This window comes from Oncorhynchus nerka, linkage group LG7, assembly GCF_034236695.1.
Source record: "Oncorhynchus nerka isolate Pitt River linkage group LG7, Oner_Uvic_2.0, whole genome shotgun sequence".
NCBI classification, from domain to species: domain Eukaryota; kingdom Metazoa; phylum Chordata; class Actinopteri; order Salmoniformes; family Salmonidae; genus Oncorhynchus; species Oncorhynchus nerka.
The window spans coordinates 84501427-84645605 of record NC_088402.1 but is presented as its reverse complement, the minus strand read 5'-3'; the positions used below and the strand labels follow the sequence as shown (position 1 = coordinate 84645605).

The 144179-nt window shown below is 45.4% G+C and overlaps 4 protein-coding genes and 1 non-coding gene across 11 annotated transcripts in view; 3 read left to right on the top strand and 2 right to left on the bottom strand.

The window, feature by feature from the left end:
• Positions 1-52848: 52848 nt before the first annotated feature.
• Positions 52849-83357, top strand: LOC115132653 (plexin-B1-like). The gene is made up of 37 exons (XM_065020906.1): positions 52849-52919; positions 53004-54123; positions 54975-55157; positions 60073-60201; positions 61777-61877; positions 62010-62142; positions 62481-62637; positions 62749-62857; positions 62948-63056; positions 63348-64106; positions 64987-65085; positions 65188-65310; positions 65479-65572; positions 65652-65818; positions 65912-66063; positions 66207-66312; positions 66434-66570; positions 66729-66905; positions 66990-67224; positions 67506-67748; positions 67856-68032; positions 68252-68400; positions 69314-69414; positions 69680-69897; positions 70071-70249; positions 70389-70455; positions 71025-71171; positions 71345-71513; positions 71696-71799; positions 72910-72994; positions 73292-73458; positions 73582-73742; positions 77890-78037; positions 78245-78309; positions 78600-78675; positions 78823-78897; positions 81309-83357. Exons 2-37 carry the CDS (start codon positions 53014-53016, stop codon positions 81411-81413), a joined length of 6516 nt encoding a protein of 2171 aa, XP_064876978.1. The 5' UTR covers positions 52849-52919; positions 53004-53013; the 3' UTR covers positions 81414-83357.
• A 15532-nt stretch (positions 83358-98889) lies between these two features.
• On the bottom strand, positions 98890-98946 carry LOC115132883 (U7 small nuclear RNA). The gene has a single exon (XR_003864139.1). It is a non-coding gene; the product is annotated as a U7 small nuclear RNA (small nuclear RNA).
• A 497-nt stretch (positions 98947-99443) lies between these two features.
• Positions 99444-118599, top strand: LOC115132652 (SRSF protein kinase 3-like). 4 transcript variants are annotated; one of them, XM_065020902.1, is made up of 13 exons: positions 99444-99552; positions 104884-104987; positions 108725-108833; positions 108935-109022; positions 109302-109389; positions 109607-109656; positions 109845-110004; positions 113015-113091; positions 114149-114256; positions 115147-115216; positions 115327-115419; positions 116804-116824; positions 118038-118599. In XM_065020902.1, exons 1-13 carry the CDS (start codon positions 99512-99514, stop codon positions 118220-118222), a joined length of 1194 nt encoding a protein of 397 aa, XP_064876974.1. In that variant the 5' UTR covers positions 99444-99511; the 3' UTR covers positions 118223-118599. The 4 variants fall into 4 exon arrangements, with proteins under 4 accessions (XP_064876974.1, XP_064876971.1, XP_064876973.1 ...); XM_065020899.1 differs by having other exon boundaries at positions 109607-109713; XM_065020900.1 differs by having other exon boundaries at positions 99448-99552; positions 104887-104987; positions 109607-109713.
• An 862-nt stretch (positions 118600-119461) lies between these two features.
• On the bottom strand, positions 119462-130315 carry LOC115132871 (cytochrome P450 2K1-like). Of its 2 annotated transcripts, none has more exons than XM_065020897.1 (8): positions 130018-130315; positions 126108-126270; positions 124180-124329; positions 123926-124086; positions 123624-123803; positions 123356-123497; positions 121061-121387; positions 119462-120046 (listed from the first exon to the last, which is right to left on the bottom strand). In XM_065020897.1, the coding sequence occupies exons 1-8, from the start codon at positions 130222-130224 to the stop codon at positions 119859-119861; spliced, it is 1518 nt and encodes a 505-aa protein (XP_064876969.1). In that variant the 5' UTR covers positions 130225-130315; the 3' UTR covers positions 119462-119858. The 2 variants fall into 2 exon arrangements, with proteins under 2 accessions (XP_064876969.1, XP_064876970.1); XM_065020898.1 differs by lacking the exon at positions 119462-120046 and adding an exon at positions 120106-120230.
• Positions 130316-143251: 12936 nt separating this feature from the next.
• LOC115120171 (cytochrome P450 2K1-like) overlaps positions 143252-144179 on the top strand; it is a 6570-nt gene continuing 5642 nt past the window's right edge. The window contains exon 1 of one of the 3 annotated variants that reach the window (XM_065020904.1): positions 143252-144179. This exon is cut by the window's right edge and continues 163 nt beyond it. The gene's annotated coding sequence lies outside the window, so the exon portion shown is untranslated. The other 2 variants (XM_065020905.1, XM_065020903.1) reach the window with 2 other exon arrangements.

Genomic DNA, 144179 nt, shown 5'->3' with positions numbered 1-144179 from the left:
ATCATAAAAAGTAGCTGTTCACATGTAACATGACCATTAATGGTGCTTTTGACATTTTTTTGTCCCTGCCCAACTGGTCTAGCCATTCCTCCTCATCCTCTTCAGACTCGTTGTGTAGATTTGCATGCTTAGGCCCCAGAGACACAGGGGATTGACATCTTGGATTGGTGGAGATCCAAGCCACAGTACAAGTGTAGCATTGCACAGGGGATTGACACTTGTCTTCCTCTGTATCAGCAGTAGATGTATCTAAAGTAATTATTCGCACAGTGGAACAAACACTAGTGCAGCCCTAGATGACAGAGACGTGGCAATAGAAAGAGAGAGGGTCAAAGAACTCCCAAGCATATCTAGACAGAATGGCACATCTTCTACTTCAAGAAAGATTAGCTGGGGAGAAGATGGGCAACTTGATATTTGGGGGATGGATGGCAGATCTGAGAGGTTGGTGATTGGAAGGAGGTATTTGGGGCTTCCACCCCATCAGTCACTCTAGCAGCAGCAGCTGCTCTGGTCTCATGGTGCATTCTTGCGCTGAGGCTGTGCTTTTTGATGGTATGGAAGGTTGACCAGGGGGCACTAACCAGGGGGCTCTAACCAGGGGGCACTAACCAATGAGCACTAACCAGGGGTCTTTAACCAGGGGGCACTAACCAGTGGGCTCTAACCAGGGAGCTCTATCCAGGGGGCACTAACCAGGGGGCTCTAACCAGGGGTATCTAACGATAGGGCTCTAACCAGGGGACTCTAACCAGGGGACTCTAACCAGGGGTATCTAACCAGCGGGCTATCTAACCAGGGGACTCTAACCAGGGGACTCTAACCAGCGGGCTCTAACCAGGGAGCACTAACCAGGGAGCTCTAGCCAGGGGTATCTAACCAGCGGGCTCTAACCAGGGAGCTCTAGCCAGGGGTATCTAACCAGGGAGCTCTAACCAGGGAGCACTACTTTGGACATACTGCTCAGAACATCACTGTGAGAAATATTTAAGGAATATTATAATTATTGAAATACAATGTCTGCTTATTGTTTGTAGCACTTATGGTGTTTTAACAGTCAAAAGGTTTTGATCTGATTTGATACAGTGACATAATATTATGTCCACCACAATGTGATGTCACTGATTATGATGAACATACATCCTGCTGTTTTGGTAATTACATCTGTCAGTCAGACCTGTTGCTACTTGCACTGCACAGGGGAGTGTACATTACGGTTACTATGTAGATCTCAGAAGCAGCCGACTCCCTGTCTGCTCTTCATCACATCACTAAGCCCACCCAGGATGGGTATTCATTATCTAACGCGAACACATATGAAAGCTCTGCATAGTTTCCTTCTTGTTAGGCAAAAGGGTTCTCTTCATGCCCTCTGCTTTCATGTCTCCCCTCTCCTTCATGGCACACCTCTGCTTTCATGGATCACCTCTCTTTCATGGTTCCCCTCTGCTTTCATGGTTCCCCTCTCCTTCATGGCTCCCCCCTCCTTCATGGTTCCCCTCTCCTTCATGGCTCCCCTCTCCTTCATGGCTCCCCTCTCCTTCATGGCTCCCCTCTCCTTCATGGCTCCCCCCTCCTTCATGGATCACCTCTCTTTCATGGTTCCCCTCTGCTTTCATGGTTCCCCTCTCCTTCATGGCTCCCCCTCCTTCATGGTTCCCCTCTCCTTCATGGCTCCCCTCTCCTTCATGGCTCTCCTCTCCTTCATGGCTCCCATGGCTCTCCTTCATGGCTCCCCCTCCTTCATGGCTCCCCCTCCTTCATGGCTCCCCTCTCCTTCATGGCTCCCCCTCCTTCATGGCTCCCCTCTCCTTCATGGCTCCCCTCTGCTTCATGGCTCCCCTCTGCTTTCATGGCTCCCCTCTCTTTCATGGCTCCCCTCTCCTTCATGGCTCCCCTCTCCTTCATGGCTCCCCTCTCCCATGTCTCTCCTTCATGTCTCCCCTCTACTTCATGGCTCCCCCTCCTTCATGGCTCCCTCTCTTTCATGTCTCCCCTCTCCTTCATGGCTCCCCTCTCTTTCATGGCTCCCCTCTCCTTCATGGCTCCCCTCTCTTTCATATCTCCCCTCTCCTTCATGGCTCCCCCTCCTTCATGGCTCCCCTCTCCTTCATGGCTCCCCTCCTTCATGGCTCCCCTCTCTTTCATGGCTCCCCCTCTTTCATGGCTCCCCTCTCCTTCATGGCTCCCCTCTCCTTCATATCTCCCCCTCCTTCATGGCTCCCCTCTCCTTCATGGCTCCCCTCTCCTTCATGGCTCCCCCCTCCTTCATGGCTCCCCTCTCCTTCATGGCTCCCCTCTCCTTCATGGCTCCCCTCTCCTTCATGGCTCCCTCTCCTTCATGTCTCCCCTCCTTCATGGCTCCCCTCTCCTTCATGGCTCCCATCTCCTTCATGGCTCCCCTCTCCTTCATGGCTCCCCTCTCTTTCATGTCTCCCCTCTCTTTCATGTCTCCCCTCTCCTTCATGGCTCCCCTCTCCTTCATGGCTCCCCTCTCCTTCATGTCTCCCCTCTCCTTCATGGCTCCCCTCTCCTTCATGGCTCTCCTCTCCTTCATGGCTCCCCTCTCCCTCATGGCTCTCCTCTCCTTCATGGCTCCCCTCTCCTTCATGGCTCCCCTCTCATTCATGTCTCCCCTCTCCTTCATGGCTCCCCTCTCCTTCATGGCTCCCCTCTCTTTCATGTATCGCCTCTCCTTCATGGCTCTCCTCTCCTTCATGGCTCCCCTCTCCTTCATGGCTCCCCTCTCCTTCATATCTCCCCTCTCCTTCATGGCTCCCCCTCCTTCATGGCTCCCTCCTTCATGGCTCCCCTCTCCTTCATGGCTCCCCTCTCTTTCATGGCTCCCCTCTCCTTCATATCTCCCCTCTCCTTCATGGCTCCCCTCTCCTTCATGGCTCCCCCCTCCTTCATGGCTCCCCCTCCTTCATGGCTCCCCTCTCTTTCATGGCTCCCCTCTCTTTCATGGCTCCCGCTCCTTCATGGCTCCCCTCTCCTTCATGGCTCCCCCCTCCTTCATGGCTCCCCTCTCCTTCATGGCTCCCCCCTCCTTCATGGCTCCCCTCTCCTTCATGGCTCCCTCTCCTTCATGGCTCCCCTCTCTTTCATGGCTCCCCTCTCTTTCATGGCTCCCCTCTCCTTCATGGCTCCCCTCTCCTTCATGGCTACCCTCTCTTTCATGGCTCCCCCCTCCTTCATGGCTCCCCTCTCCTTCATGGCTCCCCTCTCCTTCATGGCTCCCTCTCTTTCATGGCTCCCCTCTCCTTCATATCTCCCTCTCCTTCATGGCTCCCCTCTCCTTCATGGCTCCCTCTCCTTCATGGCTCCCCTCTCCTTCATGGCTCCCCTCTCCTTCATGTCTCCCCTCCTTCATGGCTCCCCTCTACTTCATGGCTCCCCCTCCTTCATGGCTCCCCTCTCTTTCATGGCTCCCCTCTCCTTCATGGCTCCCTCTCTTTCATGGCTCCCCTCTCCTTCATGGCTCCCCTCTCTTTCATATCTCCCCTCTCCTTCATGGCTCCCCCTCCTTCATGGCTCCCCTCTCCTTCATGGCTCCCCCTCCTTCATGGCTCCCCTCTCTTTCATGGCTCCCCCCTCTTTCATGGCTCCCCTCTCCTTCATGGCTCCCCTCTCTTTCATGGCTCCCCCTCCTTCATGGCTCCCCTCTCCTTCATGGCTCCCCTCTCCTTCATGGCTTCCCCTCTCCTTCATGGCTCCCCTCTCCTTCATGGCTCCCCTCTCCTTCATGGCTCCCCCTCCTTCATGGCTCCCCTCTCCTTCATGGCTCCCCTCTCCTTCATGGCTCCCTCTCCTTCATGTTTCCCCTCTCCTTCATGGCTCCCCTCTGCTTCATGGCTCCCCTCTCCTTCATGGCTCCCATCTCCTTCATGTCTCCCCTCTCCTTCATGGCTCCCCTCTCTTTCATGTCTCCCTCTCTTTCATGTCTCCCCTCTCCTTCATGGCTCTCCTCTCCTTCATGGCTCCCCTCTCCTTCATATCTCCCCTCTCCTTCATGGCTCCCCCTCCTTCATGGCTCCCTCTCCTTCATGGCTCCCCTCTCCTTCATGGCTCCCCTCTCTTTCATGGCTCCCCTCTCCTTCATGTCTCCCCCCTCCTTCATGTCTCCCCTCTCCTTCATGTCTCCCCTCTCCTTCATGGCTCTCCTCTCCTTCATGGCTCCCCTCTCCTTCATGGCTCCCCCCTCCTTCATGGCTCCCCTCTCCTTCATGGCTCTCCTCTCCTTCATGGCTCCCCTCTCCTTCATGGCTCCCCTCTCCTTCATGGCTCCCCTCTCCTTCATGGCTCCCCTCTCCTTCATGGCTCCCCTCTCCTTCATGGCTCTCCTCTCCTTCATGGCTCCCCTCTCCTTCATGGCTCCCCTCTCCTTCATGGCTCCCCTCTCCCTCATGGCTCTCCTCTCTTTCATGGCTCCCCTCTCCTTCATGGCTCCCCTCTCCTTCATGGCTCCCCTCTCCTTCATGGCTCCCCCTCCTTCATGGCTCCCCTCTCTTCATGGCTCCCCTCTCTCTTTCATGGCTCCCCTCTCCTTCATGGCTCCCCTCTCTTTCATGGCTCCCCTCTCCTTCATGGCTCCCCCCTCCTTCATGGCTCCCCCCTCCTTCATGGCTCCCCTCTCCTTCATGGCTCCCCTCTCCTTCATGCCTCCCCTCTACTTCATGGCTCCCTCTCCTTCATGGCTCTCCTCTCCTTCATGGCTCCCCTCTCCTTCATGGCTCCCCTCTGCTTCATGGCTCCCCTCTCCTTCATGGCTCCCCTCTCCTTCATGGCTCCCCTCTGCTTTCATGGCTCCCCTCTCATTCATGGCTCCCCTCTCATTCATGGCTCCCCTCTCCTTCATGGCTCCCCTCTCCTTCATGGCTCCCCTTTCCTTCATGGTTCCCCTCTGCTTTCATGGCTCCCCTCTCCTTCATGGCTCCCCTCTCCTTCATGGCTCCCCCCTCCTTCATGGCTCCCCTCTCTTTCATGGCTCCCCTCTCTTCATGGCTCCCCTCTCCTTCATGGCTCCCCTCTCCTTCATGGCTACCCTCTCTTTCATGGCTCCCCCTCCTTCATGGCTCCCCTCTCCTTCATGGCTCCCTCTCCTTCATGGCTCCCCTCTCTTTCATGGCTCCCCTCTCCTTCATATCTCCCCTCTCCTTCATGGCTCCCTCTCCTTCATGGCTCCCCTCTCCTTCATGGCTCCCTCTCCTTCATGGCTCCCCTCTCCTTCATGTCTCCCCTCTCCTTCATGGCTCCCCTCTACTTCATGGCTCCCCCTCCTTCATGGCTCCCCTCTCTTTCATGTCTCCCCTCTCCTTCATGGCTCCCTCTCTTTCATGGCTCCCCTCTCCTTCATGGCTCCCCTCTCTTTCATATCTCCCTCTCCTTCATGGCTCCCCTCTCCTTCATGGCTCCCCCTCCTTCATGGCTCCCCTCTCTTCATGGCTCCCCCTCTTTCATGGCTCCCCTCTCCTTCATGGCTCCCCTCTCTTTCATATCTCCCCCTCCTTCATGGCTCCCCTCTCCTTCATGGCTCCCCCCTCCTTCATGGCTTCCCTCTCCTTCATGGCTCCCTCTCCTTCATGGCTCCCTCTCCTTCATGGCTCCCCCTCCTTCATGGCTCCCCTCTCCTTCATGGCTCCCCTCTCCTTCATGGCTCCCCTCTCCTTCATGTTTCCCCTCTCCTTCATGGCTCCCCTCTGCTTCATGGCTCCCCTCTCCTTCATGGCTCCCATCTCCTTCATGGCTCCCCTCTCCTTCATGGCTCCCCTCTCTTTCATGTCTCCCCTCTCTTTCATGTCTCCCCTCTCCTTCATGGCTCTCCTCTCCTTCATGGCTCGCCTCTCCTTCATATCTCCCCTCTCCTTCATGGCTCCCCCCTCCTTCATGGCTCCCCTCTCCTTCATGGCTCCCCTCTCCTTCATGGCTCCCCTCTCTTTCATGGCTCCCCTCTCCTTCATATCTCCCCCCTCCTTCGTGGCTCCCCTCTCCTTCTTGGCTCCCCTCTCCTTCATGGCTCTCCTCTCCTTCATGGCTCCCCTCTCCTTCATGGCTCCCCCTCCTTCATGGCTCCCCTCTCCTTCATGGCTCTCCTCTCTTTCATGGCTCCCCTCTCCTTCATGGCTCCCCCCTCCTTCGTGGCTCCCCCCTCCTTCGTGGCTCCCCTCTCCTTCATGGCTCCCCTCTCCTTCATGGCTCTCCTCTCCTTCATGGCTCCCCTCTCCTTCATGGCTCCCCTCTCCTTCATGGCTCCCCTCTCCCTCATGGCTCTCCTCTCTTTCATGGCTCCCCTCTCCTTCATGGCTCCCCTCTCTTTCATGGCTCCCCTCTCCTTCATGGCTCCCTCTCCTTCATGGCTCCCCTCTCTTTCATGGCTCCCTCTCCTTCATGGCTCCCCTCTCCTTCATGGCTCCCTCTCTTTCATGGCTCCCCTCTCCTTCATGGCTCCCCCTCCTTCATGGCTCCCCCTCCTTCATGGCTCCCCTCTCCTTCATGGCTCCCTCTCCTTCATGGCTCCCCTCTCCTTCATGGCTCCCCTCTCCTTCATGGCTCCCCTCTCCTTCATGGTTCCCCTCTCCTTCATGGCTCCCCTCTCCTTCATGGCTCCCCTCTCCTTCATGGCTCCCTCTCCTTCATGGCTCCCCTCTCCTTCATGGCTCCCCTCTCCTTCATGGCTCCCCTCTCCTTCATGGCTCCCCTCTCCTTCATGGCTCCCCTCTCTTTCATGGCTCCCCTCTCCTTCATGGCTCCCCTCTCCTTCATGGCTCCCCTCTCCTTCATGGCTCCCCTCTCCTTCATGGCTCCCCTCTCCTTCATGGCTCCCTCTCCTTCATGGCTCCCCTCTCCTTCATGGCTCCCCTGGCTCTCCTTCATGGCTCCCTCTCCTTCATGGCTCCCCTCTCCTTCATGGCTCCCTCTCCTTCATGCTCCCTCTCCTTCATGGCTCCCCTCTCCTTCATGGCTCCCCTCTCCTTCATGGCTCCCCTCTCCTTCATGGCTCCCCTCTCCTTCATGGCTCCCCTCTCCTTCATGGCTCCCTCTCCTTCATGGCTCTCCTCTCCTTCATGGCTCCCTCTCCTTCATGGCTCCCCTCTCCTTCATGGCTCCCCTCTCCTTCATGGCTCCCCTCTCCTTCATGGCTCCCCTCTCCTTCATGGCTCTCCTCTCCTTCATGGCTCCCTCTCCTTCATGGCTCCCCTCTCCTTCATGGCTCTCCTCTCCTTCATGGCTCCCCTCTCCTTCATGGCTCCCCTCTCCTTCATGGCTCCCCTCTCCTTCATGGCTCCCCTCTCCTTCATGGCTCTCCTCTCCTTCATGGCTCCCCTCTCCTTCATGGCTCCCCTCTCCTTCATGGCTCCCCTCTCCTTCATGGCTCTCCTCTCCTTCATGGCTCCCCTCTCCTTCATGGCTCTCCTCTCCTTCATGGCTCCCCTCTCCTTCATGGCTCCCTCTCCTTCATGGCTCTCCTCTCCTTCATGGCTCCCCTCTCCTTCATGGCTCCCCCTCCTTCATGGCTCCCCTCTCCTTCATGGCTCCCTCTCCTTCATGGCTCCCCTCTCCTTCATGGCTCCCCTCTCCTTCATGGCTCCCCTCTCCTTCATGGCTCCCTCTCCTTCATGGCTCCCCCTCTTTCATGGCTCCCCTCTCCTTCATGGCTCCCCTCTCCTTCATGGCTCCCCTCTCCTTCATGTCTCCCCTCTCCTTCATGGCTCCCCTCTCCTTCATGGCTCCCCTCTCCTTCATGGCTCCCCTCTCCGTCTTGCAAGTCACTGTGTGGAAGTTGGAACACACACCGGCTGCTGATCCTCCTCTGAGGCTGTGCCCATTTGATTTGGCTTCCTAATAAATAGTTGGAAGCATCTTCTGTGTTTTGCTTACCCATGATGAGCTTTATCGTCTCCTGGCTAATCTAGGGACAGTGCTTACATTCTATAACCTCCCTGGCGTCTGGTCTGGTGATATACGGGTTGAAGAGAACCCTCCCTGGGGTCTGGTCTGGTGATATACAGGTTGAAGAGAACCCTCCCTGGGTTCTGGTCTGGTGATATACAGGTTGAAGAGAACCCTCCCTGGGGTCTGGTCTGGTGATATACAGGTTGAAGAGAACCCTCCCTGGGGTCTGGTCTGGTGATATACGGGTTGAAGAGAACCCTCCCCGGGGTCTGGTCTGGTGATATACAGGTTGAAGAGAACCCTCCCTGGGGTCTGGTCTGGTGATATACAGGTTGAAGAGAACCCTCCCTGGGGTCTGGTCTGGTGATATACAGGTTGAAGAGAACCCTCCCTGGGGTCTGGTCTGGTGATATACAGGTTGAAGAGAACCCTCCCTGGGGTCTGGTCTGGTGATATACAGGTTGAAGAGAACCCTCCCTGGCGTCTGGTCTGGTGATATACAGGTTGAAGAGAACCCTCCCTGGGGTCTGGTCTGGTAGTGAGCAGTTTGAAGAGGAGCACTGTCTGGAGACCAACCTATTAGGCACAGACGTCAATTCAACGTCTATTCCACATAAGTTCAGCATCATTTCATTGAAATGACTTGGAAACCATATTGATTCAACCAGTGTGTCCTCAGTGGGAAGTTACTGGCTTTTTGTTGTTCTTTCTCTGGCCTTTGGAAACAGGTGATTTTAGAGACTGAGGAAACAAGGACAGACACACACAGAGAACAACCAAGGTCGCAACTTTCACTGGGGACATGTCCCACCCCACCCCTCCCCCCACATTCTGAAATTGCATTTTTGTCCCCCCACCCTTCCCCCCCCCCCCCCCCATATTCTGAAATTGCATTGTTGTCCTCCCCACAGTTGTATCATTGGAATGTGATATGAAACTAGGCAGCGGTGTGCTTTAGGACCACTCGGACGTCACCTGTTTGGAGTGTTTATCCGACTGGATACATAAAAAAATATATATATATATCCCCTCCCCACAATTATGCCCCTCCCCACTTCTAAAACCAAAGTTGCGCCCCTGGAAAACACCAAGAGCTTTCAGGTGGTATGATAGGTTAAGAAATAATTATTATGGAATAAAATATTCTTATTGGCTGTTTTTACACGGTATTCTGGTGTCATCACATTCTATGCTGTAATCCGTCAAGGCTTTATATGAAGGCAGTTAAAGTTCTACAGTGAATGTCAAATAATGATGTCCCTATGATCCACGTTGACACTGTTGACATTTATTCAAAACGGTAATTTAAGCTTTAATGCGTGTTGTAGTCAGCTGAAAATTCCCCCTCTATCATGCCTCTCTTCAGTCACCTGGGAAGCCCCAGAAATGGAAGGGGTGGTTATTGTGCTCTAGTGGAGCAGCCTCCCTCTCTCTGGACACTTGCCTGTGAGCCCAGCTGAGCTATGCATGTTGTCAATCCCAGTTGTTAGCATTCCCTTGCTAAAAGACATCCCTGTAGTAGAATCTTGTGGTCTCGACTTTAAATGACATCACTGACAAATGGCGTTTATGCAGTAAGGCATCAAGTTATACTCACACAAGTAATGACTAAAACCAGTCTATGATCAATACCTTCTGAACATTTGTCAGGTGTGTTTTTTTAGGGGGGAATTGATTGATCAAACATAAACCTCCAAGTGTCTTCATCTTATCCATCTGTCAATCGAGTTAATGGATATGGGATTACTGCACTTGTACAGAGTGGTGTATTGCAAAGTCAGCTTGGCTTCTCACCATTTTGTTGTTTCTCATCTTAATTAGTAGCGGAATGAGATTTGGAGAGAGTCTGGGTAGATAGGAGATCGCTTTTATCCCCTTTACCTCAGACAATGAGATTGTTTCCAGTGCAGATTTCCTCTTCCTCAAAGGCTGAGTCTTGCACCATTGTCAAGCTGCTTTACTCATATCTAACTGCCTGAAGCACATTGACAGGTTGTGATAACTCCTCATTAATGATGTAACTAGCTACCCCGTGGCTCAATATTGGAATATAGTGCTAATATTTAAATTAACTCCCTGCCTTGCCAAGTTGTTTTGGAGGGTGGTTTCAGTATCGTCATAGGAATTGCTATGAGATGCTCCACAGAGAGTTTCATGTTTAGATATTACTTATATCCCTTGTCCCTTGATTAAGGAACACATTAACCTCTTGCTTCTACTCGGGACGCTTGCGTCCCAACTAGAGTTCTGGAAATGCAAATGCGCTACGCTAAATGCTAATAGTATTAGTTAAAACTCAAACGTTCATTAAAATACACATGCAGGGTATTGAATTAAAGCTACACTCGTTGTGAATCCAGGCAACAAGTCAGATTTTTAAAATGCTTTTCGGCGAAAGCATGAGAAGCTATTATCTAATAGCATGTAACACCACAAAAGACCCGCAGGGGACGTAAACAAAATAATTATCATATTCAGCGCTACACAAAAACCGCACAATAAAATAGAAAACATTCATTACCTTTGACCATCTTCTTTGTTGGCACTCCTAGATGTCCCATAAACACTATTGGGTCTTTTTTTCGATTAAATCGGTCCATATATAGCCTAGATATCGTTATATGTAGACTGTGTGATCAACGAAAAAAAACAGCGTTTCATAACGTAACGTCATTTTTTAAAATTCAAAAAGTCGACGATAAACTTTCACAAAACACTTCGAAATACTTTTGTAATGCAACTTTAGGTATTAGTAAACGTTAATAAGCGATCAAATTAATCACAAGACGAAGTATATTCTATAGCTGTCCGTCTGGAAAAATGTCCGGCTAGAAACTCAACCAAAATATCCGGTCCTAGACCTGAAGAAATGCGCTGCCTTGCATGTGTTTGACCAAGAAACAACTCGTAGGCAAATGACAAGACTCTAGACACCGTGTGGAAGCTGTAGGTACTGCAACCTCAGCTCATTAACCTCAGCTCATTAACCTCAGCTCATTAATTGTGGTTCACCTTTATCAATGGGTTCAAGTAGCAATATATTTGTCCATTTTCAGTGATCAGTTTTTCCTGCGCTTTCCGATGAAACGCACGTTATGTTATAGCCACAGCCGTGATTTAACCAGTTTTATAAACGTCTGAGTGTTTTCTATCCACACATACTAATCATATGCAAATACTATATTCCTGGCATGAGTAGCAGGGCGCTGAAATGTTGCGCGATTTTTAACAGAATGTTCAAAAAAGTAGAGGGTAGAAGCAAGAGGTTAAAGAGTAATTCATTTTTAGTTGAACTCTGGCTTGGTTTAAAGATTAGATTATAATGCCACAGGCACCCAGTCTTGATGCTCAGCCCAATCTGTCTCTACAACATTTGGGTCACCCAATAACTGATTGACCAGTTTGTTTAGATATTTAGAAGGGGAGAACTCAGCAACAAGGAAAGCAAGATAACAACAAATATTTATATGTTTTTGTCTTTACATGTTTTTGAAGGATTTTGACCTTAGGGCTCAGAGTAATTGACTTCACAAACATTCCCTTTTGATCTCACAGGAATTGACATGGTTGTTCTGAAATGTCCACGTAGATATCAGCATTATTCTCCCCTGGTTTGTTTATCCTTATAATGCACATGGATGTGCAATAATGGTGTTTATTCAGAAACTACATTCAGAGACCAAAACTCGAGCCATTATGGTAGGAGCAGAGGACCTCACAAGAGGCTTGTACTTAAATGAACAGTTAACACCTTTATAAATCTAAGACCTAACTCACAGTCACAGCACCTTCCTTCATCACTTTACCCTCTATTGGAAATACTTCTTGGGACGGGACCCTTGAGCGGAAGTCAAAGTTGTGGGAGAGGGACAGCAGGGGGTATGGAAATAGGAAGGAGATTGTTATGTGTTTCTAATTAGATAGCTAGGTATAGAATAAAATGTGTTTTTCATAGAAAGTACAGTGTTACATTAGACCACAGAGTCTTTGTCAACGGGGAAGGTACAGTATTACATTAGACCACACAGTCTTTGTCAAGGGGGAAGATACAGTATTACATTAGACCACACAGTCTTTGTCAAGGGGGAAGGTACAGTATTACATTAGACCACACAGTCTTTGTCAACGGGTTAGGTACAGTATTACATTAGACCACACAGTCTTTGTCAAGGGGGAAGGTACAGTATTACATTAGACCACAGAGTCTTTGTCAAGGGGGAAGGTACAGTATTACATTAGACCACACAGTCTTTGTCAAGGGGGAAGATACAGTATTACATTAGACCACACAGTCTTTGTCAAGGGGGAAGATACAGTATTACATTAGACCACACAGTCTTTATCAAGGGGGAAGGTACAGTATTACATTAGACCACACAGTCTTTGTCAACGGGGAAGATACAGTATTACATTAGCCACACAGTCTTTGTCAACGGGGAAGGTACAGTATTACATTAGACCACAGAGTCTTTGTCAAGGGGGAAGGTACAGTATTACATTAGACCACACAGTCTTTGTCAAGGGGGAAGGTACAGTATTACATTAGACCACACAGTCTTTGTCAAGGGGGAAGGTACAGTATTACATTAGACCACACAGTCTTTGTCAAGGGGGAAGGTACAGTATTACATTAGACCACACAGTCTTTGTCAAGGGGGAAGGTACAGTATTACATTAGACCACAGAGTCTTTGTCAAGGGGGAAGGTACAGTATTACATTAGACCACAGAGTCTTTGTCAAGGGGGAAGGTACAGTATTACATTAGACCACACAGTCTTTGTCAAGGGGGAAGGTACAGTATTACATTAGACCACACAGTCTTTGTCAAGGGGGAAGGTACAGTATTACATTAGACCACAGAGTCTTTGTCAAGGGGGAAGGTACAGTATTACATTAGACCACACAGTCTTTGTCAACGGGGAAGGTACACTATTACATTAGACCACACAGTCTTTGTCAAGGGGGAAGGTACAGTATTACATTAGACCACACAGTCTTTGTCAAGGGGGAAGGTACAGTATTACATTAGACCACAGAGTCTTTGTCAAGGGGGAAGGTACAGTATTACATTAGACCACACAGTCTTTGTCAACGGGGAAGGTACACTATTACATTAGACCACACAGTCTTTGTCAAGGGGGAAGGTACAGTATTACATTAGACCACACAGTCTTTGTCAAGGGGGAAGGTACTGTATTACATTAGACCACACAGTCTTTGTCAAGGGGGAAGTGAGCCACACAAAGCTAACAGATCCTCCAGCTCAGTCTAATACTTGAAACCTCCCCTCTCTCTGTTCAGTCACAGCTCTGCCGCTTGCTTCTCCCTGTAAAACTTGGCAAAGATACAACTCTCTGGTGATCCAGCTACGTGCTCCAGGGAGCCATAGCCCTGTCAGCTCTCTGTAACGGCGTTCTTCGTTTGTGGAAAGAGAGTCGGACCGAAATGCAGCGTGTTGGTTACTCATGTTACTTTAATGAAAGAAAACGTGGTACATGAAATAACTCATACTATGAAAACAACAAACAGAACGTGAAACCTAAATACAGCCTATCTGGTGAACTACACAGAGACAGGAACAAACACCCACGAACTACCAAGCGAACTCAGGCTGCCTAAATACGGTTCCCAATCAGAGACAACGAAAGCACCTGACTCTAATTGAGAATCGCCTCAGGCAGCCAAGCCATTACCACACCCCTAATCAGCCGCAATCCCAAATAATACAAACCCCAATACGAAACATAACATATAAACCCATGTCACACCCTGGCCTACCCAAACATATGAAAAAAACACAAAATACAATGACCAAGGCGTGACAGAACCCCCCTAAGGTGCGGACTCCGGGACGCACCTCAAGAGCATAGGGAGGGTCCGGGTGGGTGTCTGTCCATGGTGGCGGCTCCGGCTCGGGACGTGGACCCCACTCCATTAATGTCCTTGTTCCTCCCCTTCGCGTCCTAGGATAATCCACCCTCTCCGCCGACCATGGCCTAATTGTCCTCACCCAGATCCCCACATAACTGAGGAGCAGCTCGGGACAGAGGGGCAGCTCGGGACAGAGGGGCAGCTCGGGACAGAGGGGCATCTCGGGACAGAGGCAGCTCGGAACTGAGGGGAAGCCCGGGACCGAGGGGATGCCCGGGACCGAGAGGAATCCCGGGACTGAGAGGAATCCCAGTACTGAGAGGAATCCCAGTACTGAGAGGAAGCTCAGTACTGAGATGAAGCTCAGACAGGTAGTAGGCTCCGGTAAATCCTGGCTGGCTGGCGGAACTGGAAGATTCTGGTTGTCTGGCAGATCTGGAAGAGAGAGATCTGGAAGAGACTGGTTGTCTGGCAGATCTGGAAGAGACTGGTTGTCTGGCAGATCTGGAAGAGACTGGTTGTCTGGCAGATCTGGAAGAGACTGGTTGTCTGGCAGATCTGGAAGAGACTGGTTGTCTGGCACATCTGGAAGAGACTGGTTGTCTGGCACATCTGGAAGAGACTGGTTGTCTGGCACTTCTGGCGGATCCTGGCAGACTGGCGGCGCTGGGCAGACTGGCGACGCTGGGCAGACTGGCGATGCTGGGCAGACTGGGAGCACTGGCGGCGCTGGGCAGACTGGGAGCACTGGCGGCGCTGGGCAGACTGGGAGCACTGGCGGCGCTGGGCAGACGGGGAGCACTGGCGGCGCTGGGCAGACTAACAGCTCTGGCTGCTTCATGCAGACTGACAGCACTTGGCAGACTGACAGATCTCTGCAGACTGGCAGCTCAGGCTGCTCCGAACAGGCAGGAGGCTCCGGCAGCGCAGGAGAGGATACAGGCTCTGGCTGCGCTGAACAGGCGGGAGACTCCGACAGCGTAGAAGGGAAGGAAGGCTCTGGCTGTGCTGAACAGGCGGGAGACTCCGACAGCGTAGGAGGGAAGGAAGGCTCTGGCTGTGTTGAACAGGCGAGGCGCACTGAAGGCCTGGTGCGTGGTGCTGGAACTGGTGGTATGGGATCGAGGACACGCACAGGAAGCCTGGTGCGGGGAGCTGCTACCGGAGGACTGGTGTGTGGAGGTGGCTCTGGATAGACCGGACCGTGCAGGCGCACTGGAGCTCTTGAGCACCGAGCCTGTCCAAGCTTACCTGGCTCGATGCCCACTCTAGCCCGGCCAATAGGAAGGGCTGGTATGTGCTGCACCTGGCTCTGCACCCGCACTGGAAACACCGTGCGCTCCATAGCATAACACGGTGCCTGCCCGGTCTCTCTAGGCCAATGGTGAGCACAGGGAGTTTGCGCAGGTCTCTTACCTGGCATAAACATACTCCCTTCTAGCCCCCCCCCCAATAATTTTTTTGGGCTGCTTTTCCGGCTTCCAACCACGTCGCCGTGCTGCCTCCTCATACCTGCGCCTCTCCGCTTTAGCCGCTTCTATTTCTTCCTTGGGACGGCGATATTCTCCAGGCTGCGCCCAGGGTCCTTTACCGTCTAATATCCTCTCCCAAGACCAGAAGTCCTTATATTGCTGCTCCTCACAATTAACAGGGAGAGTAGGCTCAGGTCTGACTCCTGACTCAGCCACTCTCTCTCTGCGCTCTCCCCCGTTACTTTCGGTTTTCGCTCTGCGTCGCCGTGTTTTCCTCTTTGACTCCATTAGCCTGTAGCCTCCATTAGCCTGTCGATTTCTTCCCACGTCGTATACTCCATGCCTCTACCGTCCATAACGTCCTCCTTTCGCTCCTGCCAGTTGACACGCCGCTCGGTCCGTTTGTGGTGGGTGTTTCTGTAACGGCGTTCTTCGTTTGTGTAAAGAGAGTCGGACCGAAATGCAGCGTGTTGGTTACTCATGTTACTTTAATGAAAGAAAACGTGGTACATGAAATAACTCATACTATGAAAACAACAAACAGAACGTGAAACCTAAATACAGCCTATCTGGTGAACTACACAGAGACAGGAACAAACACCCACGAACTACCAAGCGAACTCAGGCTGCCTAAATACGGTTCCCAATCAGAGACAACGAAAGCACCTGACTCTAATTGAGAATCGCCTCAGGCAGCCAAGCCATTACCACACCCCTAATCAGCCGCAATCCCAAATAATACAAACCCCAATACGAAACATAACATATAAACCCATGTCACAACCTGGCCTACCCAAACATATGAAAAAAACACAAAATACAATGACCAAGGCGTGACACTCTCACTATCTGCAACGTTGTGTTGTCCGTGAGGATGTGTTATGGGTTAAGATTTGAGTTATTTTCCACAACTTAAGTGAATAGTTGGAAAACTCCCATGGAAAGACAGTGCTTTTTTAGACTTGAATGTTAACCTAGGCAATTGTGTGTAATTGACCTTTCTAATTGCTGCTGTTTAGAAAGAGACTAGCCACAAACCATCCATTTGTGTTTTAGATGACAGCATTTGAAGCTTTTAATGTGTTTTCTTTTATTTCTAAGCACAATAAGGGAGGGAGTTTTTCCTAGCCTTGATAAATACATTTGATTGATGGATTAAATAATGATATAGGCCTAGTACCACAACGCTACTAGAGAAGGAATAAAACATTTTTTAAAGTATGTCTTGGCCTTACCTCTTGACAGGACTATGTTGTCTGGATACCTGAGGATTTATGAAGATGGAAATGTGATCCACATAATAAAGTTATATCTAATCTATCTGCTCATCTTCACACAACAAAAAACCAGAAATACTTTATTTACATAAGTATTCAGAACCTTTGCTGTGAGACTCGAAATTGAGCTCAGGTGCATCCTGTTTCCATTGTTCATCCTTGAGATGTTTCTACCACTTGACTGTATACCACCTGTGGTAAATTCTATTGATTGGACATGATTTGGAAAGGCACACACCTGTCTATGTAAGGTCCCACAGTTGACAGTGCATGTCAGAGCAAAAACCAAGCCACGAGGTCGAAGGAATTGTCCGTAGAGACAAGATTGTGTTGAGGCACAGATCTGGGGAATGGTACCAAAAAATGTCTGCAACATTGAAGGTCCCCAAGAACGCAGTGGCCTCCATCATTCTTAAATGGAAGAGGTTTGAAACCACCAAGAAGCCTCCATAGAGCTTCCCTGCCAAACTGAGCACTCGGGGGAGAAGAGCCTTGGTCAGGGAGGTGACCAAGAACCCGATGGTCACTCTGACAGTGCTCCAGAGTTCCTCTGTGGAGATGGGAGAAACTTCCAGAAGGACAACCATCTCTGCATTATTCCACCAATCAGGCCTTTAGGGGAGAGTGTCCAGACGGAAGCCACTCCTCAGTAAAAGGCACATGATGAAACCAAGATTAAACTTTTTGGCCTGAATGCCATGCGTCACGTCTGGAGGAAACCTGGTGAAGGATGGTGGGGGCAGCACCATGCTGTGGGGATGTTTTTCAGCGGCAGAGACTGGGAGACTAGTCAGGATTGAGGGAAAGGTGAACGGAGAGATCCTTGATTAAAACCTGCTCCAGAGCACTCAGGACCTGACTGGGGCGACGGTTCACCTTCCAACAGGACAACAACCCTAAGCACACAGCCAAGACAACGCAGGGGTGGCTTCGGGACAAATCTCTGAATATCCTTGAGTGGCCCAGCCAGAGCCCAGACAAGAACCCAATCGAACATCTCTGGAGGGACCTGAAAATAGCTGTGCAGCGACGCTCCCCATCCAACCTGACAGAGCTTGAGTGGATCTGCAACGAAGAATGGAAGAAACTCCCCAAATAAAGGTGTGCCAAGCCTGTAACTTCATGCACAAGAAGACTCGATGCTGTAATCGTTGCCAAAGGTGCTTCAACAAATTACTGAGTAAATGGTCTGAATACTTATGTAAATGTAATATTTCCATTTTTTTTATACATTTGCAAAAATGACTGAACAGTTTTTGCTTTGTCATTATGGGCTATTGTGTGTAGATGACAAAAAAAAACAATTTCATCCATTTTAGATTAAGGCTGTAACGTAAAAACACGTGGAAAAGGTAAATTGGTCTGAACTTTCTGTGCACTTTCTGTGCACTGTGACCTGTTGCTGCTGACTCTCAGGCAGGGAGGCAGTCTGTTGCTGAGTGAGTGGTGGGATGGGCCAGAGGGTGGGCCGGTTTATGGGTCGGAGGGTGGGTCGGAGGATGGGTCGGAGGGGAGTGTGTGTTGAGAACACTGCAGCAGGCAGCTTTGTACACTATTGGCTGAGTCACGTGAGTGAGAGTTGTAGGTAGGCTATTTAGATTGTCATTATGGCGACACCAGTTTTTGCCAACCCTTTTTCCATAAAACATTAACATGCTAAAACTGATGCGCATCAGGAAATAATGGCGAAAAAACACAGGGAAAAGACTAGGCGCACAAGAGAGCATTAGATACATTTGCTCGGTGGTATTTTAAACTCCATTCTACTCTAATGTCGACTTTGCTTATGGAAAACGGTATCAAGCTAAGTGTTCTTGGGGGCTGCGCGAGTAGAAATTTGAAATGGAAGTTATGGTACTCCCTCTCTGTTAAGGGGAAATTAATCTGACATTAAATGTGGAGAATGATAGGTACATTTGCATCTGTTGAACATCAAGTAGCCTGTTAATTTATATGTCATTGTAGGCTACAGTAGGCTATCATTTGATACAATAAATATGTTGAAAGAACTATATCATTGGAGTCATTGTAAATCAATGTGTAGCCTACCTGCAGCTGGCAAACAGATTGAATAAATAGCCTGTGTTGTTGTTGTAGCCTTGTGTTATTGTGCAATTATTAATGGCCATGTTTAGATATTTAAATTGGAAGTTATCAAAGCTCTATTGGAATTGCCGATCAGATGTTAGAAACCAATAGATTGACGATAACAGACAGACAGATTAGGCTACAGGTTAAAAAAAATAAACACAGGCTGTTCTTGAAAAACATATTACGTTCATATGTACAGTTGAAGTCAGAAGTTTACATAGCCAAATACATTTGAACTCAGTTTTTCACAATTCCTGACATTTAATCATAGTAAAAATTCACACCTTTCCAGTACTCCTCAATCCCCAAACTCCACCCTCAACACAATTACCAATCAAAAACTAGCTAATTATCTAAAGAAAATGACATTGCGACCAAAGAGAACAGACGAAATGGACATTGTTTTCATGAAGCCAGCTTCTTTCTATGGTGCTACCCGTTCCAGGGTTAGGACCATAACCATGAGAGGATTTGAAAATGAGCCAGAGCATTTTCAGTGCATTTTCTTTAAAAACAAATGTATATATCCTATCAATGTTTAGGCATACTTTGTAATAAATTGATAATTAAAGGTGGAGATCAGTGGACTAAGGGCTGGACAACGCATGGTTGCCAAGAAAGCGGATAGTTTTTCTAGATTCTTAAAATGTGTACACAGCATTTGTGTGCTGGAGTCAATTTTAATTCATTATTGATCTACCGTTTCTATCATAGGCCTCTGTAATCGATGGGGGCTCAGGGTGGTACCATTCTGCTCATCTGATGAAGGAGCACATGGATCAGATTCAAACTTTGAAGACTGAGATCGAGTCATTGAAGGCAGACCAGCAGAAAGGTAAACATTATCTGAGGGCAGAGATACGGGCGACAGCTGATGCATTGGTCCAGAGCCAGGTGGTATTGGTGGAGAGTCAGGTGGTATTGGTGGAGAGTCAGGTGGAGAATGACGCGTTGAAGAGGGCGAGGAACGAGATGGAGTCACAATCCATGCCAGGCTCTGGAACTTCACCTCAGACAGGCAACATAACTGACGGGTTCATCAGGTTGTCGGTTCACCCTGACATTTCCATTCCTCTTCTGACAACAGAACTTGACCAACTGCTCACCAGGCACAGCAAGGGCCGTCCAGATCGCTATGTTGTTCTACTATAGGCTAATAAACAAATGCAGGTGGCGTGTATCTTCAAAATGCTTTAAATGCTTTATTATCCAAATGTAAAAGCATATATACGGTATTTATTAATCAGCATCTTTGTTTTCGTTAATAAAATAATGACAAAATTCTCTTTCAAAATGCCAATGTTTATTTAGTTATGGATCCATAACGAATTACAATGGGAATAAATATCACTGAATTACTGAAATATTGGAACAAAGTTGTCTAATGAAGGGGAAAAAAATGTTGCTTACTGGAAAATACTCTTTCAAACACACACGGTCACGTTGTACAGCACAATTATGGCTATTAGCAGTTAGCTGGACAATAGACTTGCCAAGAAGGAGGGTAGGGGGAGAATTCTATCGTCAAATGTTGTTCTTAGGTTGGCTGTATCACAAACGGCCGTGATTGGTTTCAATTTCAGTTTAATCCACCAGAAATGGCTAAACAAATAATACAACACAAAGTATTATTATTATTATGGGAGTCTCATAGGGCGGCGCACATTTGGCCCAGCGTTTCTCTCCCTCTAAAAACAGAAATAAATGTTTTAGCCTTTAGAAATATTATTTTGGCCTTCATTCAGATTACAATTGCTCACTTTATTTTTATTTTTTTAAATTTACGAAATAACCTCCAAAATATCTTTCTATATTATCAAGTTGATGGCACAGTCATATAGCCTGGCACCTACATAAAGCTGAGTGACTCACTCATTCATGGCTTTGGATCAAAAATAAATCAGTACCAACATTCTTTCTTATAGTCTTTAATAAAGACATGTTTTGGTTATCCTGACCTGGGCACCATGTACAGTATTATAATTGCCCATTATGGGCTATTAGCAGGACAATATACCTTTACCAACACCTCTCTGTATTTTGATACTTGGTTAGACTACAGTTTCGGTGTAGAAATGGTATGCTCTTATTGTAACCTTTATTTAACTAGGCAAGCCAGTTAAGAACAAATTCATATTTACAAGGACAACCTACTCCTTCCTCCCTGTCGGGGAATTGAACCCCGGTCTCCCGCGTGGCCGCATTCTTTAGCTAAATAACCCAGTATTGTATGTAGCCTACTGTCATGTTGTACAACCCCATATTGTCCGTTCCATCCTAATGGAAACCCCCAGAGTTTTTTTTCTTTTCTTGGAATAGAAACATCATAATATTAAGCAAATTAATTAAGCAACATTTCTTAAAATCAGTCCCATATACAATGTTCTTACAAAAAAAGGTTTTAAATCCTTTAGTACAGCCACTATTGAAGGCAATCAAATGCTTCTCAAAGATGCCCTTTGGTGGTCAAACTAGCACTAACTAGCATTAATGGTAACAGTGGTTGACACATAAATAACGTGCCATAGAATTCTGCGGCACCATGCAAGCTGTGCTGCAGTACGCTGCAACTTTTAAAGGAAGAACCACTGTACCATCCCCCCGTGGCCTATTGCTTAATCATAGCAGTCAAATTAGTTAAGTCGACATCCATTGATGGAACCTGATCTGGCGAGTTTAATAAGGGCGAATTATCTTTTCTCTTGCGACATTTTGAAATTAGTTTATTAATTCGAGTCGTAGTTCGCAATAATTATTATTTGATGAAAACCAAATTTTCCCTATAACATTGTTACAAGTTATTTCCTATAACCCCTTTTTCAATTACATTTTCGAACCAATTGAGAAAAAATATAGACATTTTCCACCATAATTTGCAAATAAATTCATAAAAAATCCTATGATTTTTTTTCTCATTTTGTCTGTCATAGTTGAAGTGTACCTATGATGAAAATTACAGGCCTCTCTCATATGTTTAAGTGGGAGAACTTGCACAGTTGGTGGCTGACTAAATACTTTTTTGCCCCACTGTAGCTCGTCTGGTAGGTTTGCATCACTGGGCTGCTTGTGCCTGGGTTTCCCTTTGTAATCCGTGATAGTTTACAAGCCCTGCCACATCTGACGAGCGTCAGAGGCAGTGTAGTAGGATTCTTTCTTAGTCCCGTATTGACACTTTGCCTGTTTGGTGGTTCGTCGGAGGGCGTAGCAGGATTTATTATAAGCGTCCGGATTTGTGTCCCGCTCCTTGAAAGCAGCAGCTTTAAACTTGGCTAATCAGAAAGTAGCACAGCACATGGCTCTGTTTCATTCTGCCACAGTGGAGGAGACTGATGTGGAAAAAGAGGAACACACTGTACCAAGCAGCAGATGTCCTTGTTAAATATTACACAGAAGGACGTGACAAGCTAGAGATTACCTGAGGAGGGAGGGTTGGTTGGGTGGCCATTGTTGCTGACCAAATCTCAGGCAATTTAAGGTGGTAAATGTTTCCATATCACTTTTAATACAGCATTAATTTCACACATTGTCATAAATGTAACTTTCATACAGCTTGTTGCCTTTCTAGACATTGGATGACATTTTGGAGATGTCAGACATTTGCAAATATGGCAAAAGTGGAGTCTATTGGATGAGCATTAGCTGGCGACATGGAATCCCACCTCAAGCAAGAGGATATGTTGCCAGATGCCAAGATAAAATCTGATTTGCTGTAGTACATGTACTGTACATGCCGATGCTGTAGCCCCATCATGCATTGTGACCACACAGTAGCGCCATACAATCCATCCATTGTGGCAACAGTCTGCTAACCAGGAGGAGTGTTCTCTCAGTGTTTATACAGATGAGCCTCCCCGTGTTGCGCTCCCTACAAGCAGCATATTGTTTTAATATCTCACTTTCAGCTCAGCGTGTGTCATGGCAATTTGAGAAGGAGCGCAGCCCCCACGGTGGCTGTGTTTTAATTGGTCGCTCCAGGCCATTCAGTGGCCTCTCTCTCCTGTTCTGAGACGTGCCTCAGTCTGACCAGGTCTGTTTGTCCAGCTGCCGGTTTACCCCCTCCGCCCTTCTCACCCCCTTCACATTTCTCTCTTCCCTCTCAGTCTTTTTGAATACACGTGCAATCACACACACGCATTCACGTGCAAACACTCACTCAAGATCAAATCAAAGTTTATGGTTGCCTACACAGTTTAGCAGATGATATAGCGGGTGCAGCTAAATGCTTTTGTTACTAGCTCCTAACAGTGCAGTAAAAATGTCAAACAAGTAGACAAATAAGAATAACAAATAATTTACAAGAAATCATGAATGTCAGGAGGAATCCAGTTAACAACCCACACAACTCACACACTCACTGAGAGTTTTCCAATATTCCTGTGTCACAACAAAAATAGGTTCTGATTTTCACCTTCCCTCAGAGTGGCATGTCCAAAGGCCACGTCTCCCTCGGCCCCTCTCCTCTCCTCCTCTCTCCTTGTGTCTTTTCTTTTCCAGGGTGCACAGTTTGACCCTGGTTACCCTGAACCAATCAATATGGCTCTTTGGGTCCAATGTCAGATGTCTCAGCTCACTAATTGAATCCAACAACTCAGCTTATGCATGAATGGAGAGGCTATAGGCACATTAGGCAAATATGCAGCATTGTTGTTTTGATTTGGGACATTAGAAGAATTTCTATTAGTAGAATTTCTCCAACTTTATCATGAAAAGTGGATCGAATCATTTGTTTTGGATCCTGAATCTTGCTACCCTGTGAACAGAGGGAATATGTTAATTTAAATTCAGAGAGGAGAACTCAGAGAGCCCAAGCCCAGAACAGAATCAACCCTGCTTCTCATAGGACTGAGGAATTGGTGGGTAGGAGGTTGGTGGTAAGGGGGTGAAGGGTAGCTAGCTGGCTTAATAACTGTGAGAACTAGTCGGAGCACTCAGCCTGTCTTCTGTCTCAAAGGCCCCAGCAGAGATCCCTGGGCTCAAGAGGCTATCCCCTCACCAAGAGGAATTACATGTTGGCCCTATCATTCATAGCTATTGTATGGTATTACAGTAGCCAGCCACACTTTGAAGAATTTACAGTAACAACTGGGAATTTGGAGGTTCAGAAGATCTAAGTTATTCTGTCATTAATTGAATGTATTCAGTTTTTTAAATATATATATAGCTCATAGCTAATATAGTTATATTTTCATCCAAATTGAAACATTTACTACCTTTCCAACCTGCACAGATATTGTATTCCTGAAAAGTTCTGTATGCACTTTTTCTGTGAATAGTCATTATGTTAACCAAATGGTCCCTCATCAAAACATTATTTGAGTACATCAAGGGAAATGCAATCCCAGAAGGCTGTTCTATTCTGGAAAAATGCTTATGAATTGCCAGTAAAGATCTGTGTGAATTAGCTCTGAGAGTCCTGGCGAGGAGGGATTGTGGCTCAGAAAGAGTCTGCTAACTAAACTAATTAATCTCAGTCAGCAGTCTGAGCATCCTCATTAATTAAGCATTCGGACTGGGTCACGACACGGTTTGGGGATTTGGATCGTTATTCAGAGATTCAGCAGTGAATAAGGATAAGGTGACCGTATTACCACCACACCGGCAGTCATGGCCGTTGAGTCATGACCGTTTAGTTACAGTACCTAGGCTACTCCAAGCTCTGATGCTGCTGATGGTCATTAGTAACCTACCAAACTTGCTAACTGCCTGGTACTCAGCACTGTATTGCCATTCTAATCACTCTGACATCAATGCAAATGTAGCTGAAAATCAAATCAAACACTTCATGAGAGCACATGAGCTCATGCTGCGCACAATTTCTATGCAATTGCGTGAGAAAATGTGTGAGTTTTGAGGGCTTCTATTAAAAAGAGAAGGATCCCATCAGCTTTCTATAGGCTAGGCCTACTGTATTATATTTCGCAACTTTCCTAATATTAAGCACATTGCTTCTCTTTACAACAAGATTATAGCCTACCTGACTTGCATGAAAATGACCTCCATTCGTACTACTTAAGTCATTTTGGGGGGCATCAGAACATTACTTTACTATTTATATTTTTGACTACTTTTACTTCACTACATTCCTTTAAGAAAATATTGTACTTTTTACTCCATACATTTTCCTTGACACCCAAAAGTACTTGTTACATTTTGAATGCTTAGCAGGACAGGAAAATAGTCAACCGAACTTCCCTGGTCATCCCTACTGCCTCTGATCTGGAGGACTCACTAAACAGAGAACATCCCTGGTCATCACTACTGCCTCTGATCTGGAGGACTCACTAAACAGAGAACTCCCTGGTCATCCCTACTGCCTCTGATCTGGAGGACTCACTAAACAGAGAACATCCCTGGTCATCACTACTGCCTCTGATCTGGTGGACTCACTAAACAGAGAACATCCCTGGTCATCCCTAATGCCTCTGATCTGGTGAACTCACTAAACAGAGAACATCCCTGGTCATCCCTAATGCCTCTGATCTGGTGGACTCACTAAATATAAATGCTTTGTTTGTAAATGATGTCTGAGTGTTGGAGTGTGCCCCTGGCTTTCCGTAAATTAAAATATCCGAGAGAGCCATGTGAGTAAGAGGTGCTTTGGAGCACGCAGAGGGGAGAAGTTATTATGAATATTATATTCAGCTCAAGGGAACAACGGCCACTGGCCACAAAAGGCATGGATTTTTTTAGGGGGCATTATGGCTACACAAGGAGGATGCTGCTGGGAAAGGCCAGCAGCATACCACCCTGCATACAACTGCTGGCTTGCTTCTGAAGCTAAGCAGGGTTGGTCCTGGTCAGTCCCTGGATGGGAGACCATATGCTGCTGGAAGTGGTGTTGGAGGGCCAGTAGGAGGCACTCTTTCCTCTGTTCTAAAAAAAAATCCCAATGCCCCAGGGCAGTGATCTATATAGGGTGCTGTCTTTCAGATGGGATGTTAAACGGGTGTCCTGTCTCTCTGAGGTCATTAAAGATCCCATGGCACTTATTGTAAGAGTAGGGGTGTTAACCCCAGTGTCCTGGCTAATTTCCCAATCTGTCCCTCAAACCATCATGGTCACCTAATAATCCACAGTTTACAATTGGCTCATTCATCCCCCTCTCCCCTGTAACTATTCCCCATGTCATTGCTGTAAATGAGAATGTGTTCTCAGTCAACTTATTTGGTAAAATAACAGATAAATTGTCAAATTGTGAATGAGAGACTGATGAAGTGTGTACAGCCTGTGCAAAAACACTGCAGATCTCATGCCTTTCATGCAACTTTTGTATTAACAATCAAAACATATAGCCAAACATTTGTATCACAACTAAAATAGCATAAATAACTCTAAATTAAGTAAATAGGAGGACCTATTTTTTGTTAACCGCTCAACACAGAATAGCTGCATGTGCAGCTCCCATCATCTTTTTGAAGAAAATATCCTTTCTATTTTATTCAGCTATGTTCAATTGTATTCGTCATACTATAAAATAATTTCACATAATTCTAAGAAAATATTTTAATGCCGAATTAACTAGTGTAGCACACAGCCATATGGCATAGCCAGATCCGGACCTAACATAAGGACAACTCAGTATGCTATTCTGTTCTTCTGAAATATATATTTTTCTCATATCATGTTTCATTAGACCTGTCTAAAATAAATAATGGATTTATTGTGCAGGTGTAGGCTATATTACATGGATTTATTAGATTTTTTTTAAATGTAGATGTTCCAAAGGTCTGCATCAGTGGCTTTTATGCTATGCATGGAAGCCAGGAGATGCTAAATATGTTTATGCTACAGTTTTTTATGATTGCTTGGGCATTATCTTTAAAACTCTACACACTAATCACAAAACATAACACCAAACCAGCAAAACATTTTACATCTCTTGCAAATGCAAACAATTCTTGCAAAACTCATAAAAAATTGTTTTTGCGTCAATACACTACACACAAACCATCATTTGAATAAGCACACGAAGCACCAACTATGCACTGATAGTATAAAGGAAAAACACTTGTGGCTTTAGCTTTTTCTGTGTGCAGAGGATAGCAGTTTGCAATAAAGTTTTGTCTTACATGTAGTAAACACACATACACGTATCCAAATGTGTAAAGTATGGATGTGTATTCCAAACATAACACACTATCAATACAAAAAAAATCTCAAAATGTTCTAACACTCAAACAACAAAAGCGCGGTAGAAGAAAACAAAAACAATTGTTCTAGAAAAAAAAGAACAGAAAAACTGTATATTCTTTCAGTTCCTCACATTTATTTTCCAGCGATTGAACGTTAGCTAGCAGAACGGAAGGTAAGGGCAAATTAGCAACTCGTCGCCTGATCCTCGCAAGTCACCCTGATCTTTTGCCTCAAAATCTCAGTTTCCTTCTCCAGCGAATCACGGGGATCTGGGCCTGGTCGGGTTCAATTTGAGGTGAATAATCCCAGTTCTGATGTCCAGAAGGTCTTAAAGGTAAGAGACGGTAGCATCTGCTTCTAGCTCCATGACTCTCAGAAAGAGACAAGACAAAACAATGTAGCACAGTACGAAAAGACAGAGGAACAGTCAACATGATGTAGCACCATACACTTCCAGATCCAGTACCAATGATAGGATAGTATAACTTACCTGCACATATTCATATCTCACTTGTTTTACACGGTCTGAGTTACTTTCGAAAGGGACTCTGTACAACTGCTTCATCCTAATTATATTGCGTTTCAGTAGACGAGACAGTGCAGAGACTCACTCTGTTGATGTTTAGGAATATGGTGTTATCTACCATTATGTGGTCCTGCAGTTCTATGAGTCTGATGCAGTTATTTGCAGTGGCTATATTTACAATGTGGGTCTCCTGCTCTGGGGTGAACAGTTGACCTCTTCCACCAGATACTGGTTTTCTTGCAGTTCTGTAAAAACATTTGAATGGTTTTAGTGATAGATCCTTCACATGATGACCATATGAACACATTATAAACACATATTATTATGAACACACATTATTATGAACACACATTATGAACGCATAAGACTACAGCAATTACAGTTACTTACCGGTTCTCATTTCGAAATATCCGGATGATACATGCAACAGTATAGCGGCTCAGATTTGGTTGAACCTGTTGCCCAGCCTCCCTCATGCTCATCCCATGGTTGACAACATGGTCAACCACAGTCGCTCTATTTCATCAGTTATTGCGTTCCTGACTCCCCTTCCTCTTCCCCTCCTCTCCTTCTCCCCCGTCTTACTTCACCTCTTCCTTCTCCTCATCCTCTTCTTCCTCCTCCTCGTCCTCCTCTAGTTCTCACCCCTCTTACTCTCCGTCCAATATTGGCCTCCATCGTTGTCCAATCCAAATCTTTACCTGTGGCCTATTTATAGTGCTCAAGCTCTGATTTGTAAGTTATTATTATCTTTTCATTATCTAAAAGGGTTTTCATGTGTCAATGTGGAAAGGCAATTGGCGAAATAGTGTAGCAATGTAGAGACCAATGTTTACAGTTTTGCAAAAAGTCTGTTATAAAATTACAAACTGAGTGTAAAGCAGAGAACATGCATTCAGTTTGGCACACTTGGTAATTGCATTGGCTACAAGGTTTCAGAGATGGTGCTTCAAGGATCACTGTTAGTGTGTAAAGAATTCAAAAGAAAAAAACTGTGATTAACGGTCAATTACCGTGAGACCAGCAGTTATTTCCATGACAAGAACCGGCTGACAAAATGTAATGGCCGCCACAGCCCTAGAAGTGACCTCCCTCTGTTGTTTTGTTATAAAACTCTTTGTCAGCTCTGCTAAAGTCCAGACACTGGTATGGCGCCTGGGCTTTCCCATGACTAGCCACCCTAGAAGAATAAAGCAGGCTGACATTTTATTTTGGTCTTCCTCTACAATATTTTTACAGTATGTCATACAGTACGCTATAGCAGTGAAGGCGTAAAGAAAGAGTAGTACTATATCTTGCTGAGCTAAAGTTTGCTTACCCTGGGTGTTGTTTTGGAGAGGGGGGGGGAGTGAAGAGGGAGGAGTGGCGGGGAAGAGGAGTGTACCTAACTAACCATGGCATTTCAGTCCCCGTGGTGCACTGTTTATCTTTCACTGATCTGGCGTTGGCAGCATACCGGTATTTAGGGCTACGTTTGATGTTAGTATCTACCGTATGCAGGGATTTTTTTTCTCGGACCATGTGAGTTTTGCTTGGCCTTTTTGTGTGTGTAGACTTGACTCACTGCCTTGATGATTAATACACCAACGCGGAGTTAAACCCTCTGCAAATCCCATTAAAGCCCATCCACTCCCTCACACTAGTCTGATTAATGATTAATGCAGTCCCCAGGTGTCAGTCCTGTTAGCAGACTGTCTCAGCACCTCAGGGGGGTGAGCGCCCAGCTTGGTCTGACCACTCCCATCTCCATGCTATGTTTTTCAAGACTGATCATAAGACTTCATACATCTACAGAAAGCAGTTGATTTTTTTATTGAAAGATGTGTATGTCATGGATTTCAGTGAATATCTTTTCACTGTCTTCTTCTGCAGATTCGATCCTAGATTTCATCACCTAATTGTCCTCGGGTCACAATCAAGCACGTTTGCGTTAAACACAGCAGGCTCTGCACATTAATCATTAATGATTTTCTGTCAGGGATAAGAGAAAGGGTTGTGTGTGTGTTGTCTGTGTGTGTGGCTTCTACTTAAGAGAGAGAGACTGTACTCTATTAACCATTTGACAGTTGAAGACCTCCCACTCATAGAGGCCTGCTCTGATTCTCACCCAATTACAATGTGCCAGGGAAAAGGAAGGGGTGTCTTGAGGGCGGCCGTTATCTTTTAATTGAAGCTGTCTGTCACCTCGCACACGAACAGAAGGCCACGACAGCTCTCACCTGCCTGTCTCTGCCTAAAATAAAACAAATTAGAAGGGGATCCTTTTATGCTATGATTTGTATGAGAGCATAGACAATGAAAACAACGTCAAAATATGTATTTCATTCACAAAAGCTGACCTTCTATGGCATCTTTTCCATATTGAAACAACCCCTCCACTTTCAGTCACTCCTCAGTGTGGTATGTTTCTCAACAGTGTTACTGAATTATTGCCACGTTGTGGAGGTGTCAACGTTCCATCATGTGTGTAATGAGAGTATGTAGCTTAGTGTATTTTCTCCGGGGAAAAAAAGGATTACAACACAATTACAATTGCATAACTACATGATCATCAGTTTAGAAACATGTTTTTATAGTTTGACCAATGTACTTGGTACATTTGATTGCCACTGTGGGAAAGGAAAGCAATCCTCCATGAGTAGTCCTATTTTGCGGGTCTCTAGTCCAAAGTGAAAAGTGAATTTGGAACGCTTCTCAAGGGACCTTTAACCATTAGAGATTATTTCTGCATGATGACTCTGGCAACCGATGAAACACGTGTGATGAAAGTAAGTCTTTGCATACACAATCATGCCAATGAGGTAATCTGGCCAAGTTTTTTTTTTTCTCTTTTGGTTTAGCTACAGACCCCTAAAGAGATGGGACTGTAGATCCAGAAGCGTCAGTTACTATGGGGCTGAAAGCAAGATCACTGTAGTTGGTCTTGCTTCTGTACCGTTTTGGATTCAAACAGGTTTAAAGCTGCAATATGTAACTTTTAGGTGACCCAACCGAATTCACAAAGAAATGTGTGTTATAGATCTGTAATTGTCATAGAGAGAAAGTCTAAGAAGCAGTAGATCTGTTCTATGTGCGCTATTTCTATGCTTCCCGTTCTTAAGTTTCGGTTTTGTACACCAGCTTCAAACACCTGAAAATATAATATTTGGTGTTATGGAAAATATATTTCACATCAGTTTAGATGGTACAATGATTCGATACACGATAATTGCTTGTTTTGTCACCAACTGAAATTAGGTGAACTACTAAAATTATAAACACAACATGTAAAGTGTTGGTCCCATGTTTCTTCAGCTGAAAAAAAAGCTTATTTCTCTCAATTTTTGTGCACAAATTTGTTTACATCCCTGTTAGTGAGCATTTCTCCTTTGCCAAAGTGTGGCATATCAGGAATCTGATTAAACAGTAAGATCAGTACACAGTTGCACCTTGTGCTGTGGACAATATAAGGCTACACAACACAATGTCACAAAAGTTTTGAGGGAATGTGCATTTGTCATGCTGACTGCAGGAATGTCCACCAGAGGTGTTACCCGATAATTTAACATTAATTTCTCTACCATGTCGCCTCCAACGTAGTTTTAGAGAATTTGGCAGTACATCCAACCAGCCTCACAATCGAAGACCACGTGTATGGCATTTTTTATTTATTTTTCCTTTATTTTACTAGGCAAGTCAGTTAAGAACAAATTCTTATTTTCAATGACGGGCAGAACAACAGATTTGTACCTTGTCAGCTCGGGGATTCGAACTTGCAACCTTTCGGTTACTAGTCCAACGCTCTAACCACTAGGCTACCCTGCCGTCCCATTGTGTGGGTGAGCAGTTTGCTGATGTCAATGTTGTAAACAGAGTGCCCCGTTGTGGCGGTAGGGTTATGGCATGGGCAGGCATAAGCTACGGACATCAAACACAATTGCATCTTATCGATGGCAATTTGAATACACAGAGAAACCGTGATGAGATGCTGAGTCCCATTGTCATGCCATTCATCTGCCACCATCACCTCATGTTTCAGCATGATAATGCACCATGTCGCAAGGATCTGTGAATGTCCCAGTTCTTCCATGGCCTACATACTCACCAGACATGTTACCCATTGAGCAAGTTTGGGATGCTCTGGGTCAATGTGTACGACAGTGCGTTCCAGTTCCGAGCCAATATCCACCAACTAAGCAGAGCCATTTAAGAGGAGTGGGACAACATTCCACAGGCCACAATCAACAGCCTGATCAACTCTATGTGAAGGAGATATGTCGCGCTGCATGAGGCAAATAGTTGTCACACCAGATACTGATTGTTTTTACTGATCCACGCCCCTACCTTTTTTTATGGTTTCTTAAAATCCATAGATTAAGGCCTAATGAATTTATATCAATTGACTGATTTCCTTACATGAACTGTAACTCAGTAAAATCTTTGAAATTGTTGCATGTTGCATTTATATTTTTGTTTGGTATATTAGAATTTTAGCATCCAGGAAATGGTGGAGTGATTTCTGCATAGTGTATCTTTAATTACACTGTCTGGTTATCCTTGGCGAAGTAGAATGTCTTTCAGGTTGAAATATCAGACCAGAAAATCAAGTATTGAAACGCATACTGAAGGTAACTGTGGCTGATTAAGAGAATGAATTATTAAATCATTCATTGAAATGTATAAACAGTGACGTTTGACAGAGATGACTGAGGTGAACATCTGAAATTAGTGCAGACACATGCTGGCCACTCCATTATAGACAGAATACCAGCTGACTACTGCTTCTTCCCTAAATAGTTCTTGCATAGTTTGGAGCTGTGCTTTGGGTCATTGTCCTGCTGTAGGAGGAAATTGGCTCCAATGAAGCACCGTCCACAGGGTATGGCAGGGCGTTGCAAAATGGAATGGTAGCCTTCCTTCTTCAAGATCCCTTTTACCCTGTACAAATCTCCCACTTCACCACCACCAAAGCACCCCAGACCATCACATTGCCTCCACCATGCTTGACAGATGGTGTCAAGTACCCCTCCAGCATCTTTTTATTTTTTCTGCGTCTCACGAATGTTATTCTTTGTGATCTGAACTCCTCAAACTTAGATTCAAGATGGCTTCAAGATGGCTTAGCATTGGGATGTCTGTTTTGATTGTCTTGTATATATTGTTTTTCTTCGTATATATTTTTATTTTTTTAATCTTATTGTTCATCTATGGACTGAACATACTCTCCTGCAACCCGCCTCACCCAATGTGGTATGGATCTGCTATTTTTACACTTTTGAACCCCTTCAGGAGCTAGACAGCTAACTAGCTAGTAGTCAATTAGCCACTGCTAGCGGTCATCACCGTTAATTCGGACATCTGCCGCCCTCAGCCTAGGCAACTCCTGCCAGCCTGCACAGCGCAATACCTACCCAGAGCATATCGTACTGTTTTTCTCTACCACATCTACAGATTCCTACCGCAAGCTCTGAACCTTCACTCCGGATCATCGCAGCTAGCTAGCTGCTATCCGAGTGGCTACTCGTGTCTAATGTCTCTGTCCTGGAGCAAGCACCAGTTAGCCTGGAGCTAGCCTCGAACTAGGCCCGAAGAGGTCCATCAAGCAATTCCTGGGCTTCAATGAACTCTTTTGCCAATTGGCCTGGACCCTTTGCTGCCGACACGGAGCCCCGCACGACTGGTCTACCGACGTAACCGTCCGAGGCGGTTTCTGTCCCGAAGCAAGCATCAGTTAGCCTGGAGCTAGCCTGGAGCTAGGCCCCGCTCCCTGCTAGCCAAAGAAATCCATCAGATAATTCCTGGGCTTCAATACCTCTTCTTCCAATTGGCCATGGATTACAGGCAACATCCGCATCGAGTTAAAGGCTACAGATGCCACTTTCAAGGAGCGGGACACTAATCCGGACGCTTATAAGAAATCCTGCTATGCCCTCAGACTAACCATCAAACAAGCAAAGTGTCAATACAGGATTAAGATTGAATCTTCTACACCGGCTCTGACGCATCATCGGATGTGGCAGGGCTTGAAAACTTTTATGGACTACAAAGGGAAACCCAGACGCGAGCTGCCCAGTGCTGAGAGCCTACCAGACGAGCTAAATGCCTTTTATGCTTGCTTTGAGACAAGGAACTTTGAAGCATGCACGAGAGCACCAGCTGTTCTGGAAGACTGTGTGATAACGCTCTCGGTAGCTGATGTGAGAAAGACCTTTAAACCGGTCAACATTCACAAAGCCGCAGGGCCAGATGGATTATCAGGACATGTACTCAAAGCCTGCGCGCACCAACTGACAAGTGTCTTCCCTGATATTTTCAACCTCTCCCTGACTGAGTCTGTAATACCTACGTTTCAAGCAGACCACCATAGTCCCTGTGCCCACGGAAGCGAAGGTAACCTGCCTAAATGATTAGCGCCCCGTAGCACTCACGTCAGTAGCCATGAAGTGCTTTGAAAGGCTGGTCATAGCTCACATCAACAGCATCATCCCTGATACCCTAGATCCACTCCAATTCGCATTCCGCCCCAATAGATTCACATATGACGCTATCTCTATTGCACTCCACACTGCCCTTTCCCAACTGGACAAAAGGAACCCCTATGTGAGAATGCTGTACATTGACTACAGCTCAGCGTTCAACACCATACTCTGCACAAAGCTCATCACTAAGCTAAGGACCCTGGGACAAAACACCGCTCTCTGCAACTGGATCCTGGACTTCCTGACGGGCCGCTCCCAGGTTGTAAGGGTAGGCAAAAAAAACATGTCTGCCACGCTGATCCTCAACACTGGGGCCCCTCAGGCGTGTGTACTTAGTCCCCTCCATTACTCCCTGTTCACCCACGACTGCATGACCAAAAACAACTCTAACATCATCATTAAGTTTGCTGACAACATAACAGCGGTAGGCCTGACCACCGACAACAATGAGACAGCCTATAGGGAGGACGACAACCAGGACAACAACATCTCCCTTAAAACCAGTTAAGGATAGGCAGAATACTGCCCCCTTTGGAGGAATTGCTAATATATGCATATAATAATAATTATTGGATAGAAAACACTCTAAAGCTTCTAAAAACCGTTTGAATTATGTCTGTAAATATAGCAGAACTCACAGGGCAGGCAATCTCCCAAACTATTTTTGGGAGCCTCAAACTTGGGGCAACTTTGACGTCATCGCCCCCACCCTTCCCAACCAGCTATGGATCTGGAGACACTTTCTCTGTCTTCCACTAGATGTCCTCATTCAGTACAGCGTTTAATTGTGCAAATCCCGCATGTTTTGAGCCTTTGGTAGGCAAAAGACTGAGTGTCGCGAGAAAATTCAATGTTACGAGAGCGGGCTTTTTGGAGACACGTTCCTTTGTTCCAGATCGCCTGCCAAGAAGCACGTTCGTCCGAGAGATTAGATAATAGTTTTGTACGTTTAGAACATCCTAAAGCTTGATTCTGCACTTAGTTTGACCAGTTTAGTCGACATATAATATGTAATTTTGAAGTTTTGATGCGCAACTGTTCGTGACCAGAAGTAATTTTTGGTAGTATTTCAGCTGGAACTTGCAGCATATGCTAATACAAAGACACACGAATTGAAACCAAACGATGTTTTGGGTAAGTATGACTTCTTCCATTACATTATGATCGAAGACCATCAAAGGTAAGGGAATATTTATGTTGTAATTTTGTGTTTCTGTTGACTCCAACATAGCGGAGAAATATTGCTTATGTCTGAGCGCCGTCTCAGATTATTGAAAAATGAACGTTTTCTGTAACGTTAAAAAGAAATGTGACAAAGTGATTGCATTAAGAAGCAGTGTATCTTTCTAACTATATGTAGAACATGTATATTTAGTCAAAGTTTATGATGTGTATTGCTGTTATCTGGCATTATCTGGCGGAGTTATATATAATTTCTCCGGACATTTTTTAGCATTTTCTGAACATGGCCGTCAATGTAAACGGTGATTTATGGATATAAATTGCATATTATTGAAAAAAACATAAATGTACTGTGTAACATGTCCTATTACTGTCATCTGATGAAGATTTTCAAAAGGTTAGTGAATTATTTTTCTTTTAATCCTGCGTTTGTGATTGCATCTTTTGTTCGACAAAATGGCTATATATTGGCTTTGGTGGTGGTTTGACATAAATATGTGCTATGTTTTCGCCGTAAAACATTTTAGAAATCTGACTCGCTGGGTAGATGAACAAGGTGTTTATCTTTCATTTGAGCTATTGGTCTGTGTGGAGGTTAAATATTTCTAAGAATATTTTTGCATTCTGGCGCCATCTTTTGAGTTGAGCGTGGGGGGGAGGTGCCCTTGGGGAACGTGGTAGCGAGAACAAGTTAATGTGAGCAAGACAAAGGAGATGAATGTGGACTACAGGAAAAGGCGGGCTGAACAGGTCCCCATTAACATCAACAGGGCTGTATTGGAGCGGGTCAAGAGTTTCAAGTTCCTTGGTGTCCACCAACGAACTATCATGGTCCAAACACACCAAGACAGTTGTGAAGAGGGCACGACAAAACCTTTTCCCCCTCACGAGACTGAAAAGATTGGGCAGATCCTCAAAAAGTTCTACAGCTGCCCCATCGAGAGCATCCTGACCGGTTGCATCACGGGCATTTGACTGTAAGACGCTGCACAGGGTAGTGCGAATGGCCCAGTACATCACTGGGGCCGAGCTTCCTGCCATCCTGAACCTATATAAGGTGGTGGTGTCTGCGGAAAGCCCATAAAATTGTCAGAGACTCCAGTCACCCAAGTCATAGACTGTTTTGTCTGCTACCTCATGACTAGCGGTACCAGAGCGCCAAGTCTAGGACCAAAAGGCTTATGAACAGTTTCTACCCCCAAGCCATAAGACTGCTGAACAATTAATCAAATGGCCACCGGACTATTACATTGACCCCCACCTCCATTTGTTTTGTACACTGCTGCTACTCGCTCTTTATTATCTATCCATTGTCACTTCACCCCTACTTACATGTACGAATTATCTCAACTAACCTCTACCCCCACACACTGACTCGGTACCGGTACCCCCTGTATATATCCCCATTATGGTTGTTATTTTGTAACTTTTTTATTTTTATTTTATACTTTAGTTTATTTGGTAAATATTGTCTTAACCAACAGTGCAGTTGAAGAAGAGTTAAGAGCTTGTAAGTAAGCATTTCATGGTAAGGTCTACACTTGTTGTATATAAAATTTGATTTGATATAATGAGTAGAAAATAACATGACTATAACCATATATAGGGAGTAATAACATGGCTATATATAGGGAGTAGAAAATTACATGGCTATATACAGGGAGTACAAAATAACTTGGCTATATATAAGGAGTAGATAATAACATGGATATAAACATATATTATCATAACAAGGAGAGACCCAGATGTAGACACGGGAGGCAGATGGTTGGAGTCTTAGATGTTTAATAATCTAAAAAGGAGTAGGCAAGAGACTGGTCGTGGACAGGCAAGAGGTCAAAACCAGATAAGAGTCCAGAAGGTACAGAGTGGCAGGCAGGATGGTCAGGCAGGTGGGTACAGAGTCCAGAAACAGGCAAGGGTCAAAACTGGGTGGACTAGAAGAAGGAGAAATAGCAAAGCAGGGGAAAGGGAAAAAATGCGGGTTGACTTGGACATACAAGACAAACTGGCACAGAGAGACAGGAAACACAGGGATAAATACATTGGGGAAAACAAGCGACACCTGGTGGGGGTGGAGACAATAACAAGGAGAGGAGAAACAAATCAGGGTGTGACAGTAGCTCCCAGGGGCGCCACCTGGCGTCCTACCTGGGCGCATACCTCGGGCTGTGTCGGCTGTGAAAATCGGTGAAGAGGGCCGGGTCCAGGATGTCTTTAGCAGGGACCCAGCACCTCTCCTCCAGGCCATAACCCTCTCAGTCAACCAGGTAATGGAAACCCCTGCCCTGTGGTCGAACCCTCAGGGGGCGTCTCACCATATACACTGTCTGGCCATCGATAACCCGGGGGGAGGGATGGGCCTGGAAACAGAACACAAAGGACTGTGAGACACAGGCTTAATCCTAGACACATGGAAGGTAAGGTGAATACGGAGGGTACGGGGTAACAGAAGACGGACAGCAGTGGAACTCAGGACTCTGGAGAATGAAACAGGGAGACAGCTTGCAGGACTCCACCCGAAGGTGCAGATCCTGAGTGGAAAGCCATACCCTCTGCCCAGTGCAGTAGCGGGGAGGTGGGACCCGGCGACGGCCCGCTTGTCGACAATACCTAGAGTTGGTCTTAAGAATAGCCACCCTGGCTCTTCTCCAGGTACGTCGACAGCGGTGGACAAACATCTGGGCCGAGGGTATGCCGATACCCCATGGAGCACTCGAAAGGGGAGAGTACCGTGGCAGAACAGGGAAGAGTGTTCCGGGCATACTCCACCCAGACCAGTTGACTGCTCCAGGTAGACGGGTTGGTTGAGGCCAGGTATCTTAAGGTGTTCTCCAGGTCCTGATTAGCTCTCTCTGACTGGCCTTCTATTGGGGATGGAATCCGGAGGATAGACTGGCCGATGCCCCAATAAGGGTGCAGAACCCCTTCCAAAACTGAGATGAGAATTGAGGACCCCGGTCGGCAACCATATCCATGGATCCGGAAGATGTGCTGCACCATGAGCTGGTGGCCCGTGGGCTGTTTCCTTGGCAGAGGGTAGTGTAGGGAGAGGGATTAAATGAGCGGCCTTAGAAAACCGATCCATCACTGTCAGAATGACGGTGTTGCCATCAGACGGGGAAAGCCCCATGACAAAGTCTGGAGAGATATGGGACCAGGGACGATGAGGGACCGGTAGTAACTGAAGAATGCCAGAAGGAGCTTGCCGTGAAGTCTTGTTCTGGGCGCAAACTGTGTATGCAGCGACGAAGGCAGAGACGTCAGGAACCATTGTGGGCCACCAGAAACGTTGTCGAAGGAACGGTACGGCGGGAACCAGGATGACAGGTTAGCCTGGAGGATTGAGCGCATTCCAGGTTACCGGGACCGGACTGAGTTGGGGACAAACAGCCGGTTAGCCGGGTCCCCTTCAGGTCCAGGGTCGCAATACCCCAATCCACTCTGGCTTCTAGGCATGAGGTAGGAAGAATGGTTTCGGTGACCGAGGGTGTTGCAGAGGATCTGTATAGGCGAAAGAGAGCGTCAGGCTTCACATTATTGGACCCTGGGCAGTAGGAAATGTTAAAGTTGAATCTGGTAAACAACAGAGCCCACCTGGCCTGCCTGGGGTTAAGGCGCTTGGCTGTACGGAGATTTTCCAGATTTTTATGGTCGGTCCAGACCAAGAATGGCTGTTCTGCTCCTTCCAGCCAATGCCTCCACTCTTCCAACGCCATCTTGACCACCAGGAGTTCTCGGTTGCCTACGTCGTAGTTCCTCTCTGAATTGAGACGATGGGACAGGAAGGCACAGGGATGAAGGTTTTGGTACTGGGCAGATCGCTGGGACAGGATGGCCCCCACTCCAACATCAGAAGCATCCACAACCACAAATTGACACGACGGGTCCGGATGGATGAGGATGGGTGCTGTTGTGAACCAATACTTCAGGTCCACAAAGGCTTTGTTGACAGCAGGAGACCATTTGAACGGTACTTTGGGAGAAGTGAGAGCCGAGAGGGGGGCCGCCAGGGTGCTGTAACCTCGAATGAAACTGTGGTAGAAGTTTGCAAATCCTAGGAAACGTTGCAACTGCACCCTGGACGTAGTTTGAGGCCAAACCACCTTTCCAGGATCCATCTGGACATTACCCTCAGCAATGACATATCCAGAAAAGCGATTGTAGAGCGGTGGAACTCACACTTCTCGGTTTTCACAAACAGTTGGTTCTCCAGGAGGCGCTGAAGGACCTGCCTGACGTAAAGAACATGTTCTTGGACAGACCGAGAAAAAAACAGGATATTGTCAAGGTAGACAAACACAAAATGGTTGAACATGTCCCGGAGCACATCGTTTACCAAAGCCTGAAAGACAGCGGGGGCGTTGGTGAGTCAAAACGGCATGACCTGATACTCATAATGTCCGCTGGCTTTGTTGAAGGCTGTCTTCCACTCATCCCCTTCGCGTATCCGAACCAGGTGGTAGGCATTCCGAAGGTCCAACTTGGGACAAATGGTGGACCCCTGGAGAAGTTCAAAAGCGGAGGAGAGGAGTGTTAGGGGGCAATGACTTTTGACAGTAATGTCATTTAGTCCCCGGTAGTCAATGAACAGACGCAGGGTCTTGTCCTTCTCCACAAAGAAAAAACATGTGCCGGCAGGAGATGCAGACGGACGGATGGCCCCAGTAGCCAGAGACTCCTCTATGTACTCCAACCCATGATGGAGCTTTTTGTCCAGTCAATACCAGGGTTGGAGCCAGGAAAACCCCAAGACAACAGGAACATGGGGAGATGCAATGAAGAGGAACTGTATGGTCTCACTGTGGTTACCGGAAATCCGTATTTGAATGGGCACAGTACCATGAGTGACTCCATCTATTGAGCGGCCGTCCAGTGCCCAAGCATCCATGGGAACCGAGAAATGTTGAATGGGAATACATAGCTCAGTAACAATAGTGGCATCCATAAAACTTTAATCCACCCCTCAGTCAATAAGCACTCGGAGAGACTTAGATTGGTCTCCCCACAGCAAAACCACAAAAAGAGGTGTGCGGGTGATGGGAATTAGGGAACTCCCAGTCTGACTCACCAAAGTACTTGTACCCACCAGAGACAAGGGTTTCCTAACAGGGCAGCTATGTAATGTCCTGCCCCTCCACAGTACAGACAACAGTTGGAATTCAGCCTACATGAGCTTTCCCCAACCGATAACCTAGCTCTTCCCAATTACATAGGCTCAGGAGAATCCAACTCACCTGTCGTTGATACTTCACGAGGGAGCTCGGGTGGCTTCGGATCCTTTCGGGAAAACGGCCTTCGGGAACTTCTGGATTCCTTCCTTCGAGAGCTCCAAATTCAAGTTACAGAAATCGTAATATTAAACATTCATGAAAATACAAGTGTCATACATCATTTAAAAGCTTAACTTCTTGTTAATCCAGACGCTTTGTGAGATTTCAAAAAGGCTTTACAGCGCCCCGCACACAAAAGCATTACATACATTTTCCAACCAAGCAGATGCGTCACGAAAGTCAGAAATTGCGATAAAATCACTTACCTTTGAAGATCTTCATCTGGTTGCAATCACAAGGGTCCCAGCTACATAACAAATGGTCATTTTGTTCGATAAAGTCTGTATTTACATTTACATTTAAGTCATTTAGCAGACGCTCTTATCCAGAGCGACTTACAAATTGGTGCTTTCACCTTATGACATCCAGTGGAACAGCCACTTTACAATAGTGCATCTAGGTCTTTTAAGGGGGAGGGGAGAAGGATTACTTTATCCTATCCTAGGTATTCCTTAAAGAGGTGGGGTTTCAGGTGTCTCCGGAAGGTGGTGATTGACTCCGCTGTCCTGGCGTCGTGAGGGAGTTTGTTCCACCATTGGGGGGCCAGAGCAGCGAACAGTTTTGACTGGGCTGAGCGGGAACTGTACTTCCTCAGTGGTAGGGAGGCGAGCAGGCCAGAGGTGGATGAACGCAGTGCCCTTGTTTGGGTGTAGGGCCTGATCAGAGCCTGGAGGTAGTGAGGTGCCGTTCCCCTCACAGCTCCGTAGGCAAGCACCATGGTCTGTATGTTTCAATGGCACGCTTGACTCAGTAATCCACCGGTTTCCCTCTTTCAAAATGCATACAAAATGATTCCCGTAAGTTACCAATAAACTTCTTCGAAACAAGTCAAACAACGTTCCTAATCAATCCTCAGGTACCCTATTATGTAAATAAATGATACAATTTAAGACGGAGAATACCGGCGATAAATAACGAAGTACGTGCACTCACAGGAATGCGACACAAACACTACAGCCAAAATGGGAGCCACTTAGAAAACCTACGAATTCTAGCTCATTTTTCAAAAAACAAGCCTGAAACTCTTTCTAAAGACTGGTGACATCTAGTGGAAGCACTAGGAACTGCAATCCCGGATACCGGAGACTCGAATACCTTCCTCACCTCCAGCATAAATTCCTCCAGATGACAACAAAGGGTGGATTATTGCTCCCAAACAGCCGTGGCCCAAGAGAGCGCCCTTCCCGACAATAGCGTAATAATATACACTATCTTCGATCGGTCCGAAGGGAACGAAGATGGCTGTAGCGCAAAAATAAGCGAGCACTGAGAAAGAAAGCCCCTACAGGTACCAGGATCTCCAGAATTTCGCTCCGGAGGAGGTAAGCATTTACATTACATTTACATTTAAGTCATTTAGCAGACGCTCTTATCCAGAGCGACTTACAAATTGGTGCATTCACCTTATGACATCCAGTGGAACAGTAGTGCATCTAAATCTTTTAAGGGGGGTGAGAGGGATTACTTTATCCTATCCTAGGTATTCCTTAAAGAGGTGGGGTTTCAGGTGTCTCCGGAAGGTGGTGATTGACTCCGCTGTCCTGGCGTTGTGAGGGAGTTTGTTCCACCATTGGGGGGCCAGAGCAGCGAACAGTTTTGACTGGGCTGAGCGGGAACTGTACTTCCTCAGTGGTAGGGAGGCGAGCAGGCCAGAGGTGGATGAACGCAGTGCCCTTGTTTGGGTGTAGGGCCTGATCAGAGCCTGGAGGTAAGCGGGGTTCTTGTGGAACCGGGGTAGGCTGTACCAACTCGCCACTAAAAGGATAAAATGCACCGGGAGGTTGGGGTCTTTCAGGGATATCAAAGCAGGAGAATGCGAAAAAAAATGCTGGTTGACTTGGACATACAAGACGAACTGGCACAGAGAGACAGGAAATTCAGGGATAAATACACTGGGGAAAACAAGCGACACCTGGATGGGGTGGAGACCATAACAAGGACAGGAGAAACATCAGGGTGTGACATATATATATATAGGGAGTAGAAAATAACATGGCTAGATATAGGGAGTAGAAAATAACATGGCTATATACATACAGTTGAAGTCGGAAGTTTACATACATACACCTTAGCCAAATACATGTGAGTTTTGTCAGTTTTTCAAAATTCACAATTCATCTTCACAAGGTCCTTTGCTCTTGTGCTGGGATTGATTTGCACTTTTCGCACCAAAGTACATTCCTTTCTAGGAGACAGAACTCGTCTCCTTCATGAGCGGTATGACGGCTGCTTGGTCTCATGGTGTTTATACTTGCGTACTATTGTTTGTACAGATAAACGTGGTACCTTCAGGCGTTTTGAAATTGCTCCCAAGGTTGAACCAGACTTGTGGGGGTCTACAATTTGTTTTCTGAGGTCTTGGCTGATTTCTTTTGATTTTCCCATGATGTCAAGCAAAGAGGCACTGAGTTTGAAGGTAGGCCTTGAAATACATCCACAGGTACACCCCCAATTGACTCAAATTATGTCAATTAGCCTATCAGAAGCTTCTAAAGCCATGACATCATTTTGTGGAATTTTCCAAACTGTTTAAAGGCAGTCAACTTTAAAGGCAGTGTATGTAAACTTCTGACCCACTGGAATTGTGATACAGTGAATTATAAGTGAAATAATCTGTCTGCAAACAATTGTTGGAAAAATGACTTGTGTCATGCACAAAGTAGATGTTCTAACCGACTTGCCAAAACTATAGTTTGTTAACAAGAAATTTGTTGGAGGGGTTGAAAAACGAGTTTTAATGACTCCAACCTAAGTGTATGTGTCAGGGTTTTCCTGTGGTGAAGTAGAGGACCAAAACGCAGCGTGGTTATATTGACTCATGTTTAATAAAAACAGATAAACATGAACACTACAAAACAATAAACGTGGAATACCAAAAACAGCCCTATCTGGTGCAAAACACAGAGACAGGAACAATCACCCACAAACACACAGTGAAACCCAGGCTACCTAAGTATGATTCTCAATCAGAGACAACTAATGACACCTGCCTCTGATTGAGAACCATACTAGGCCGAAACATAGAAATACCCCAAAACATAGAAAAACAAACATAGACTGCCCACCCAACTCACGCCCTGACCATACTAAATAATGACAAAACAAAGGAAATAAAGGTCAGAACGTGACAGTATGTAAACTTCCGACTTCAACTGTATATAGTGAGTAGAAACTAACATGGCTATATACAGGAAGTACCATGATACTAAGCAGAGATGTGCTTGTTTCTTCTTGAAAATAAAACATATGCTGAACTGAATAGGCTTTTTGGCTGACTGGCCTGTGTCTACTCGGAGTACTTAAGGGCCAAGTATACACTGAGTGTGCAAGATATTGGGGAAATCTGGTCTTTACATGACAGACTGACCAGGTGAATCCAGGTGAAAGTTATGATCCTTTATCCACTTCAATCAGTGTAGATGAAGGGGAGGAGTCAGGTTAAAGAAGGATTTTTAAGCCTTGAGACAATTGAGACATGGATTGTGTATTGTGTGTTATTCAGAGGGTGAATGAGCAAGACAAAATATTTAAGTGCCTTTGAACAGGGTATGGTAGTAGATGCCAGGTGCACCGGTTTGACTGGGTCAAGAACTGCGACGCTGCAGGTTTTTCACGCTCAACAGTTTCCCATGTGTATCAGGAATGGTAAACTACCTAAAGGACTTCCAGGCAACTTGACACAACTCTGGAAAGCATTGGAGCAGCATAGAGTCCATGCCCAGACGAATTGAGGCTGTTCTGGCGGCGAAAGGTAGTGCAACTAAATATTAGGAAGGTGTCTCTAATGTTTTGTGCACTTAGTGTGCTTCCATTTTACATTTGAGTAATTTAGCAGATGGCTACCTGCCATCCTAGTCGTTGAGGCCTCTATTGCCAGTAAACTAAAGCTTCCCCATTTTACATTCCACAGTAGTGGAGTGTTTTGTTAGAATATACATTCATCCACACTGCTCTAGTCCAGAGCTTGGGAGAAGTCCTCACTGCCAAGCCTTAAACAAATAGTTGGCATTCTGATAGGAGCCTGTGACACCAGTCACTGAGGAAGAGGAGAGGGAGGAGTGCAGTGGGTCTCTGTTCTTATAGGCTTATGGGGCCCCTCTGCTGTTGCCTTTGTTTACTTATGAATTGCTGAGCACTTGTTTATTAAGTTTCCTCACTCACTGTGTCTTGTTATTTTCAGTCCATCTCTGTAGATTCCCAGATTACGGAAACAAATAGTTTTTGCTTGCATGATGCATCGAAAATGATTTTTAATGGTGTACTTTTTGTTGAAATATGCTAATGTCTCGTGAAGTGAGGGGAATAATTCAACGCAGCACATGGAGCGTTTCTTACCATGACCTCTATTCTTAAATTATAATCCCATCAACCTAACCATGAATTATTTTGTCAGGGAAGCATCAGTGGTTGTACAGTTGCTACTAATTGAATTGCCTATGAGTTGACGCTAGGCTTTCTTTTCATCCAACCACGGGACGTCGTCAAGACAACCACAAATGACAAAGGGCTTTCTCAGTCTATTCAGCGATATGAAAGAGAGGCTGTTTTGTGTGACGGAGATCAGTGGAGGCTGCTGAGGGGAGGACGGCTCATAATAATGGCTGGAATGGAGTCAATGGAGTGGTATCAAACATGTGGTTTCCGTGTGTTTGATAACATTCCATTGACTCCATTCCAGCAATTATTATGAGCCGTCCTCCCCTCAGCAGCGTCCACTTACAGAGATGTAATAACACATGCAGTAGGTGGTAAGGTATGCAGCCAGGGCACAAATGCATGAATAAGCCTGTTTCTCCCCCTCTTCAGCCTCCTGTGATGGCAACACAAAGACATACATTATCAATATCCTATTCACAGGATGCTAATAATGCCATATTATCTGAATAAAACATATTGACACAATCACACAACATACATTCTTCTTTAATCTCACTTCCATGGTAGCTACTTCTGCTCTGCAGAACACTTGTGTCCGAACTGCTAAATGCCAACTATATTTCACTTGCAAATGGATTGGTCAATCTGATCATGTTGGCTTGGTCTTTAAAGTTCACAGCAGAGGAAAGAGGAAAGAGTGTAAAAGACAAATAGAAATCCAGGAAGACAGAATGTGTTTTTATTTTATTATTTTCTACATTCACACGCTCCTCAATGTTCAAATTTTGGTCAGATCATTCCCTGAAGAACCCCACAGTCAGTAGTGTTGTCTGTAATTTGGTTGGAGTAGTTGACTCCTGTCCTGGTGCTGTGGCCACAGCAGAGTCTACAGGACCTGACCACCAGCCTCTCAGTAGGACCTGACCACCAGCCTCTCAGCAGGACCTGACCACCAGCCTCTCAGCAGGACCTGACCACCAGCCTCTCAGCAGGACCTGACCACCAGCCTCTCAACAGGACCTGACCACCAGCCTCTCAGCAGGACCTGACCACCAGCCTCTCAGCAGGACCTGACCACCAGCCTCTCAGCAGGACCTGACCACCAGACTCTCAGCAGGACCTGACCACCAGCCTCTCAGTAGGACCTGACCACCAGCCTCTCAACAGGACCTGACCACCAGCCTCTCAGCAGAACCTGATCACCAGCCTCTCAACAGGACCTGACCACCAGCCTCTCAGCAGGACCTGACCACCAGCCTCTCAGCAGAACCTGACCACCAGCCTCTCAACAGGACCTGACCACCAGCCTCTCAGCAGGACCTGACCACCAGCCTCTCAGCAGGACCTGACCACCAGCCTCTCAGCAGGACCTGACCACCAGCCTCTCAGCAGGACCTGACCACCAGCCTCTCAGCAGGACCTGACCACCAGACTCTCAGCAGGACCTGACCACCAGACTCTCAGCAGGACCTGACCACCAGCCTCTCAGCAGGACCTGACCACCAGCCTCTCAACAAGACCTGACCACCAGCCTCTCAACAGGACCTTCTCTGAGAATTCCTTCGACCTCATGGCTTGGTTTTTGCTCTGACGTGCACTGTCAACTGTGGGACCTTATATAGACAGGTGTGTGCCTTTCCAAATCATGTCCAATTAATTGAATTTACCACAGGTGGACTTCAATCAAGTTGTAGAATCATCTCAATGATAATCAATGGACACAGGACGCACCTGAGCTCAATTTCGAGTATCATTGCAAAGGTCTGAATAATTATCTAAATATATATTTTGAATGATTATTTTTAACCTATTTTCGCTTTATCATTCTGGGGTATTGTGTGTAGATTTATGAGAGAAAAAACGTAATTTAATCCATTTTAGAATAAGGCTATATCAAAATGTGGAAAGAGTCAAGGGGTCTGAATACTTTCTGGATGCGCTGTATACTTTAGTTTTACACATTACTATTTATAAGTATATTTATTCTGATATATAGTTTATGTATGAATACATAATCCTTCAGCTGCCTACATCCATCATTCTTGCAGAATAATCTCTCTCTTTATCTCTCTCCCCTGCTCTCTCTCTCTCTCCCCCTGCTCTCTCTCTTTCTCACTCTCCCCTGCTCTATCTCTCCCCTCTCTCTCTCCCCTGCTCTCTTGCTCTCTCTCCCCTGCTCTCTTGCTCTCTCTCTCCTGCTCTCTTGCTCTCTCTCTCCTGCTCTCTTTCTCTCCCCTGCTCTCTCTCTATCCCCTGCTCTCTCTCTCCCCTGCTCTCTCTCTCCCCTGCTCTCTCTCTCCCCTACTCTCCTGCTCTCTCTCCTGCTCTCTCTCTCTCCCTCCCCTGCTCTCTCTCTCTCTCCCCTGCTCTCTCTCTCTCCCCTCTCTCTTTACTGTGCATAAGGCAGACCAGTGTAGTGTTTGGCTTGATCTCAGACTCTAGAGCCAAATGGAATAAGTCTGCGTTAGTTCTGCTGCACCTTGATTCCCCCTGACAAACCACCATCAGAAATGTCTAGGCCTACATGAAGGGTCCCGTTATAAGACCGACTGTGTGAAGCTCTTCACAAGGAAGTGGCTTTATTCTCCAACCGGTCAGAGAGGACTGAAAGGGACACTATTCCCACCAAAGGGCTTCACAGACCCCCTTTCAACACTGGGGACATAGAGAAAGACCCTCTGTGTGTTTATGTCAGGGCTGCTTGCTATAGACCTATAGAAGTGGACGGAAATGGCAGAGGGCCAAGTGTGTGTACGTCCGCCTTTGATATCAGCTCGTTTACATTGATCTTTGTCTATACCAAAATTTTGTATTATATACTATAATAGAAGACATCTGTGACTGTGACTGGTCAGTGTTATTCCCTACAGAAAGACCCTCGAAGTCTGACAACTACACCCTATGCTGTGACATTTATGCTTTCTGTAAAACAGAAAATCTATGTGTTAGATTAACTGTACTGTAGTTGGATACTACCTTTCCCTCGTAGTCATGAAACTATGAACTATGATGGCTGTGTGTGCTCATCGGAGCCTGTCATAAATCAAGCAGACGGTACAGCACCATTTGGCCGTGTACCAAAGGGGGAGATGCCAGGAGCAACAGAAGAATGTCAGGTCTCCGAGCCTGAGGCCCATCTCATTCAGACGGCGCCTGAAAATAATCGCACCCCTGTCTTTTAGGAGGCATTCGCTGCTGATCTCTCATTTTTATGGGGTCTTAGCCTTTAGAACCCTGTTACAAGTCATTAGGAGTTGAAGGTTCAAACGTGCACTGCAGCCACTTTCAATGATTGATCAACATAGAGGAGAGTCTCCCGATCTCTCGGTTTCTGAGGTGTCTCTATGCGTAGAGCAGTGGAGCTTTGTGGACTTGGCTGTCGTGTAGTGGGATTGTAAAACCCTGGTCAGACCACCAGTGCTGTAGGCAGCCTAATAGTCTAGCAGTAGTTATTTATAGTTTTCTTGGACTGCACCAGGGCAGAGCCATGCATTCCAGACATGGCCCATGAACTCTGGAGGTTGTTGGCTCTGCGTGCCCTGTCCCAGAGCCCCTCTCCTCCCATTGTGTTTAATCATTACAAACCGTACTGTAGCAGTAGTAGTAGTAACTGTTAAGTGTTACATTCTTATTACAATTTGGGCATTTGGCAGACACTCCACGTTTCCAGAAGTACTTAGATTCAGATTGATGGTATTAGTATAAGTACTATAGTGGCTATTCAGCTGAAGAATCTTCTCCAGTTATGATCTAGTAGAGATAGGATGTAAAGAAAACATTGGAAATTAGGCTTCTTTTTATGTTGGTAAAAAGGAATGATTGTTTTCCCAGTCCTGTCCTACGCTGCTACTCCTGTTACTAAGAGGAAGTTCCCATGACTATTGTTCCTGTTTCACTAAAAATATCTACAGTTGGACGTCAACCAGTCAAAGAGCAAGTGAGGACACCAGACCAGTAGCATGGCTGTGTTCTCTATTCTTCCCAGGCCTCAGAGCGCAGCTTTGGTCCTGTCCGGGGGTATCATCGGACGGGGCCACAGTATCTCCTGACCCCTTCTGTCTCAGCCTCCAGTATTTATGCTGTGGTAGTTTATGTGTCGGGGGGCTAGGGTCAGTCTGTTATATCTGGAGTACTTCTCCTGTCTAATCCGGTGTCCTGTGTGAATTTAAGTATGCTCTATCTAATTCTCTCTTTCTTTCTTTCTCTCTCTCGGAGGACCTGAGCCCTAGGACCATGCCTCAGGACTACCTGGCATGATGACTCCTTGCTGTCCCCAGTCCAACTGGCTGTGCTGCTGCTCCAGTTTCAACTGTTCTGCCTGCAGCTATGGAACCCTGTCCTGTTCACCGGGTGTGCTACCTGTCCCAGACCTGCTGTTTTCAACTCTCTAGAGACAGCAGGAGCGGTAGAGATACTCTTAATGGTGCTGACTTGTTGCACCCTTGACAACTACTGTGATTATTATTATATGACCATGCTGGTCATTTATGAACATTTGAACATCTTGGCCATGTTTTGTTATAATCTCCACCCGGCACAGCCAGAAGAGGACTGGCCCACCCCTCATAGCCTGGTTCCTCTCTAGGTTTCTTCCTAGGTGTTGGCCTTTCTAGGGAGTTTTTCCTAGACACCGTGCTTCTACACCTGCATTGCTTGCTGTTTGGGGTTTTAGGCTGGATTTCTGTACAGCACTTTGAGATATCAGCTGATGTAAGAAGGGCTATATAAATACATTTTATTTTAAATTTGATTTGTGTACCACGGGCCACTAGGTCTTCTTTGGCCCACGACCCCATATTGATATTTGAAGATTCTCATGACCCCAACCATGTGAAAACAATTATGTAATTAACAACCAATGTTTACTTCTTTATTATGGGCTATGGCAGTCAATTGAAAAACATTCTAACATTATTTATGATTGTTTTCTCAACTCAGCCCCACATTAGAAGTATGTGATGGTATGACAGTCAACTGCAAATTAGTCTGATATAATGTATCTTATCTCACCACCACTAATGAGATGGGTGTGGCTTGATGTAAAAGTCAGGGGGCGTGGTCGACAGTGCGCACCTCATCTCTGCTGTCACATCCAACCTGGATCGATATTTGGTTTTAATCCAGACAAGAGCAATGAATCCAGCTTCAAACAGATATGAGCTGTGGAAGGGTAGCCTACCCTGAGTTTTATGGTCCTTTCAAGACAACTGGGAACTCGGAAAAATGCAATGCCAAATCATGGCTTCACTGATCTTTAGATCTGAAAGTTGGTGTTCTAGAAAGAGGCCAGAGATAGAATTCCAAGTTGGATGACTTTTCGCAGTCGGAGCTCGTTTCTTTCAGGGTTCCCAGTTGTCTTGAATGCACTGAAGTCGGAAGTTGGAGATTTCTGAGTTCCCAGTTGTTTTGAACACGGCATTAATACTCAGAGGGAGATGGCAGGGTATACCCTTTGAGTCAGGAACCAAAACTCCTCTGTAGTGACCCATGAGTGCCTTGTCTGCAGCATTCGGTCACATGACATCTCGATCAGCTGTTTCGATTTGACTTACCGGCATGTCAACTGGATCACAGTCAAACGGATTGGGAAGTAAGTCCCAAAGTGCTCTTCCAAGCGTTAGAGGTGAGCAGTCATCATTCGTGTGGGTCATTTACTGATGCTGTTATCTGTTAATTTATTTTCATTACACAGAAGGTTAAGCAAGTCTTTTTTTTTACATCCATTGCAAATGACAACAGTTCCTCTCGCAATGCTAGAAATCCTTGCAACACTCTCCCTCGATAACCACCAAGCCTCACTATGAAATAGAACATTGTCCTGCTCTGATCCCATAACTCCACATAGTTTTGTGAACAGACATGCGCACAGTGGATGTGGTTTGATGTAGTTTACAATCGAAGTTACCTGCTGCATTATATCTCACAGGTTCTGTGCTCTGCTCTTTTTTCCCGCCAGTTGCTCTCTGTGTATCATACAATATGTTCACATTGCAGAGGGAGACACTTTCATAAGTACAGTGCAGAGGCCTGCCCGCAGTTCCGCCATAGACGGAGCCCCATCTTTGCAAAAGCCCAGCATTCGATCCCATGGAATCTGTTTATCGTCAATATAGTCACACAGCACACTGAACATCGCCTATGCCTTTTAATGCTCGGGAATCGTGAGACAGAACATTATGTCCTGGCGAATAGCATCCCCCGACATGTATATCGAACAAAACCAATGCCCGCCACAGGAGTCGCTACAGCGGGATGGGACAAGGACATCCCAGCCGGCCAAATCCTCCCCTAACTCGGACGACGCTGGGCCAATTGTGCGTCTCCTCATGGGTCTCCTGGTCACGGCCGGCACGGGTCTCAAACCAGCTTCTGTTGAAACGCAGTTTGTACTGAGATGCAGTGTCTTAGACCGCTGCGCCACTCGGGAGGCTCCATCCACAATGTTTTGAATGCTTATCAATAGCCTTCCACAAAGTAGCAAAATACTCAAATACTACACAGGACTCTTAAAGAATTTTATTTTTAATGTTAATTGTATTTTTTGATCACAGAAACAATGAGGAAAATCTGGAAAAATAAATAAATGTTAAATATATAAAGCAGCCTGTGTAATCATCTGCCAGAGAGTAGCCCCAATCGGTCCGAGCCCCAAGTAATACATTTGGGCCAGATAACTCTCACCGGAATCGGCCCGAGCTCAATCGCCGCATCCTAGCCATAAGTAATACTGCCGAAGGCGGCCCAGACTCGGGCCACATGACGTCGGCCGAGTCTGACTCTGAGCCGGAATCGGCCCAGATCCACTGTGCTAGCTGGGAAGTTTGTGAGTCTTTCAGTCAGACCATAAATGATTTATTTAACAGTGTTATCTTCCGCACAGGTGTAGTTCCTAAGTGAATTAAGCAGTTAACATCCCAACATGCTCAGGGTCATGTATAAAATACTGGGCAGGCCATTATTTTGGCTACCATGGCTATGCCTCCATGGGATGACAATGCCCCCATCACTGAATGGTTTGATGAGCATGAAAATGATGTAAACCATGTGTCATGGTCGTCTCAGTCACCAGATCTCAACCCAAATGATTACTTATGGGAGATTCTGGAGCGGCCCCTGGGACAGAGCTTTCTCCAGTTCCAGACATGGCACGGTGCATAGAATCTGTTCTGACTCGTGGTGGCCCAACAGCCTATTAAGGACCTTTATGTTGGTCTTTCCATTATTTTGGCAGTTACCTGTAAAGTCTTTCTCAATAAAATGTGATGCACATGGAATTGTATGTTGTATGTATTTTTCATGGACTACTTCAACCTCTTGATTTCGTTCCACTCCTGTGGCAGTGGGTGTGGAGTTACCATACAAGACGTGACCACCCCCTGTGGCAGTGGGCCTGGCGGATACTGTCCACGATGTTACCACCCCCTGTGGCAGTGGGCCTGGCGGATACTGTCCAAGACGTGACCACCCCCTGTGTCAGTGGGCCTGGCGGATACTGTCCAAGACGTGACCACCCCCTGTGTCAGTGGGCCTGGCAGATACTGTCCAAGACATGACCACCCCCTGTGGCAGTGGGCCTGGCGGATACTGTCCAAGACGTGACCACCCCCTGTGGCAGTGGGCCTGGCGGATACTGTCCAAGGCGTGACCACCCCCTGTGGCAGTGGGCCTGGCGGATACTGTCCAAGACGTGACCAAGCAGTGGGCCTGGCGTGACCACCCCCTGTGGCAGTGGGCCTGGCGGATACTGTCCACGATGTTACCACCCCCTGTGGGTGTGGAGTTACCGTCCAAGACATGACCACCCCCTGTGGCAGTGGGTGACCACCCCCCTGTGGCAGTGGGTGTGGACCACCCCCTGTGTCAGTGGGTTACTGTGACCACCCCCCAAGCGGACTTGACCACCCCCTGTGGCAGTGGGTGTGGAGGTTACTGTCCAAGACGTGACCACCCCCTGTGGCACCAAGTTCTTCGTTAGGGGGAGGACTGGGGAGAGATGTTTAATTATTGAAGGGTTTCAGCTGTACTAGAGGACTCCCGGTGTCGCACTGGCCCATTGATTCACTGGAGTAGTGAGGTGACGAGTGACAAGTGTCTAAATGGAGCACGGGCTGCATCACTTCATTAAAGTGTCTGCATGGCAGGTTCTTGAACATGATCCAACCAATGTAACTCCTGATGGATTATTGGGTGATATTAGATTGTAATAATATTTTCATGTTTTCTTTTCTCTACAGGTGGAGTGAACAAAGAATGGTTTATGTTTGTGGATGAGGAGGAGACTTGAGCTTAACTTTGGACACAAATGGTTAGACATTGTATAACTGTATAGAAATATATTTGTGTAGCAAACTTGATGTTGAGCGTCCTTTAACTGTATTTGTCTTTACAGAATATTTGCCATGCCACTTGGGATGTCTCTGATCTCAGCCCCGCTCATCTTCCTCCTGGTCACCACCACATGCTCCCTCGCTGTCTGCACTTATCCACACTTCTCCAGAAATGATACTTCATTTGAGCACCTGGTCCTGCACCCAGACCCCTCTGTAGGCACGGTCTACGTGGGGGCCAAGGACCATCTCTTCCAACTGGACGGGCTGGACGGCCTGCGTCTGGAGCATGAGGAGAGGACCGGCCCAGTGACTGATAGTAAGGAGTGTCTTCCCCCTGTCACAGAGGCCAACTGCCCCCAGGCCCGGCACACCTCCAACCACAACAAACTGCTCCTGGTGGACCCCTCAGCCATGGAGCTCATCACCTGTGGTAACGTCCACCAAGGCACCTGCCAGAAGCGCAGCCTAACCTCTGTGAAGGAGGTGCTGTTCTCCACAGAGAGGCCGGTGGATACCCAGTACGTGGCGGCCAACGACCCGGGGGTGTCCACCGTGGGGCTGGTGGTGGGGCCCCGAGGCGGGGAGCGGTCTGTGCTCTATGTGGGCCGTGGTTACACAAGCAGCCATCCGCCCATCTCCACACGCCATCTGGCCCACGAGCCTGTGTTCTCATACGACGAGACCGCCAAGCTGGCCGTGGCGGGAAGGCTTTCGGAGTACGACCACCATTTTGTAGCTGCCTTCGCTCGGCGTGGGCATGTGTACTTCTTGTTCTATCGCCGTGACATTAAGGCTGTGACGCGGGAATACCGTACGTATGCTGCCCGCGTGTGTCTGGATGACTCCTCCTACTACTCCTATGTAGAGGTACCCCTGGTGTGTCACTCCTCCTCTACCTCCTCCCCAGAGAGGAACTACAACCTTCTGCAGGCAGCCCAGGTGGGTCAGGGGGGTGGCAGAGAGGGGGAGAAACTGCTTGGGCTCTTCTCCACCAGGGCCAGCTCCTCCAACGGGCCCTCAGACGACTCGGCTCTGTGTGTGTACGCCCTGGACGAGCTGGACAGACACATCGACTCCACACGAGACCTGTGCTACACGCAGTATGGCCGGGTGGAGGGAGGAGGGGAGGTGGCCTACATCGAGTACGAGGTCAAGTCCAGCTGTGCCAATTTACCCACGGTAAGTTATTCAGAGAAGCAGATGTAACCTTTCACATGATTCCTCTGGTTCATCAGAATGAAAGTGTAGGTTTCCACTGCTCAATGTCAAGCATTTACCTTATTTTTCCTAACGTCAGGGTACTAGCAATGGAATGCCTTATAATCTAGTGAAATCCTACTTGTTCTCTACCTTCGCCGCTGTAATGCTTATTGGCTTCCGCAGTCAGGAAGTGGACTAGATCCATGCTTAAAGCAGAACAGCCATAGAGAGAGGAAGGCAAATGGAACATAAAGGGCCTTAACGAACCCTGTGTCAAACAGCCAAGAGATCCCTGAGGCCTGTGAGTGAAGTAGCCATGCAGGTTTACGACCCCGGGATGACCTCCAGTCTGGGCCCGGAGCCCAGAGCTCATCAGGCCTGCTTGCCTGGAGCATTTTAATAAAACAAACTGTCCCAACTCAGCTATCGGACTGTTAAATGAAGGCTGACAAGGATGGGGAGGAGCCCTTTGAAGTCCAACGAGACGGACAGATGGATTGTAACAGAAAGTTAGTTTGGTAAACAATGCATCTTAAAGTAAACAAGTCCTGGAACAAAAGACATCCCAATTTACTGGAGTTTGCTGAAGACTTATTGGTATGGATTTAAGGGTGTTAAGCAAAATCAAAGGAGCAAGATTGCAGTTTTGGTATGCTTCTAATCTAATATTAATCCTCTTATTAGAACTAAGAGGATTGGTTAGACTGTGAGTCAATGATGTGAATAATTATTACTGAATGGAAGTAATACTGTTGAAATGACTAACCAGGTGATAATGTGAACCGAACATTCTCTAGAGTGAAGTCTATTGTTTGTTCTTTGTGTTCCAGAACACCCTGAAGGCTTATCCCTGTGGCTCTGACCACACCCCCAGTCCAATGGCCAGCAGGGTGCCCATAGAAGCTGAGGCAGTGTTGGATAGCCCGTCCGCCCGTCTCACTGCTGTGGCTGTCAGTGTGAGGGCAGGGCACACAATTGCCTTTTTAGGAGACTCTAAAGGGAATTTGCACAAGGTATGCCAAGTTACAGTAGGTTATGAAGCATGTTTGAGTTAATACATGAGATTTAGATCAAGATAGCAGTTTTTCAGACATACTTCTACTCAAATGGAGCTAGACATCGTTTAGTAGCGTTGTTAAAGCCGTTGCCAGGGGAGGTGGGGGAGCCCTCCTCTCCTCAGCCCTCCTTCCTCAGCCCTCCACCCCTCGGCCTTCCTCATCTCTCCACCCTCAGCCCTCCTTCCTCAGCCCTCCACCCCTCGGCCTTCCTCATCTCTCCACCCTCAGCCCTCCTCTCCTCAGCCCTCCTTCCTCATCTCTCCACCCTCAGCCCTCCTCGTTCAGCCCTTCTCTCCTCAGCCCTCCTCGTTCAGCCCTTCTCTCCTCAGCCCCAGACAGAACAGAAGAGAGGGCTTTGAGTCCCTCAGCATGCAGCCCACTGAAGTTACCCGTTTTAAAAGGATTATCTCATCTGTGTACACCAAATTCCACAAACAGCATTCAGACACACACACGTGCAAATGCATGCGTGAACACACACACACACACACACAATGTGGGTACCATCTGCAGGTTTCTAAACCATTGTGTCAGCTCGCTAAGATGTTCTGAGAGTCCACTTGACAAACCAAAGAGATTCCTACAGCACTGCGTTCACTGGAGGCTTATAGAGGCCGACATCAAATCTATGCTAATCTCATTAAACTCAGGTAACTTGAGAGTTTGAGGGCTTATGATTCACTTAGGAAAAGGTGTCTTGGTATCCTCCAGATTAGATTTACTGACTGACAATCAAATTAACTGTTCTCTTCCCAATACAATCCTGTAGATAGTGCAAATGCACCTTTAATTTGCTTTTAGCCACATATTCCTAGCCACAAATGTCACTTCTCTTTTTCAGTTGCCTTTCAGTCGGTCACTCTGTATAACATACTATGGGGAGTCAACGACCAATCCTATTCACCTGAAGCAAACGGAAATCATGGCCAATGGGCCAATGGATGCTGAGCGCGCCCTCGAAAGCCCCTCCTGGGGTCGCGTGTAACGACTTCCGCTGAAGTCGGCTCCTCTCCTTGTTCGGGCGGTGTTCGGCGGTCTACGTCACCGGCTTTCTAGCCATAGCCGCTCCATTTTTTATGTATCCATTTGTTTTGTCTTGTTCCCTGCACACCTGGTTTTCATTCCCCAATCAATCTACATGTATTTATTCCTCTGTTCCCCATCATGTCTTTGTGTCAGATTGTTTGTGTTACGTGTGTCTTGTTGACGCACCAGACTAGCTTGTTTTTCCCGTGTTATTTTTCACGACGATGTTTATTGTTAAAAATAATTATTGTGACTGTTTTGCGCGTTTTGCCTAAATAAAGTGTGCGCCTGTTCACAAATCTCTGCTCTCCTGCACCTGATTTCGCTACCAGTACGCACACATCTGACATCGCGAGAGAAACTCTGAAATAAAATAACTAAAATCTCATGTGGTTTCACAATGAAAATTAAAAGATACTCACGAGTGCTGTCCTATTTCCTTGGGTGGAAACACACTCAGGAGGCCTTGGCTCAGACCAGTTGTGTGACCATTGTCTCCGGCTGGGGTCAACTTCCATTGGGAGTCGGGCTGACTTTGTGTAGAAGATTGGTGGATAGAGTAGAGCCCAGCCAAGTGAGGCTCATTCCGGTTTCTCTGGCAGTGTTCAGAGTTAGGATTCCTGGGATGATATACTATCCCTGAATGGCTCTGGAGTGTTTTCAGAGTGTGAATCGGATGACATCAGTCCGGGCCAGCCTGAAGCCCTGGCTTTGGATTTGACAGGGGAGAGTGTTGGTGTTGAACGTGGCTTTGATGGTGTTTTCTCCCCCCCAGTGGAGTTCTTCCAGTTCAACAGTTTGCTGTGTGTCCTCCTCCTCCTTTTCTTGGCGTCAATGGTCCGTGTTTTAAACAAGCTGCTCACACTTCTCTGGCTATTGCAGCAATTGGTTAATGTCCATAGATATAAAGGATGGATATGTTCATGTGCTGTACTATATTTCCTGTCCTCTCCATCTCCGCCATCATTTCTATAGTGGTGGAGGCGTCTTTGGCACTGGTGTGGTGCCAGGGGATCAGGGTATTGGCTTATCTGGACAATTGGCTGGTCGTAGCAGAGTTGAGGGAACTTGTGGAGCTCCACACTGCCACGCTGGTTTCCCATATTCAGTCTCTGGGGTTCATAGTGAATCATAAGACTCCGGCTCAGCGCATTGTTTCTGAGTCTCGCTCCGGACTCGGTTCTGAAACGTATTTTTGTCCCAACAGAGGAGAGTCACATTCTGGATCTTGGGCACTCAGTGCCTTTTCTCTGTGCCTGCGGTTATTGGATCTGATGGCCTCTATATGGTGGCTCTGGGACTTGATGTATTGATGTGTCTGTTTCAGCGCTGGGTGATAACAGGATGGTGGTGGCTACATCAACATGCCGGGAGGGACGCGGTCATTCTCTCTGGACTGTTATCTGCTCATATGGACCAGTGTGCATTTCCTGTTGCTCAGGGTGACGTATCTTCCCAGATTTCTCAACGTGGGTGAGGATCTACATTCCAGGGGGGGTGATCCTACCTCTACGGAGTGGAGAGTGCACCACTTAGTGGTGGCCCAGATATGAGACCGGTTCGTCAGAGTCGACGTAGATCTTATGCATCGTGAGAACACACATTGTTGTCTGTTCTTCTCAATAAGGTATCCAGGCACTCCATTGGGAACGGACGCGTTGGCACATCACAGGCCTCGGATAAGGTTCTATGCATTTCTCCAGTGAACCTGATTCAGGCCATTGAAGATAGGGTCCATCAGGAGGATCTGTTTTCGATTTTGGTGACTCCTCCTTGCCCCAGACAACCCTGGTTCCCAGAGATCATCCGCCTGTTGGGCTGCGTTATTGGATCTATTGTCCCAGGCGCACGGGTCTGTGGGTTTGGACCCTGAATGATTGAATTTGTCGGCTTGGGGTTTACCCTTGAATGTGATTATGACTGCGTTTGAGAGTTGGTGTCAGGGTAAAGGAGGTTATCCTTTTTCGGAGCTCTTTTGGTGGACATTTTGAAATTCTTGCAAGAGATTTTTGAGCAGTGCCTTTTTCCACATTGAAGGTTTATATGGCAGCCATCTCGGTATGTCATGTAGGGATTGATGGCTCTACCTCATGGTCTCATCCTCTGGTGGTGAATGAATGAATCTCTGTTTGAACCAAAGGAGTCTGTGGACCTGAAGGTTCTTCCTACAAGACTGCCCTGCTCATGGTCTTGGCGTCGGTCAATCGCATTTGGAATTTCCACGCTCAAAACACCCTTCCTGTTTTGAGTTTGCACCTGGCGACTCCAAGGTGAGGTTACGTCCTAATGCAGCTCTTGCTCCAATGGTTATACCTATGTCTTACAGGTCCCTGGCTTTCTAGATGTTCCCTGGCTTTCAAGCTGTTCCCTATCTCACCTCCTCTGTTTGCTTCCAGTGAACAATGGAGGTTGCATGGCCTGGGTCCGGTGCAGACTACGCACATATATGGACAGGAACAAGGAGATCCGCATTTGTGACCAGCTTTTTTTGTTTCCCTAATCCAGCTTGGGGTAGGGCACTTTCTAAGCAGAGTCTTTCTCCTTCGATTGTGGAAGCCATTTCCCTGGCGTGTGACAGCAAAGGACAAGGGTTGCCTAGCACTGCATGTGTGCTCACTCCATTAGGGGTGTGGAGGCTTCTTGGGCATTGTTCAAGGGCATGAAGATTGGTGATATCTGTGCTGCAGCGAGTTGGGGGTTCCCCACATACCTTTGTGAGGTTTTATCGCTTGGTCATAGGTGCTCCCAGTGTGTCTCATAGTGTTCTTATGGCTGGGTCCAGGAGTGGATGTTAAGGCAGCGAGCAGATTATTTATTTATCTGGGTTACCACAGTTTCCTTTGGGTTTGAGCCTTGGTCTGCCGTGGTTCGTCGATAACGCATTATCAAGTCACAGCAGGTGCCCTGTTGTCTTGGACTTGCGGTTCCTTGTGTGTGTTCTGGCATTCCAGACTCCTCAGGTCTCGGTGTGAGCCTTTTAGGAAACCGGTAGGGTTTATGGACTTGGTCGATGTTAGGCAGCATTTTGATCGGGTTATCACAGTTTTCCTGCAGGTTTTAGCCTTGGGCTGCCGTAGTTCATCGACTCTGGCCGTTGCTATGCAGCGTGCGTGTGCGCTTTACCAGGTCACGACCCCTATTTGGAGCCGGTGGAAACTGTGTGGGCTGCCGTGGGCCTCCTAGTTTGGTACCCTCTGAGCCAGTTTGGGGTGTGATTTTATGTCTAAAAGGGAACGTACAGTTATGAATATAACTATGGTTCCTTGAAGGAGGGAACGAGGTATAACAAATTTTGTCCCCGTGCCGTCAGGGGGTTTTCACACACAGTACATATAAAACGTACAGTACACACTCAGCACATACAGAACATATGTTCCCTGAAGGAGGGGATGAGGTATAACATACTATTGGGAGTCCAACAACCAATCCTATTCACCTGAAGCAAACTGAAATTACGCTCAACGGGCCAATTAATGCCGAGCTCGTCCTCGGAAGCTGGGCCTCTCTGGTTATAATGCCACAAAATAGCCGCATGTGCCCACTCCCTCAAATCGTTTGGAGAACATATCCTTTCTATTTTATTCAGCTTTGTTCAATTGTATTCTTCATACTATAAAATAATGCCACAGACTTCTAAGCAAATCTTGTCAGCTAAATGAACTAGTGTAGCCCTATGTGTGGAAGCCGGGAGATGCTAGATGTGTGTACATTAATTAACGGTCAATTACCCTGAGACCAACAGTTATTTGCTTGACAATCACCGTGTGACGAAATTTTGTGACGGCCACAGCCCTACTTGGAAATGATTGATAGTTTACGACAGTAACCATCTGCTTCCTTCCAGGTGTTTCTAGGCTCTGGAGGTAGGGTGGAGATGTACTCCTCCATACTCATCCAGCCCAACTCACCCATCAGCAGTGACCTCCTCCTGGACCAGATGGAGACTTACATCTACATCATGACCAGCACAATGGTTAGTCTGAGTGGACGCCACACAGCAAAACACAGCTCAAACACATCATTGCTAGCTACTTGACTCTCCGAATATAGGGCAGGAGGGTAGCCTAGTGGTTAGAGCGTTGGACTAATAACCGGAAGGTTGCAATATAGGGCAGGAGGGTAGCCTAGTGGTTAGAGCGTTGGACTAATAACCGGAAGGTTGCAATATAGGGCAGGAGGGTAGCCTAGTGGTTAGAGCGTTGGACTAATAACCGGAAGGTTGCAATATAGGGCAGGAGGGTAGCCTAGTGGTTAGAGCGTTGGACTAATAACCGGAAGGTTGCAATATAGGGCAGCCTAGTGGTTAGAGCGTTGGAGAAGGTTGCAATATAGGGCAGGAGGGTAGCCTAGTGGTTAGAGCGTTGGTGGTTAGGGTAGCCTAGTGGTTAGAGCGTTGGACTAATAACCGGAAGGTTGCAATATAGGGCAGGAGGGTAGCCTAGTGGTTAGAGCGTTGGACTAATAACCGGAAGGTTGCAATATAGGGCAGGAGGGTAGCCTAGTGGTTAGAGCGTTGGACTAATACCGGAAGGTTGCAATATAGGGCAGGAGGGTAGCCTATCGTTGGACTAATAACCAGAAGGTTGCAATAATACCGGAAGGTTGCAATATAGGGCAGGAGGGTAGCCTAGTGGTTAGAGCGTTGGACTAATAACCGGAAGGTTGCAATATAGGGCAGGAGGGTAGAGTGGTTAGCGTTGGACTAATAACCGGAAGGTTGTGGTTAGAGCGTTGGACTAATAACCGGAAGGTTGCAATATAGGGCAGGAGGGTAGCCTAGTGGTTAGTGGTTAGCCTAGCGTTGGACTAATAACCGGAAGGTTGCAATATAGGGCAGGAGGGTAGCCTAGTGGTTAGAGCGTTGGACTAATAACCGGAAGGTTGCAATATAGGGCAGGAGGGTAGCCTAGTGGTTAGAGCGTTGGACTAATAACCGGAAGGTTGCAATATAGGGCAGGAGTAGAGTGGTTAGCGTTGGACTAACCGGAAGGTTGTGGTTAGTGGAGAGCGTTGGACTAATAACCGGAAGGTTGCAATATAGGGCAGGAGGGTAGCCTAGTGGTTAGAGCGTTGGACTAATAACCAGGAGGGAAGGTTGCAATATAGGTTGCAGGAGGGTAGCCTAGTGGTTAGAGCGTTGGACTAATAACCGGAAGGTTGCAATATAGGGCAGGAGTGGTTAGCCTAATAGTGGGTGGTTAGAGCGTTGGACTAATAACCGGAAGGTTGCAATATAGGGCAGGAATCGTTGGACAACTAAGAGGTTGCAATTAGGCAGGAGTGTAGCCTAGTTTTTCCGGAAGGTTGATAGGGCAGGAGGGTAGCCTAGTGGAATGCTAATGAAGGTTGCAATATCAGGAGGTAGCAGGTTAGAGCGTTGGACTAATAAGAAGGTTGTAGTTGGTTGCCTTTTGTCTGTTGGCACTCTCCCTTTTAGATTAGAAAGCCTGGCCAGGAAACACAATTATAGCACCTCTATGGCTTCATTGTCCGTGTATATACTGAGTACAGCTGTTCTTAAGAAAGGGATGTGTGGGTAACATTTCAGGTGGAGAAGCGGCCGGTGGCAGAGTGTGGAGATCACCTGGACTGTCAGTCCTGTCTCTCAGCCCGAGAGCCTTACTGTGGCTGGTGTGTTCTGGAGGGCAGGTGAGGAAGCACCAACTGAGAATTCTATTTCTATACCACAGAGAGTCAAGTTAATAGAAGTTAACTTCTCACTTGTTCCTCTCTTTGGACCTATGTTCCACCCCTCACCCCCACATCCCCCTGTGATGTCAGGTGTGGCCAGCGTTCCCAGTGCAGTCGGGGGGCTCTGCAGGGCCAGTGGCTGTGGAGCTTTGACCAGCAGCAGCAGTGTCTCAGTATCCAATCCCTAAGCCTGTATAACATCAGCCTTGGAGTGAAGAAAGACGTAAGACATGAGAAGAGCAAGATACAGTGATTGTTTTGAGCTTTAAAAAAATGATGAATACCCTTTGACACCTGTCTGTCCCTTTCTTTCTTTCTTTCTTTCTTTCTTTCTTTCTTTCTTTCTCTCTCTCTTGTTCTCTCTCGTTCTCTCTCTCTCTCTGTCTCTCTCTCGGTCTCTCTCTCTGTCTCTCTCTCTCTCTCTCTCTCTCTCTCTCTCTCTCTCTCTCTCTCTGTCTCTCTCTGTCTCTCTCTCTCTCTGTCTCTCTCTCTCTCTCTCTGTCTCTCTCTCTCTCTCTCTCTCTCTCTCTCTCTCTCTCTCTCTCTCGGTCTCTCTCTCAGATTGCTGTTTCAGTGAAGGGGTTGCCCAGTCTAGTGGAAGGCGAAGAATACAAATGTTTCTACCAGGATGTGGAAAGTTCTGCCAACGTCACAGACACTGGTGTGACCTGCCTTTCCCCCGACACCAGAAGGCTGCCTCTTATTGGCCAAGGAGAAGGTGAGTGACATTGGTGGGAGACCAATAGGACATTACAATGCAAAATGATTCCACTCTCATTCTCAATTATCACCATAGTTAACTATCCTACTAATGTCGTCTCCTACTCAGACTCCGTGACCGTCCCTCTGTCCCTTCGCTTCCTCAATGTGACAGTGGCTGCTTGGGAGTTCACCTTCTTTGACTGTGGTGTGGTCCAACAGCTCTCTGGAGGCATGCCGTAAGTTAAAATGCTGACATTTTACCTCAATACAATTGTATTTATCTCCCTGTTAACCTCTCACGGTCTCCGTCTTCTCTCTGTTTTCAGGTGCAGAGGGTGTGTGAGCAGTCGCTGGGGCTGTAACTGGTGTATTCACCAGCACTTCTGCACCCCCAACACTTCCTGTGATGATGGAGTCACAATTTACAACAAACACGTAAGTCCACCTACGCTTATCAGTCAGTGCAGTTACAGGACTGCTAGCTGGAACGTACTATATCTACTAACCAGCCTTTGCTTTGTAGAGAAACTGGTAACTGCCCTAGGGTAACTGTTAGTTCATTCATGTCTTGTCGTATTCCATTGTATCTGTTTTTAGTTGTTTTTTTGTAAACATTTAGTTTTTTTTGTGATGTCAGTCTTATTTGCATATATTTCTTGCCTATCCTGTCGTTTTACTGTCGTTCCCTCATCTCTCCTTCTCTGGTCATGTTGTTACCATCTCAAGTTGAAACCACCAACAGCCACTCCCCCAGCAACCAAACAATCTGATACTGTAACTCCAACTGTTCTGGCTACTCCAACACTCTCATACACAGAGGTATCTGTTAGGACCACTCCCCCAGTCCCAGCCAGCACGGATGTTCTCTTAGCCACTCTCCCCACCACCCCCGAGCCCACTGCAGTCCCCACCACCCTCTCACAAACCATCGCCACCACCACATTTTCAACCACACTGGCCACCCAGGCTACGACTGCACTGGAAGTGACAACCAGTCTGCAGGCAGGGGCCATCGCAGAAGAGACCAAAGTGGAGGGAGATGGAGACGGGAGTCTCTCCAGGACTACTGGTGGAACAGAGCAGACAACAGTCACCAGGGTTGAGCTGCTAGACTGGCCCGAGGTTCTAGAGATGTTTCCTAGTAGTACTGCTGGACTGACTGGCCTCACTGGGATGGAGCCCTCGTCCCCTGACACCACCTCAACCATCTCCAGTGTTGTCCCCCTGTTAGTGGACCTGCCCACTGGCTCTGACAGGGATGAGGTCCCCCTTGCCCCCTTCCAAAGTACAGCCTCACCCCCCTGGACCGGGGAATGGGACAAGGGGGAGGGAGAGACCGAGACAAAGATGGACACTGCAACATCCTCTGCCACAGTGCCCTCTGGAGTTGATGAACCAAACCAGCCCTCTCAATCATTTACCCTCATACCTGTCCCTGAGTCTGAGTCTTCACCAGACTACCAGTCTGACTCCTTTGCTCTGCTGGTGAGTGGGCCAGGGCTTCCACTGCCAGAGGCTGTCTAGCTGATGCACCCAGTACAAGACATGCGTTTAATCAGATAAGTGCATTTGCATTGTGTTAAATAGGTTACTCTTAATATGATCCCAAATTCCTACCCTCTTATTTATGTCATGATATGTGTGATGTGTGTAAACAGCATCACCATTATGTTGTGTGTTTTGAGTGTCATTGAAGTCAACTGGCAATGCTTTGGAGCTCAAGCCATCAAAACATGGCTGTCTTCAGTTCACACGAAACCTGCTGTTTTTTGTTTTACACCATGTTTGTCAGTGTTTCTTTGTTATTTTCCTCGATCTCATGTTATAGACCTTTAGACTATAGAGCAACATTTTGGAGTGGGATTAATTGTTAATTGTTCTAACAGTAAATCTGGTTTAAAGCAGCAATTATAGTTTGGAACAATAACAAAGTGTCCCTGTTTTGGTCAACAGATGAGGGATGTGGCTGAGAGAAGCCACTCTCATATTCATAGACAGCTATGAATGCATGGACTGACCATCCGTGACGTAAAAACATATAGTTTTAGCCATGTTTTGAGGTTATATAGTGTTTTTTAAATTTTATTTACTTTGTTTAAAAACATTGGGGTAAAACAAGCTTATGTTTGGGTTCTGATGGGATACGACAGTTGAATTTAAGTTCATGAGGCATTTATAAGTTATATTTTTCAAGAATAAAGGGGTACATATCATTCATTTATAAGTCAACAACATGTATGTAGCAAGTGCAGAACGGCCCTTTTAATGACTGAAACTGACGAGACATCACCTGGGGATGTAGGATGCTGTTAAGTGTGATGTCCCCTGTGTGTGTGTCCTGTAACATGTCCTATAATGTGAGTAGGACTGCCCGTGTGTGGAGAAGGTCCAGGGCTCCTCTCTACTTCCTGTTAATGTGGAGCGGAAGATCACTCTGGTGGGGCGCCACCTTCACCTCTTCCAGGTGGGTGAGGAATGCTGGCTGAGGGTTTACTTGTCTTCAGGTGCGTTGTGTGTGAAATGCGGTCTGTATGTCATCTACTGGCGTGTGCCTGTGTGTGATCAGGATGAGGGTCTGGACTATGAGTGTGTCCTGACCATCGAGGGGCGGTCAGTGGTGGTGGACGCGTACGTGGAGACAGAGGACACCCAGCCCTCTCTCTACTTCATCACCTGCCAGCTACACCAGGTCACTCTCTATTCAATATCAGATTATGTGGTCTTGCAAAAATGCTGTTAATTTGAACAGTGTTTGTCTGTCTGTTTCATGTTTTTTGAAGGGTGATATTTCAGCTATGCAGGAAAGCTATGATTACGTTCAAGGCTAAGACTGACTTATTTTGTCATGTTGTTGCAGTATGCCTATACTGCCTTTGCGGAGGAGTACGATGCCGTGATCAATGTGAGGAGGAGAGACACCTTTCAGATTGATAGTGCTGACGACCTTCATGGTAGGTTACAAAGGAGAAGACCTATTGATGTAGATCTGTGCTGTTGGGTCGTTGACTTCTGGTATCCTCTCTGTTCCAGTGACGTTGTTTAACTGCTCTGTGGGCCGGTCAGACTGCAGCCGGTGTCGTATGGCTGATCAGAAGTACGGCTGTGTGTGGTGTGAGGGAGCTCGTTCCAGATGCAGTTACCGGGACTCCTGCGCTGGCGAGATCAAGCAGTCCTGCCCAGCACCCGTCATCCACTTAGTGAGGCTTGATTTGGGTCATTGTCCTTTCATGTGTTTTCGTCTTCAGACAGTGAAATAGACTCGTTTGTTGACTTCTCCACGACTGTTGCAGATGGAGCCCATCTCTGGACCAGTAGATGGTGGTACTGTGGTGACCATCTCAGGCTCCAATCTGGGACAGAAAGCTGAAGACATCCAGTACTCTGTCACTTTAGCTGGTGTCCCCTGCACGGTCATCAACAGCAGATATGAGATCTCCTCTAGGTAATGTTCTTCTCATGCAAATACGTTAAATTTTTTCTACATTCTGCATCTCTAGTTGTATCTGCATCTCTAGTTGTATCTGCATCTCTAGTTGTATCTGCATTCAGAGTAGTAACCTGCTTTGATCCTCCATTGTTCTGTAGGATTGTGTGTGAGACCACAGCCAGTGGGGGACAGAAGAGTGGCCAGGCCTCAGTCGAGGTGAGAGGAGGAGGGCTTGGACTCTCCAGTCAAAGGTTCAGCTTCCAGGTATCTATGACAGACTTTGTTATCTTCTATTAAAATGCTGATCTAGCCGAGTGGACAATACTGGCCCTCAAATGAAGTATGATAAAGTTTTCTTTTCTAATGCCCTTTCTCTTCTTCTCAGGACCCAGTTCTGTTGGGGATAGCCCCTCGTAAGGGGCCCAAGGCTGGGGGCTCTGCACTGACCGTAATGGGCCAGAGCCTGAAGACTGGACACCTCAGTGAGGTCAGCGTGCTGATTGGAGGAGTCCCATGCCTGATGTGAGTCTCTTACGTATCTGTAACATTCAGTCACCAGATAAAACAGTGGTGTCTGCGTTATGTGAGAGAATTCATCATTCATTTGTCAGTTTCCTCAATAAAAGCCCTGTAACATTCTGTAGCGGTAGTTGTGATATCTGGTTCAACTCATTCTCTAGCTCCTCGGAGGTCAAGGATGACCAGATTACATGTTTGACTGGAGGCAGCAACAGAACTGGAGCACATGGAATCACTGTCCGATTTGGTAGAGCAGAGCGCCATCTAGAGGGAGACATTTACTATTACACCTCAGACCCTAACGTAACCATGGCTACACCCTCCAAAAGCTTTCTCAGGTGAGTGGAACACTGTCACTCACAACACATTGTGTCAGAAATATATACCATTTTGTTATTAAAGTCTTCTCTCTGTGTGTCCAGTGGTGGAAGACTGATACGTGTGTCCGGACAAAACCTGGATGTAGTCCAGGAGCCCAGAATCCGGGTGACCGTTAGTCCTCTGGAGTCCCTCTCTCCGAGGAAGAACAGGAGGACGAGGAGGAGCAGCAGAGATGGAGAGAGTAGAGTGAGACGTAGAGAAATCCCACTCAAGAGGCAAAGACGGATAGTTCCCGAACCAGACTGTCCTGAAGACATGCTCTGTGTTGTCAAACAGGTCAACTGGAAATGTGTTGAGTCCTCTAATATGATGTTCAGTTGTCTCCTTGCTTCCATTGAGGGATAGACACTCTTTTCTTTGATAATGTCCTGTGATGTATCACCGTAAAGTTGAGAATTCACTGCTTTCCCTAAATAGCAAATGGCAAAACATCCTTACTCTTTTTGCTGCAAAAAATATCACGTTTCTATGTGCTTGATCAAAAATAAACTCCTCTGTCTCATCTCTCCCTCTCCAGTTTATAAATCAACTCCTCTGTCTCATCTCCCCCTCTCCAGTTTGAGACGCGCTGTGCCGTGAGCAGCTCCTCTCTGATGCTGTGCCCTACGCCTGCCGTGGGGACGGAGGCCCACAGTGCCCGGGTCAAGGTGGACTTCCTACTGGATAACCTGCACTTTGACTTCAGCGCTGTGGGCAGCGGTGCTTTCAGTTACGAGCTCAACCCCATCCTAATCCCACTGAACCAGAATGACCCCAGCAAACCCTACCAGCACAAACCTGGCAGCATCATCTCTGTGGAGGTGTCTGCTACATCCCATCTCAACTACCATAACAGCTTCTGCAACAGTTTTTCAGAGCCTATGAGTGTTGTCTGTTTTTGTCTAATAACAGTATGGTTCTGAATCAGGGGGAGAACCTGGACCTGGCCATCTTTAAGGAGGAGGTGGTGGCTCTGATCGGGGATGGGGTGTGCTCGGTGAAGACCTTGACCCATAACCACCTCTACTGTGAGCCTCCATCCCAGCAGCCCTCAGTGATGGCCAGCAAGAAGCAGGAGGGCGTGGATTCTCTCCCCGAGTTCACTGTACGTCCTCACTCCTTGGGTTACCACTGTTGAAATTGGAAATCAGAGAGGGCACGTCTTACATTCTGGAGGATAGTCACACCTGTAACTCTGAATGTGATGAGTAATGCTGTTAATGGATGATCTAGTGACTAGAGTTGTGGTGATAGTAGGGTTGAGATGTACAGTATAAAACACATCAATCCTCCCACTCTAAAATCCATCGCTGTCTTGTCCCAGGTCCAGATGGGCAACCTGAACTTCTCCCTGGGCAGAGTGCAGTATGACACCCAGGTCCAGTCCACCTTCCCCCTGGAGGCCCAGGTGGGCTTGGGGGTGGGGGCCTCCATCGTAGCCCTCATCGTCCTCATCATAGTGCTCATATACAGGTGGGTGTGGGGGTGGGGCCTCATCATTGTCCTCATCATAGTGGTCCTATACAGGTGGGTGTGGGGCCTCCATCGTAGCCCTCATCGTCTTCGTCATAATGCTCATATATAGGTGGGTGTGGGGGTGGGGCCTCCTCATTGTCCTCATCATAATGCTCATATACAGGTGGGGGTGAGGCCTCCTCATTGTCCTCATCATAATGCTCATGTACAGGTGGGTGTGGGGGTGGGGCCTCCATCGTAGCCCTCATTGTCCTCATCATAATGCTCATATACAGGTAGGTGTGGGGCCTCCATCGTAGTCCTCATCGTTCTCGTCATAATGCTCATATACAGGTGGGTGTGGGGCCTCCATCATAGCCCTCATTGTCCTCGTCATAATGCTCATATACAGGTGGGTGTGGGGCCTCCATCATAGCCCTCATCGTCCTCGTCAGAATGCTCATATACAGGTGGGTGTGGGGCCTCCATCGTAGTCCTCATCATAGTGCTCATATACATGTGGGGGTGGGGCCTCCATCATAGCCCTCATCGTCCTCGTTATAATGCTCATATACAGGTGGGTGTGGGGGTGGGGCCTCCATTATGGCCCTCATCGTCCTTGTCATAATGCTCATATACATGTGGGGGTGGGGCCTCCATCATAGTCCTCATCGTCCTCATCATAGTGCTCATATATACAGGTAGGTGTGGTGCCTCCATCATAGTCCTCATCGTCCGCATCATAGTGCTCATATACAGGTGGGTGTGGTGCCTCCATCATAGTCCTCATCATCCTCATCATAGTGGTCATATACAGGTGGGTGCCGACACAGTCACTAGTCTACCAAGTATAAACCATTTCATCTGTTCAAAGTAATGCTCGGTATACTGGATGTGAGCTCTTCTGTCTGTCCATATGTCTCTCTGTCAGGAGGAAGAGCAAACAGGCCGTGAGGGACTACAAGAAGGTCCAGATTCAGCTGGAGAATCTGGAGACCAGTGTGAGGGACCGCTGCAAGAAGGAGTTCACAGGTATGAGAAAGCACCATAATCAATAAATTCACATATAAATGTTTTATTTCTTTATTTCATTTATATATAACCAGGTTTTTCTTGTTGAGATAAACATCTATATTTCAAGCGAGACCTGGACATAACAGCATCTTATATCTCAAAAACAAAAAAAGTGGACATAAATAAGGTGTTTTTTTTCAGGTGTGGGTTGCATATGCTGTTGCTAAAAAGAATGAGAATCTATCTCAATGTGGTTTGTTTCCCTCCCTCTTCCTCTGTGCAGACCTGATGACTGAAATGATGGACTGTTCCAGTGACCTGGTGGGTTCTGGTATCCCCTTCCTGGACTACAGGGCATATGCAGAGCGCATTTTCTTCCCTGGCCACCGGGAGTCGCCACTGAGGCGAGATTTGGACGTGCCGGAGTGCCGTAGACAGACGGTGGAGCAGGGGCTGGTTCAGTTGTCCAACCTCCTCAACAGCAAACTATTCCTCACCACGGTAACCTCAACTGACTCTGAATACGTATGATGTCCAGTCTCTTTTGTTGTTGACTGAACTTCGAACTACCTCAATGGCATTCAGACTCTACAACATCTATAGTAATATCATAGTAAAATCATAATGCATATATTTAATGCTTCTCTTTCACTGTGTCACTGTTTTGACCCCAGTTCATCCACACCCTGGAGATGCAGCGGACCTTCTCCCCTCGGGACCGGGCCTACGTGGCCTCCCTGCTCACCGTGGCCCTGCATGGGAAGCTGGAGTACTTCACTGACATCCTGAAGACTCTGCTCAATGACCTGGTGGTGCAGTACATGGCCAAGAACCCCAGACTGATGCTCCGAAGGTGAGGTGGATGATCTGTAGGATGTTCTCCTCAGTCTTGGTAATGACAGGCTTCTTGCGAGGTCTTCTAAAGTCTGTTGTGGATGGGTGTTCTTATCAATAGCAGACACATTCATATCGAATATGTTGTCCTCTTTCAGAACTGAGTCAGTGGTGGAGAAGCTGCTGACCAACTGGATGTCAATGTGTCTGTTTACCTTCCTGAGGGTGAGTCTCTCAGCCTGCCATGTCCCCATTCACCTCCTGTGTCTCCTCACTAAAGAGACAGAGGACCATGTCCCCATTCACCTCCCGTGTCTCCTCACTAAAGAGACAGATAACCATGCCCCCATTCACCTCCTGTGTCTCCTCACTAAAGAAACAGAGAACCATGTCCCTATTCACCTCCTGTGTCTCCTCACTAAAGAAACAGAGAACCATGTCCCCATTCAACCCCCTGTCTCCTTATTAAAGAGACAGAGAACCATGTCCCCATTCAACCCCCTGTCTCATCACTAAAGAGACAGAGAACCATGTTCCCATTCAACCCCCTGTGTCTCCTCACTATAGAGACAGAGAACCATGTCCCCATTCAACCCCCTGTGTCTCCTCACTAAAGAGACAGAGAACCATGTCCCCATTCAACCCCCTGTCTCCTTATTAAAGAGACAGAGAACCATGTCCCCATTCAACCCCCTGTCTCATCACTAAAGAGACAGAGAACAATGTCCCCATTTACCCCCCTGTGTCTCCTCACTAAAGAGACAGAGAACCATGTCTCTGTTTTGTGTTATTAGGACACTGCAGGGGAATCCTTCTACATGCTGTTCAGAGCCATTAAACACCAGGTGGACAAGGGACCGGTGGACGTTGTGACAGGAAAGGCCAAGTATACACTCAACGACAACAGGTTGCTCCGCGAGGATGTAGATTACAAAACCCTGGTGAGAGCAAAGCACACATAATCCCTGATGTCCCTTTACCATTAATACACATCTACATGCAAGGCTTTCAGTTGCATTACAAAGCAGAGGCTGGAAAGGAAGGAGTTGTGCAGCATGGTGAAGTAGTCCTAGTTTCAGGATAGTGGTATAATGATCCACCAATAACCTTTCAGACACTGAATGTCCTCATGCCAGCGACAGGCAACGGTGACATGCCCCAGACGGCTCCTGCCAAGGTGCTGGACTGTGACACCATAACCCAGGTGAAGGAGAAGCTCCTGGAGCAAGCATGGAAGAGCATGTCCTTCTCCCAGAGGCCCCACACAGACTCTCTCCACCTGGGTGAGCCTCCGCTACAGCTCTCTATCATTCACTGTTCAATATGAAAAGGTGACATCCTCGTCCACCCTGGCATGCCAGGTTGAAGTCAAGCCAAATAACATGTATCCAAGTTAATGGACATACTACAGAATTGACAAAGCCAACAGAATCCCTTCTTGGTCGTGTATTGTGTCCTTGATCAGAGTGGCGTGCGGGCACGGCAGGTCACCTGATTCTGTCTGACGAGGACCTGACGTCGGTGGTGCAGGGCTCCTGGAAACGCCTCAACACCCTGCAGCATTACAAGGTCAGATACAGCAGGCCAAACATCCCATCACATTATATCCCTCCCTATCCCCCTTAAAGGGATAGTTTGATATTTTGGCTATAAAGCCATTTTTTCTACTAACATGCTAGCTGCTCCTGCAGACTTTGTCATTGCGCAAACATCAGTTAGCAATGCCTCCAGAAACTACCTTGAAATTGCACACAGAGACATACAAATGGTATCCATGAATTTATCTGACTCTGGGGAAGTAGATAAAATGTGTAACAATCCCTTTAAACAGAATGACTAACTACATCACTTTAAAGTCTCCTTTTTGTTACTTTGTTAAAGATATACTTCTCCATAATGCAAACGCTGTGTCAGATTTCAAAAAAGCTTTATGGAAAAAGCACACCATGCAATTATCTGAGTACAGCGCTCAGGCACCAAAACAAGCCATAGAGATACCCACCATGTTGTGGAGTCAACAGAAGTCAGAAATAGCATTATAAATATTCACTTACCTTTGATGATCTTCATCGGAATGCACTCCCAGGAATCCCAGTTCCACAATAAATGTTTGTTTTGTTCGATAAAGTCCATCATTTATGTCCAAATACCTCCTTTTTGTTCACGTGTTTAGTTCACAAATTCAAATTCACGAGGCACTTAGTCCAGACGAAAAGTCAAACAAGTTATATTACAGTTTGTAGAAACATGTCAAACGATGTATAGAATCAATCTTTAGGATATTTTTAACATAAATCTTCAATAATGTTCCTTTGTCTTTAGAAATGAAAAGGAACGCAGGTCGCTCTCACGGCCGCAATCGGACCAAATTTACACTGTATCTTGGATAGGCAAAGACTTGAAAACCTACAAACCTCAGATTTCCCACTTCCTGGTTGGATTTGTTTCTAAGGTTTTTGCCTGCCATATGAGTTCTGCTATACTCACAGACATCATTCATACAGTTTTAGAAACTTCAGAGTGTTTTCTATCCAAATGTACTAATAATATGCATATCTTAGCTTCCGGGCCTGAGTAGCAGGGAGTTTACTCTGGGCACCTTATTCATCCAAGCTACTCAATACTGCCCCCAGCCATAAGAAGTTAACTTGATTTCATGATTTCACAAATGGTCTGCAGGTTCCAGATGGAGCCACTGTTGCACTGGTACCCCGGAACACCAAACACATCCACAATGACAGCCATGATTACATTCCTGGAGAGAGTGAGTCTGCACAATGACAGCCATGATTACACTCCTGGAGAGATTGAGTCTCAACTAATCTATAATCTACGGCAGCATGGTCATAGGATAGTGTTTAGCATCAATAGAACACAACAACCACATTCAGACAATTCATATATTTTGTTATGGTGTGATACTGTATAACTAGCAATGGTGTTTTTCTGAAGAAACAGCCCTTCAACTGTATTATGGGGGACCTTACCTCATCTACCAAGTCTAGGTCAGAGATGGCCTGCAGGGGCACTGTATGACCATGCGTGTTCCTCTGTCTTACAGAGACACCTATGTTGGACGATGGGGACGAGGGAGGCGTAAAGCTCTGGCACCTGGTGAAAGCCAACGAGGAGCCAGACCTTCCCAAACACAGGCGTGGCAGCCTGAGGGAGAGAGAGAGGGCCAAAGCCATCCCTGAGATCTACCTAACTCGCCTACTCTCCATGAAGGTGCCATAATGCACATGCAACACAATCCCACACACACAGGCTCACCCAAAAACAGTATTTGTAACAATTTACACTCAACATTTGCACATATTTATTCCCATAACTTCCTGCTCACCCTCCCAGGGCACACTGCAGAAGTTTGTGGATGACTTGTTCACAGTGATCCTGAGCACTAACCAGCCAGTTCCCATGGCTGTCAAGTACTTCTTTGACCTGCTGGATGAGCAGGCTCTGCAACACAACATCACAGACTCTGAGACCATCCACATCTGGAAGACTAACAGGTAACAACTCAGCACTACTACTGGTTCATTTGCTACTACTAGTGTTTCATATCTTTTATAATAACAGCAACCAATACAGATCAGGGCCTCGTCATTGAAGGAAAGGTTCACCCATTTTGAATGTTATATTGTTTTTGTGAACTTCTGAGTGATGTTATATCTATTCTCTGGGTCATTTCATGTTTTCATGTCTATCTGAGTTATTGGCGTTCAAGCAGGCAGAAATCCGGCCGATGTGACGAAGCACCGTGATAAAGTCTCTCTCACTACACTGGAAGTTGATAGGAATATGACTTTTAGATGGTGAAAACATCTATCATACATGTCAGATTTCAATACTGGCCAATGTTCTCAAAGTCAGTGTATATGTTACATTTACATTTACATTTAAGTCATTTAGCAGACGCTCTTATCCATATATGTGGAGAAACGTCTATTTTTCTCTAAAGTACGTAATGTTACGATTCCAAAGCTATACGATACTACAGATAGCAAGTTAATTCAAATCAAATCAAATGTTATGAGTCACATGCTCCGAATACAACAGGTGTAAAACGTACAGTAAAATGCTTACTTACGAGCCCCAAACCAACAATGCAGTTTTAAAAAATATGGATAAGAATAAGAAATCAAAAGTAACAAGTCATTAAAGAGCAGCAGTAAAATAACAATAGCGAGACTATATACAAGGGGTTACCGGTACAGAGTCAATGTGCAGGGGAACAGGTTAATAGAGGTAATATGCACATCAAATCAAATAAAATGTATTTATAAAGCCCTTCGTACATCAGCTGATATCTCAAAGTGCTGTACAGAAACCCAGCCTAAAACCCCAAACAGCAAGCAATGCAGGTGTAGAAGCACAGTGGCTAGGAAAAACTCAATAGAAAGGCCAAAACATGTAGGTAGAGTTATTAAAGTGACTATGCATAGATGATAACAACAGAGAGTAGCAGTGGTGTAAAAGAAGGGGGGATGCAAATAGTCTGGGTAGGCATTTGATTAGGTGTTCATGAGTCTTAGTGCTTGGGGGAGAAGCTGTTTAGAAGCCTCTTGGACATAGACTTGGTGCTCCGGTATGACTAGGGTGGCTGGAGTCTTTGACAATTTTTAGGGCCTTCCTCTGACACCGCCTTGTATAGAGGTCCTGGATGGCAGGAAGCTTGGCCCCAGTGATGTACTGGGCCGTTCGCACTATCCTCTGTAGTGCCATGCGGTCGAAGCCCGAGCAGTTGCCATACCAGGCAGTGATGCAACTAGTCAGGATGCTCTCGATGGTGCAGCTGCAGAACCTTTTGAGGATCTGAGGGCCCATGCCAAATCATTTTAGTCTCCTACGGTGGAATAGGTTTTGTCGGGCCCTCTTCACGACTGTCTTGGTGTGCTTGGACCATGTTAGTTCGTTGGTGATGTGGACACCAAGGAACTTGACGCTCTCAATCTGCTCCACTGCAGCCCCGTCGATGAGAATGGGGACGTGCTCAGTCCTCTTTTTCCTGTAGTCCACAATCATCCTCTTTGTCCTGATCACGTTGAGGGAGAGGTGGTTGTACTGGCACCACACGGCCAGGTCTCTGACCTCCTCCCTATAGGCTGTCTCATCGTTGTCGGTGATCAGGCCTATCACTGTTGTGTCATCGGAAAACTTAATGATGGTGTTCAAGTCGTGCCTGGCTGTGCAGTCATGAGTGAACATGGAGTACAGGAGGGGACTGAGCACGCACCCCTGAGGGGCCCCTGTGTTGAGGATCAGTGTGGTGGATGTGTTTTTACCTACCCTTTCCACCTGGGAGTGGCCCGTCAGGAAGTCCAGGATCCAGTTGCAGAGGGAGGTGTTTAGTCCCAGGGTCCTTAGGTTATTGATGAACTTTGAGGGCACTATGGTGTTGAATGCTGAGTCATTGAATAGCATTCTCACACAGGTGTTTCTTTTTTCCAGGTGGGAAAGGATCTTCTGTGGATCTGTTTGGGCAGTATGCACATTGGAGTGGGTCTAGGGTTTCTGGGATAATGGTGTTGATGTGAGCCATGACCAGCCTTTCAAAGCACTTCGTGGCTACAGGTGTGAGTGCTACGGGTCGGTAGTCATTCAGGAAGGTTATCTTAGTGCTCTTGGGAACAGACGCTATGGTGGTCTGCTTAAAGGATATTGGTATTACAGACCCGGACTGGGAGTGGTTGAAAATGTCAGTGAAGCTGTCATACTCGCAGTACACGTCCTGGTAATCCGTCTGGCCCTGCGGCCTTGTGAATGTTGACCTGTTTAAAGGTCTTACTCACATCGACTGCGAAGAGTGTGATCACAGTCTTCCGGAACAGCTGGTGTTCTCATGCATGTTTCTGTGTTATTTGCCTTGAAGCGAGCATAGAAGTAGTTTAGCTCGTCTGGTAGGTTCGTGTCACTGGGCAGCTCTCGGCTGGGCTTCCCTTTGTAGTCTGTAATGGTTAGCAAGCCCTGCCACATCCGACGAGCATCAGAGCCGGTGTAGTACGATTCGATCTTAGTCCTGTATTGACACTTTGTCTGTTTGATGGTTCGTCGGAGGGCGTAGCGGGATTTCTTATAAGCTTCTGGGTTCGAGTCCCGCTCCTTGAAAGTGGCATCTCTAGCCTTTAGCTCAGTGCGGATGTTGCCTGTAATCCATGGCTTCTGGTTGGGGTATGTACGTACGGTCACATAGGGGACGACGTCATCGATGCACTTATTGATGAAGCCAATGACTGATGTGGTGTACTCCTTAATGCCATTGGAGGAATCCCAAACAGTCATGCTTAACATCTGCTTAATCTGACTACTTTTTTATTGATCTAGTCACTGGTGCTCCCTGCTTTAATTTTTTATGGAATCAGGAGGATATAATTATGGTCAGATTTGCTAAATGGAGGGCAAGGGAGAGCTTTTTATGCATCTCTGTGTGTGGAGTAAAGGTGGTCCAGAGTTTTTTTTCCCTCTGGTTGCACATTTAACATGCTGATAGATATTTGGTTAAACAGATTTAAGTTTCCCTGCATTAAAGTCCCCGGCTACTAGGTGTGCCGCCTCTGGGTGAGCATTTTCTTGTTTGCTTATGGCGGAATATAGCTCATTCAATGCTGTCTTAGTGCCAGCCTCTGACTGTGGTGGTATGTAAACAGCTACGAAAAATACAGATGAAAACTCTCTAGGTAGATAGTATGCTCTACCTCAGGCGAGCATTAGCTCGAGACTTCCTTAGATATCGTGCACCAGCTGTTATTTACAAAATACATAGTCCGCCGCCCCTTGTCTTACCAGATGCCGCTGTTCTATCCTGTCGGTGCAGCATATAGCCAGCCAGCTGTATGTTGATAGTGTCGTCATTCAGCCACGACTCCATGAAGCATAAGATATCACAGTTTTTAATATCCTGTTGGTAGTTTAATCTTCCGCGTAGATCATCTATTTTGTTGTCCAAAGATTGCACGTTTGCTAGTAGAATGAAAGGAAGTGGGGGTTTATTCGATTGCCTACGAATTCTCAGAAGGCAGCCAGCCCCCCGGCCCCTTTTTCTCCGCCTCCTCTTCACACAAATCACGGGGATCTGGGTCCCGAGAAAGCAGTGTATCGTTCGCCTCAGCCTCGCCAGACTCGTTAAAGGAAAAAAATGATTCTGCCAGACCGTGGTGAAAAATCACAGTCCTGATATCCAGAAGTTATTTTCGGTCATAAGATACAGTAGCGACAATATTATGTACAAAACAAGTAAAAAAATAAGTTACAAACAACGCAAATAACCTACCAAAATAACACAATCGGTTTGGGCACATAAAACTTCTGCCTTCTTCTCCTGCTCCATCTTACTTACATTATTATTACAATTATCTCACATCTCAGAAAAGATTTGTAATGTTGAAGTTCTTGTTGAAGAAATTTGTGCTAATGTTAGATTTTTAAGCTTGCGCTCAATAGAATCCCATTCACTCCTTGAATGAGCTTGTCCCACAATAGCCCAGAATGCACCGGGTGGCCCATTGACGTAGCATGGGCAACATTACCCATCTTCTCGAAAATATATCTGCGATTGCGAATGTTAGACTACACTCTGTGAGGCACATTGGTCTACAGGTTGAACATGGTGAGATTGTAGACTCCTAAATTGATTGAGCTAATTGTTTGTTTTCCCACCAGTTTACCCCTGAGGTTCTGGATTAACATCCTGAAGAACCCTCAGTTCATCTTTGACGTTCAGGCATCAGACCACGTGGACGCTGTGTTGTCTGTCATAGCCCAGACCTTCATGGATTCCTGTACCATTGCAGAGCACAAGCTGGGCAGGGTGAGACAAACACGGAGAGGAGACATTACTGAGAAGGTTAAGGGCCTGGGGGAATGGAAGGTCTAGCAGAAATGAAGGGAGTAGAGATGCCAGGGGGGATTGAATGAAATAAAGAAGAATAGAGAGAGAGTACGAGAGCATGCAGGTTCTAAACACTCATGGAACCGTACTGTGTTTTGAGTAGAACATTTTATTTTTTCCTTCTAGGACTCTCCTATCAACAAGTTGCTGTATGCCAGAGATATCCCACGGTACAAGCAGATGGTAGAGAGGTGAGAATATGACCCTGGGCAAGGCAGAGAGGGCACAGCCAATCTGTCAGTGCCATGGAGCGGGCTCACTGAGCATGCAGGGATTCTTCTGGGGAGAGTCTGTCGGCTTGGCAGCACACACCACTGCCGTAGCTATATAGGGAACTCATGTCAGAAAAATTGTAATGTATTAATTTGCATGAAATTGATGAATTAGTGTTGTATGAGACATGGATAGCATATGGATATTATGAAGGGTGCAATAATCTCAGATTCCCATTCCTTCACTAACCCCCCCCCCCTCCTTTCAGATACTATGCTGACATCAGGCAAACCATTTCTGCCAGTGACCAGGAAATGAATTCTGCACTTGCAGAACTGTCTCGAGTATGTTACATTTTAAAATAACTACACCTTGGTGCATGTTTTGAGGTTAATATTGTGCTGTAGGTCTTAGGTTGTTTTTCTATAGATCACGTAGAAGTTCTGTACCAATGAATTTTTACTGAGTATTTCCACCTTATTTCTTTACAGAATTATGCTGGCGAGGTGAACTACCTTGTGGCCCTGCATGAACTGTATAAGTACATCAACAAGTACTATGATCAGGTGAGTCCTCCATTTCTATCAATCGAGGTTTTTCAGCCCCTTCCCCTTCCCATTTCCATTAGATGTTAAGCTAGCTGAGATAAACAAAAGCAATTGTCGGTCTTAAAGTAACTGTCCAGTGTTTCCAGATTTCTCTAATATGACCTATAATTAATTACAATATGAGTGAAATAGTTTTCCTTCCAAATAGTTTTGACTAAGTATGATAAAAAAGAAGCGAGTGGACCGCTGAGAATGACATCATGTTCTATAAGGAAATAGCAAGCATTTTTTAAATCGGTCTGTTTCAGATATACATGTTTTTCAATTTATGCATTGGCCACAAATAAGAGTATAGGATGAGTCAGAAACATTATTTGGGTATGAGTTAACAGAATATTAACTTCTAATCAATAATGGCTTTTGATCGTCTTGAATGGCCGTTTCTATTGAAAACTTTTAGCTTTCCAGCGGAAATAATACATTTCATCAAAAATATTGTATAAATATCCTAAAGCAAAAATATTGTATAAATATCCTAAAGCAAAAATATTGTATAAATATCCTAAAGCAAAAATATTGTATAAATATCCTAAAGCAAAAATATTGTATAAATATCCTAAAGCAAAAATATACACAAATAAATACATTATTGGATTTTTTCAGAATACTCAAAAATCTCAAGTTATAAAATTAATGTGGAATAATCAAAATAATGGCAATAGGAAAAAAGGAAAATAATAACTGATGAATAAAAGCCTTTAAATGGACCACAAAAAAATATGGAATATTTAGGATGCTTAATAAATGACAATGAACAACACATATATAAAGATCATTCATATTGTTGAGTAATGGAATAAAGTTGAGATTTAATTCAATTTAATAATATTCCCCAAAATCTTATAGGTAGAATAATCCTCTTTAGAATGGCTGGCAAAGTTTTTGTACACATTTTCTGTATTATTTTTGGTAATAGCAATTATCCCACCGAAGACATTCTGTTAAAAAGTATACTCGATCATTATATACTTTATATGGGCACATAAAATTCATAGAATAAAAACACAAGTTTTACATCTTCTTAAATCTGAGGGAGGTTTTAACCTTCCAGACTTGGAATTGTATCAACTCGCTACCCAAGGCTTTTACATGTGACATATAGTTAAATGCACTAAAGAGGAACAATGGGTACATGTTTAAGATGTGCATGCTCATCCTCAGAATCTTCTTACGTGTCTATTTTCGGAGGATAGAGCTAAGAACATTAACAACTTCATAGTTAAGAACACTTTAACGATATGGAAGAAAATGACAAATATTTTACAAGAACTAATATCACTCCCTAGAAACACAACCTTACGGAATAATCCTTGGAAAGCTTTACAGAATGAATCAAGAAATAGGCCCACATGGAAATCAAAAGGCATAGAAACCTTCATTTACTTGGTAACCGAAAATACACATTTTTATCCATGACAGGATTAAAAGTAATTTTGGACTGACCAATGTAGATAGTTTCAAATACATGCAACTTAAAAGTTACATATCACAAAATTTCGATTTGAAATCTTTTGGACATCAGAGCAACCTTGAGGGAATCTTATTTGAGTCAGAAAAGGATGTTCATATGAAAGATGTACAAAACCTTGCAGAGACCATATCCACCTGACAATCTATTAGAAAATATATATATAAACTGTTGGAACCAAGATTTAAAAAGAACTGATGTCGGCATAAAATGGAGGGAAAGTTGGAGCATAACTAATGAAATTACAGTTAACGCAATGTACGCTTCAGTATGAACGAATGTACAGAATGTATTATGCATAAGTCAAAATTCACAAATTATACAGCACAAAGGCAGAGTCACGCTGGAAAAGTGTAAGACTAATAATGACTGAATAATCCATTCTTTCTGCGAATGCCATTAAGTTCTGAAGTTGTGGGAGAAGCTAGAACGTTTGCTGTTGGAAGTATTACAATATAAACTTACTTTTAATCCATCAGTCTGCATATTTCAAGACATGACATATAGGGTGTAGTCAGATACCCAGTGATCTGGACGATTCTCTTCTCATCACTCATCTTGGAAAAAATGTATACTAAAAACTTGGAAGTTAATCAATCGCAATCATTGACACAATGGAAACATCTAATTATTTATTATTTAAATATTGTAATAGCATGGACGACTGAGACAAAAAGTTGTCCATGCAAAAAGTTGCACGAGAGATGGGGGTGTGAGCAGGCTGGTCTGGACAGATGAGATGTAGTCATTGTTTGTATGTGTCTGTAAGTTGTCGTTCGTATGTATGAGTTTGTTTTTGGAGTGTAAAAAAATGAAGAAAGGGGAAAAATAAAACATTTTAAAAATTGAGATTTTCACTGGACAGTTACTTGAACCTGTTATTGGTACTCCCTCCTCCCAGATCATCACTGCTCTAGAGGAGGACTCTACAGCTCAGAAGATGCAGCTGGGATACAGGCTCCAGCAGATCTCGGCTGCCGTGGAGAATAAAGTCACTGACCTATGATGACAGAGTGGCCCTGAGACAGGGGACACTGAGATGACAGAGTGGCCCTGAGACAGGGGACACTGAGATGACAGAGTGGCCCTGAGACAGGGGACACTGAGATGACAGAGTGGCCCTGAGACAGGGGACACTGAGATGACAGAGTGGCCCTGAGACAGAGGACAGGCCACAACACTGAGATGACAGAGTGGCCCTGAGACAGGGGACAGGCCGCGACACTGAGATGACAGAGTGGCCCTGAGACAGGGGACACTGAGATGACAGAGTGGCCCTGAGACAGGGGACAGGCCGCGACACTGAGATGACAGAGTGGCCCTGAGACAGAGGACACTGAGATGACAGAGTGGCCCTGAGACAGAGGACAGGCCACAACACTGAGATGACAGAGTGGCCCTGAGACAGAGGACAGGCCACAACACTGAGATGACAGAGTGGCCCTGAGACAGGGGACAGGCTACAACACTTAGGAGAAGACAACAGCTGAGATGAGTAGTCCCAAATGAAAGAAATGTGTGAAAATGAGGAAGACACAGTGAAATGAACATACAGGGTGTGATTTCATACAGGGTGAGATTTTCCTCTCTTTTTGGCAGACTGAAGGAAGGAAAGAAGGAAGATGGTTGAGGGGCACTCAGTAGCCACGTCCTTGTGGAGTTCCTGATCATAGATTCTCCTGATGAGCTGCACAGGACATTTCCATGGCAACCTGACTACATGTTCCCACTACTGCTCAGTGTGTAGATACATGTACATAGACATTATTCTGAGTAAGTAAGCAAAGTCCTGTTGAACTCTCTGCATGGCTGCAGAGTCTCTGCAACAGGAAGTCAGTCTTACTGGGAGGAAATGGATTTATGAAGCTTACAGCACTGGAGACTCTGAACATTGACACTATTGTCATCGAATGCCTCCTGTTTCTTTGAATCACATTTTCTAAGTCTTACTTTTTATTAAATAGCTAACATTTACAGACATTGTGTGATGTTTCCGACAAGCTCAATGAGAGATAGTATTGTCTTCACTCCTCTTCACTCCCATCAGTGTTTTTTGGCTATACACAAATGTAAGTGTTTCTGCTTCATGTAGTAACTTTGCCCCTGCTGGTCACCCAGCATTGAAATTCTGTATGATTTGAATGTTCCTTGCCAATATCATGTATAATCTAGGCTACAAGTAATTGTTGTGCATTTCTAAAGGCAGTTCTATGTTTCCCTATAACCACAGTAGCCAAACTGATTGTGTCTGATCTACTGCTGAGATTATGATAGATATCTCTACCCAAAACCTCCAGAGACACATCTCAGCTGCTTAATGTTTTATCCCCAGCACTGTGTCAGACCACACTACACGTTATCTTTCAATGGCAGACCAGAAGCTGCTCTCACAGCTTCCGTGAATAGCAGGAAGTGGTAATCAAACACAACAATTCATACAACTAAATGTGGTGGAAGAGTTCAGAAAATGCCTGGTTATCATGCAAAAGTTTAGATTTAGTTCATTCTGACATTTTGATTATTCATCTATCTGTAGTTGTTCCGGCTCGCAGGTTTTTCGTCACTGGTTATTTGGAACAAATCACCATTTAGCAGGGTGTAAGCATCTTTTGAAATTCGAAAAGGCAGGGGACATTTGGCCCATAGATTTGACGCGAAACAAGTATATTTTCTCATACATACTTTATGAAAGTATTCACAACCCTTGATTTTTTTCCAGGTTTTGTTGTTACTTTTTCCAGGTTTTGTTGTTCCTTTTTCCACATTTTGTTGTGTTACAGCCTGAATCTTTTCGTCACTGCCCTACACACAATACTCCATAATGTCAAAGTGGAATTATGTTTTTCAAAAGCTGAAATGTCTTGAGTCGATAATTATTGAACCCCTTTGTTATGGCAAGCCTACATTTTCAGAAGAAAGTTCAGAAGTAAACATTTACTTATAAAAGTCACTCTGTGTGCAACTATAGTGTTTTTTTGTATGACTATCTCATCTCTGTACCCCACACATACAATTATCTGTAAGGTCCCTCAATCAAGCAGTGAATTTCAAACACCGATTCAACCACAAAGACCAGGGAGGTTTTCACAAAGAAGGGCCCTTATTGGTAAAAAAAATAGACATTGAATATCCCTTTGAGCATGGTGAAGTTATTCATTACATTTGGGATGTTCTTTCAATACATCCAGTCACTACAAAGATACAAGTGTCCTTCCTTACTCAGTTGCCAGAGAGGAAGGAAACTGCTCAAGGGTTTTACGATGAGGCAAATAGTTACAGAGTTTAAATAATGGCTATGATTGGAGAAAACAGAGGATGGTTCAACAACATTGTAGTTACTCCACAATACTAATCTAATTGACGGAGTGAAAAGATGGAAGCTTGTACGGAATAAAAATATTCCAAAACATGTATCCTGTTTGCAACAAGGTACTAAAGTAATACTGTATAGAATGTGGCAAAGCAATGAACTTTTTGTCCTTAATACAAAGTGGTATGTTTGAGGCAAATCCAAAACAATACATTCCTGAGTACCACTCTGTATTTTAAAGCATGGTGGTGGCTGCATCATATTATGGGTATGCGTGTAATGGTTAACGAGTTTTTCAGGATAAAAAAATTAAACAGAATGGAGCTAAGCACCGACAAAGTCCTAGAGGAAAACCTGGTTCAGTCTGCTTTCCACCAGACACTGGGAGATGAATTGATCGTTCAGCAGGAAAATAACCTAAAACACAAGTCCAAATCTACACTGAAGACAGTGAATGTTCCTGAGTGGGTGAGTTACAGTTTTGACTTATCTGCTTGAAAGACCTGAAAATGGTTATCTAGCAATGATCTACATACAGTTTGACAGAACTTGAAGAAGTTTGAAAAGAATAATGGGCAAATGTTGCACAATCCAGGTGTGTAAAGCTCTTAGAGACTTACCCAAACATACTCACAGCTGTAATCACTGCCAACGGTGCTTCTACAAAGCATGTGTAAATAGTTACACTACCACTCAAAAGTTTGGAGACACCTACTCATTCAAGAGTTGATATTTATTTGTACTATTTTCTACATTGTAGAATAATAGAGAAGACGTCAAAACTATGAAATAACACATATGGAATAATGTAGTAACCAAAACGTATTAAACAAATTAAAATATATTTTATATTTGAGATTCTTCAAAGTAGCCAACCTTTGCCTTGATGACAGCTTTGTACACTCTTGGCATTCTCTCAACCAGCTTCATGAGGTAGTCACCTGGTAAACATTTCAATTAACAGATGTGCCTTGTTAAATTGTGGAATTTCTATCATTCTTAATGCGTTTGAGTCAGTCAGTTGTGTTGTGACAAGGTAGTAGTGGTATACAGAATATAGCCCTGTTTGGTAAAAGACCAAGTCCATATTATATCAAGAACATCTCAAATTAGCAAAGAGAAATGACAGTCCATCATTTCTTTAAGACATGAAGGTCAGTCAATGTGGAAAATTTCAAGAACTTTGAAGGTTTCTTCAAGTGCAGTCACAAAAACCATCTAGCGCTAGGATGAAACTGGCTCTCATGAGAACCGGCAGAGGAAAGGAAGACCCAGAGTTACATCTGCTGCAGAGGATACGTTTATTAGAGTTTGACTGCACCTCAGATTACAGCCAAATAAATGCTTCACAGATTTCAAGTAACAGACACATCTCAACGTAAACTGTTCAGGGGAGAGTGCGTGAATCAGGCCGTCATCAAATCAAATGTATTTATATAGACCTTCGTACATCAGCTGATATCTCAAAGTGCTGTACAGAAACCCAGCCTAAAACCCCAAACAGCAAGCAATGCAGGTGTAGAAGCACGGTGGCTAGGAAAAACTCCAGAGAAAGGCCAAAACCTAGGAAGAAACCTAGAGAGGAACCAGGCTATGAGGGGTGGCCAGTCCTCATAGCCTGGAGATTATAACAGAACATGGCCAAGATGTTCAAATGTTCATAAATGACCAGCATGGTCAAATAATAATAATCACAGGCAGAACAGTTGAAACTGGAGCAGCAGCAGGGCTGCTGGGGACAGCAAGGAGTCATCATGCCAGGTAGTCCTGAGGCTCAGGTCCTCCGAGAGAGAGAAAGAAAGAGAGAATTAGAGAGAGCATACTTAAATTCACACAGGACACCGGATAAGACAGGAGAAGTACTCCAGATATAACAAACTGACCCTAGTCCCCCAACACATAAACTACTGCAGCATAAATACTGGAGGCTGAGACAGGAGGGGTCAGGAGACACTGTGGCCCCATCCGATGACATCCCCGGACAGGGCCAAACAGGAAGGATGTAACCCCACCCACTTTGCCAAAGCACAGCCCCCACACCACTGGAGGGATAGCTTCAACCACCAACTTACCATCCTGAGACAAGGCCGAGTATAGCCCACAAAGATCTCCGCCACGGCACAACCCAAGGGGGCACCAACCCCCCCCCCTTCCCTCAAATTGCTGCAAAGAAACCACTACTAAAGGACAACAATAAGAAGAAAAGACTTGCTTGGGCCAAGAAACATGAGCAATGGACATCAGACTGGTGAATATCTGTTCTTTGGTCTGATGGGTCCAAATTTTAGATTTTTGGTTCCAACCGCTGTGTCTCTGTGAGACGCAGAGTAGGTGAACGAATGATCTCCGCATGTGTGGTTCCCACCGTGAAGCATTGAGGAGGAGGTGTGATGGTGTGGGGCTGCTTTGCTGGTGACACTGTCAGTGATTTATTTAGAATTCACGGCACACTTAACCAGCATGGCTACCACAGCAGCGATACGTCCTCCCATCTGGTTTGCACTTAGTGGGACTATCATATTTCTTTTCAACAGGACAATGTCCCAAAACCTCCAGGCTGTTTAAGGGCTATTTGCTCAAGAAGGAGAGTGATGAAGTATTGCATCAGATGACCTGGCCTGCACATTCACCCAGCCTCAACCCAATTGAGATGGTTCGAGATGAGTAGGACCGCATAGTGAAGGAAAAGCAGCCAACAAGTGCTCAGCATATGTGGGAACTCCTTCAAGACTGTTGGAAAAGCATTCCTCATGAAGCTGGTTGAGAGAATGACAAGAGTGTGCAAACCTCACGCCACAACCTCTCTCCCCGTGTGACCTACTTGTTGTGTGTATGTACTGACATGTATGTGTAACTGATAGATGCAAACACACACGACATGTTAATGTTTTTAAATGTATGTAAATTATCAAGTCTTTTGACTGTAATGTCTTTTCGTTATTTGTCAGACCCCACTAAGACTAGCTGTCACATTTGAAATTAAGAGTAGCAAGGCTATATACAGACACCGGTTAGCCAGGCTTATTGAGGTAGTATGTACATGTGGGTATGGTTAAAGTGACTATACATATATGATGAATAGAGAGTAGCAGTAGCGTAAAAGAGGTGTTGGCGGGTGGTGGGACACAATGCAGACAGCCCGGTTAGCCAATGTGCGGGAGCACTGGTTGGTCGGGCCAATTGAGGTACTATGTACATGAATGTATAGTTAAAGTGACTATGCATATAAGATAAACAGAGAGTAGCAGCATCGTAAAAGAAAGGTTGGGGGGGGGACACAATGCAAATAGTCCAGGAGTCTTATGGCTTGGGGGTAAAAACTGTTGAGAAGCCTTTTTGTCCTAGACTTGGCACTCCGGTACCACTTGCCATGCGGTTGTAGAGAGAACAGTCTATGACTGGGGTGGCTGGGGTCTTCGACAATTTTCAGGGCCTTCCTCTGACACCGCCTGGTGTAGAGGTCCTGGATGGCAGGCAGCTTTGCACCAGTGATGTACTGGGTCGTACGCACTACCCTCTGAAGTGCCTTGCGGTTGGAGGCCGAGCAATTGCCGTACCAGGCAGTGATGCAACCGGTCAGGATGCTCTCGATGTTGCAGCTGTAGAACCTTTTGAGGATCTCAGGACCCATGCCAAATCTTTTTAGTTTCCTGAGGGGGAATAGGCTTTGTCGTGCCCTCTTCACAACTGTCTTGGTGTGTTTGGACCATTCTTGGTTGATGTGGACACCAAGGAATTTGAAGCTCTCAACCTGCTCCAATACAGCCCCGTCGATGAGAATGGGGATGTGCTCGTGCCTCTTTTCCTGTAGTCCACAATCATCTCCTTAGTCTTGATCATGTTGAGGGATAGGTTGTTATTCTGGCACCACCCGGCCAGGTCTCTGACCTCCTCCTATAGGCTCTCGTCGTTGTCGGTGATCAGGCCTACCACTGTTGTGTCGTCAGCAAACTTAATGATGGTGTTGGAGTCGTGCCTGGTCATGCAGTCGTGGGTGAACAGGGAGAACAGGAGGAGACTGAGCACGCCCCCCTGGGGAGCTCCAGTGTTGAGGATCAGCGTGGCAGATGCGTTGCTACCTACCCTCACCACCTGGGCGCGGCACGTCAGGAAGTCCAGGATCCAGTTGCAGAGGGAGGGGTTTAGTCCCAGGTTCCTTAGCTTAGTGATGAGCTTTGAGGGTACTATGTTGTTGAACGCTGAGCTGTAGTCAATGAATAGCATTCTCACATAGGTGTTAATTTTGTCCAAGTGGGAAATGGCAGTGTGGAGTGCAATAGAGATTGCATCATCTGTGGATCTGTTTGGGTGGTATGCAAATTTTAGTGGGTCTAGGGTTTCTGGGATAATGGTGTTGATGTGAGCCATTACCAACCTTTCAAAGCACTTCTTTTCTACGGACGTGAGTTCCACGGGTCTGTAGTCATTTAGGCAGGTTGCCTTTGTGTTCTTGGGCACAGGGAATATGGTTGTCTGCTTTAAGCATGTTGGTATTACAGACTCAATCAGGGACATGTTGAAAATGTCAGTGAAGACACACCTGCCAGTTGGTCAGCATATGCCCGGAGCACACATCCTGGTAATCCACCTGGCCCCGCAGCCTTGTGAATGTTGACCTGTTTAAAGGTTTTACTCACGTCGGCTACGGAGAGCGTGATCACACAGTCGTCCGGAACAGCTGATGCTCTCATGCATGCCTCAGTGTTGCTTGCCTCGAAGCGAGCATAGAAGTGATTTAGCTCGTCTGGTAGGCTCGTGTCACTGGGCAGCTCGCGGCTGTACTTCCCTTTGTAGTCTGTAACAGTTTGAAAGCCCTGCCACATCCGACGAGTGTCGGAGCCGGTGTAGTATGATTCAATCTTAGCCCTGTATTGACGCTTTGCCTGTAATCCATGGCTTCTGGTTGGGGTATCTACATACAGTCACTGTGGGGACGACGTCCTCAATGCACTTATTGATAAAGCCAGTGACGGATGTGGTGTATTCCTCAATGTCATCGGAAGAATCCTGGAACATGTTCCAGTCTGTGATAGCAAAACGGTCCTGTAGTTTAGCATCTGCTTCATCTGACCACTTTTTTATAGACTCGAGTCACTGGTGCTTCCTGCTTTAATTTTTGCATGTAAGCAGGAATCAGGAGGATAGAGTTGTGGTCGGATTTACCAAATGGAGGGCGAGGGAGAGCTCTGTACGCATCTCTGTGTGTCGAGTACAGGTGATCTAGAATTTTTTTCCCTCTGGTTGCACATTTAACATGTTGATAGAGATTTGGTAGAGCTGATTTAAGTTTCCCTGCATTAAAGTCTCCGGCCACTAGGAGCGCCACTTCTGGGTGAGTGGTTTCCTGTTTGCTTATTTCCTTATACATCTGACTGCAGTCTTAGTGCCAGCATCTGTCTTTGGTGGTAAATAAACAGCCACGAAAAGTATAGCTGAAAACACTCTAGGCAAGTCGTGTGGCCTGCCATTTATCATCATATACTCTACTTCAGGCTAGCAAAATCTAGAGACTTCCTTCGTGCACCAGCTTTTGTTTACAAATATGCACAGACCGCCCCCCTCGTCTTACGGAGTGTGCTGTTCTATCCTGCCGGTGCAGCGTGTATCCCGCTAGCTGAATATCCATGTCGTCATTCAGCCACGATTCCGTGAAAAATAGGATATTACAGTTTTTGATGTCCCGTTGGTAGGATATTCGTGATCGTACCTCGTCTAGTTTATTGTCCAATGATTGCACGTTGGCGAGTAATATTGACGGTAACGGCAGCTTTCCTAGTTGCCTTCTGCGGGTCTGGACGAGGCATCTGGCTCTTCTTCCTCTGCGTCGCTTCCTTTTGCAAATAATTGGGATGTCTGTCCTGTGGGGTGTTTGGAGAATATCATGTGAGTCCTGCTTGCTGCTGTTGTTGTTGTTGTTGTAAAAATGTCTAATCTTTGTCTAATCCGAGGTGAGTGATCGCTGTCCTGATATCTAGAAGCTCTTTTCAGCCGTAAGATGCGGTTGCAGAAACAATATGTACAAAATCATTTCCAACTATCACGAAAAACCCCCACATAATAACACAATTGGTTATGAGACTGTAAAACGGTGGCCATCTCCTCCGGCGCCATTTTCAAAGGCCACCTGTCACTCACTCAATCGGTCATGAGAGTGGCTCTAATGTTCATAAGAAGCATCATCACATCATTAAGGGCCAATTTATCTGACAGATTTTCCATTGGGCCTGCTAATTAGTCCAGGAGCTGGCTTAATCTAAGTTTTGGAAAGTTGCTCACGCACACTCCTTCTGCCGTTCTCTCAAAATGTGAAGTTTGTGGCTTCATGTGTTTTTTCAATAGCTTTCTGTTTTCTGATTGCTCTATTTGTCGTGCTGTACTTCCAGCCAATCAAGCAGCCGTTGAAGCCAAGGTATTGTGACATATTCCATACCAGATGGCCTTTCAGTATGCCTGTCTGCTGACTGCTGTAATGAGGTGGTCTAAGCGGAGCTCATGAAAACCAGATAGCCTTGGCAGCATGTCCTCAGTGGCATGTGCTTCACTCCCCTCTAACAAGGGCAAGCAGGTTCATTGTGTTCAAAAGTGGAAAGGTCACATCAAACGAATGCAAGTAAGTGAGGTTGTGCTAATGAAGATTCTGGGTTATAGAGGGGAAGGTTGGTGGGTCTGGGTTGGACAAGTGAAGGTCAAGGGGTCCTGTCCTGTTGTTGCTGACTGTTCAACTCCCTGCTGAGGTGTATGACAAGTAACCTTGACGTTCTGTTTTCTCTATGGTTGCCTAGCGTTTTTGGATTTAGTTCAGTTAGCATTTATAATGCAGTTACAGTACAGTAGCTGTGTTCATTTTTGCTTTTGCAATTGGCATACAGAAAGGCAGAAAGGCAGAAATTAGTTGAAATATGAAAAGTTTTTTACCAGATGTGCACCTTAAGTACGTTTTTAAGTTGTAGTTAGAGTATGTAGCCTGCCTATCTCAATGTCTACAGGGAACATTTTGGTTCCTGCTAAGTATTGAGGATCCCTCTCCTATCTTCATGGGAGATTCCCAGCAAACAGGGGATGTCTTGAGGACATTCGGTGAGGTTCCCATTAGGTACCTTAAGGTTTTTGACTCCAGGTTATCCCATTGACGTTCTGAGAATGCTCTAAGAACGTTGCTTGATGGTCCCAAGGGACGTCCTCTGTCGGAACATTGTCTTGTTCTCTGTATGTTCCCAGGATGTCACTGAGGACCATGTCAGGACCTTTTTAGGGTGTTCTCAGCACTTTCATTTTACTAGCCCCTAGGACGTTGCATGATGGTCCCAAGGGAACGTTCTCTGGGGGACAAAGGTCCCTCAGATATCCCATGGTGGTCCCCTAGGATGTTTTTAGGACTTTCTTTGACAAGGAGGTTTTGTCTAGTTCCCGATGAGTTCCGGGGACGTCCCAAGGAAATGTTTAGGACTTTTCTTCAGATGTTGTGTCATGGTCCCATGGAGGTTTTGTCTAGATCCAAGTTTGTCCCGAGGAAGTTTAGGACATTCTTGGAATGTTGTGTCATGGTCCCCTGAAGGACCCTGAATGTTCTTGGGAGATTGCATCATGGTCCCCATTTATCTCTGTTTATTTGTATCTTTTAACATGGCGGGTAAAGAGATTTATGTGATACCATGACATCCAACCTATATTTGATATGCTTCTGACCCAGTTTTCAAACACTCCGCATCACGCTTGGGTCTCAGTCAACATAGGCAGCTGAGTCCTGTGGGGCTGCTCCTCTTTTACCACACATTGGAACAGCAGTCAGACTGAGGCTTAACAGCTGTATTCTGTGCCAAGATTAACCCGTAACTCACTCATACGGGCCACTGCTGGCCATAAATGAAGGCCAAAACTGTGGTAGCTGGTCTTTATAAAGACTGCATCAGAGGTTCATTGTATTTACAGTAGAACAATAATATTTACTCTAAAGAAAATCCACCCTTAGTAACAGAATGCAACAAGATGATATGACGAACTCTCAAACAACTGAACAACTCTGTGTGGAGCTAAAAAGATCGTTCCTCAACTTAAAATTACATCTATGTCTCTTGGCTGAAGGGCAACGTGAAACAATGACATTATATTTAACTACTGCCTGGGAACCCTGAAGGCTCCGAAACACTGTCAACAGGCCTGAGAAACCCACTCATCTTCCCAGCTAGCTGTCCTCCACCTCAACCACAAAAACACAAACTGCCGAAAATGTCCATTCAACACCTTGTCGCGCACTATGACTCTAGAGCACATTTTCTCCTATGCAAACTCTTTTTCAAGTTGCCTAAGACAGTCGGACATTTACACTTTATTCACGTCACTGAAAACATTTTGTAGAGTGTTTTGAGATGTTTGTTGCCCATAATGTCTAGTTGAATACGTGGATTTTGCTAAAGCGTTTGATAGGCTTGTGAATGAGCGTATCCATTGTAGCCGCGGCGGTTTACTTTTGAGAAGAGTTTGTAATTCTCATAATACTTTTTATTGCCATGTTCTCTTTCCCTGATACATAACTGTTATCATTCAGGCACACATCCGTGTATCGAGTCGCTTTCCCTGACTGTTATCATTCAGGCACACATCCATGTATCGAGTCGTTTTCCCTGACTGTTATCATTCAGGCACACATCCATGTATTGAGTCGTTTCCCTAACTGTTATCATTCAGGCACACATCCATGTATTGAGTCGTTTCCCTAACTGTTATCATTCAGGCACACATCCATGTATGGAGTCGTTTCCCTAACTGTTATCATTCAGGCACACATCCATGTATGGAGTCGTTTCCCTAACTGTTATCATTCAGGCACACATCCATGTATCGAGTCGTTTCCCTAACTGTTATCATTCAGGCACACATCCATGTATCGAGTCGTTTCCCTAACTGTTATCATTCAGGCACACATCCATGTATGGAGTCGTTTCCCTAACTGTTATCATTCAGGCACACATCCATGTATCGAGTCGTTTCCCTAACTGTTATCAGTCAGGCACACATCCATGTATGGAGTCGTTTCCCTAACTGTTATCATTCAGGCACACATCCATGTATGGAGTCGTTTCCCTAACTGTTATCAGTCAGGCACACATCCATGTATGGAGTCGTTTCCCTAACTGTTATCATTCAGGCACACATCCATGTATCGAGTCGTTTCCCTAACTGTTATAATTCAGGCACACATCCATGTATTGAGTCGTTTTGTGACAACATGGTAATGTTAAAGGAAAATGGGGATAACATAGGCCTACCTACCTGAATCCACATGTTTATATATGGGGGTAGTATATTCCACTAGCGCAGGTTTCCTGACACAGAGGGTATTTAAATAATTTGGTTTCAGTATTTCGGGTCGAGACTTAGGAGAGGAGGGTATCAGACCTGTATGGGAGAGGAGGGTACCAGACATGTGTGTGGGAGAGGAGGGTACCAGACCTGTGTGTGGGAGAGGAGGGTACCAGACATGTGTGGGAGAGGAGGGTACCAGACATGTGTGGGAGAGGAGGGTACCAGACATGTGTGGGAGAGGAGGGTACCAGACGTGTGGGGGAGAGGAGGGTACCAGACGTGTGGGGGAGAGGAGGGTATCAGACCTGTGTGGGAGAGGGGGATATCAGACATGTGGGGGAGAGGAGGGTACCAGATGTGTGTATGGGAGAGGAGGGTACCAGATGTGTGTATGGGAGAGGAGGGTACCAGACGTGTGTATGGGAGAGGAGGGTACCAGACGTGTGTATGGGAGAGGAGGGTACCAGACATGTGGGGGAGAGGAGGGTACCAGACGTACGGGGGAGAGGAGGGTACCAGACGTGTGTATGGGAGAGGAGGGTACCAGACATGTGGGGGAGAGGAGGGTACCAAACGTGTATGGGAGAGGAGGGTATCAGACGTGTATGGGAGAGGAGGGTACCAAACGTATGTATGAGAGAGGAGGGTATCAGACGTATGTATGGGAGAGGAGGGTACCAAACGTATGTATGGGAGAGGAGGGTATCAGACGTATGTATGGGAGAGGAGGGTACCAGACGTGTGTATGGGAGAGGAGGGTATCAGACATGTGGGGGAGAGGAGGGTACCAGACGTATGTATGGGAGAGGAGGGTACCAGACGTATGTATGGGAGAGGAGGCTACCAAATGTGTGTATGGGAGAGGAGGGTACAGACATGTGTATGGGAGAGGAGGGTACCAGACATGTGGGGGAGAGGAGGATACCAGACGTATGTATGGGAGAGGAGGGTATTAGACATGTGGGGGAGAGGAGGGTACCAGACGTATGTATGGGAGAGGAGGGTATTAGACATGTGGGGGAGAGGAGGATACCAGACGTATGTATGGGAGAGGAGGGTACCAGACGTATGTATGGGAGAGGAGGGTACCAGACGTATGTATGGGAGAGGAGGGTACCAGACGTATGTATGGGAGAGGAGGGTACCAGACGTATGTATGGGAGAGGAGGGTACCAGATGTATGTATGGGAGAGGAGGGTATCAGATGTGTGGTGGAGAGGAGGGTATCAGACGTGTGGGGGAGAGGAGGGTACCAGACGTATGTATGGGAGAGGAGGGCACCAGACGTGTGTATGGGAGAGGAGGGTACCAGACGTATGTATGGGAGAGGAGGGTACCAGACGTATGTATGGGAGAGGAGGGTACCAGACGTATGTATGGGAGAGGAGGGTACCAGGCGTGTGTATGGGAGAGGAGGGTACCAAACGTATGGGGGAGAGGAGGGTATCAGACGTATGTATGGGAGAGGAGGGTACCAGACGTATGTATGGGAGAGGAGGGTACCAGACGTGTGTATGGGAGAGGAGGGTACCAAACGTGTGTATGGGAGAAGAGGGTATTAGACATGTGGGGGAGAGGAGGGTATCAGACGTATGTATGGGAGAGGAGGGTACCAGACGTGTGTATGGGAGAGGAAGGTACCAGACGTGTGTGTGGGAGAGGAGGGTACCAAACGTATGGGGGAGAGGAGGGTACCAGACGTGTGTATGGGAGAGGAGGATACCAAACGTATGGGGGAGAGGAGGGTACTAGACATGTGTATGGGAGAGGAGGGTATCAGACATGTGGGGGAGAGGAGGGTACCAGACGTGTGTATGGGAGAGGAGGGTACCAAACGTGTGTATGGGAGAAGAGGGTATTAGACATGTGGGGGAGAGGAGGGTATCAGACGTATGTATGGGAGAGGAGGGTACCAGACGTGTGTATGGGAGAGGAGGGTACCAGACGTGTGTGTGGGAGAAGAGGGTACCAAACGTATGGGGGAGAGGAGGGTACCAGACGTGTGTATGGGAGAGGAGGATACCAAACGTATGGGGGAGAGGAGGGTACTAGACATGTGTATGGGAGAGGAGGGTATCAGACATGTGGGGGAGAGGAGGGTACCAGACGTATGTATGGGAGAGGAGGGTACCAGACGTGTGTATGGGAGAGGAGGATACCAAACGTATGGGGGAGAGGAGGGTACCAGACGTGTGTATGGGAGAGGAGGGTACCAGACGTATGTATGGGAGAGGAGGGTACCAGACGTATGTATGGGAGAGGAGGGTACCAGACGTGTGTATGGGAGAGGAGGGTACCAGACGTATGTTTGGGAGAGGAGGGTACCAAACGTATGGGGGAGAGGAGGGTACCAGACGTGTGTGTGGGAGAGGAGGGTACCAAACGTATGGGGGAGAGGAGGGTACCAAACATATGGGGGAGAGGAGGGTACCAGACGTGTGTGTGGGAGAGGAGGGTACCAAACGTATGGGGGAGAGGAGGGTACCAGATGTGTGTATGGGAGAGGAGGGTACCAGACGTGTGTGTGGGAGAGGAGGGTACCAGACATGTGTGGGAGAGGAGGGTACCAGACGTGTGGGGGAGAGGAGGGTACCAGACGTGTGGGGAGAGGAGGGTACCAGATGTGTGTATGGGAGAGGAGGGTACCAGACGTGTGTGTGGGAGAGGAGGGTACCAGACATGTGTGGGAGAGGAGGGTACCAGACGTGTGGGGGAGAGGAGGGTACCAGACGTGTGGGGAGAGGAGGGTACCAGACGTGTGTGTGGGAGAGGAGGGTACCAAACGTATGGGGAGAGGAGGGTACCAGATGTGTGTATGGGAGAGGAGGGTACCAGACGTGTGTGTGGGAGAGGAGGGTACCAGACATGTGTGGGAGAGGAGGGTACCAGACGTGTGGGGAGAGGAGGGTACCAGACGTGTGGGGAGAGGAGGGTACCAGACGTATGTTTGGGAGAGGAGGGTACCAAACGTATGGGGAGAGGAGGGTACCAGACGTGTGTGTGGGAGAGGAGGATACCAAACGTATGGGGGGGGAGAGGAGGGTACCAAACGTATGGGGGAGAGGAGGGTACCAGACGTGTGTGTGGGAGAGGAGGGTACCAAACGTATGGGGGAGAGGAGGGTACCAAACATATGGGGGAGAGGAGGGTACCAGACGTGTGTGTGGGAGAGGAGGGTACCAAACGTATGGGGGAGAGGAGGGTACCAGATGTGTGTATGGGAGAGGAGGGTACCAGACGTGTGTGTGGGAGAGGAGGGTACCAGACATGTGTGGGAGAGGAGGGTACCAGACGTGTGGGGGAGAGGAGGGTACCAGACGTGTGGGGGAGAGGAGGGTACCAGATGTGTGTATGGGAGAGGAGGGTACCAGACGTGTGTGTGGGAGAGGAGGGTACCAGACATGTGTGGGAGAGGAGGGTACCAGACATGTGGGGGAGAGGAGGGTACCAGACGTGTGGGGGAGAGGAGGGTATCAGACCTGTGTGGGAGAGGGGGTATCAGACATGTGGGGGAGAGGAGGGTACCAGATGTGTGTGTGGGAGAGGAGGATACCAAACGTATGGGGGAGAGGAGGGTACCAAACGTATGGGGGAGAGGAGGGTACCAGACGTGTGTGTGGGAGAGGAGGGTACCAAACGTATGGGGGAGAGGAGGGTACCAAACATATGGGGGAGAGGAGGGTACCAGACGTGTGTGTGGGAGAGGAGGGTACCAAACGTATGGGGGAGAGGAGGGTACCAGATGTGTGTATGGGAGAGGAGGGTACCAGACGTGTGTGTGGGAGAGGAGGGTACCAGACATGTGTGGGAGAGGAGGGTACCAGACGTGTGGGGGAGAGGAGGGTACCAGACGTGTGGGGGAGAGGAGGGTACCAGATGTGTGTATGGGAGAGGAGGGTACCAGACGTGTGTGTGGGAGAGGAGGGTACCAGACATGTGTGGGAGAGGAGGGTACCAGACATGTGGGGGAGAGGAGGGTACCAGACGTGTGGGGGAGAGGAGGGTATCAGACCTGTGTGGGAGAGGGGGGTATCAGACATGTGGGGGAGAGGAGGGTACCAGATGTGTGTATGGGAGAGGAGGGTACCAGATGTGTGTATGTGTGTATGCCAGAGCAGCGAACAGTTTTGACTGGGCTGAGCAGTTCCCGCTCAGCCCAGTCAAAACTGTTCGCTGCTCTGGCCCCCAATGGTGGAACAAACTCCCTCACGACGCCAGGACAGCGGAGTCAATCACCACCTTCCGGAGACACCTGAAACCCCACCTCTTTAAGGAATACCTAGGATAGGATAAAGTAATCCTTCTCCCCCCTTAAAAGACCTAGATGCACTATTGTAAAGTGGCTGTTCCACTGGATGTCATAAGGTGAAAGCACCAATTTGTAAGTCGCTCTGAATAAGAGCGTCTGCTAAATGACTTAAATGTAAAAATGTAAATGTATGGGAGAGGAGGGTACCAGACGTGTGTATGGGAGAGGAGGGTATCAGACGTATGTGTGGGAGAGGAGGGTACCAGACGTGTATGGGAGAGGACATGTGCAGTATAGCCTATGTTATGACCACAGAGATTATATTGACAATGCCTTTTGTTCAATCATTTTTTACTCGGTCTTGAGTACATGGATGCAGTTGTCAGTCATTGCTCTCTGCACCTTTTTTTAAGAAGTCCTCCGTCTATTAATTATCTCACCTGTGCTTATAATGTCTTGGCTAGGCCTATTGCAGTATTTTTAAGCTTATCTCACCCTAAGCCTGTTGCCCTGTTCTGATCTTGGCATACAGCAGAAGGAGACAGAAATGTCCCAGTAATGTCATCTGCGACCATTTGAACAGAGTCAAGTCCATCCGTCGTGCAAACTAGTGACCCCAATCTGGAACTGTGGCCCCCATCACCTCTCTCTCAGCTTACCGGCGTGCCCCTCGTGGTTTCTGAAGTGTCATCGGGTGGTGTGTTAGAGCAGAGTGTTAACAGCCGTGTATTAACCACAGAGAGCAGAGTCGAGCCTGAGACCTCACCCTGCTGTCCTCTGGACACAGACTGGGGGTATTTTTAACCTCTCTCCAACTCCACGGCTGGTGTAGACACATACTGATGAAAGTTTAAGAAGTGTAGCCTATCACTTCCCACTGACTTGACTTTCCACCGTATCCAACAACTGCCACACAAGTGACCTCTATGACACAAGTTCACTTGTCTTTATATAGCCCATATATCGTAGAACTATATCTACTTTTACAGTGCATAATTACATCAAATCAGAGATAGGCTAGCTATATTGGGCCTGTATCATTATATACATATCTTGATGACTGCACTATAGGACAAATCTACTGTAGTGTACAGCCAATTTACCAGGTTGACGAGCATAAACTGTTCATGGAATTGTCAGTGTCCTGTGCACGCTGGTGCTTGCTTGTGCTAATATACCTTGGCTTGTCTGTGAGATCACAGTCTGTTGGACTTCAATTCAACTCCACAGCAGCCCCACACAGCTGTCACATCCTCTCCCATCTACCCTCTCACAGCTTCCCACAACAAGAAAATACTATAGTATACTACGGTATAAATACTATAGTATTCACTGTAGTGTTTTTGCAGACTTTACTGTAGTATTCGCTGTAGTGTTTACTGTAGTATACTGTAGTGTTTACAGTTAACTCTCATATAAGTACTCTAGGAAAATAAAACTGTAGTGTATATACAGTACACTAGTAATTCATGTAGTGTTTTGTGGATTGTACTATACTGTAATATTTACTGTAGTGTTTTGCAGACTGTATAATACCATTGTATTTGCTGTAGTGTTTTTGCAGACATTACTGTAGTATTTACTGTAGTGTTTTGGTTTTGTTATATTTGACATAGAAGTGGAGGCTTTCTCCTTCAGGAAACCTACTAGAGAAATACTAAAAGAGCACATTTTCTATAACCTGTAGGTAAGACTGGGTTCTGAACAGATAGTTCAGAGCTTCAGCTCTTTTCTATAACCTGTAGAAACACAATATGGTCTATACTTGGCATTTAGGTTTCTCAGTCATTGGTGGCACAGATTGATTTATGGGGGAGGGAAATGGGCAGGGTATATGCTAATTAAATACTGTAGTATTTACTATAGTTAAAAAGGTGTAGTGTTTTGTGGACTGTAATGTTTTTGCGGACATTACTGTAGTATTTACAATAATCTTCAGTATGTAGTATAGTATTCTACAGTATACTACAGTTTACAGCCTTATATAGGAAGTACTGTAGTATTCTATAGTAGTCTATAGTATTTTTCCATATGAGTGTGGAGAGATATACTACAAATCAAATCAAATGTATTTATAAAGCCCTTCTTACATCAGCTGATATCTCCAAGTGCTGTACAGAAGCCCTCTGAGAGAGAGAGAGAGAGAGAGAGAGAGAGAGATATTGGGGATTTCCATGTTTAGACATACCTAAACACAGCTAACTGGTCACTGTCAGTCAGAGTTCTACTGTCCTATTCAGTCATGTGCTCAGATCGGACTTCTGTACAGGCAGCCCAGAAACCGTAAGTATAATTTATTCTCAACACTTTACACTCCTTTCATAACAGTCAATTTGGATTACACTTGTTATGATCCATAGACTACAGATTGTAGAGGGACATTCTGTACACAGATTATGACTTGTTCAAAGGTGCGTCTCTCTGATGCAGTGTCCTCATAATGGATTGAGCCTGGTACCTATTCACCACTCTGGATTGTGATTGATACTCACATGTATATCAAGTTTTTGTCACAGAATACCTCCTGTATTATACTATTTTTTGATGCAGCATTGAGATTTAACCCTGTGGTTGAACCTGCCTCAGTAAAAGGAAACCAAATTATATTTTTGCGTTAATCTTAAACTGACAATCCCCGAAATCGGGCACTATAATTATTAATGTACCGTTGAAGACAGAAATGTACATACACCTTAACCAAAGAAATTTAAACTCAGTTTTTCACAATTCCTGACATTTAATTGTGGAAAAGATTGTGTGGAAAAGATTCCCTGTCTAAGGTCAGTTAGGATCACCACTTTATTTTAAGAATGTAAAATGTCAGAATAATAGCAGAGAGAATGATTTATTTCAGCTTTTATTTCTTTCATCAAATTCCCAGTGGGTCAGAAGTTTACATACACTCAATTAGTATTTGGTAGCATTGCCTTTAAATTTTTAGCTTGGGTCAAACATCTCGGGTAGACTTCCACAAGCTTCCCACAATAAGTTGGGTGAATTTTGGCCCATTCCTCTTGACAGAGCTGGTGTAACTGAGTCAGGTTTGTAGGCCTCCTTGCTCACACACACATTTTCAGTTCTGCCCACACATTTTCTGTAGGATTGAGGTCAGGGCTTTGTGATGGCCACTCCAATACCTTGACTTTGTTGTCCTTAAGCCATTTTGACACAAATTCGGAAGTATGCTTAGGGTCATTGTTTATTTAGAAGACCCATTTGCGACCAAGCTTTAACTTCCTGACTGATGTCTTGAAATGTTGCTTCAATATATGCACATAATTTTCCTGCCTCATGATGCCATCTATATTGTGAAGTGCACCAGTCCCTCCTGCAGCAAAGCACCCCCACAACATGATGCTGCCACCCCCACAAAATTATGCTGCCACCCCCGTGCTTCACGGTTGGGATGGTGTTCTTCGGCTTGCAAGTCTCCAAGTCTATGTTGGTAGATAAGATGAGAGCACCCCTCCAGCTAGGATGGAGTCCGTCACTCCTCAGCAGGCCAGGCTTGGTCCTGTTTGTGGGTGAGTCCCAGAAAGAGGGCCAATTATCTACATTTGAACATCTTGAAGAATGATCTGGCCTTAATGGCCATGTACTAATATAATCTCCACCCGGCACAGCAAGAAGAGGACTGGCCACCCCTCAGAGATTGATTCCTCTCTAGGTTTCTTCCTAGATTCCTGCCTTTCTAGGGATTATTTCCTAGCCACCGTGCTTCTACTGTACATCTGCATTACTTGCTGTTTGGGATTTTAAGCTGGGTGTCACAATCGTTGAATAAATAAGTGGACCTCTACATGCTTTGTAAGTAGGAAAACCTGCAAAATCGGCAGTGTATCAAATACTTGTTCTCCCCACTGTATATATATATAGGGAGTGAGAAGGAGAATTAGAGGGAGAATACTTAAGTTCACACAGGACACCAAATAAGACAGGAGAATGTCACCAAATAAGACAGGAGAATTTCACCAGATAAGACAGGAGAATTTCACCAGATCAGACAGACTGACCCTAGCCCCCTGGCACATATACTATTGCAGAATATATACTGGAGGCTGAGGACAGAGGGGGTCGGGGTAACTATGGCCCCGTCCGTCAATACCCCTGGACAGGGCCAACTGGGCATGGCCAACCAGGTAGAATATAACACCACCCACTTTGCCAAAGTACAGCCCCCACACCACTTGAGGGATATCAATAGACCACCAACTTACTGCCCTGAGTATAGCCCAAGAAAATCTCCTCCACAGCATGAGGCCGAGGGGGCGCAAAATCAGATAGGAAGATCACATCAGTGACTCAACCCACTCAAGTAACGCACCCCTCTTAGGGATGGCATGGAAGAGCACTAGTAAGCCCCTGTAATAGGGTCAGAGGCAGAGAATCCGAGTGGAGAGAGGGGAGCCAGCCAGGCAGAGACAGCAAAGGTGGTTCACTCCAGTGCCTTGCCGTTCACCTTCGCACCCCTTTGCCAGACTACACTCAATCATAGGACTGACCTTCAGTAAAGACGTAAAAGTCAAGCCCATGTCTGCGTCTCTCACATGGATAGGCAGACCATTCCATAAAAATAGAGCTCTATAGGAAAAAGTGCTGCTTCCAGCTGTTTGCTGTAGGGACAATAAGGAGGCCTGCGTCTTGTGACTGTAGTGTACGTTTAGGTATGTATGGCAGAATCAAATCGGAGAGATAGGTTGGAGAAAGTCCATGTAATGCTTCGTAGGTTAGTAATACAACCTTGAAATCAGCCCTAGCCTTAACAGGAACCCAGGCTGGCACTGGAGTAATATGATACATTTTGGGGGTTTTAGTCAAGAAACACTACTACATTAATAAAATATTGCCCTCTTGCTAGATTGATGACTAAAACCATAGCGAAACAATGCAAAATGGCTGTCAGCCAACTGATAACGTTTGTTTCCATGGCCATATAGGCAGGAGGTCCATGTTTATCTCGCCTGGCACACATTGGGACTATGTGGATTATTTTAGTGCCTGTGGAGGTGACATTATTTCACTGGGTCTGTCACCGGGTCGAGGACCTGGGCCAATATCATCGCTCTAAACTGGAGCCAAAACATGCTGAGAGACAGTCCTGAAGAAGATAGTTGACTGTAAATAAATCTTTCAGAAAAGCTGTGATTTTTATAGATAGATCGGCACAAGACACACATCAAGGCAATATTTATAGTATACCAGTGGAGGCTGCTGAAGGGAGGACGGCTTATAATAATGGCTATAATGGAGTCAATGGAGTGGTATCAACCACATAGAAACCATGTGTTTAATACCATTCCAGACATTATTATGAGCCGTCCTCCCCTCAGCGGCCTCCACGGTAGAACACTAACCTGATACAGCATATCTTGTTGAATTATTTATAGAACACTAACCTGATACAGCATATCCTGTTGAATTATTTATAGAACACTAACCTGATACAGCATATCTTGTTGAATTATTTATAGAACACTAACCTGATACAGCATATCCTGATGAAATATTTATAGAACACTAACCTGATACAGCATATCCTGTTGAATTATTTATAGAACACTAACCTGATACAGCATATCTTGTTGAATTATTTATAGAACACTAACCTGATACAGCATATCCTGTTGAAATATTTATAGAACACTAACCTGATACAGCATATCCTGTTGAATTATTTATAGAACACTAACCTGATACAGCATATCCTGTTGAATTATTTATAGAACACTAACCTGATACAGCATATCTTGTTGAATTATTTATAGAACACTAACCTGATACAGCATATCCTGTTGAATTATTTATAGAACACTAACCTGATACAGCATATCTTGTTGAATTATTTATAGAACACTAACCTGATACAGCATATCCTGTTTAATTATTTATAGAACACTAACCTGATACAGCATATCCTGTTGAATTATTTATAGAACACTAACCTGATACAACATATCCTGTTGAATTATTTATAGAACACTAACCTGATACAGCATATCCTGTTGAAATATTTATAGAACACTCACCTGATACAACATATCCTGTTGAATTATTTATAGAACACTCACCTGATACAACATATCCTGTTGAATTATTTATAGAACACTCACCTGATACAACATATCCTGTTGAATTATTTATAGAACACTAACCTGATACAGCATATCCTGTTTAATTATTTATAGAACACTAACCTGATACAGCATATCCTGTTGAATTATTTATAGAACACTAACCTGATACAACATATCCTGTTGAATTATTTATAGAACACTAACTTGATACAACATATTCTGTTTAATTATTTATAGAACACTCACCTAATACAACATATCCTGTTTAATTATTTATAGAACACTAACCTGATACAACATATCCTGTTTAATTATTTATAGAACACTAACCTGATACAGCATATCCTGTTGAAATATTTATAGAACACTCACCTAATACAACATATCCTGTTTAATTATTTATAGAACACTAACCTGATACAACATATCCTGTTTAATTATTTATAGAACACTCACCTGATACAACATATCCTGTTGAATTATTTATAGAACACTCACCTGATACAACATATCCTGTTGAATTATTTATAGAACACTAACCTGATACAGCATATCATGTTTAATTATTTATAGAACACTAACCTGATACAGCATATCCTGTTGAATTATTTATAGAACACTCACCTAATACAACATATCCTGTTGAATTATTTATAGAACACTATTTTGATACAGCATATCCTGTTGAATTATTTATAGAACACTTATTTGATACAGCATATCCTGTTGAATTTTACCTCTGGCTGAAGACTATAGTTTAATGTCCAAATCCCATTCCGAGTCCTGCCGTCTCCCTGTGAACAGCCAGGGAAGTGTTCCTGTCTGCTCCCAGCAACCAGACATCGATAGAGGGGTCACATCTCTGCCCTGTGTAGGATCAGACAGGCTGACAGAGGGGTCACATCTCTACTCTGTGTAGGATCAGACAGGCTGACAGAGGGGTCACATCTCTGCTCTGTGTAGGATCAGACAGGCTGACAGAGGGGTCACATCTCTGCCCTGTGTAGGATCAGACAGGCTGACAGAGGGGTCACATCTCTGCCCTGTGTAGGATCAGACAGGCTGACAGAGGGGTCACATCTCTGCTCTGTGTAGGATCAGACAGGCTGACAGAGGGGTCACATCTCTGCCCTGTGTAGGATCAGACAGGCTGACAGAGGGGTCACATCTCTACTCTGTGTAGGATCAGACAGGCTGACAGAGGGGTCACATCTCTGCTCTGTGTAGGATCAGACAGGCTGACAGAGGGGTCACATCTCTGCCCTGTGTAGGATCAGAAAGAGGGGTCACATCTCTGCTCTGTGTAGGATCAGACAGGCTGACAGAGGGGTCACATCTCTGCCCTATGTAGGATCAGACAGGCTGACAGAGGGGTCACATCTCTGCCCTGTGTAGGATCAGACAGGCTGACAGAGGGGTCACATCTCTGCTCTGTGTAGGATTAGACAGGCTGACAGTGCGTGTGTACAGTATTATGTGTACAGTATTGTGTGTACAGTATTGTGTGTACAGTAAGTGTATTGGCATGTGTGTGTTACAGCAGTAAACCTGGGACATCGAATGGACTTGATAAGCTGAGTCGTTTGGAACAGATGGAGCAAGAGGAGTCACTGGACAGAGAGGACCCCAGAGAATACTGCCATGGTCCGTTATGGCTGTACATTTTGGTCATATAGCAGATGCTCTTATCCAGAGGGACTTACAGGAGCAATTAGGGTTAAGTGCTATTCTCAAGGGCATAGACAGATTTGTCACCTAGTCGGCTCAGGGATTCAAACCAGCTACCTTTCGTTTACTGGCCCAATGCTCTTATGAGCTAGGCTACCTGCTGCCCTACCGACCGCCATACTAACTCTGCTACTGGCCCAAAGCTCTTAAGAGCTAGGCTACCTACCTACCGCTATACTAACTCTGCCACTGGCCCAAAGCTCTTAAGAGCTAGGCTACCTACCTACCGCTATACTAACTCTGCCACTGGCCCAAAGCTCTTAAGAGCTAGGCTACCTACCTACCGCTATACTAACTCCGCTACTGGCCCAAAGCTCTTAAGAGCTAGGCTACCTACCTACCGCTATACTAACTCTGCTACTGGCCCAAAGCTCTTAAGAGCAAGGCTACCTACCTACCGCTATACTAACTCTGCTACTGGCCCAAAGCTCTTAAGAGCTAGGCTACCTACCTACCGCTATACTAACTCTGCCACTGGCCCAAAGCTCTTAAGAGCAAGGCTACCTACCTACCGCTATACTAACTCTGCTACTGGCCCAAAGCTCTTAAGAGCTAGGCTACCTACCTACCGCTATACTAACTCTGCCACTGGCCCAAAGCTCTTAAGAGCAAGGCTACCTACCTACCGCTATACTAACTCCGCTACTGGCCCAAAGCTCTTAAGAGCTAGGCTACTAACCTACCGCTATACTAACTCTGCTACTGGCCCAAAGCTCTTAAGAGCTAGGCTACCTACCTACCGCTATACTAACTCCGCTACTGGCCCAAAGCTCTTCAGAGCTAGGCTACCTACCTACCGCTATACTAACTCTGCCACTGGCCCAAAGCTCTTAAGAGCTAGGCTACCAACCTACCGCTATACTAACTCCGCTACTGGCCCAAAGCTCTTAAAACCTGTTTGGGAAAGGCGTGCCGCTAGTGGGACACCTCGACAACATCCGGTGAAATTGCAGAGCGCCATATTCAAATTAAATTACTATAAATATTTAACTTTCATAAAATCACAAGTGTAATAGATCAAAATAAAGCTGAACTTGTTGTTAATCCAGCCACCATGTCAGATTTCAAAAATACTTTACAGCGAAAGAATACCATGCGATTATCTGAGGACAGAGCCCCGCATACCAACACATGAAAAACACACACACACTGAAAGTCAGAAATAGTGATATAAAAAATGCCTTACCTTTGATGATCTTCTTCTGTTGGCACTCCAAAAGGTCCCAGTTACATCACAAATGGTCCTTTTGTTGGATAATGTCTTTATTTATATCAATATAAACGTGCCAGTTTAAATGGCACGCTTCAGTCAATAACACATCCAGATCCACTCAGTCAAAATGCATACAAAATGTATCCCAAACGTTACTAATAAACTTTTCCAAAAAAGTCAAAACAAAGTTTATAATCAAACCTTAGGTATCCTAATACGCAAATAAAATTGACTAATTTACGAATAGTATGTTCATTACCGGAGATAAATGACAAAGAATATGCTTTCTTCCAAGCGCTTGGAAACACTACAGCCAAAATGGGAGCCACCTAGAAAAACTATAATTTCTGAGTCATTTTTCCAAAAATCAGCCTGAAACGCTTTCTAAAGACTGTTGACATCTAGTGGAAGCCCTAGGAACTGCAATTTGGGAGGACTTATAATTATAATACAGTACTATAATTATAATTATAGTACTAGCCATTGAAAATAATGGCACTTTTTTTTTTTATGGTTTGTCCTCGGGGTTTCGCCTGCCATATCAGCTCTGTTATACTCACAGACATAATTTTAACAGTTTTATAAACTTTAGAGTGTTTTCTATCTAAATCCAAGTACAGTGCCTTGCGAAAGTATTCGGCCCCCATGAACTTTGCGACCTTTTGCCACATTTCAGGCTTCAAACATAAAGATATAAAACTGTATTTTTTTGTGAAGAATCAACAACAAGTGGGACACAATCATGAAGTGGAACGACATTTATTGGATATTTCAAACTTTTTTAACAAATCAAAAACTGAAAAATTGGGCGTGCAAAATTATTCAGCCCCCTTAAGTTAATACTTTGTAGCGTCACCTTTTGCTGCGATTACAGCTGTAAGTCGCTTGGGGTATGTCTCTATCAGTTTTGCACATCGAGAGACTGAAAATTTTTCCCATTCCTCCTTGCAAAACAGCTCGAGCTCAGTGAGGTTGGATGGAGAGCATTTGTGAACAGCAGTTTTCAGTTCATTCCACAGATTCTCGATTGGATTCAGGTCTGGACTTTGACTTGGCCATTCTAACACCTGGATATGTTTATTTTTGAACCATTCCATTGTAGATTTTGCTTTATGTTTTGGATCATTGTCTTGTTGGAAGACAAATCTCCGTCCCAGTCTCAGGTCTTTTGCAGACTCTGGACTTTTCTTCCAGAATGGTCCTGTATTTGGCTCCATCCATCTTCCCATCAATTTTAACCATCTTCCCTGTCCCTGCTGAAGAAAAGCAGGCCCAAACCATGATGCTGCCACCACCATGTTTGACAGTGGGGATGATGTGTTCAGGGTGATGAGCTGTGTTGCTTTTACGCCAAACATAACGTTTTGCTTTGTTGCCAAAAAGTTCAATTTTGGTTTCATCTGACCAGAGCACCTTCTTCCACATGTTTGGTGTGTCTCCCAGTTGGCTTGTGGCAAACTTTAAACAACACTTTTTATGGATATCTTTAAGAAATGGCTTTCTTCTTGCCACTCTTCCATAAAGGCCAGATTTGTGCAATATACGACTGATTGTTGTCCTATGGACAGAGTCTCCCACCTCAGCTGTAGATCTCTGCAGTTCATCCAGAGTGATCATGGGCCTCTTGGCTGCATCTCTGATCAGTCTTCTCCTTGTATGAGCTGAAGGTTTAGAGGGACGGCCAGGTCTCGGTAGATTTGCAGTGGTCTGATACTCCTTCCATTTCAATATTATCGCTTGCACAGTGCTCCTTGGGATGTTTAAAGCTTGGGAAATCTTTTTGTATCCAAATCCAGCTTTAAACTTCTTCACAACAGTATCTCGGACCTGCCTGGTGTGTTGCTTGTTCTTCATGATGCTCTCTGCGCTTTTAACGGACCTCTGAGACTATCACAGTGCAGGTGCATTTATACGGATACTTGATTACACACAGGTGGATTGTATTTATCATCATTAGTCATTTAGGTCAACATTGGATCATTCAGAGATCTGAACTGAACTTCTGGAGAGAGTTTGCTGCACTGAAAGTAAAGGGGCTGAATAATTTTGCACGCCCAATTTTTCAGTTTTTGATTTGTTAAAAAAGTTTGAAATATCCAATAAATGTCGTTCCACTTCATGATTGTGTCCCACAATCTTTATGTTTGAAGCCTGAAATGTGGCAAAAGGTCGCAAAGTTCAAGGGGGCCGAATACTTTCGCAAGGCACTGTATATGCATATCATAGCGTCTGGGCCTGAGTAACAGGCAGTTTACTTTGGGCACGTGAAAATACTGCCCCCTATCCCATGAGCTAGGCTACCTACCTACCTACCGCTATACTAACTCTGTCTTTCTGTCCTATTCATTCCATTCCAGCATAGACATAGTCTGTTACCAGACAGGAAATACAGAAGTTGGAGGTGTAACATCTATTGTTCTCATCCTGCATGTTTCAATAGGGGGGTACCACCCTGTTCACATTGGAGACACCTTCAACAGGAGATACCAGGTTGTGTCTAAGTTGGGCTGGGGATACTTCGCCACTGTTTGGCTCTGCTTGGACCTCAGGTACATTCACTATGTTGCAGTGTCAGCATATACTCAAATCTCCCCTTCTTGGCATACAGTGAAAGCTGCAGTGTGATTAAAAGTCAACTCTATGTGTACAGGTTGGGCAGGCGAGTGGCCGTGAAGGTTTTCAAGAGTGGAGAAGGATTCACACAGGCTGGGCAAGATGAACTGACTCTGCTACGTTGTGTGAGTCTCTTCTTCTCTCCGATTTCTCACCTTAGGTTATTTATTGCTTCCTAAATCTCTTTCTCATCCTCAACCCCTAAGGACAAACAGTAGTAACTATTTTTACTCTTAGTCCACCTATTTATCTTTCTCTGACAGACTTATTCACAGCCATCCCATGATTTCAAGGTTCATTATTTTTCTCCCTTGTCTCATACAGACCCATCTTTAGCTTTCTATTTAAACAAGTTCTTGTCAGTATAGTCTGGACTCTGAAGTCTCCCCCCTCTCCCCCCTCAGGCCAGTGGTCCCACGGCTCGTCACCCACACAGCCGGAGAATAGTCCAACTGCTGGATGAGTTTAAGATAGCTGGGGTCAACGGAGTCCGTATCCTTCCCTAGACTGCACAGTCATCACTCTCACACACACACACACACAAACACACACACACACACACACACACACACACACACACACACACACACACACACACGCACACCACACACACACACACACACACCTGTAGCAAAATCTGACAGTCTCACAATGAGGAGTCAAAGTTCAGAGTTCATATGTGTTTGGTTCCTTGACCTCCTGTGTGTAGATGTATGCTTAGTGCTGGAGCTGTTAGGACCAGACCTCTGCTGTTGGCAGGTCTGTTTTGGGAACCCAGGACTATCGCTTTCTTGGGTCAAACAGGTCATTGCTCAGGTCAGAGAGTGACAGAGTTCATAGAAGATGAGTAGAAACGGCATTATCGAAATCACCACACTGTCTGGATGCGTCTTTAGTTTGATGCAGGAGCTGTTTTGTGTTAACAGTGCCATCACCCTTCCCTGTAGGTTCTTCAGGCGTTGGACTACCTGCACACTCAATGTAAAATCATCCACACAGACATCAAGCCTGAAAATATACTGCTTTGTTTGGAGGAGCAGAACCCAAAACAGACAGCAGGGGGCAGTGCATGTCTTCCATTCCCTGGGAAGTCGATGAGTAGAGCAGGTAGTGTTCACTGTTCAGCTACATAATAGAACCCCGCATTGGAGGTGTCATAATACCCATCAAACCTAGCGGTCAAACAGGGAAATGGTTCCAATCGTTTTTCCACCATTCATTTTTCCCATGGGAGATTTTAGGAACACTTAAATTAAGGGCTGTGATTCGAGTAGGTTTACCCTGACGTGACGTTTTGCTAGCATGTAAATCCCCATCGTACAAGGTGACTTTATTAAATATAAGCGGCTCTGTAAGGTCAAATGACTGTTTTGCTACAGATGATCCAGAACTCTGTAAGGTCATATGATTGAGTACTGTTCAGCTACAGATATTCTAGAACTCTGTAAGGTCATATGATTGAGTACTGTTCAGCTACAGATATTCTAGACCTCTGTAAGGTCATGACTGTTCAGCTACAGATATTCTAGACCTCTGTAAGGTCATGACTGTTCAGCTACAGATATTCTAGACCTCTGTAAGGTCATATAACTGTTCAGCTACAGATATTCTAGACCTCTGTAAGGTCATGACTGTTCAGCTACAGATATTCTAGACCTCTGTAAGGTCATATAACTGTTCAGCTACAGATATTCTGGAACTATGTAATGTCATTTGACTGTTAAGCTACAGGTGTTCTAGAAGTCTGTAAGGTCATGTGACTGTTCATCTACAGATATTCTAGAACTCTGTAAGGTCATGACTGTTAAGCTACAGGTGTTCTAGAAGTCTGTAAGGTCATGTGACTATTCAGCTACAGATATTCTAGAACTCTGTAAGGTCATGACTGTTCAGCTACAGATATTCTAGAACTCTGTAAGGTCATGTGACTGTTCAGCTACAGATATTCTAGAACTCTGTAAGGTCATGACTATTCAGCTAGAGATACTCTAGAACTCTGTAAGGTCATGACTGTTCAGCTACAGATATTCTAAAACTCTGTAAGGTCATGTGACTGTTAAGCTGCATATATTCTGGAACTATGTAATGTCATTTGACTGTTAAGCTACAGGTGTTCTAGACGTCTGTAAGGTCATGTGACTGTTCATCTACAGTTACTCTAGAACTCTGTATAGTCATGACTGTTCAGCTACAGATATTCTAGAACTCTGTAAGGTCATATAACTGTTCAGGTACAGATGGTCTAGAACTCTGTAAGGTCATGTGACTGTTCATCTACAGTTACTCTAGAACTCTGTATAGTCATGACTGTTCAGCTACAGATATTCTAGAACTCTGTAAGGTCATATAACTGTTCAGCTACAGATATTCTGGAACTATGTAATGTCATTTGACTGTTAAGCTACAGGTGTTCTAGAAGTCTGTAAGGTCATATAACTGTTCAGCTACAGATATTCTAGACCTCTGTAAGGTCATGACTATTCAGCTACAGATATTCTAGAACTCTGTAAGGTCATGACTGTTCAGCTACAGATATTCTAGAACTCTGTAAGGTCATGTGACTGTTCAGCTACAGATATTCTAGAACTCTGTAAGATCATGACTGTTCAGCTACAGATATTCTAGAACTCTGTAAGGTCATGTGTCTGTTCAGCTGCAGATATTCTAGAACTCTGTAAGGTCATGACTGTTAAGCTGCAGATATTCTGGAACTATGTAATGTCATTTGACTGTTAAGCTACAGATGGTCTAGAACTCTGTAAGGTCATGTGACTGTTCATCTACAGTTACTCTAGAACTCTGTATAGTCATGACTGTTCAGCTACAGATATTCTAGAACTCTGTAAGGTCATGTGACTGATCAGCTACAGATATTCTAGAACTCTGTAAGGTCATGTGACTGATCAGCTACAGATATTCTAGAACTCTGTAAGGCTATGTGACTGTTCAGCTACATATATTCTTGATCTCTGAAAGGTCATGTGTCTGTTCAGCTGCAGATATTCTAGAACTCTGTAAGGTCATGACTGTTAAGCTGCAGATATTCTGGAACTATGTAATGTCATTTGACTGTTAAGCTACAGATGGTCTAGAACTCTGTAAGGTCATGTGACTGTTCATCTACAGTTACTCTAGAACTCTGTATAGTCATGACTGTTCAGCTACAGATATTCTAGAACTCTGTAAGGTCATATAACTGTTCAGCTACAGATATTCTGGAACTATGTAATGTCATTTGACTGTTAAGCTACAGGTGTTCTAGAAGTCTGTAAGGTCATATAACTGTTCAGCTACAGATATTCTAGACCTCTGTAAGGTCATGACTATTCAGCTACAGATATTCTAGAACTCTGTAAGATCATGACTGTTCAGCTACAGATATTCTAGAACTCTGTAAGATCATGACTGTTCAGCTACAGATATTCTAGAACTCTGTAAGGTCATGTGACTGATCAGCTACAGATATTCTAGAACTCTGTAAGGTCATGTGACTGTTCATCTATAGTTACTCTAGAACTCTGTATTGTCATGACTGTTCAGCTACTGATATTCTAGAACTCTGTAAAGTCATGTGACTGTTCAGCTACAGATATTCTAGAACTCTGTAAGGTCATGTGACTGTTCATCTACAGTTACTCTAGAACTCTGTAAGGTCATGTGACTGTTCATCTACAGTTACTCTAGAACTCTGTATAGTCATGACTGTTCAGCTACAGATATTCCAGAACTCTGTAAGGCATTGACTGTTAAGCTGCAGATGTTCTAGAACTCTGTAAGGTCATGTGACTGTTCATCTACAGTTACTCTAGAACTCTTTATAGTCATGACTGTTCAGCTACAGATATTCTAAACTCTGTAGGCATGTGACTGTTCAGCAACAGATTTTCTAGAACTCTGTGATGTCATCACTGAGCGCACCAGATGATACATCTGTTTACTGCACATGACACTTTACTGAAGGCTAGTATTCTGTTTCTTTGTCACCTTTAGATGTAGATGTAATGTCTATTCTGCCTGTTTGTCACTTCAGATTGACTGTGTCCAGTATGCTGTTGAAGTGTTGCAATCAGATCATAACCCTCTACTGTTTGTTGTTCATCTCTTACTGTCTATCCAGAGAAGGACCTGGTGACTCCCAACAGTCTGGAGGAGGTCACAGTAAAGATTGCTGACCTGGGAAGCTCCTGTTGGGTGGTGGGTATTGATCAGTCAGTCAGCAATAGCGGAGGTGCATAAAATTGAGGGGCCCCATGCATTTATCACAAATACATTGTTTTTTAAAAGTTTGCCGTATTTTACATTGATCAGTAGTTGATTTTTTATTTATTTTTTATTTATTTATTTCACCTTTATTTAACCAGGTAGGCTAGTTGAGAACAAGTTCTCATTTACAACTGCGACCTGGCCAAGATAAAGCATAGCAGTGTGAACAGACAACAACACAGAGTTACACACGGAGTAAACAATAAACAAGTCAATAACACAGTAGGAAGAAAAAAAGAGTCTATATACATTGTGGGGCGGCAGCGTAGCCTAGTGGTTAGAGCTTTGGACTAGTAACCGGAAGGTTGCGAGTTCAAACCCCCGAGCTGACAAGGTACACATCTGTCGTTCTGCCCCTGAACAGGCAGTTAACCCACTGTTCCCCAGGCCGTCATTGAAAATAAGAATACATTTACATTCAAGTCATTTAGCAGACGCTCTTATGTTATGACATCCAGTGGAACAGTAGTGCATCTAAATCTTTTAAGGGGGGGTGAGAGGGATTACTTTATCCTATCCTAGGTATTCCTTAAAGAGGTGGGGTTTCAGGTGTCTCCGGAAGGTGGTGATTGACTCCGCTGTCCTGGCGTCGTGAGGGAGTTTGTTCCACCATTGGGGGGCCAGAGCAGCGAACAGTTTTGACTGGGCTGAGCGGGAACTGTACTTCCTCAGTGGTAGGGAGGCGAGCAGGCCAGAGGTGGATGAACGCAGTGCCCTTGTTTGGGTGTAGGGCCTGATCAGAGCCTGGAGGTACTGAGGTGCCGTTCCCCCCTTCTTAACTGACTTGCCTGGTTAAATAAAGGTAAAAAAATAAATAAAAAAATAATAATAATAATTGTGTGCAAAAGGCATGAGGAGGTAGGCGGATAATTACAATTTTGCAGATTAACACTGGAGTGATTGCAAAATAAGAGGGACTATTGTGGAATACTGCGCTGGGATCAGAACCGTATTTTACTCTGTGCCTTTGCTCTGTGTGACATTCCAGTACAAACATTTCTGTGAGGAGATCCAGACCTGTCAGTACCGCTCACTAGAGGTTCTACTGGCCTCTGACTACGGCCCACCAGCAGACATCTGGAGTGTAGCCTGCTTGGTGAGAGAGTCAACGTCCACTCAACCACCATACAACCACTATACAACCACTATACAACCACCATACAACCACTATACAACCACCATACAACCACTATACAACCACTATACAACCACCATACAACCACTATACAACCACCATAAAAAACCCATACATCCACTATACAACCACCATACAACCACCATATAACCACCATACAACCACTATACAACCACTATACAACCACCATAAAAACCCTATACATCCACTATACAACCACCATACAACCACCATACAACCACTATACAACCACCATACAACCACTATACAACCACCATAAAAACCCCATACATCCACTATACAACCACCATACAACCACCATACAACCACTATACAACCACCATACAACCACTATACAACCACCATAAAAAACCCATACATCCACTATACAACCACCATACAACCACCATATAACCACCATACAACCACTATACAACCACTATACAACCACCATAAAAACCCTATACATCCACTATACAACCACCATACAACCACCATACAACCACTATACAACCACCATACAACCACTATACAACCACCATAAAAACCCCATACATCCACTATACAACCACCATACAACCACCATACAACCACTATACAACCACTATACAACCACCATACAACCACCATAAAACCACCATACAACCACCATCACCAACAACACTTATGTCTGCATATGTTTGCAGCTTCACTGAAGTACAACCATGATCTCTCCGGTGCCCTCTGATTCACTTGGATCATTTAACTCCTGCTGTTAGGTTACTCTTCCAGTTCACCCCCCCCCCCTAAGCTAAGTAGGTGCCGCTGCAGAATAGTTCCTGGCCATTCAACTTCTCTTCTTTTTATTCTAGGCGTTTGAGTTGGTCACTGGAGATTCATTGTTTGAGCCCAAAGCTGGGAAGACCTTTTCCTTAGAGGAAGGTAGGCGTGGAAAATATTGACACAGGATTCGATGGAGATAACATTGTGTCCACTTTGTGACTTTTGCTTAGTTGTTTTATCCAGTGGGATTTTGGTTCTGTTCCCTCCAGACCACATCGCTCATATAATTGAACTCCTTGGCAAAATCCCAGCAGCAGTAGCCTTGTCTGGGAAATATTCAGTGGAGTACTTCAATCGCAGAGGTGAGTGAAGGACATTGCATTGAAAACAGTCAAATTATTCGAACTTAGAGAAAGGACTTTTTGATGTGACAAATTATTGTGTTTAATTTAAGAAAAAACTACATCAAATACTTTTTCTCTCCAAGTCAAAAAGCTTCCTTCTATTCACCTCTCTCTTTCCCCTCCTCCCTCTGTTTCACCTCTACTCTCCTTCCTCTCCCTCCGCTCTTTCCTCTCCCTCCTCTCTTTCCTCTCTCTTTCCTCTACCTCCTCTCTCTTTCCTCTACCTCCTCTCCTTCCTCTCTCTTTCCACTCCCTCCTCTCTTGCCTCTCCCTCCTCTCTTTCCTCTCCCTCCTCTCTCTTTCCTCTCCCTCCTCTCTTTCCTCTCCCTCCTCTCTTTCCTCTCCCTCCTCTCTTTCCTCTCTCTTTCCTCTACCTCTCTCTTTCCTCTCCCTCCTCTCTTTCCTCTCCCTCCTCTCTTTCCTCTCTCTTTCCCCTACCTCTCTCTTTCCTCTACCTCCTCCCCTTCCTCTCTCTTTCCACTCCCTCCTCTCTTTCCTCTCCCTCCTCTCTTTCCTCTCCCTCCTCTCTCTTTCCTCTCCCTCCTCTCTTTCCTCTCCCTCCTCTCTCTTTCCTCTACCTCCTCTCTCTTTCCTCTACCTCCTCCCCTTCCTCTCTCTTTCCACTCCCTCCTCTCTTTCCTCTCCTTCCTCTCTTTCCTCTCCCTCCTCTCTCTTTCCTCTCCCTCCTCTCTTTCCTCTCCCTCCTCTCTTTCCTCTCCCCCCTCTCTTTTCTCTCCCTCCTCTCTCTTTCCTCTACCTCCTCTCTGTTTCACCCTCTCTCCTTCCTCTCCCTCCTCTCACTTTCCTCTCCCTCCTCTCTTTCCTCTCCCTCCCCTCTCTTTCCTCTCCCTCCTCTTTCCTCTCCCTCCTCTCTCCTTCCTCTCCCTCCTCTTTCCTCTCCCTCCTCTCTGTTTCACCTCTTCTCTCCTTCCTCTCCTTCCTCTCTCTTTCCTCTCCTTCCTCTCTCTTTCATCTCCCTCCTCTCTCCTTCCTCTCATTCCTCTCTCTTACCTCTCCCTCCTCTCTCCTTCCTCTCCTTCCTCTCTCCTTCCTCTCATTCCTCTCTCTGTCCTCTCCCTCCTCTCACTTTCCTCTCCCTCCTCTCTGTTTCACATCTTCTCTCTGTCCTCTCCCTCTTTTTCATCTCCCTCCTCTCTCTTTCCTCTCCTCCTCTCTGTTTCACCTCCTCTTTCTTTCATCTCCCTCCTCTCTCTTTCCTCTCCCTCCTCTCTTTCGTCTCCATCCTCTGTTTCACAATCACTCTTTCCTCTCTCTCCCCTCTCTTTCCCCACCCTCCTCTCTGTTTCACCCTCTCTCTTTCCTCTTCCGGCTGTCCCCATAGGAGAACCCTTTCCGATTTCAGGTAGATCCCTTGTGGAAAGAGTTTTACATGGAACCAAAAAGGGTTCACCTCCTCTCTCTTTCCTCTCCTTCCTCTCTCATTCCTCTCCTTCCTCTCTGTTTCACCTCCTCTCTCTTTCCTCACCCTCCTCTCTCCTTCCTCTCTGTTTCACCTCCTCTCTCCTTCCTCTCCTTCCTCGGTTTCACCTCCCCTCTCTTTCCTCTCCCTCCTCTCTCATTCCTCTCCTTCCTCTCTGTTTCACCTCCTCTCTCTTTCCTCTCCCTCCTCTCTCATTCCTCTCCTTCCTCTCTGTTTCACCTCCTCTCTCTTTCCTCTCCCTCCTCTCTCATTCCTCTCCTTCCTCTCTGTTTCACCTCCCCTCTCTTTCCTCTCCCTCCTCTCTCATTCCTCTCTTTCCTCTCTGTTTCACCTCCTCTCTCTTTCCTCTCCCTCCTCTCTGTTTCACCTCCTCTCTCTTTCCTCTCCTTCCTATCTGTTTCACCACCTCTCTCCTTCCTCTCCTTCCTCTCTGTTTCACCTCCCCTCTCTTTCCTCTCCCTGCTCTCTTCTTCCTCTCCTTCCTCTCTGTTTCACCTCCTCTCTCCTTCCTCTCCTTCCTCTGTTTCACCTCCCCTCTCTTTCCTCTCCCTCCTCTCTCCTTCCTCTCCTTCCTCTCTGTTTCACCTCCTCTCTCCTTCCTCTCCTTCCTCTCTGTTTCACCTCCTCTCTCTTTCCTCTCCCTCCTCTCATTCCTCTCTGTTTCACCTCCTCTCTCTTTCCTCTCCCTCCTCTCTCCTTCCTCTCCTTCCTCTCTGTTTCACCTCCTCTCTCTTTCCTCACCCTCCTCTCTCCTTCCTCTCCTTCCTATCTGTTTCACCTCCTCTCTCCTTCCTCTCCTTCCTCTGTTTCACCTCCCCTCTCTTTCCTCTCCCTCCTCTCTCCTTCTTCTCCTTCCTCTCTGTTTCACCTCCTCTCTCCTTCTTCTCCTTCCTCTCTGTTTCACCTCCTCTCTCCTTCCTCTCTGTTTCACCTCCTCTCTCCTTCCTCTCCTTCCTCTCTGTTTCACCTCCTCTCTCTTTCCTCTCCTTCCTCTCTGTTTCACCTCCTCTCTCTTTCCTCTCCCTCCTCTCTCCTTCCTCTCCTTCCTCTCTGTTTCACCTCCTCTCTCTTTCCTCACCCTCCTCTCTGTTTTACCATCTCTCTTTCTTCTCCCTCCTGTTGCGTGGTCTCCCAGGTGAAATGAATCGTATCGGGGTGCTGCGGTCCTGGGGTTTGTATGAGGTGCTAGTGGAGAAATACAACTTCCTGCTGAATGAGGCCTCTCTGTTCTCTGACTTCCTGTTGTGCATGTTGGACTTCCAGCCCAAGAGGAGGGCCAATGCTGCCCAGTGTCTCCTGCACCCATGGCTTAGCTCCTGAGCCCTGGCCATGGAGACCTGATAGCCCCTCCCGTGAGCCCCCCCCCCCCCACCCCCCACCCCCCGTTGAGCCAAATTGATACGTAGTTAGTAGATACATGTGTTACAAGCATTTTGCTACACTCACATTAACATCTGCTAACCATGTGTATGCGACAAATAACATTTGATTTGATTCGTTAGTGTACCTGCAGAAACCAACTGAATGGTGCTCAGTCGCTAAGACTAGGAGAGGATATATACGTAATCGTAGTAGGAATGGTTGTTACAAATACATAAAGGGAACATAAAGGGAATTTAAATATTTCATATATATATATATATGCTTGTAAATTCAAAGTTATTATTATTTTTCCATTAAAAGTTCCCTCTGACATAGCCCTGAGGTTCATCTTCCATACCTACTACTGTCTTCTAACATAACCTCTAGCTCAGGGGTGGGCAAACGTTATGGCTCGAGGGCTACATCGGGAATTTGAAATTCAACAGAGGGACGCATTTTTGGGGGGGCCAATTGTTTGTTAAAATCAATTTGTCGTGGCATCCTGAGTGGTGCAGTGGTGTAAGGCACTGCATTGCATTCCTTGAAGTGTCACTACAGACCCAGGTTCGATCCCAGGCTGTGTCACAGCTGCTGTGACTGGGAGACCCTTGAGGTGGCGCACAATTGGCCCAGCGTCGTCCGGGTTAGGAGGCAGAGATTTCCTTGTCCCATTGCACGGGTGTGTAAGTATTTAAACTGCTAACACATATCTCACATGAGAATGATGAGTGTAGGATGGCTCATAGTGATGACCGGAATGGGACAACTGGAACGACACCAAACACCTGGTTTCCCCATGTTTGGATGTGATTGACACTGTTTCAACCACCCCACCCCAGACCGTCCCTGATTGAAGTGACAAGTGACACTACTGATACATAAAATATCATCTGCATATACATCTACATAGCTACCTATTTTCATATCTTTAGAAAAGCTTTCAAAAAGTGACAATGTGTCTACCTTTCCTTCACTAACACTTAGTATTTGTCATTCAATAAATTAATGACAGCACTAAAAAGTAAAAGAATATTAAACATTTGCATCATTTCCCCCGATTGGTAAAACTAAATCGAATGTCTGAGTTTCTTTGGTCAGAAGGACCTGTGGAAAAACACTGAGCTATAGGTCATACAGTTGTCCTGTAAAAAAGTGCCAAGTGTTGACTGTACAACTAGCAGTATAGAGGGCACTAGATTAGAGTTTACACTTTTTATTCATTTAGATGACAATTTTACAAATGTGACTGTTCTTAGGACTGTATTCTTGAATTCTTGAATTACAAACCAAGAATATTTTCCCTGGAGTGGTGGGTAAGGATATGACTTCTATGGACCTCAGTGGGGATAAGGGCACTTGCAGTCTAATAATAGGATCCTAACGTCCAAGTTTGGTTTCTCAATCATAACGTACACTTCCTGCGGACACTGAGGACCCCACCTAGGGTATCCCTAAAAGGTTGGTAGCCAGGTATATATTCATATCATTCATGTCCATGGGCAGTGACAAAATAGTTTTTCAGCATATTCCTGCAGTATGTTTGTCTAAAGTTGAGAGTTTAGTGTGTAATATACATTGGACCCAGACTTTCATCTCAGAACCTGCTCACAGCACACAACTGGTGAGGTGAAGGATTGAGGGTGATCCCCAGGGATGGTGTGAGGTCCAGATCCTCCTCTCTTACCCCGGGAGGAGGAGAGAAACAAAAGCGCTGCAGGAGGGAGGTGAAGAAAAGGAAGAGCTCCATCCTGGCCAGACTCTCTCCTGGACACACCCTACGACCTGGAAGAGGAAGATGAGGAAGACAGCATGAGGACAATAGAAAAGGAAGAGCTCCATCCTGACCAGACTCTCTCCTAGACACACCCTATGACCTGAAAGAGGAAGATGAGGAAGAGAGCATGAGGACAATAGAAAAGGAAGAGCTCCATCCTGACCAGACTCTCTCCTAGACACACCCTACGACCTGGAAGAGGAACATGAAGACAACATGAAGACAATAGATGTGTAACTATAGGTACCTATAATTGACAAATATCAATATTCCCACTGGGCACAGACGTCAATTCAATGTCTATTCCACATTGCTTCAACGTAATTTCTATCCCCTCAACTCTCTTTGAGCCAAAGCAATGAGGATATCAGATTTAGTTAATTGAGCAACATAGAAAGACATCAGATTTAGTTAATTCAGCACCATAGAATTATATCAGAATTAGTTAATTGACCACCATAGAAGGATATCAGAATGAGTTAATTGACCACCATAGAAGGATATCAGAATTAGTTAATTGACCACCATAGAAGGATATCACAATTAGTTAATTGACCACCATAGAAGGATGTCAGAATTATTTAATTGACCACCATAGAAGGATATCAGAATTAGTTAATTGACCACCATAGAAGGATATCACAATTAGTTAATTGACCACCATAGAAGGATATCACAATTAGTTAATTGACCACCATAGAAGGATGTCAGAATTAGTTAATTGACCACCATAGAAGGATATCAGAATTAGTTAATTGACCACCATAGAAGGATATCAGAATTAGTTAATTGACCACCATAGAAGGATATGAGAATTAGTTAACTGACCACCATAGAAGGATATCACAATTAGTTAATTGACCACCATAGAAGGATGTCAGAATTAGTTAATTGACCACCATAGAAGGATATCAGAATTAGTTAATTGACCACCATAGAAGGATGTCAGAATGAGTTAATTGACCACCATAGAAGGATGTCAGAATGATAGTGTTAATAAGGAAACACACAATGGGACTCACCTGCAGAGAAGGGCATGAAGGCATCCTTCTTGACGAATCGACCTTCCTCATCCAGAAAGTGGTCGGGGTTAAAGGTGTGAGGGCTCTTCCATTCGCTCTCATCTCGCAGGACAGACGTCAGCAGAGGTATCACATCAGTCCCCTTTTTGATGAAGTATCCCTGGAAGGTGACGTCTTGGCTGGTGGTGTGAGGGACGGACATGGGTACAATGTTGGCCAGTCTTTGGGTCTCATGGATCACTGCATCAGTGTAGGGCAGGTTCTTCCTGTCCTCTACCGAGGCCTGACGACTTCCTATGACTCTGCTTATCTCCTCTTGGACCCGGTCTGGAATAAAAAGGAAGAGGAGGGGATGAAGTTACTATAAAATCTGAATGATCTTCAGTCTGTATCTGTTAATTCACTTGGATTCAATTCAAAGACCTGTGGTTCAGGTGGGACATTTGCCAATGTTTACAGCGAGTAAAACCGTAATTGTCTTAGATAACTGCACTCATACACTTTCTGTACAAAGGTCCTTCAAATCAGAATCACCTTTATTTGCCAAGTATGTTTTTTTATATTTTTTTTAACCAGGCAAGTCAGTTAAGAACAAATTCTTATTTTCAATGACGGCCTAGGAACAGAGAGTTAACTGCCTGTTCAGAGGAGAACGACAGATTTGTACCTTGTCGGCTCGGGGGTTTGAACTTGCAACCTTCCAGTTACTAGTCCAACGCTCTAACCACTAGGCTACCCTGCCGCCCCGTATACAGATACTCAGAACTTTAACATGATGCTGCTAGTGACAGACAACATTTAGAGACAGAATACAGATAGAGGAGTTTGCACACATTATGCAAGTGAGCTATAAGAGGTTGAGTTGTGGATATACGGTTATTTTAGAAAGTATTCAGACCCCCTAACTTTTTCCACATTTTGCTACATTACAGCCTTATTCTAAAATTGATTAAATAAAAACATTTCCTCAATGTCCTCAATCTACACACAATACCCCATAATGACAAAGTGAAAACAGGTTTATAGATTTTTTTGTAAATGTATTAAAAAATTAAAACAGGAATACCTCATTTACATAAGTAATCAGACCTTTTACTATGAGACTCGCAATTGAGCTCAGGTGCATCCTGTTTCACCCTTGAGATGTTTTTACAACTTGATTGGAGTCCACCTGTGGTAAATTCAATGAATTGGACATAATTTGGAAAGGCACACACCTGTATATATAAGGTTCCACAGTTGACAGTGCATGTCAGAGCAAATACCAAGCCATGAGGTTAAAGGAATTGTCAGGGAGGTGACCAAGAACTGATGGTCACTCTGACAGAGTACCTCTGTGTAGATGGGAGAGTGTTCCAGAAGGACAACCATATCTGCAACATTCCACCAATTCGGTCTTTATGGTAGAGTGGCCAGACGGAAGCCTCTCCTCGGTAAAAGGCACATGACAGCCTGCTTGGAGTTTGGCAAAAATGCACCTAAAGGACTCTCAGACCATGAGAAACAAGATTCTCTGGTCTGATGAAACCAATAACTCTTTGACGTGAATGCGAAGTGTCACGTCTAGAGGAAAACAGACACCTCTCATTACCTGGCCACAACCATCCCTACAGTGAAGCATGGTGGTGGCAGCGCCATGCTGTGGGGATGTTTTTGAGCGGCAGGGAAATTAGTCAGGATCGAGGCAAAGATGAATGGAGCAAAGTACAGAGAGATCCTTGATGAAAACCTGCTCCAGGGTGCTCAGGACCTCAGACTGGGGGCGAAGGTTCACCTTCCAACAGGACAACGGCCCAAAGTAGACAGCCATGACAATGCAGATGTGGCTTCTGAAAGTCCTTAATTGGCCCAGCCAGAGCCCGCACTTGAGGCCGATAGAACATCTCTGGAGAGACCTGAAAATAGCTGTGCACCGACGCTCCCCATCCAATTTGATAGATCTTGAGAGGATCTGCAGAGAAGAATGGAAGAAACTCCCAAAATACAGGTGTGCGAAGCTTGTAGCGTCATGCCCAAGAAGACTCTAGGCTGTAGCCGCTGCCAAAGGTGCTTCAACAAAGTACAGAGCATAGTCTGTGATATTTCAGTTATTTGCAAAAATTTCTAAAAACCTGTTTTTGCTTTGTGATTATGGGGTATTGTGTGTAGATTGATGAGAAATAAAAACAATTTTATCAATTTTATAATAAGGCTGTAACATAACAAAATGTGGAAAAAGTGAAGGGGTCTGAATACTTTCCAAATGCACTGTATGAGGTGTGTTTGTCAGGTGAGTGTGTGAGTATCAATCCTTACCCTGTATATCGGGGTACTTGGCCATGAGCAGCAGACCCCAGCGCAGGGTTGTCCCCGTGGTGTCGGTACCAGCAGCAAACAGGTTGGCCACAGTATGTATGAGATTCTCAGTGTGGTAATGAGAGTTCATGTTGCCTGATTCCTTTTAATACATAAACAAACATGTTTCAGTAAACAAGAGCAGTTATTTCTAAATCATCTCCCCCTGGACCCCCTAGTTATTCACTCCAAGAAATGACATGCTTATAACTGTAATAACGCTTTATACCTCCAGGGTCTGTTTTCGGACAAGGAACGAGTCCACAAAGCCTCTACACATCTGCGGGTTGAGAGTCTCCTTCAGCCCCCTCACCAGCTCCTTCATCTCCCCCTTGTTGTCGGCAATATTTTTCAAGATAAGTGTCTTGTTCTTCAGCAAGGGGCCCAACCATGGGAACATGTTGTACAACTTTAAATAAAAAGCAAAGCAAAAATGAGCTTCTATTTTGTCTGTATATATTAAACTTGGACTAATTGAATCTAGTGTGTCTCATTGTTCTCAAAGTAAACATGATTAGCACTGTATCGTACCTGTATTGAAATAGATCCTCCGAGTCGGATGGACTCATTGGCTTGATCCACCGAGCGTCGGAACCGTGGATCAGAGTAGTCAAACCTGCTGCCGTACACAATGCTGCAGATGATGTTGGAAACAGCGTAATTCATTGCCTGGGTTGTGTCAAATGCTTTACCTGTGACAAAGAGCAAAAAACACAACCGAAATGAGAAAAACTGAGAAAAGATGAAGACTTATTTTGATTGTGTTATTGATATAATAACTTTACCCTTGTGTTCTTCAAACACTTCAATCAAGTACTGAACTTCCTCAATGATCTTCTCCTCGCTCGCTTTCTTGCCCATTCCAAAGTCCCTAAGGTTTGTAAGGGCAAAGCGTCTCATCTCTTTCCATGAATCTCCATTGGCAAATACAATACCTATTAAAAAATAGAGTAGAACAATATTGTTCTGATGTAGTAGTTGAGTGAAATTCTTAAAGGAATACAAATCCATTTTAAGAAGCACAGATTAATGGAAGTAGGAGGTTTCAAACTAAATCTGTTTTTTTCTTCATATTTTTATGAAGTCAGGAGAAAATAAAATATTTGTAAGATATTTGGGGTTGTTAGAGTCGGTTGAACACAGAAGAGCATCATGTACAGAACCAGTTAAAAGGTTGGACACACCTACTCATTCAACGGTTTTTCTTTATTTGTACTATTTTCTACATTCTAGAATAATAGTGAAGACATCAAAACTGTGAAATAGCACCATTGGAATCATGTAGGATCCAAAAAAGTGTGAAACAAATCAAAATACATTTTATATTTGAGATTCTTCAAAGTAGCCACCCTTTGCCTTGCTGACAGCTTTGCACACTCATGGCATTCTCTCAACCAGCTTCATGAGGTAGTCACCTGGAATGCAATTCAATTAACAGGTGTGCCTTGTTAAAAGTTCATTTGTAGAATTTCTTTCCTTCTTAATAAGTTTGAGCCAATCAGTTGTGTTGTGACATGGTATGGGTGGTATACAGAAGACAGCCCTATTTGGTGAAATACCAAGTCCTTATTATGGCAGGAACAGTTCAAATAAGCAAGGAGAAATGACAGTCAATACGAAAACCATCAAGTGCTATGATCAAGTGCTATGATGAAACTGTCTCTCATAAGGACTGCCACAGGAAAGGAAGACCTAGAGTTATCGCTGCTGCAGAGGTACCAGCCTCAGAAATTGCAGACCAAATAAATGCTCCACAGAGTTTATGTAACAGACACATCTAAACAGCAACTGTTCAGAGGAGTCTGCCTGAATCAGCCCTTCATGGTTGAATTGCTGCAAAGAAACCACTACTAAAGGACACCAATAAGAAGAAGAAACTTGCTTGGGCCAAGAAACAAGAGCAATGGACATTAAACCAGTAGAAATCGTTTCTTTGGTCTGATTCCAAATTTGAGATGTTTGGTTCCAGGTGAATGGATGATTTTCCACATGTGTGGTTCCCACCGTGAAGCATGGAGGAGGAGGTGTGAGTGTGTGTGGGTGCTTTGCTGGTGACACTGTCAGTGATTTATTTAGAATTCAAGGCACACTTAACCAGCATGGCTACCACAGCATTCTGCAGCGATACACCATCCCATCTGGTTTAAACTTAGCGGGACTATAATTTGTTTTTCAACAGGACAATGACAAAACCCACTTCCAGGCTGTGTAAGGGCTATTTGACCAAGAAGGAGAGTGATGGAGTGCCGCATCACATGGCCTCCACAGTCACCCGACCTCAATTCAATTGAGATGGTTTGGGATGAGTTAGACCGAAGAGTGAAGGAAAAGCAGCCAACAATTGCTCAGCATATGTGGGAACTCCTTCAAGACTGTTGGAAAAGCATTTCAGGTGAAGCTGGTTGAGAGAATGCAAAGAGTATGCAAAGGTGTCATCATGGAAAAGGGTGGCTACTGAGAATAATCTCTTATATAAAATATATTTAGATTTTTTTTTAACACCTTTTTGGTTACTACATGATTCATAGTTTTGATGTCTTCACTATTTTTCTACAATGTAGAACATAGTAAAAGAAATGAAGGAAAACTGTTGAAAGACTGGTACTGTATACTGTTGTTGGTTTTTACAGTATGGCACCAAGCATGCCTGCTTAACTGTCCATTGTCAAGGTTTGCAACGTAGTAGGCCTGAGAATCAGTTATCTGACATTACCGTGTCCTTTGTTTAATTCACTAAACAAATGATCGATGCCCCTGTCCCCAAACTCCTCTGCATGGTTGACCAGTGCTTGCTTGACTGTCTTGTATCCTGCGAGAACGACCACTTTTCTGGGTCCAATGTGAACTGTGAACACCGAGCCATATTTCTTGGACAGCTGTAGAACATAAAATAAGCCAAAAGACCAGGTTTAGACAGATCAAATCCTTTCCATTCAAATAAAAATGCCTCGTAAAATGTGAGCCTATGAACTTCTGAGGTCAGTGTTTGACAAACAAGATTATTGTGTTACCTTCCAGAAATGAATGACTGATCATGTAAATACCCAGCTAGCACATAATGTTCTGAGGAAGGAATTAAGGAATAACGTTCCTCATTGGAATTTCAGTACTTCAGCATAACATTTCTCATAGATATCCTCATGGTTCTATTAAAAATCATGTTCTCAAATTGTTCAAAGAGCGTTAAGAAACAACGTACTTCTGTGGGAATTTCAGTACTTCATCATATTGATTTGTACAGGTTTCCTCGTGGTTTTATTTAAAGTCATGTTCTCAAAATGTTCTGAGAACATTTAGAAAACTTTCCATAAAAACCACCAGAAAACTTTCATAACATTCAGAGAAAGTTCTAAGAATGTTACTTAAAAACATACATTTCATTCTCAGCATCAACAAAACTCTCTCTATCCTCTATCTTGTTACGTGTGTTTGGGTGTGATGGCTGCACTCACTAATTGACCACACCTGATCTTAATGAGTGCTTGTTTCCTTTGAAATGGGGTTTGTTTGAATACGCTACAATTAACAGATTTGTATGAATTTTAAAAACATGTCATGCTAGCTCCATCCTGGTGATGCTGTGAACTAATTCCATTGATAGAGAGCAGAGGGTTACAGGTTTGAATCTCACTGATGCTGTCACAATAAAAAATAAATGTGTTTCATTATTAAATGCCTTATGAAATGAAATTTCATGTGTCCTGTCTGTGCTCAAAAAGTTCAAGAAAGCAAGCAGTGTTATTAACAGTCTTATTGAAACTTTCAGCAAAATTTATACGAAAGTTATTAAAAAAACTAAAAATAGCCAACATTTTCAGCAAAATGTTCACTTCTCTTCTCAGAACGTTTAACCCTGTGTCGTCTTAAGGGTACAAAATGACCTGCCACAGAGGAAACTCCAACTTGAAATGTGATGACTTTTCCTAAAGTGACCCCAACATTAGAAAAATTTAAACATTGCTTTTGTTAATATTTCCATGAAAGCTGTATACCACCTGGGTACAAAGATTGTCTTGGGGTCATTTTTGACCCGGCAGATATAAAATAATTTACACACCACAAAACCAAGAAAGACAAACACAATGAGAAATTGAGATGATATGTGCTACTGTTTGAACTCAGCCAGCAGCTCCTGAAGAGGAAGATCACCATGGTTGGCACAGTTAGAAAGAACAAGTCTAAGCTCCACCCTGCACTCCTCACAACAAGGGGGAGAGAGGCCTTCTACAAGCCTAAGCTCCACCCTGCACTTCTCGCAACAAGGGGGAGAGAGGCCTTCTACAAGCCTAAGCTCCACCCTGCACTTCTCGCAACAAGGGGGAGAGAGGCCTTCTACAATCCTAAGGTCCACCCTGCACTTCTCGCAACAAGGGGGAGAGAGGCCTTCTACAAGCCTAAGCTCCACCCTGCACTCCTCACAACAAGGGGGAGAGAGGCCTTCTACAAGCCTAAGCTCCACCCTGCACTTCTCGCAACAAGGGGGAGAGAGGCCTTCTACAAGCCTAAGCTCCACCCTGCACTCCTCACAACAAGGGGGAGAGAGGCCTTCTACAAGCCTAAGCTCCACCCTGCACTTCTCGCAACAAGGGGGAGAGAGGCCTTCTACAAGCCTAAGCTCCACCCTGCACTTCTCGCAACAAGGGGGAGAGAGGCCTTCTACAATCCTAAGGTCCACCCTGCACTTCTCGCAACAAGGGGGAGAGAGGCCTTCTACAAGCCTAAGCTCCACCCTGCACTCCTCACAACAAGGGGGAGAGAGGCCTTCTACAAGCCTAAGCTCCACCCTGCACTTCTCGCAACAAGGGGGAGAGAGGCCTTCTACAAGCCTAAGCTCCACCCTGCACTCCTCACAACAAGGGGGAGAGAGGCCTTCTACAAGCCTAAGCTCCACCCTGCACTCCTCACAACAAGGGGAGGAGAGGCCTTCTACAAGCCTAAGCTCCACCCTGCACTCCTCACAACAAGGGGAGGAGAGGCCTTCTACAAGCCTGAGCTCCACCCTGCACTCCTCGCAATAAGGGGAGGAGAGGCCTTCTACAAGCCTAAGCTCCACCCTGCACTCCTCACAACAAGGGGGAGAGAGGCCTTCTACAAGCCTAAGCTCCACCCTGCACTCCTCACAACAAGGGGAGAGAGGCCTTCTACAAGCCTAAGCTCCACCCTGCACTCCTCACAACAAGGGGTAGAGAGGCCTTCTACAAGCCTAAGCTCCACCCTGCACTCCTCACAACAAGGGGGAGAAAGGCCTTCTACAAGCCTAAGCTCCACCCTGCACTCCTCACAACAAGGGGGAGAAAGGCCTTCTACAAGCCTAAGCTCCACCCTGCACTCCTCACAACAAGGGGAGGAGAGGCCTTCTACAAGCCTAAGCTCCACCCTGCACTCCTCACAACAAGAGGGAGAGAGGCCTTCCACAAGCCTAAGCTCCACCCTGCACTCCTCACAACAAGGGGAGGAGAGGCCTTCTCATCAAAGTTTCCCTTCACCCCACCACCACTCTAGTTTCATACCTCCCAAAGAGGAACAAGAATGTGGTCCTCCTGAGCACAATGCACAAAACTGCTGAGATCAGTGATCGGGAGTAGAGGAAGCCAGCCATCATCCTGGACTACAACCACAACAAAGGAGGCGTGGACAACCTGGACAAGGTGATTGGAACTTACAGCTGCAGGAGGATGACTGCCCGCTGGCCCCTGGTCTTCTTCCATAACATTGATGTGTCCTCATACAATGCCTTTGTGATATGAACAAGATCAACCCTACCTGGATGCCTGATAAGCAGAACAAGAGGCGGGTGCTCCTGGAGCAGTTAGAGTTGATTGATTTATGTTCCTCATGTACAGTATTTGTTTTGTATCTATTATATTATTTTGTTATTTTTTATTGTTGTTGTTTATACACCTTGTGGGTGGGGGCAATGGTTAAACAAATGGGAGAAGACTAGTATTTTGTAGTTGAACTCCTCATTGTACAGAATATAAGAATATATCACTATGTTTCCAAAACAGTTCAAGACTGTTGTTTCCCTTCAATATAATGCATTCAAATCTACTTTCTGCACATTTCTGCTACTTTCTTAGACTATACAAGTTCTATCTCTTGCTAAAAAAAATAAGTTAACACCTATGCAGTACCTTTAGCTAATAATAATAATAATAAAGCTGTACTTTAGTAAAGAAAACAATGATGACGGGTGTGATGTAATAAAATGAGTGGTGTCCACTGATCAGTCTTTCTGCATTGTGAAGAGGAAGAACACAGATGTTCACAAAGTTTATGATGAATGACAGCTTGTTTCTTCATGCAAAATAGATTTGGGGTTTAAAATTCAATTGATCTGCTTTATTTTAGAGGTTTAGTTAAGACGGGACCTTTTTAACCTTTAGGATAAGGGGAGTATACAGAATGTTAAGACTACACAAGGGTTAAAAAACAACATTATTTTTACCGGTCAGGAAACGTATGGCTTCATTCCCACAAATAATGTGAAACAACAAACATAATTTCCACAACTTCCAATAAACCAAATGTGCTAGCTGGGTACTGTGAGTCAAAATCCTGAAAGGAGGTACTTGAAATGGAATAGTTCAAGCAAGCAAGCCTTTGACTTATTAATATCTCACCTCACAGAGGGTCTGGTAGGGCCTTTTGAGATCCAGCTGGAGCATGTTACCAAGCAGGGGCAGCGGCCTGGGTCCTGGAGGCTCCTTCCCATGTTCCTCAGAGCTGGAACTAGAGGAGAGGAGGTAGAGGACGAGCAGAAACAGCACAGCCCCCAGCAGTGTCACCGTGCTTGGAGCCTGGAGGAGAAGACCTTCCATAAGAGACATCTTCGATCGGAGCTCTTACACCTTACCCTGGGCTAAAAAGAGAGACCGCTTGTGCTTATACACAACAGTCACTCAACAGAGCTACCTGCCTACGGAGCTCTTCTTATTTACATTTACATTTAAGTCATTTAGCATGTAGAGGACAGGACCGCCTTGGGGGAGGAGCTAGGCATCTTGAGAAACAGAAGAATAGTAGTGCCAAGCCTGCACAACACATTCCCTGCAGATCATTGACGTGGTCTGATCATAATTTAATTAAGGTCACTATGCCTGTCCTCCCAGGTGGCGCAGTGGTTAAGGGCGCTGTACTGAAGCGCCAGCTGTGCCATCAGAGTCCCTGGGCCGCGATCGGGAGGTCCGTAGGGCAACGCACAATTGGCCTAGCGTCGTCCGGGTTAGGGAGGGCTTGGTCGGTAGGGATGTCCTTGTCTCATCGCGCACCAGCGACTCCTGTGGCGGGCCGGGCGCAGTGCGCGCTAACCAAGGTTGCCAGGTACATGGTGTACCCTCACACACATTGGTGCGGCTGGCTTCCGGGTTGGATGCGCGCTGGACGCATGACTTTCAACCTTCGTCTCTCCCGAGCCCATACGGGAGTTGTAGCTACTACAACAATTGGATACCACGAAATTGGGGAGAAAAAGGGGTAAAATTCAAAATTATTATTATTATTATTTTAAGTCACTATGCCTCTCCTCATCCTGAGATATGTTCCTCTTTATTACACCCTCGTTAAAACACTGAATAGAACTGCAGACAAGGAGATAAAGAATGAGGAACAACCTGTTGGGGGGATTAGGCAATAGCTCTGTGTGTTTGCTTCGTCAGTAACAAGGTGCCTCCTACACCACTCTATGTGAATGCCAATGAGTATAGAAAGCTCTGAGCCAAACTACACATAGTAGAGGCAGACCGCAGTTTCCAAGCAAATGTTTTATTAAGGCGAGGATGAGTGTTTTATTAAGGCGGGCTGAGTGTTTTATTAAGGCGAGGCTGAGTGTTTTATTAAGGCGGGGCTGAGTGTTTTATTAAGGCGGGGCTGAGTGTTTTATTAAGGTGGGGCTGAGTGTGGTTTACCATAAATAATTCAGTTTCACCAGTTCAGTTAAATAATTTCCCATTCAATGAATTAATAGTGATCTGTTGATGAGATTTAAAACAAAGTCAGCAAAGACCCAACACAGGAACAGAGAGATAATCTGAATGATCTTTAGCCTGGTATCGGTTCAATGACCTGTGCTTCAGATTGGCCTCTTGCCAATATTTACAGTTGGCAACACCTGTAACTGTGTTTTGTGTCACTGTACAAAAGGTCTTGGACAGTTTTATGCAGTGTAAAGTTCACTACATAAAGGCTTCGTGTTTCTATTGGTCCTTCCCCACGTACTGGCCAATACCCTATAAAGTTTGAATTCCTGCAAAAAGCATTGAACTGCACATTTTACATTTAAACCAATGAGTCAGTGGTTTGTTCTCTTCAACTGACATACGTTTCCTCTCTTGTGTTGTAACGCAAGACAAAACACTGTAAAAATGTATAGTTCAATTGCTATATGCAGGAATTCATACTTATATGAGCACATTATCACAATTGATAGTTGTGTTACATCCGGAGCCGACAGGGATGACCGCCTCGCTTTGCGTTCTTAGGAAACTATGCAGTATTTCGTTTTTTTATGTATTATTTCATACACTGTTACCCCAGGACATCTTGAGTCTTATTACATACAGCCAAGAGAAACTATTGGATATAAGTGCAATGTCAACTTACCAACATTATGACCAGGAATACGACTTTCCCGAAGCGGATCCTCTGTTTGGTCCACCACCCAGGACAGTGGATCGGATCCCAACAGGCGACCCAAAACAATGGCGCCGCAGAAGGGGCAGACGGAGCGGTCTTCTGGTCAGGCTGCGTAGACGGGCACATCGCCCACCGCTCCCAAGTATACGACTCGCCAATGTCCAGTCTCTTGACAACAAGGTATACAAAATCCGAGCAAGGGTTGCCTTCCAGAGAAATATCAGAGATTGCAACATTCTCTGCTCCACAGAAACATGGCTCACTCGGGATATGTTATCGGTACAGTCGGTACAGCCACCTGGTACAGTCCGTACAGCCACCTGGTATCTTCACACATCGCACCGACAGAAACAAACATATCTCTGGTAAGAAGAAAGGCTGGGGTGTTTGCCTTATGATTAACGAGTCGTGGTGTGATCATAACAACATACAATCAAATGCCTACCGCATTATCTACCAAGAGAATTCTCTTCGATTATAATCACGGTCGTGTATATCTCTCCAAATCAGACACTTCGACGGCCCTGAAAGAACTTCATTGGACTCTATGTAAACTGGAAACCACACATCCCGAGGCTGCATTTATTGTAGCTGGGGATATTAACAAGACTAATCTGAAAACAAGGCTCCCTAAATTTGATCAGCATATCAAATGCGCGACAAAATCCTGGATCATTGTTACTCTAACTTCCGCGACGCATACAAAGCCCTCCCTCGCCCTCCTTTCGGCAAATCTGACCACGACTCCATTTTGTTGCTCCCAGCCTATAGACAGAAACAAAAACAGGAAACGTCCGTGCTCAGGTCTGGTCCGACCAATCTGAATCCACGCTTTAAGATTGCTTCGATCACGTGGACTGGGATATGTTCCGGATAGCGTTGAACAACAACATTGATGTATACACTGATTCAGTGAGCTTGTTTATTAGCAAATGCATTGGTGATGTTGTACCCACGGTGAATATTAAAACCTTCCCCAACCAGAAACCGTGGATTGATGGAAGCATTCCGCAAAACTGAATGCGCGAACCACTGCTTTTAATCAGCGCAAGGTGACCGGAAACATGACCGAATACAAATAGTGTAGCTATTCCCTCCGCAAGGCAATCAAACAAACTAAGTGTCAGTATAGAGACAAAGTAGAGTCGCAATTCAATGGCTCAGACATGAGAGGTATGTGGCAGGGTCTCCAGTCTATCACGGACTACAAAAAGAAAACCAGCCCTGTCGCAGACCCCGATGTCTTGCTCCCAGACAAACTAAACAGCTTCTTTGCTCGCTTTGAGGACAATACAGTGCCACCGACAAAACCTGTGGGCTCTCCTTCACTGCAGCCAAAGTGAGTAAAAAATGTAAATGTGTTAACCCTCGCAAGGCTGCCGGCCCAGATGGCATCCCTAGCTGCGTCCTCACGGCATGCTCAGACCAGCTGGCTCGTGTGTTTATGGACATATACAATCAATCTCTATCCCAGTCTGCTGTTCCCACATGCTTCAAGAGGATCACCATGGTTCCTGTTCCCAAGAAAGCTAAGGTGACTGATCTAAACGACTATCACCCCGTAGCACTCACTTCTGTCATCATGAAGTGCTTTGAGAGACTAGTCAAGGATAATATCACCTCCGCCCTACCTGACACCCTAGACCCACTCCAATTTGCTTACCGCCCCAATAAGTCCACTGATGACGCAATCGCAATCACAATCACACTGCACAATGCCCTAACCCATCTGGACAAGAGGAATACCTATGTAAGAATGATATTCATTGACTACAGCTCAGCATTTAACAGCATTTAACACTCGTCATTAAGCTGGTAGTACCCTGGGTCTCGACCACGCCCTGTGCAACTGGGCCCTGGACTTTCTGACGGGACGCCCCCAGGTCGTGAGGGTAGGAAACAACATCTCCACCCCGCTGATCCTCAACACTGGGGCCCTAAAAGGTTGCTTTATCAGCCCTCTCCTGTACTCCCTGTTCACCCATGACTGCGTGGCAGGGTGCCTAGTGGTTAGAGTGTTGGACTAGTAACCAGAAGGTTGCAAGTTCAAACCCCAGTGCTGACAAGGTACAAATCTTTCATTCTGCCCCTGAACAGGCAGTTCCCCAAGGGCAAACTACCTGCCCTCCAGGACACCTACACCACCTGATGTCACAGGAAGGCCAAAAAGATCATCATGGACAACAACCACCCGATCCACTGCCTATTCCCCTCGCTATCATCCAGAAGGCAAGGTCAGTACAGGTGCATCAAAGCTGGGACTGAAAGATTGAAAAACAGCTTCTATCTCAAGGCCATCAGACTGTTAACCAGCCATCACTAACATTGAGTGGCTGCTGCCAACATACTGACTCTTCTCTAGCCACTTTAATAATTATAATTTGTATGTAATAAATGTATCACTAGTCACTTTAAACAATGCCACTTTATATCATGTTTACATACCCTACATTACTCATCTCATATGTATATACCATCTCCTGCATCTTGCCTATGCTGTTCGGCCATCGCTCTTCCATATATTTATATGTACATATTCTTATTCATTCCTTTACATATGTGTGTATAAGGTAGTTGTTGTGAAATTGTTAGATTACTTGTTAGATATTACTGCATGGTTGGAACTAGAAGCATGAGCATTTCGCTACACTCGCATTAACATCTGCTAAGTGTGTATGTGGCCATTAAAATTTGATTTGATGTGGTATGCACAACACAAATGTCATAGTCTTCAATTAGAGACACATATCTCAATCCACACTGCCCTTTCCTACCTGGACAAAAGCAACACCTACTGTATGTGAGAATGCTGTTCATTGACTTAAGCTCAGTGTTCAACACCATGGTGCCCACAAGACTCATCATTAAGCTACGGACCCTGGGACTAAACACCTCCCAGCTGCCACGCTGATCCTCAACATGGGGGCCTCTCAGGGGTGCGTGCTCAGTCCCCTCCTGGACTTCCTGTTCACCCACGACTGCATGGCCAAGCACGACTCCAACACTGTCATTAAGTTTGCTGATGACACAACGGTGGTTTATTTTTTATTTTTTTTATTTTACCTTTATTTTACTAGGCAAGTCAGTTAAGAACAAATTCTTATTTTCAATGACGGCCTAGGAACAGTGGGTTAACTGCCTGTTCAGGGGTAGCTCGGGGATTTGAACTTGCAACCTTTCGGTTACTAGTCCAACGCTCTAACCACTAGGCTACCCTGCCGCCCTGATCACGATGAGACAGCCAGGTCAGAGACTTGGAAGTGTGGTGTCAGAACAACAACCTCTCCCTCAACGTAAGCAAGACAAAGGAGATGATTGCGGACTACAGGAAAAGTAAGGCCGATCACACCTCATTCACATCGAAGGGGCTGTAGTGGAGTGGGTCGAGAGTTTCAAGTTCTTTGGTGTCCACATCACCAACAAACTATCATGGTCCAAACACACCAAGAAAGTTGTGAAGTATGCATGACAACGCCTTTTCCCCCTCAGGAGACTGAAAAGATGTGGCATGGGTCCTCAGATCCTCAAAAAGTTCTACAGCTGCACCATCGAGAGCATCCTGACCGGTTGCATCACTGCCTGGTATAGCAACTGCTCCGCATCCGACCGTAGTACATCACTTGGGCCAAGCTTCCTGCCATCCAAATCAAATCAAATCAAATCAAATTTGATTTGTCACATACACATGGTTAGCAGATGTTAATGCGAGTGTAGCGAAATGCTTGTGCTTCTAGTTCCGACAATGCAGTGATAACCAACAAGTAATCTAACTAACAATTCTAAAACTACTGTCTTATACACAGTGTAAGGGGATAAAGAATATGTACATAAGGATATATGAGTGAGTGATGGTACAGAGCAGCATACAGTAGATGGTATCGAGTACAGTATATACATATGAGATGAGTATGTAGACAAAGTAAACAAAGTGGCATAGTTAAAGTGGCTAGTGATACATGTATTACATAAGGATGCAGTCGATGATGTAGAGTACAGTATATACGTATGCATATGAGATGAATAATGTAGGGTAAGTAACATTATATAAGGTAGCATTGTTTAAAGTGGCTAGTGATATATTTACATCATTTCCCATCAATTCCCATTATTAAAGTGGCTGGAGTTGGGTCAGTGTCAATGACAGTGTGTTGGCAGCAGCCACTCAATGGTGGCTGTTTAACAGTCTGATAGCCTTGAGATAGAAGCTGTTTTTCAGTCTCTCAGTCCCAGCTTTGATGCACCTGTACTGACCTCGCCTTCTGGATGATAGCGGGGTGAACAGGCAGTGGTTCGGGTGGTTGATGTCCTTGATGATCTTTATGGCCTTCCTGTAACATCGGGTGGTGTAGGTGTCCTGGAGGGCAGGTAGTTTGCCCCCGGTGATGCGTTGTGCAGACCTCACTACCCTCTGGAGAGCCTTACGGTTGAGGGCGGAGCAGTTGCCGTACCAGGCGGTGATACAGCCCGCCAGGATGCTCTCGATTGTGCATCTGTAGAAGTTTGTGAGTGCTTTTGGTGACAAGCCGAATTTCTTCAGCCTCCTGAGGTTGAAGAGGCGCTGCTGCGCCTTCTTCACGACGCTGTCAGTGTGAGTGGACCAATTCAGTTTGTCTGTGATGTGTATGCCGAGGAACTTAAAACTTGCTACCCTCTCCACTACTGTTCCATCGATGTGGATAGGGGGGTGTTCCCTCTGCTGTTTCCTGAAGTCCACAATCATCTCCTTAGTTTTGTTGACGTTGAGTGTGAGGTTATTTTCCTGACACCACACTCCGAGGGCCCTCACCTCCTCCCTGTAGGCCGTCTCGTCGTTGTTGGTAATCAAGCCTACCACTGTTGTGTCGTCCGCAAACTTGATGATTGAGTTGGAGGCGTGCGTGGCCACGCAGTCGTGGGTGAACAGTGAGTACAGGAGAGGGCTCAGAACGCACCCTTGTGGGGCCCCCGTGTTGAGGATCAGCGGGGAGATGTTTTTGCCTACCCTCACCACCTGGGGGCGGCCCGTCAGGAAGTCCAGTACCCAGTTGCACAGGGCGGGGTCGAGACCCAGGGTCTCGAGCTTGATGACGAGCTTGGAGGGTACTATGGTGTTGAATGCCGAGCTGTAGTCGATGAACAGCATTCTCACATAGGTATTCCTCTTGTCCAGGTGGGTTAGGGCAGTGTGCAGTGTGGTTGAGATTGCATCGTCTGTGGACCTATTTGGGCGGTAAGCAAATTGGAGTGGGTCTAGGGTGTCAGGTAGGGTGGAGGTGATATGGTCCTTGACTAGTCTCTCAAAGCACTTCATGATGACGGAAGTGAGTGCTACGGGGCGGTAGTCGTTTAGCTCAGTTACCTTAGCTTTCTTGGGAACAGGAACAATGGTGGCCCTCTTGAAGCATGTGGGAACAGCAGACTGGTATAGGGATTGATTGAATATGTCCGTAAACACACCGGCCAGCTGGTCTGCACATGCTCTGAGGGCGCGGCTGGGGATGCCGTCTGGGCCTGCAGCCTTGCGAGGGTTAACACGTTTAAATGTCTTACTCACCTCGGCTGCAGTGAAGGAGAGACCGCATGTTTTCGTTGCAGGCCGTGTCAGTGGCACTGTATTGTCCTCAAAGCGGGCAAAAAGTTATTTAGTCTGCCTGGGAGCAAGACATCCTGGTCCGTGACTGGGCTGGGTTTCTTCTTGTAGTCCGTGATTGACTGTAGACCCTGCCACATGCCTCTTGTGTCTGAGCCATTGAATTGAGATTCCACTTTGTCTCTGTACTGACGCTTAGCTTGTTTAATAGCCTTGCGGAGGGAATAGCTGCATTGTTTATATTCGGACATGTTACCAGACACCTTGCCCTGATTAAAAGCAGTGGTTCGCTTTCAGTTTCACGCGAATGCTGCCATCAATCCACGGTTTCTGGTTTGGGAATGTTTTTATCGTTGCTATGGGAACGACATCTTCGACGCACGTTCTAATGAACTCGCACACCGAATCAGCGTATTCGTCAATATTTTCATCTGACGCAATACGAAACATGTCCCAGTCCACGTGATGGAAGCAGTCTTGGAGTGTGGAGTCAGCTTGGTCTGACCAGCGTTGGACAGACCTCAGCGTGGGAGCCTCTTGTTTAAGTTTCTGCCTGTAGGCAGGGATCAACAAAATGGAGTCGTGGTCAGCTTTTCCGAAAGGGGGCGGGGCAGGGCCTTATATGCGTCGCGGAAGTTAGAGTAACAATGATCCAAGGTTTTACCACCCCTGGTTGCGCAATCGATATGCTGATAAAATTTAGGGAGTCTTGTTTTCAGATTAGCTTTGTTAAAATCCCCAGCTACAATGAATGCAGCCTCCGGATAAATGGTTTCCAGTTTGCAAAGAGTTAAATAAAGTTCGTTCAGAGCCATCGATGTGTCTGCTTGGGGGATATATACGGCTGTGATTATAATCGAAGAGAATTCTCTTGGAAGATAATGCGGTCTACATTTGATTGTGAGGAATTCTAAATCAGGTGAACAGAAGGATTTGAGTTCCTGTATGTTTCCTTCATCACACCATGTCTCGTTAGTCATGAGGCATACGCCCCCGCCGCTCTTCTTACCAGAAAGATGTTTGTTTCTGTCGGCGCGATGCGTGGAGAAACCCGTTGGCTGCACCGCATCGGATAGCGTCTTCCCAGTAAGCCATGTTTCCGTGAAGCAGAGAACATTGCAGTCTCTGATGTCCCTCTGGAATGCTACCCTTGCTCGGATTTCATCAACCTTGTTGTCAAGAGACTGGACATTGGCAAGAAGAATGCTGGGGAGTGGTGCGCGATGTGCCCTTGTCCGGAGTCTGACCAGAAGACCGCTACGTTTCCCTCTTTTTCGGAGTCGTTTTCTTGGGTCGCTGCATGCGATCCATTCCGTTGTCCTGTTTGTAAGGCAGAACACAGGATCCGCGTCGCGGAAAACATATTCTTGGTCGTACTGATGGTGAGTTGACGCTGATCTTATATTCAGTAGTTCTTCTCGACTGTATGTAATGAAACCTAAGATGACCTGGGGTACTAATGTAAGAAATAACACGTAAAAAAACAAAAAACTGCATAGTTTCCTAGGAACGCGAAGCGAGGCGGCCATCTCTGTCGGCGCCGGAAGTCTAGAAGTCCAGGACCTATATACTAGTCATTGACTGTTCTCTCTAATACCACATGGCAAGTCTAGGTCCTAAAAGGCTCCTTAACAGCTTCTACCACCAAGAAATAAGACTGCTGAAGGATTAATCAAATGGTCCCCTGGACTATTTGCTTTCACCCCCCCCCCCACATACACCTATGTTTTTACACCGCTGCAACTCACTGGTTATTATCTATGCATAGTCACTTACCTTACTCACCCCTACCTACATGTACAAATTACCTCGACTAACCGGTACCCCCCCTGTTGTCTTACTTTAAGAAAAAAATTACTTTAGTTTATTTAGTATATATTTTCACACATCAATTTTCTTTAAACAGCATTGTTGGTTAAGGGCTTGTAAGAAAGCCTTTCATGTTAAGGTCTAAAAATGCAAACCTCTTGCATTCTATGCAAGTGACAAATAAAATTAGATTAGATTTGAAATCAAACAGCATACATGTATGCCATTTAGCAGACGCTTTTATCCAAAGTGACTTACAGCTCATTCACATATGTTATTCAAAAAACACTGTATCAATCTGCAATAACAATTTTTTTTAAATGCAAACTCTTATAACATATAACATCAAAAGGGAACCGTTATGGTCAAAGATTCAGTATTGCCTTGGAAGATGACGTCTCGGCTGGTGGTGTGAGGGATGGACATGGGTACAATGTTGGCAAGTCTATGGGTCTCATTAGATTAGATTAGATTCAACTTGACTCTCATTGAACAAGTACAGTACAACGAAATGTACTTAGCATCTGACCAGAAGTGCAAATAAAAGAGCACAACAAAATGTACAAGTGAAACAAGTAAGTACAATGTATGTTATTAAGTGGGATGTGTAAATGTGCATTGAAGGCAAATGGCAAGTACAAATGTCAAGTCTAAATGTACAATGAAGGCTAATTGAAATTGCAAGGAGGCATGCAACTGAAATGCAGGGATAGCAGCAATGAGGTTACCAAGGTAGACATGTATGTACATGTACAACTCAATAATGTCCTTACCAGACTTTGCAAAGCACTTTGCAAAGCAATGGATCACTGCATCAGTGTAGGGCAGGTTCTTCCTGTCCTTTACCAAGGCCTCGCTTTCTTGCCCATTCCAAAGTCCCTAAGGTCTGTAAGGGCAAAGCGTCTCATCTCTTTCCATGAATCTCCATTGGCAAATACAATACCTATTAAAAAGTACAGTAGAACAATATTGTTCTGATGTAGTAGTTGAGGAAAATTCTTAAAGGAATACAAATCAATTTTAAGAAGCACAGATTAATGGAAGTAGGAGGTTTCAAACTAAATCTGTTTTTTTCTTCATATTTTTATGAAGTCAGGAGAAAATAAAATATTTGGGGTTGTTAGAGTCGGTTGAACACAGAAGAGCATCATGTACAGAACCAGTCAAAGGTTTGGACACACTGTCGTGGAAATTTCCTCTATTTACCAAATCATGAGCGCAAACCACAACACAAGTCAGAGTTAGTTACCAAAGTCCATCTTTAATTATATGAGCTTTATCACAACCCTGTGACTCTCAGAGAAATCAATTCAGTGTCTATCCATGAATTCTCTGAGAGCCCCACTACATTGCAACTGCGATCCTTTAATAGCAAAGAACACACATAGTCAGACAGCATAGACATAATACATCGTTCAGCTTTGTCTCCTTACTCAAACCCTAGAACCATAAACCAATCCTCCATATCAACAGGCATATATCAAATTGTCATTTAGATACAACCAATTCTAAATACAACCAATCCTGGACAAGCTCACGGAGAGGAGAGTGAGGCTATAGGTTAAGATAAGAGGGAGCATGAGAATGATTCCAGACACTGCCATCCTCCTTTCCCCGATGGGAAAAGTAGGGAGTGACTGGCACACAGACACAGTGGAACAAAAGATATGTTTACACATGATGATACCTTGACCTCTCCCCTCTCTGCGGCCCATGCAACTTAGTCTTGACATAGAACAGATAACTACCAATGGCCACCACTATAGTACAACAAAATACATTCTTATGAGAAATAACTCATAAGCATATGATGAATATAAAACATCTTACCTATGTTACCAACCAATTCTGATTATTCCCCAAACACACCTACTCATTCAACGGTTTTTCTTATTTGTACTATTTTCTACATTCTAGAATAATAGTGAAGACTTCATAACTGTGAAATAGCACATATGGAATCATGTAGGATCCAAAAAAGCGTGAAACAAATCAAAATACATTTTATATTTGGCCTCCACAATCACCCGACCTCAACTCAATTGAGATGGTTTGGGATGAGTTGGCCCGAAGAGTGAAGGAAAAGCAGCCAACAAGTGCTCAGCATATGTGGGAACTCCTTCAAGACTGTTGGAAATTCCAGGTGAAGCTGGTTGAGAGAATGCAAAGAGTATGCAAAGCTGTCATCAAGGGAAAGGGTGGCTACTTTAAAGAATCTCTTGTATAAAATATATTTGGATGTTTTTTTAACACTTTTTCGTTTACGACATGATTCCATATGTGTTATTTCATAGTTTTGATGTCTTCATTATTATTCTACAATGTAAAAATAGTTTAAAAAAAAAAGGAAAACTGTTGAAAGACTGGTACTGTATACTGTTGTTGGTTTTTACAGTATGGCACCAAGCATGCCTGCTTAACTGTCCTTTGTCAAGGTTTGCAACGTAGTAGGCCTGAGAATCAGTTATCTGACATTACCGTGTCCTTTGATTAATAATTCACTAAACAAATGATTGATGCCCCTGTCCCCAAACTCCTCTGCATGGTTGACCAGTGCTTGCTTGACTGTCTTGTATCCTGCGAGAACGACCACTTTTCTGGGTCCAATGTGAACTGTGAACACCGAGCCATATTTCTTGGACAGCTGTATAACATAAAATAAGCCAAAAGACCAGGTTTAGAACAGATACAATATTTTCCATTCAAATAAAAATGCCTCGTAAAATGTGAGCCTATGAACTTCTGAGGTCAGTGTTTGACAAACAAGATTATTGTGTTACCTTCCAGAAATGAATGACTGATCATGTAAATACCCAGCTAGCACATAATGTTCTGAGAACTATAGAGCTTGGTGAGAGCGTGGTTGTAATATGGTTATTTTTAAAACAACCTTCCACATATGTCTGGCAATGGTGCTGTATAGTTCCTTGGCTTTGGAACACTCTAAGCCCATTTAAGAAATGAGTTCCATGTTGGTAGTGTTCTAGGACCGTTCTCAAACTGGTTTAACATTGGGAATGTTCTCAAATAGTTTAGAGAACATTAAAGGAATAACGTTCTTCATGGGAATTTCAGTACTTCAGCATAACATTTCCCATAGATATCCTCATGGTTCTATTAAAAATCGTGTTCTCAAATTGTTCAAAGAGTGTTAAGAAACAACGTTCTTCTGTGGGAATTTCAGTACTTCATCATATTGATTCGTACAGGTTTCCTCGTGGTTTTATTTAAAGTCATGTTCTCAAAATGTTCTGAGAACGTTTAGAAAACTTTCCATAAAAACCACAAGAAAACTTTAATAACATCCAGACAAAGTTCTAAGAATGTTATTTAAAAACATACATTTCATTCTCAGCATCAACAAAACTCTCTCTATCCTCTATCTTGTTAAGTGGGTTCAGGAATGATGGCTGCACCCACTAATTGACCACACCTGATCTTAATGAGTGCTTGTTTCCTTTGAAATGGGGTTTGTTTGAATACGCTACAATTAACAGATTTGTATGAATTTTAAAAACATGTCATGCTAGCTCCATCCTGGTGATGCTGTGAACTAATTCCATTGATAGAGAGCAGGGGGTTACAGGTTTGAATCTCACTGATGCTGTCACAATAAAAAATAAATGTGTTTCATTATTAATGCCTTATGAAATGAAATTCCATGTGTCCTGTCTGTGCTCAAAAAGTTCAAGAAAGCAAATCAGTGTTATGAAAAGTCTTGAAACTTTCAGCTAAATTTATATTAAAGTTATTAAAAAAACAAAAAATAACCAACATTTTCTGCAAAATGTTCACTTCTCTTCTCAGAACGTTTAACCCTGTGTCGTCTTAAGGGTACAAAATGACCTGCCACTATGTTTTTTTGTGCGAAGCAATGATACAGCACGTGTTTCCTTGCAGGTAACCATGCTTGACAGAGGAAAAACAATGATTCCAAGCACCACCCTCCTTTTGAAGTTCCCAGTCTGTTATTCAAACTCAATCAGCATGACAGAGTGATCTCCAGCCTTGTCCTCGTCAACACACACCTGTGTTAATGAGAGAATCACTGACATTATGTCAACTGGTCCTTTTGTGGCAGGGCTGAAATGCAGTGAAAATGTTTTTGGGGGATTCAGTTAATTTTCATGGCAAAGAGGGACTTTGCAATTAATTGCATTTCATCTGATCACTCTTCATAACATTCTGGAGTATATGCAAATTGCCATCATACAAACTGAGGCAGCAGACTGAAAATTAATATTTGTGTCATTCTCAAAAACCTTTGGCCACGACTGTACAACATGTTTGCATGGTTGGGCCCGTGGATAAACAGTCGAAAGCTTTATGCTGAAAAATGTTTATAGCAACCAGAAGGATGTAAAGGAGTTGGTTAGTGGAATGATGGAGACTCCCAACCAGAAGGATGTAAAGGAGTTGGTTAGTGGAATGATGGAGACTCCCAACCAGAAGGATGTAAAGGAGTTGGTTAGTGGAATGATGGAGACTCCCAACCAGAAGGATGTAAAGGAGTTGGTTAGTGGAATGATGGAGACTCCCAACCAGAAGGATGTAAAGGAGTTGGTTAGTGGAATGATGGAGAGCCCAACCAGAAGAATGTAAAGGAGTTGGTTAGTGGAATGATGGAGACTCCCAACCAGAAGGATGTAAAGGAGTTGGTTAGTGGAATGATGGAGACTCCCAACCAGAAGGATGTAAAGGAGTTGGTTAGTGGAATGATGGAGACTCCCAACCAGAAGGATGTAAAGGAGTTGGTTAGTGGAATGATGGAGA

Excerpts from the sequence above, each read along its gene's own strand:
- LOC115132652 (XM_065020899.1), top strand. The coding sequence starts at position 99,512 with ATGTGCTCAGATCGGACTTCTGTACAGGCAGCCCAGAAACC. Across the intron at positions 109,023-109,301 it reads AACTGACTCTGCTACGTTGT|GCCAGTGGTCCCACGGCTCG; the intron begins GTGAGTCTCTTC and ends CTCCCCCCTCAG. Across the intron at positions 110,005-113,014 it reads GAAGTCGATGAGTAGAGCAG|AGAAGGACCTGGTGACTCCC; the intron begins GTAGTGTTCACT and ends CTGTCTATCCAG.
- LOC115132871 (XM_065020897.1), bottom strand. The coding sequence starts at position 130,224 with ATGTCTCTTATGGAAGGTCTTCTCCTCCAGGCTCCAAGCACGGTGACA. Across the intron at positions 123,498-123,623 it reads TCCGAAAACAGACCCTGGAG|GAATCAGGCAACATGAACTC; the intron begins GTATAAAGCGTT and ends ATGTATTAAAAG. Across the intron at positions 120,047-121,060 it reads CTTCATGCCCTTCTCTGCAG|GTCGTAGGGTGTGTCCAGGA; the intron begins GTGAGTCCCATT and ends TTCCTCTTCCAG.
- LOC115132653 (XM_065020906.1), top strand. The coding sequence starts at position 53,014 with ATGCCACTTGGGATGTCTCTGATCTCAGCCCCGCTCATCTTCCTCCTG. Across the intron at positions 60,202-61,776 it reads ACATCATGACCAGCACAATG|GTGGAGAAGCGGCCGGTGGC; the intron begins GTTAGTCTGAGT and ends GTAACATTTCAG. Across the intron at positions 67,749-67,855 it reads GCAGCATCATCTCTGTGGAG|GGGGAGAACCTGGACCTGGC; the intron begins GTGTCTGCTACA and ends GTTCTGAATCAG.